At 45.1% G+C, this 144,179-nt stretch overlaps 1 protein-coding gene across 2 annotated transcripts; it reads left to right on the top strand.

The window, feature by feature from the left end:
* Positions 1 to 2,965: 2,965 nt before the first annotated feature.
* CACNB4 (calcium voltage-gated channel auxiliary subunit beta 4) lies at positions 2,966 to 118,220 on the top strand. Of its 2 annotated transcripts, none has more exons than XM_063933541.1 (13): positions 2,966 to 3,214; positions 62,582 to 62,701; positions 65,883 to 66,005; positions 67,407 to 67,537; positions 67,711 to 67,787; positions 73,680 to 73,699; positions 73,784 to 73,864; positions 82,925 to 82,983; positions 85,531 to 85,640; positions 103,170 to 103,321; positions 105,312 to 105,407; positions 108,587 to 108,781; positions 110,442 to 118,220. In XM_063933541.1, exons 1-13 carry the CDS (start codon positions 3,170 to 3,172, stop codon positions 110,700 to 110,702), a joined length of 1,470 nt encoding a protein of 489 aa, XP_063789611.1. In that variant the 5' UTR covers positions 2,966 to 3,169; the 3' UTR covers positions 110,703 to 118,220. The 2 variants fall into 2 exon arrangements, with proteins under 2 accessions (XP_063789611.1, XP_063789612.1); XM_063933542.1 differs by having other exon boundaries at positions 108,587 to 108,772.
* Positions 118,221 to 144,179: the final 25,959 nt, after the last annotated feature.

A 144,179-nucleotide genomic window follows, 5' to 3' on the forward strand; every position in this document is an offset into this window, starting at 1 on the left:
CCAGATTTTTTTTCTGCAAAAAGCCTTGGGATGGAGTATACTGTAGGTCTAATAGGCACACACTGCACCCAAAGCGGTAAGCCTATACTTACCTCTCTGCCGATGCCGCTGTAATCACCGGTAAAATGGAATGGGCGCCATTTTCCAGAAGATCTACACATGCAGAGTTTACTTACTGTATTTGGCATATATGAGAGGGGGTCCTGCACAGAAACAGCACATGGACCCCCTCCTATCTTAAACTGTTTCTGCAGGTGTGAGTGTCACTCAGGGGCGTGCAGGCAGGGGAGGCAGTGCCTCCCCTGTGATTATTTATTAAAATAATACAAAGAAGATACTTATGACACATATTCTGTGTCATAAGTATTTTCTTAATTTTATTCTAATAATTTTAGGTCCTTAAATTACTTTGGGAGGCACTGATAGCAGCGCCTCCCATAGATAATGCGAACGGGGATTCAGCGGGGGGCGGGGCCAAGCACTGGGCTGGAAAAGCCCATTAAAAAAGATAGGGAAAGCGGCACTTAAACAAGTGCCTCGCTGACAGGGACACCACCCCTATGTCAGTGAGGCACCTGTGATTGGACAGCGGATCCAGTGCTGGATCCGCTGTCCAATCAACCAGACGGCGGAGCTGGAGGCGGAAGTGGCGGCGGGTCCCGGTGGTGACTGGCGTTGAAGCCCTGAAGCAGGAGCAGGAGTCAGTGCGGTAGCGGGCAGGACTCTCCCTTCTCGTTCCTCCTCCGCAGCGGCAGCAGCTTGATACGCAGGACTCTCCATTCTCCTTCTTCCTCCGCAGCGCCAGCAGCTTGATACCCAGATTAGTATCTCTCTCTCTCTCTCTCCTTCCTTTCTTTCTTTCTCCCTCCTTCCCCCCCCCCCCCCCCTCCCTCCTGTGGATTACTTCAGGAACGAAGTTTGTAAGTATAATTTTCATTTTTACAGGTACCCCTACTGGATTCTGTCCAATTTTCCCCCCAGTATTTAAACAACCAGAACCGGCTCAAAGAGCCCGAGGCTGGTTATACTTAGGAGGGGGGAGTGATTGAGAATACAAATTCTTAGTAAATTACTGAGTTCTATTAAATAACAGCAGTGTTTGACCGATGCTCTATTTGATTCGTATTTGTGTGGTCAGCAGTGTATCTCATTACGAATAGCCCCAACACTGCCGAGATTTGTGTTTAGTAAATTCCCGAGATCACACTTAGAAAAAAAAAGCCAACTCAAATGAAATTGGGACTCCAGTGAGTCCAGTCTGGCCAGAGGGGGGAGAGGGGCCACGATCCCCCGCTTCTCCCCTCTTCTCTCACTCTCTCTCTCCCGACCCTGGATTCCTGTTCAGGCTGCTCTTGTTACCGGCGATCCCCGCAGTTCTAAGCCCAGGTCCATGTAAGTAAATACCAATATAATTGTCTGTTTCCATCACTCTTTACTTCTCTCTTTTACACTCTCACCCGCTGCTACTGCTGTTACCCTTTCCCTTGCATCACCCTCTCCCTTTCACCAACTACAGCCACCCTTTCCCCGGCATCACTCACTGCTGTCATCCTCTCCCTGGCGTCACCCTCTCCCTGGCATCACCCTCCCCGTCACCTTCTCCCTGGCATCACCCACTGCTGTTACCCTCTCCATGATGACCCTCTCCCTGGTGTCACGCTCTTCCTGTCACCCTCTCCCTGGCGTCACCCACTCCCTTTCACCCACTTCTGTCACCCTCTCTCTGGCGTCACCTACTGCTGGTTATTTTGTTGTCCAGGACTTCCATTAACTTAATAGCGCCGCATCCACGGTGCTATTAAGTTAATGGAAGCCCTGGACAACAAAATTGCATTCATGTCCTCCTCCCACTCCCTTCCCAGTCCCAAACACTCATTTTTATTTATTTTTTTCTATAAAAATTTACAATATATCACAAGTATGATGAGCAGGCAGGCAACGGGCAGGCAACGGGCATTTGCGGCATCGGACTGAGATGCAAATTAGTGGCGGAGGGCTAGGTCAGTTGATGGTGGGCGAGTTTGTAAGCCATTGGCGGTGGCAGCGGGCATCGGCTCAGGGGCAGTAGTGGGCATTGGCTTGGCGGCGGTAGGGGTCATCGGCAGGATTCGACGGCATCATGACATTATGAACTCACCACACGCTACTGGTATCACTGGCACACAGCTATACAAATTGGGGTAAGTGGAGTTTGGACCTGTCAATTAAAAGAGACATTCAATCTGCAGATCGGAATATTTGGCATCAGACGGTAAAATGTTCCCATAACAGGATCCTCTGTATTCAGAGGATCACACACCTTTGTAAACAGTAATTCTGCCAATCGGATGAGACTTCTCTCTCCAGCACAGAACCGAGTATTCAGTTGGTTACGTATGCCACAAGCATTAACGTACTTTTTAAATTCATGTTCTATGTGAATTATTCTGATAGTCTAATTATAATCAGGAAAAATATTTTTTAAACATGAAAAGTTAATGAAAGAGCTAGAGTAAAATCTCTGCAGCACCCTGATGGCCTATGCGGACAGGAAACTAAAGGTGCACCCACAATCACGTCAGATGTGTAGAATCATTTGTGACTATTGGCTAATTTTTTACGTTCAGTGTCAATCATGCTGAATATATGAATTATACTGGGGGAATTCTCAGCAGGAGCAGGATTTAAGTGCTAGTTCTAACCAGAATATAACACTGTGGATTGATTCATTTTTTTTATTTTACACTCAGGCGTTTAGAAAACAAACGGTGAGTCCTAAGTAAGAATTAACACGGAGAGAAGGGAGAGAAAAAAAAAAGCCAGGGAAGGATTCTTGCATTTGACAGTACAGACCTTCTGCTCGTCATCCTACTATCAAAGCAAATGAGCATCCAGCTGAGAAATTCCAGCCAATCACAGGGCGCATTCCTGGGTCTTTCACCAGTCCTTGGTGGGGAAGGGTTTTGCTTTCATGCTCTGAATTTGGAAGACAGATAAAAATGCCAGGTCTGAACTGCCTCTAGGGATAACCTTCCCTCTCTAATATGAATGAACAGCATCTTGGCTGGGGTATCCAAACCAAAAAATTGACAGTGCAGGCTTGGTGTCTTCCTGAGGCCTTGTATTGTCAGCAGTGGAGTGCTGGATTTTCCGATTCTGCATTGAGAGGTGCATTGGATTCTAGACCTCCATGTACGACAATTTATATCTACATGGATTTGAAGATTCGGAGGCGGTAAGCATCTCCTCTTCATCCTTTCAGCAGAGAAATGATTTACACTAGATATGCAGCAGCTGAGGGGTGTAGGCTGTGATAGCAATCTAAAGGATTCTCAACCATCCATTGAATTATTAATCAGGACATTAGTAATCCAGGTTTTTACAGTTCTGCTTTCCTCTATATGATTCTGATCATATTTAAAAGGGAGAAAGATTTAGGCAGAATCCAGGTTACATATCCAATCATTGTAAGGAAATGTCACCTGGGATTCGGACATGTGTGACATCTTGGTAAATTGCAGCATAAATAAATGTCATAGAGTTTTATAACATAGAGAGGAAACTACAATAGAGGGATGATTGTCTTTGCTTTACAGAAATGTTGCACCCCTTTAAGAGTGAACAATGCCATAATGCATGCCCTGTGCTCAGGTATCGATATACTAGTATTAGAAATCATTTACCCCGATCTTAACGGTAGAAGGCCAGTTGTAGAGGTACAGTAACAGGGACTCTGGGGACTGAAAGGGTGGATTGGTTTAAAATTCAGTGGGGACACAGTGGGAGTCCTGTAAGAACCAGCAAGGCAGCATTGTTCTAGACAGCGATATAGAGAAGGATTATTAAGTAAGAAGTCATTGATTTTCATAAAAGAGACCAGCATGTACGTCATTGCAGATGTGTAAACTTACTGGTGTGATAACCACAGGGGAGAGGATAAGATTACATATTAGCAGTGATACTGCGCTCTTTTTCCTCTAACAGGCATCAGCGGTTATCATGCTACAGTGTAAAATGTGGTTTTCTGATGTCAGGATTTCAGCTGTAACCCATGTGCAAATATAGCTTCTCCTGCAGCATTAACCAGCGCTGGGCCGTGCGTCCCAGTCCCCTCTGCATTTGATGGGATTAGAAATTATTTGAATGTTTTGTATGTAAATGTAGAAGGTGAGATCGGAAGGAGGAGGCAGGGCATGCCGCTCGAAAGCTGCCTGTAAAGGATGAGCAGGATCCAGGGAGAGGACGTGGAGGAGGAGGAGGAGGGGTCAGGATGGGAAGAAGAGACACAGTCTCTGGAGATGTAGTCTTTGTGCAGTAGCAGCAGCCGAAGCTCTTGGAGGGAAAAATCAGAAACGATTTGTGCAGCATGTTTATTGCAAGTGCTACTGGCAATTAAAGAGTTAAGCAACAGAGCAAGGCTACGTGTACCTTTTTCGGTGTAGGTGAACTACAAATCTAAGCATGCCCCAGCAGCCTCTGGGAATATTGTAGCTCACCACCGGTGTTGTACTATATGATCCAGCATGCCATGACAGTCTGCTGTGACTGGCCTACTACAAATCCCAGCATACCAACACCGCTGGGACTTCTGGTTCCATGAGAGCTGGCCAGCCACAGTTTGCCTTGGTATGTTATTATTTAAAAAAACAAAATTATTGAATCATTTAATTGTTTCACAGCAATCATTTCCTGGTGCAAATTCCAGGCCTCTTGTGGAGTTTTGGAGTACGGTAAACATAGGTTGTTCTGTAGCTTCCAGTGTGTTAAACAAGTGCTCTTCAGCCTTGGATAATTAGTCTCCAGGGACAGCTCAGAAAGATTTAAGGAGTATGACAGTGTATTAAAAAGAATGTAAATAACAATGTATTGTAAAGAACAAACAAAGTCAGTGGAGGAAATACAGTTATTATTTAGGGTCCGTTGCTCACTTTAAAAAGCAAAACAAAAAAAAACCCTTAAAAATAGAGATGTCATATTTAGTAACTGATAGTTTAACAGCCCAAGTGGATGATCAATTATTGCAAGTGATTTTGTGAGTTTCTGGGCAAAAAATATTAGTTTGAAACAGCAAGTACAGGAAGGGTTTTTGTCTGTGGTCTCATACACACGGGCTTTAAATCTGGGTATTGCATCTCTAAAGCCAGGCAAATGCATTTTAGCACTTGTGATAAGAATAATGTAAGCAAATGGACATGTATATATACACCAGGAAAGGCTCTGCCTCACCTGCCTCCCCCCACCGCACGTCACTGATATACACACACTTACTGACAAGTATTTGCTTTGCGTCAATTTTAATGTTGCTTCCAGCGTTCATGCGTGTTAATGCTTGGTACAATATAATGGAGTTCTATAGGAACACTCACTAAGTGCATAATACACTAAGCTGCAGTCAGGCTTTGAGAACGTGCTTTGAATGCTCTTTTAAAATCTTTGTATAAACAGGCCTGGCTTTTCCATGTGTAGGAGCCCTATGGGCAATTCACTTCATGAAAGTAATCTAAAAAAAAATCACGTTTTTCCTTAAGTAATTAATCTAATGAGATATATTCCATTTCTCACTGCAATCTACTGTATTTCACTGACTTGATAAATAAATAAACTTCCCCATTAACAGCAATACCCAGCATTGCTTATGTAAGCCCCTCACTGGGCTGCTTCTACAGCTTGGTCACGTAGATAGGCAACAGTCGCTAATCCATAATAGGTACACACCCTGTACCCATTTTTTCAATACTTACTTCTTCAGAGTCCCGTGTCATTTCCCTGGAGACCTGCACATGTACAGTAGGCTCTGTGTGATTGGGAAATAAGTGTGCTTGGGAAATAAATGTGCATGACACATAAGTGTGATGGGAAATACGTGTGATTGGGACATAAGTGTGATTGGGAAATAAGTGTGCTTGGGAAATAAGTGTGCATGGGAAATAAGTGCGCATGGGAAATAAGTGTGCTTGGGAAATGTGTGCATGGGAAATAAATGTGCATGAGACATAAGTGTGATGGGAAATAAGTGTGATTGGGACATAAGTGTGCTTGGGAAATAAGTGTGCATGGGAAATAAGTGTGTCTGGGAAATAAGTGTGCATGGGAAACAAAAGTGATCGAGAAATAAGTGTGCATGGGAAATAAGTGTGCTTGAGAAATAAGTGCGCATTGAAGATAAGTGTGATTGGGAAATAAGTGTGCTTGGGAAATAAGTGCGCATGGAAGATAAGTGTGATTGGGAAATAAGTGTGCATGGGAAATAAGTGTGCATTGAAGATAAGTGTGATTGGGAAATAAGTGTGCTTGGGAAATAAGTGCGCATGGAAGATAAGTGTGATTGGGAAATAAGTGTGCTTGAGAAATAAGTGCGCATTGAAGATAAGTGTGATTGGGAAATAAGTGTGCTTGGGAAATAAGTGCGCATGGAAGATAAGTGTGATTGGGAAATAAGTGTGCTTGAGAAATAAGTGCACATTGAAGATAAGTGTGATTGGGAAATAAGTGTGCTTGGGAAATAAGTGCGCATGGAAGATAAGTGTGATTGGGAAATAAGTGTGCATGGGAAATAAGTGTATGGGGGGAAACATACATGATATGTCCACTTATATCATATGCAGTGTTGTACACAACTGCTGCTGCTGTATGTGTACACCTTATTCGCTACTAATCATCATCATCACTGCGCACTTGCATCTACCTTATACTGTGTACAAAAATTAGGCCTCCAGACAGCAGTATTTTCACTTTTGTCAAATGCTGACAAAACCTCACTGAACTTTGCTTATGTAAAACTGGCACAGCGCAGTTCTGTCTTTTTGGTCACAAGTGTAGATGTGTATGACTCTGCATTGTCTGCACTTGTATCCATTTTGTATCCATTTTACAAATCATGTGCAGAGCATAGACACTCAAGATACGCTCTGCAAACTGCAGTATGTTTAACAATGCACCGGCCCCAAATATGAGGATGTTAGTTAATTTGCTAAATGTTCACACACAATACTTGCCTAGTCTCCCAGAACGGCCGGAAGGCTCCAGAAAATCAAGTAGCACTCCCGGCCACCCAGAAAAGTGGGCAAGTTTCCCGCAGCCTGCTTGGACCCTGTGAAACCCCCGTCCCCATTCTCCCCTGTAGCTGCCTGCTAAGAGAGGAACAGTGAGCTGGTGATGGGGGGCTGCATGGGCTGTAAGAGCTGCAGTATGTACGTCTGAAGCGTCCAAAAGAGTTTGTGGTCAGCACTGCAGTAGCGATTCTGGCTGCAGGATGCTGTTCCCCACACGCCTTGTCTGATGGTATCGCTTCCCCAAATGATGGTGTTGTTTGGTTAGCTTATAGTGTCACAACAATGCTGGGAGATATGTTTTGAGGGATACACACATTAAGGTTACCGTATCGGCCCAATTGACCACTATAATTTTCTGACTGCACCAGTAAAGCTGTAACTGTTTCTAATACTCATTGCGAGAATGAGTTAGACCATGGACAAAGTGAGTTCAGAATCACAATCAGCTTTATTGGTCAGGTGTACTCATGTACACTAGGAATTTTTTGTGGTACAATGCATTGCCAAGCAGCAACATGAAGGGGGAATACATAGCATAAGAAGGGGAAAAAACGTAGCATACATTACACGTATGAGTTCATACTGCACATTGCAACTGTACGATAGACTGGACATATTAGACATGTTATACATGTAAGACTAAAAATGAAGGCTGCTTGGAAGAGCAGCACCGAGGCAGCCATCCGCGGCACCAACTTGAACTCAAACAATGCACATAATACAGAACATTTAAGTCATACTGTTCATCAAAAGATAAACCACACAGACATTAAAAAAAAAAAAAAATTGAGCACACAGAAAGCATAATGCATGATTGGTGTAGGCATTTTGGGTAATAACCTCCAAGGGTTGTGTATTCCACCCTCACAAGGTACCAGGTGCGGCAGCCGTCTTGGGCGCACAGCGTAGGATTACCCAGAGTGGAATAGTCTACCCCTAAAAGAGATGACACAAAATGGGGGTGATTTCAGAGTCCTAAAGTTCAGAGTAGGGTTCTAACAAAACCACCAGGTCCATGTATTTTTCATCCCATTCACAAGTGTACCATATGGGGCAGCCATGTTGGGCGCACCTCGAAGGTTACACTGTGGGAGGTGAGGCATACAAGGGCCCAGTGCATATAAGGGAAAACTGACACTTGTGTAGTAGTATGATGTATGAGTAGTAGGCATTGGTCCTGGTGTTCTCATGACAGAGGTGAGGAGAGGCCACATAGTGGTCCTGAGTTGCAGTGTTTGGAGAATTAGTTTAATTAGAGATTCTAGTGTATTCCAAATCCAGTTCAAACTCCGGTTCTAACTTCATCCTTAAAATACATCCTTAACAAATGCATACTTCACAAATGCAAACAGACCAAGTTCTGACTGCAGGCCTTGATAATGTTGCTTTTAAATGGTACACACTATGGGGGTTATTCCGACACGATCGCACGCTGTGCTTCGTCGCATCCATGCGATCGGGTCGGAACTGTGCATGCGCTGTGCCCGCATTGCGCAGGTGCATCGTTGCGTTGCCGGGCAGCAACGCCGCTAGTGAAGAAAGCGGTTGCAGCGGCGACCGCAAGAAGATTGACAGGAGGAAGGCGCTCCAGGGCGTCAACTTACCGTTTTCTGGGCGTGAAGATCCGAATGCAGGCGTGTTGAGGCGTTTGGAGGGCGGATGTCTGACGTCAATTCTGGGACCTGCAATGCTGGATTCATCGCACAGGGTAAGTAAGTCTTACCCAGGTCTTGTTTTACACAAAACTTTTTTTGCATAGCAGGGCTGCTCAAGCAAAAAAACACTCCCCCATAGGCGGCATCTAGTTGATCGCACGGGCAGCAAAAAGTTGCTACGTGCGATCAACTCGGAATGACCCCCTATATCAGTTGGCAAAGGGGGAGGTGTACAATCAGAAGTTCAGCTAATTAACAGAGGGGATTTTGAATTGAAGACAGATCACAGACATTTGCAGACAAACTTTCTTGGGGTGTGGAAAGTGTAGCCAGAGAGAGATGATAGACTCAGCTATACAAGCATGGAGGATCTTGTCATGGTGGTAGGATTATTTATTTAGCCAGCAATACTTCCTTTGCTCATTTACTTTTTGCATTTCAAATAAAGATTTTCTTTGATTTTACTATAACAACACAGTATTGGCCACTGTGATATGATCATTTCAACTTTACATCAGCAAAATCTACACCTGTGCATTTCATTTATCACATTCATGTATAACATTCAGCAAAGTATTTTTTTTAAGAAGGGTCTATTTAGTTCACCTGTTTGGAGGTGAAAAACTCAACCCTTGGTGCAAAATGCACACCTGATAATGATGATGATTGGCGACAGCTTCTTATTGGCTGAGTCTGTCTGAATCCCTCCCACTAATACTAATACTTGCTAACGCTATAGTAATGGTGCTGCTGCAATCTTTTCACATGGGTGTGGATCATAGCATAGACAGTAACTAGGTCGACAGTCACTAGGTCAACCACTATTGGTCGACAGTGACTAGGTCGACACCTGAAATATGTCAACATGGTCACTAGGTTGACATGAACTAGGTCGACATGAGTTTTTAAAGTTTTTTTATGTCGATTTCTTCGTAAAGTGACCAGGAACCCCAATTAGTGCACCATGTCCCCTTGCATGCTTCAGGGAAGGTGCCTCACTCTGCTACCGCTGCGCTCGGCACAGGTTACCTTTCCCAATTGTAGTCCACATGGATTGTAAAGTATAAAAAAGCTCAAAAAATGAAAACGTTTTGAAAAACTCATGTCGACCCTTTTCCATGTAGACCTAGTGACCATGTCGACCAATATTGGTTGACCTAATGAGTGTGGACCTAAGTACTATCGACCTAGGGACCGGATACCTTTCACATTACTACAGTGGTATTTGTGCTCAGTCCACAGCAATAAATCATATTTCTATCTAATTTGTAAAAGGGGACGGGAACAGGTTTGTGTATTGATTTTAACTTAATTAGCGTGCTAATTTGGTCTTTGTGTCTTGGTCGAATTTTATTTTTCATGGTTCAGGCAACTGTGTTATTTTAACATAAGTAGTGTGCAATGAGTAGTAGGCATTGGTCCTGGTGTTCTCATGACAGAGGTGAGGAGAGGCCACATAGTGGTCCTGAGTTGCAGTGTTTGGAGAATTAGTTTAATTAGAGATTCTAGTGTATTCCAAATCCAGTTCAAACTCCGGTTCTAACTTCATCCTTAAAATACATCCTTAACAAATGCATACTTCACAAATGAAAGCAGGCCAAGTTCTGACTGCAGGCCTTGATAATATTGCTTTTAAATGCTACACACTATGGGGGTCATTCCGACACGATCGCACGCTGTGCTTCGTCACAGCCATGCGATCGGGTCGGAACTGTGCATGCGCTGCACCCGCATTGCGCAGGTGCACCGTTGCGTCGCCAGGCAGCAACGCCGCTAGTGAAGAAAGCGGTTGCAGCGGCGACCGCAGGAAGATTGACAGGAGTAAGGCGCTCCAGGGCGTCACCTCACCGTTTTCTGGACGTGAAGATCCGAATGCAGGCGTGTTCAGGCGTTTGGAGGGCGGATGTCTGACGTCAATTCCGGGACCTGCAATGCTGGATTAATCGCACAGGGAAGTAGTGTGCAATGAGGCACTGTAATGAGCTATAAGTATAGAGAGTTACATATAACTGTAACCTTGGCTGAACATTTACTGTATGGCTACTTTACATGGTGTGGGAAACTATATGGGAGTTTCTAATGTTAAATAGAATCCACGTGAATAAAAGTACAGAATATGCATCTATTGACAGTACCATGGTGGTCATTCCGAGTTGTTCGCTAGCTGCATTCGTTCGCTGTGCAGCGATGAGGCTAAAAAAGGCACTTCTGCGCATGCGTACGCGGTGCAATGTGCACGCGCGACGTACTATTACAAGGAACAATGTAGTTTCACACAAGGTCTAGCGAAGCTTTTCAGTCGCACTGGCTGCTGCAGAGTGATTAACTTGAAGTGGTTGTTTCTGGGTGTCAACTGACCGTTTTCAGGGAGTGGTAGAAAAAACGCAGATGTGCCAGGAAAAACGCAGGCGTGGCTGGGCGTGTTTGTGACGTCAAGTCCGGAACTGAATGGGCTGAAGTGATCGCAAGCGCCGAGTAGGTCTGAAGCTACTCTGAAACTGCACAAAATTCTTTTGTAGCCGCTCTTTTGTAGCCGATCCTTTCGTTCGCACTTCTGCTAAGCTAAAATACACTTCCAGAGGGCGGCGGCGTAGCGTTTGCACGGCTGCTAAAAACTGCTAGCGAGCGAATAACTCGGAATGACCACCTATGCACTTTGGGCCTGATTCAGACAGGATCGCTGCCGCAGTCTGAAGCCTGTTGACTAGTGCACACGTGCAACGGGCGTACTACGCATGCGCACCTAGTGAGACCCATTGAGATGCAAAAGCATCTCACTGGTCCGATCGCCTCTGCGCGGTCGCGAGGCGGGAGGGGGCATACCAACGATGTTAGAACGGCGTTGGTGGGGCGTGGTCCGGACAATGCAGGCATGTTCAGACCGTTGCGGGGTCGGCCCGCTGCAGCTGCGTGATGTCACACACAGCTGCTGCGACCCAGAACACGGCAGGTAGCCATCTACCAGTGCAGGGGGAGGGGGGGCAAGGCCTGACATGCGAGGCAGACTAGCCCTGTGCTGGGCATCCCCCCGCATGTCAGAGAAACTGATTGTAGATGTGCCAAATTTAGCACATCTACGTTCAGGTCTGAATCACCCCCTTTAACCCTTTATGACCCATTGCATGTTTCTGGTGTATCCCACTGATGACACTGGTAAAGTAGATCAATGAGGCCCCAAGTAACCTGAAAAAAAATATGGTGTGGCCATTTTCATTTTTAGAACAAAAAGCATTGTAGCCCGTACACAGAAACATTACAATTCATTCTAATGTGATATTTTGATTCTCTCCCATCTGCTGGAAAATGTTCACAGTATTTTCGTACATTTAAATGGACAATGGGATTTGAATGGCAGCCGTCATCACTATACAGTCTACGCAATCATTTTTTAATAATGTCCATTTAAATGGACAAGGGTGTCATAAAGGGTTAAACATTTCTAAACACTACACATTCTATTGCCCAGCAATAGCAAAAAAGAGACTTATGTTGGTTGTATCTATAACTCATATGTTGGACGGTATCCGTTTGATAGATAGACAGTGTCTAGTTAGACAGTCAATAGATAGACACCATATGTTAGACAGACATTAGGTCGACAGGCTCAAAAGGTCGACAGGCTCAAAAGGTCGACATGAAAGGGTAGACAGTACAAAAGGTCGACATGTCAAAAGGTCGACATGAAAATGGTCGACATAAAAAAGATAGACAAATGTTTTTTTTAATGTGACATGTTTTTGGACTATATCATACTTTCTCTATCCATGTCGGCATAGAGTTGGTTATAAACCTTGTGGCGAGCACAGCGAGCCACCGTGCCCGAAGCGTGGCGAGCCCCGCGAGGGTATGCCTTTCTACAATTGGGGGTCCCAGATGACAAAACTATCCACACAAACCACAAAAATGCAAAAAACATGGTGTCTACCTTTTTCATGTCGACCTTTTGACCTGTTGACCTTTTTCATGTCGACCTTTTGACCCTGTCGACCTAATGTCTGTATAACATATGGTGTCTATCTATTGACTGTCTAACTAGACACTATCTTTTATACCGGAACCACTACATACAAAGACGCAGCGACACTTACATCCACCACTGAATCAGGCCCTACGTCTGCTCTTCTATGAAATAGTAACTGTGCTACAATGTACAAATGACAAAGGAGGCACCTTGTTCAAATGCATGCTCACTGCTGGCTTATCTGCGTCCGAAGATGTAGCATCAGATCAACATTGCAACCATCGGTCGCTGATCGGACATCTAAGTAACCCTAAGGACGTGTGGCAAAACTACCAGAGCCAGTGAAACTGTGTCCGAGGATGCAGCCACTGGCTTTGGCACACCTAGAAAATGGGGCTGGCATGCCCTGTGTTCTGGAATGCTTCCCGTCACCACCCCAATGTGCCTGCTGCCTGTCAATCAAGCTGCGGCTAACGGCACTGCCACCGGAGTTCATCACATGACGTGTACATTTTTCATTTTTTTCTCTCTTTGCTATTACATTTTATTTTCACAAATTTGAATAATTCATCCATAATATAAATTAGTTGATAAATTAAATTATAAGGTACATTTTCAGATGACATTTATGACATATTGTTACAGTCCCACTTTTCTTCACTTTTTTTGGTATGCTGCTTACTGTAATGTACTGTATTGTGTTTCAATCGGGAGATGTAATTTTAGCATTTACTACTTTCTGTGTGCAGCCACAACTCCTGGTGGCAAGTGGCAACCAGGCACATTTACTACTGTTTTCTCCAGTTGTATACTATATGCAAGCTGAGCTGCAAGCATCTTCTGCATCCAGCCAGTTCTGCACGTTATACTAAATGCACCTTTTTTTCAGGGCATATTATGACCTTGCGATTCTATTGAACTCTAAATGAGTCCCATAGTGAATATGACAAACTTATTTTCTTTCATTAGCAAAGAAAAAAATGCACTGAGGGAGTGAGAAAAAGACAAAAGCTCCTGCTCCGTAATACAGCTACCTGTGCTGCAGAATTTCTGTGTAACAGATGTGGCTAGTGGATGGGGTGGAAATTCGGGCACCACACTTTCTGTGCCTTTAGAGGTCTATTTATTAACATTATTTTTAGTAAAATAACGTGAAAAAGGGTGTTTTCACACCCTTTTCACATTATTTTAGTATCACCTGAATGTATTAAAGGGCATTTGGAGCAGTTTTCATGAAAAACTGCTCCAAACCCTTTAATTCACTGTTCTTCGTAATCCACATCGCATTCCCCATACTTAATTTGAAATGTGATGTGGCCAAATTTACACAAAAAAAAAGTGAAAAAAATACCGCAGTGTGCCCTGTGATAATCTCGCCACCTCAGGCTGGCGAGATCACAGGGCAGCACTGCGATAGGCAGGCATTTGCCCTGCTTTCTCTGCCCCTGGCAGAGAAAGCTGTGCGGGGACCGGGCTCCAGTGATCAGCTATGTGTGTCCGATGTACACACAAGCTGATCAGAGTGTAAAAAGAAAAAGAAAAAAGTAAAAAAACAAAAAAAAAAACCATACTCACCTGTCCAGGGAGCCGGTGAGCACTGCCGGGCGCCGGGTCCCCTATATGCTGCAATGTGACCCCAGTGCAGTAAAGTGATGCTGCAAAGCGTCAGCGCACTTCACAGCACCGGGGGTCACTGCAGCCCACAGGATCCGGCGCCCAGCAGCCCAGCAGGAGCAGCGCGGACCGGCTCCATGGACTGGTAAGTATATTGACCTGCTGGGGGAGGTCCGCTGTGCGCGGGGGTAGTCACATCGGGAGGGGGGCGACCGGGCGGCGATGTCGAGGGGGCGGCGCATGCGCACAGGACATCGGGGTATCTTTTATGAAAAATACCCCAATGATGCTGCGGAGTGTCATCGCAGGGTCAGAACTTGACCGCAAGCCCCGAGGGTTAGGGTTAGGCTGCAGCCCGGGAGGGTTGGGTTTAGGCAGCGGGGATGGGAGGTTAGGTTTCGGCACTGACGGGGGGAAGGTTAGGGTTAGGCCAGTGGTGGAACTAGCGAGCAGTGGGCCCAGGTGCAACAAAATGCTTTGGGCCCCCCCATCCCATCCAAGTCCACCCCCTCACTCCTGGAGAGGATCTGGGGCGGGATGTACTAATGTACATCGCCGCCCTGCGCCACGATGCTGAACGCATATGTACTAACATATGCGATCAGCATTGCGGAGGACAGCTCTTCCGATAAGAGCTGTCCTCCGCGATGCACAGCGGCAGCCTGACTTCCGGGATTCGGCCCCAGAAGCCAGTCTGAGCATGCGCGGGGTGACGGGGGCGGCCGCAGGGCATGCTGGGAGGGATCCGATCGGATCCCTCACACAGCGCCGCGGAGAAAAGCCCATAGGCTTCTATGGACTATGGCCAGCTAAAGCTGGCGAACCCCGACGCGGCGCTGACCTGGCGGCCGAGGGATAGTACATCAGGAAAATGCGGTAAACAGGGGGTCGACCGCATTTTCCGCTTAGTACATCCCGCCCATGGTGAGGGGGATCTGCTCAGGGCCAGAGAAATGGATACCTAGCAACAGTGTCGTCACTGTGTGCAAGAAACGGCATCGGAGCCCCCCCCACCTCCATGTAAAACAGAGGCAGTGAGCGCCGTAGGCGCGCAAAAAAATATAGGGGCATGGGTTTGTGGGGAAGGGGTGTGGCCACAAAATAGTACCACAGCATCCCCTTTTTACACATTACGGCAGACAGCGTCCCATTTTTGAACACACCCCACCCAAATCTAACTCTCTCTGTGCACATGTTACATCTGGACCCCTGCTGTGCACATGGTTTTGCTAACAAATTTGCTGCTGCGATCAGATCTGAATTAGGCCCTAGAACTTGTTGGTCTTTGCTGGCTAAAACATGCTTGATTGTTGCTGTATATTACATGCTGGTCATTGCTGGCTATAATATGCTGGTCATTGTTGGCTATAATGTGCTGGTTATTGCTGGCTATAACATGCTAGTCATTGATGGCTATAATGTGCTGTCAGTATTGGATACAACATGTTGATCTAACAAACTGATTGTTGCTGTCTATAACATGCTGGTCATTGCTGGCTATAAAATGCTTGTCATTATTGGCTATAATGTGTCGGTCATTGCTGACTATGACATGATGGTTATTGCTGGCTATAACATGCTGGTCATTGTTGACTATAACATGTTGGTCATTGCTGGCTTTAATGTGCTGCTGGTCATTATTGGCTAGAATGTGCTGATCATTACTGGCTAAAACATGCTGGTCATTGTTGTCTAGAATGTGTTTGTCATTGTTAGCTATGTGTTGGTCATTGTTGGCTATAATGTGTGGTCATTACTGGCTATAACATGGTGGTCATTGCTGGCTATAATGTGCTGTTCATTGCTGCCTAGAACATGCTAGCTATTGTTTGCTATAATGTGCTGGTCATTGCTGACTATAACATGATGGACGTTGCAGGCTTTAAAATGATGATTGTAGCTGGGCTATGGTATAAATGCTGGTCATTGCTGTCTATAACATGCTGATCATTACTGGCTGTAATGTGCAAGGCATTGCTAGCTACAGCTCTCACTCAGTACATTACTCCAAACTGTTCTTTCGAGCAGCAAGGAGAGGGGGGAAAAAAACTATTCTTACAGTGCCTTAGAGAGTGTTCCCCAATGTTGAATATTATCAGTCTATCTCCCAGGAAGTAATTGACAACTTGCCACAGGCACTTGATGCAATGATAGGATAGACTCTGGGTAGTTGGCTGACAGTGTCTAGGTATTATCCCCCCTCCCACAGCTCCACTGGGCTCCAGAAGATGGGATGCCCAGGCTGTCATCTGCAAAGCTCAGAAAGAGACACTCTAAGACAAGTGGGGCAAAAGTGAGGATTCTGCGTAGAAAGTGATGTGATTTTGCAAGTAGAATTTGCTTGCTACCACACGCTTCCACTACATGTAATTCAAGGAGTCTAATGAGTATATGGATCCATTTCTCTCCATAGTATGAGGGCATCTAGGTAGTCCTGACATTCACGTTTGCCCTAGAATTCAATCTCTGACCCTATTTTGCAGAATGCACCAAAGTTTTACTAAGATGACCTTTAATGCTAATAAGCAGGTTCCCTGCATAGAATATGCTTGTTTTACAATAGAAATACCAATGTTATTGGACATAATTCATTTTTTATTTCATTTAATCATACTGCTCTGTCCCTGTCTTTTCTCCTAAGTGAGGAGCCAACACCTTTCTTCTCCCTGACTTATTTTCTTTACATGTTTCTCCTTTCCTCCCCCTCCCCCCCCCCAATCTGTGCATACACTGTGGTCTCACCTGTACAACATGTTGTTACTAATTTCTCTATACTAAGCTCCAGGTTGTGTCCAGTGCTTGCTTATTACATTGTAGGAATTGGACAGAGTCTCCTCCTAACCTTAAATCCAGCTTACTGCGCATGCACCACAAATGATTAGGGATTGTGGACACACAGAGGATTTATTTGAAAAGTGAGCAACAAGTAGTCAGCATTTGGGGGAGGTAACGGGAGTGGCTAGAAAACCATATTCTGAGCATTCCCTGGTCAGCCACTGAGAATTTGGAGAGGTTGGAGAGGCTATGGCGTCTTAGGAGAGCCGCCATGGCCTTAGGAGAACCACTCTGTCCGAGAGAGACTAGGGTTGCTCACCTGGAAAATGTTGATATAGATAAAATGTCGACATGTGCATTAGGGTTAAGGATAGAGTGACAGTAAACAGGCAGTGTCGACATTAAATCAGTGTCGACGTGCTGAATATTGTCATTGTCCACATAATGAACATGTCAACATAATGACCATGTTGACATTGTCATGTTGACCTAATGAATGTCAAGATTTTGCCCGGCATCATAATATGCCACACCTTCCTCTTGAACCAATTGAAAGTGTTGGAAGGTTTGGGTATTGGCAGATTTCTTCCTTGGGAGCAACTTTGATAACCAGTGATGTTCTTGTTATCATTCGTTACGAATGTTAAATGGTGCTCCAGCCAATCAGCTCCTGTCATTTTTCAAACACATGACAGTTATGAGCCGATTGGCTGGAGCACAATTTATGGTTAGTAATGAGTAATAACAAGAATATCATTTGTTGTTAAATCTGCCCCATAGTTTCTTGTGAACTGATGAGCTGCATTTGTCATGACTATTGATTCAGCCTAGAAAACATGTCTGCCACCACTGTGAAAGTAGGCCATCCCATGCCGACACTATGTTTCCTGGCATTTTCCTACGCAAACATCACATTTTCTAACAGCTTGCACGTCTTTCAAAGCTCATCTATGTACAAATGACAACATATGTGTTAATTGTGCACATAAGAACAAAGACAACAAATAAGCAGCAAAGCAATAAAGAATTTGAGAGTGAGACTGAGCAATATGCGACTCTTGGGTAAACACATGCATTTTACTCTGTGATATTTAGCTGGGAATTAAGTGTAGTTTTTTCTTTTTTCTTTAAAGCCCCAGTGGACACTATGATTAATGTGGGTGATATGCTCCGAGAGATGTGGGAGGAGAGAAAGTATATGCTCTATTAGATTGAAACAAATTTTTTATGTAGCCTAGAAAATAAGATACATTGTGTCAGGGGCTAGTTAATAAACTTGTTACCTGGTACTTTCATGCAGTGGATGCTTGAGCCGGAGATTCCTGTCTAATAACTCATGGAACTAGGTAAAACAGAACTGATAAGCATGTTTATCAATAGCTCTATTGCTGACAAGCCCATATTCGTCAGTGAGAGGGCTCTACCTCCATATCTCTGCATCCCTGCTCCATAGCTTTCTTATCATCCCCTGAGTCCCCCATCCCTCAATATCTCCCTCATTAGTTCCTCCATATCTATGACTGGCCCAAGTACTGTATATCTCACTTTTTGCCCCCTGCCTCCATATCTCTATGCCCCCTCCTTTTTAGCAGTCTCATTGTTCCCTGAGACCACTTCCACTATTGATCAGCCCCCCTCCATAGCAGTCTCACTCCCCCAAGTTCTGCTTCTTCCATGTTTCTCATTCTCTCCCCTCCATAGCAATCTCATCACCCTATGAGTCCTTCTCTCTCTTTATATCTGTCAGCCCCACACCCTAGCAGTGTTATTGCCCTTTAAGCCCTACTCTCTCCATGTCTCTCTGCTTCCCATAGCAGTCACATTGCCCCCTTAGCCCTACTCTCTCCGTGTCTCTCTGCTTCCCATAGCAGTCACATTGCCCCCTTAGCCCTACTCTCTCCGTGTCTCTCTGCTTCCAATAGCAGTCACATTACCCTCTGAGCCCAGCTCTCTCTAAATTTCTGCACCCGGCAATGTGCAGACGCATCGCCAAACAGCGACAGGATGGTGTGAAAATTTCGATTGCACGGGCGTTCGCAAGGTGATTGACAGGAGCATTTGTGGGTGGTAACTGCCCGTTTTCTAGGAGTGTCAGGAAAAATGCAGGCTTTCCCAAGCGGTTTCAGGGCGGGTGAGTGACGTCAGCTCCGGACCCGATCAGCCTGTTTGTATCGCACTGTAGGAGTAAGTCCTGAGTTACTCACTGTCTGCACAGACAGGAAAAATCTATTGACGGTGAGTGAGCTGTCTGCTGTCTGGCGGAATTTTCACATGCCGTACATGTGCATTCGCACACTTGCACAGGGCGGGTTTTCACTCTCTATGGGCGGCAGCTATTTGATTGCAGACTGCTGCAAAAACGCACAGCAGCGATCAGGTCTGAATCGGGCCCATAATACCACTAACCATCTCTACCTCATCACCGGGGTGGTTTTCCTAGATCTCCTACAATCTGTCACCACCTCCTTAGTCTTTTTACTATTTAAGAACAAATTATTATTCTCCCCCCACTTAACAAGTTGCTTCACCTCTTCCCTGCTGTAACTATCCTCCTCATCCTTACTAATAAATCCTACTAGAGTAGTGTTGTCTTCAAATTTTACAATAAAATTGGACTCTGTATTTGAAGTACAATCAAAAGAATAATTAAACACAGGTGTGCCTCAGGGGTGTGTCATTATATACTTCTGATTGTACTTCAAATACGGTCCAATTTATGACACAACCCTGAGGGACACCTGTGTTTAATATTAGCTCAGATGAGAGTGTAGTACCCATCCTGACTGACTGTCGATGCTCAGTCAGAAAATGTAACAGCCAATTACACATGGGCACCGATCTCTCGCAGTTTAGCAATCAGCACCATTGGCACAACAGTGTTAAAGGCGGAACTATAATCAACTAACAGCAACCTTGCTTATGAGTCCCTATTTTCTAGGTGACAAAAACCTTATGGAGAATCGTAAGAGCAGCATTCTCAGCATCTGTTTCACCTGTACGCAAACTGATGGTAATCAAACCCCACCGATATGCCACCCCTGAGATACGCCAAAACCTATCTCTCAAAGCACTTCATAACTAATGAAGTGAGAGCAATGGGGCGGTAGGCATTTAGACTGGTTACTACTGCAGATTTAGGAACAGGAGCAATCGTAGTATTTTTAAAACAATGTGGAACGATACACTGAGCTAGTGAGAAGTTAAAAACCTTAGTTAAAATACCTGCTAAGTGACCAACACATACTCTACTCGGAATCCTGTTCTCTGCATCCTCAACAGTTGCTCAGATCCTCGGACAGGAAGTGAAGACACTTCCTCTCTTCTGATCTGAGGCTCAGAACTAGGGGGGTTATTCAAAGTTATTCAATTGGGCAAACCATGTCGCACTGCAGGTGGGGGCAGATGTAACATGTGCAGAGAGGGTTAGATTTGGGTGGGGTGTGTTCAAACTGAAATTTAAATTGCAGTGTAGAAATAAAGCAACCAGTATTTACCATGCACAGAAACAATATAACCCACTTAAATCTAATTCTCTCTGCACATGTTACATCTGCCCCACCTGCAGTGCAACATGGTTTTGCCCAATTACTAATTTTTTTTGTTTGCTAACAACTCTGAATAACCCCCAAGGAGTGTGGCTTCTGGAACTGTTCCATGACATCTCCTTGAATGCTCAGACAGTGATCCGAGAATACTGATAAGGAGAGATGGGGGGAGGGATTTTTTTCTAAAAACAATCATATCCGCCACTGGTGTTACTATTATATTGCCCTCAGTCTACAGAGCTGTGTAACATATCAGCACTTTTATAAATATATGATAATTATTTATATGATACAAACACCCACATTATAAAAATATTCAACCAAACAAAAGTGACACATAAAAACGTTAGTAGCCTCACTGTGGCGTTATCTTAGATATAAATGATGCTCAAATAGTAATTTAGGAGATAGATTAAAAAGTTCCATATAGAGGTGTTATTTACTTTAGACAACTACTCCTTAATAAACTTTCCTGAAGGTGAGAACTGTGACTGGAGGACTGGAGAGAAAATGAGCATGATTCAGTGGGAGTCAGCTCTCAGATTTAGGTAACTGGGAGGGTTCCTAAGCAGGAGCCTCGGTTGTATAATAGATGATCCATCTCGGGTGGTCATTCCGAGTTGTTCGCTCGCTGCCGATTTTCGCTATGCTGCTATTTGCTGCTAAATGCGCATGCGCATGGTACGCAGAGCGCATGCGCTAAGTTATTTAACACAAAACGTAGTAGATTTGCTGGTGTCCGTGCGACGCTTTTCAGTCGCAATGCTGATTGGTGAGTGATTGACAGGAAAGGGGCATTTCTGGGTGGTAACTGAGCGTTTTCCGGGAGTGTGCTAAAAAACGCAGGCGTGTCAGGCAAAAACGCGGGAGTGTCTGGAGAAACGGGGGAGTGGCTGGCCGAACACAGGGCGTGTTTGTGATATCAAACCAGGAACTAAACGGACTGAGGTGATCGCAATCTAGGAGTAGGTCTGGAACTATTCAGAAACTGCAAAGAATTATTTAGTAGCAGTTCTGCTAATCTTTCGTTCGCTATTCTGCTAAGCTGAGATACACTCCCAGAGGGAGGCGGCCTAGCGTGTGCAATGCTGCAAAAAGCAGCTAGCGAGCGAACAACTCAGAATGAGGGCCTCTGCCTCTATTACACTTGTTCATAGAATTCTGCCCACCCAAGCATGTGTGACCTAGTCAGTCTGTGCACCACACATCGGGGGTAATTCCAAGTTGATCGCAGCAGGAATTTTTTTAGCAGTTGGGCAAAACCATGTGCACTGCAAGGGGGGCAGATATAACATGTGCAGAGAGAGTTAGATTTGGGTGGGTTATTTTATTTCTGTGCAGGGTAAATACTGGCTGCTTTATTTTTACACTGCAAATTAGATTACAGATTGAACTCACCACACCCAAACCTATCTCTCTCTGCACATGTTAAATCTGCCTCCCCTGCAGTGCACATGGTTTTGCCCAACTGCTAAAAAAAAGTCCTGTTGCGATCAACTTGGAATTACCCCCATCATCCGCAGTTGCCTTTACCTATCAGTCAGTTGTCTTTGCTGGTATAATTTATGGATATTGCTTGAATGAGCTCTCTAAGGGGGAGATATATCAAAGCTTGGAGAGAGATAAAGTGAGTACAGATAAAATACTGTCAGAGATCTCAGAAAGTATCACTAATGGGTTGCACTCCAACTATGGTCAGAGTGCAGTAATATTGCTTCATTTACTGCACCGACAATGGGAATTACACAAAGAAGTCACCGGTCCCCAAACACCCTACAACAATTGCGTAGACTCAGTGACACAAACTGAGGGGTTCACTATGGTATGCCGGCGGACGGGCTCCCGGCGACCAGCATACCGGCGCCGGGAGCCCGACCGCCGGCTTACCGACAGTGTGGCGAGCGCAAATGAGCCATAACTTATTGGCAAACCCTATAGAGATTGTAGGAGGCAGTGGTGGGTGATGGAGGTTAGTACATGCGGTAGACTACTTAAGAAGGTCTCATGTTTATTAACCAGACAGAAAAGGTTTACAGAATGACACCTGGTTAATGCAGCATGTATATGTATAACAGGTACACAGCGCTATATATGATGTATAAACCAGTTCCATCCTGGAATGCATAAAGAAGCCCTGGTGGAGTGTGAGAAATACTTATATAGCGGTCAGGACCGGTTCTAGACCTTGTGGCGCCCAGGGCAAAAGTTTCCTTTGCCCCCCCCCCCTCCCAACAGGTAAAGTAGGGTTAGTGAGGGTTAGTGCGCGCCGCAGGTGCACATAAAAAAATAGTGGCATGGCTTCATGGGGAAGGGGTGTGGTCACAGTTATGCCCCTTGTAGCGGTGCCCTCATTAGTTGTGCCCCCAGTACTGTGCCCCCTGTAGCTGTGCCCTCAGTAGTTGTGCCCCAGTACTGTGCCCCCTGTAGCTGTGCCCTCAGTAGTTGTGCCCCCAGTACTGTGCCTTCAGCAGTTGTGCCACTAGTACTGTGCCCCCTGTAGGTCAATTATGACCTCTAGCGTCTATGGCCGCTCCCATAATGCGTGCGGTGCACCATGACATCATCGCGCACGGCACCGACACCAGTACCGGATCTTGCCACGGCGGCGGCGCCCTCGGGACAGCGGCGCCCCGGGAAAAAATCCTGCTTGCCTGAGGCAAGATCCGCTACTAATAGCGGTTTAGAGGTGGTGGTACTGTGAAACTATGTTTATACTGAGGTATTGCTGGAGACTCTCAGGTGCACGTCCTACTAGCATGGAGGACGGAGATGAAGACGTACGGAAATACTGCACATGCTCAGTAGTGTACAAAGTTGGAGGTTGAGCCTCCAGCAGTCTGGGGATCTTAGATCTTAGAGAGACACTGCAAGGGCACTCCCTCCTAACATAGCTAGTGCGATTTTCAGGTGGCATTAGCCCATTGTAACCTACTATGGGCTACTGTTTTGCAATGTTACTGTCGGCCCCTACTAGCACATGCGCAGCTCGATGGTTGTGTGTGCACAATATACTCGCTGGGTCTGAACCCAAAAGCAAAGTGTTAGCTGTAACCCTTTTCCTAGACAGGGCTTTCTGGGAAAATTGATAAATGCAAGCGTCAGTTTACATTACTGCAGTGGAAGTTGGGGCGATATTTTCACATCACAACTGGTTTGTGCCAAATATGACCAATGATAATGTATAGACAGTGCTGTAATTACACGGATGGAAGCTATTGGAATCATAATAACACAGTGTCGGACGGGGCCATGTAGGGCCCACTGGGGGAATGCAGTGGTAGGGGCCCATGTTTAGGGGTGTGGCCAGTCTGCTGAGGGGGGGTAGCCTGCCACCTCATTGGTTTAACTAACCATTAGAGAGTGCAACATCTGGGCCCCTTCATAAATATATACAGTAAATTCAACTGCTGCATGCATGATAATGTGCCAGATTAATAACAGCAATGTACTGTAGAAAATACACCATAGTAGTCCAGTATAAGGTAACATATGTATAATGTATAATTCAAGTGCACAGTCTAGAACCTGATCCTTAGAGCAGGAGGTGGGCCACCAGGCAGTGGGGCCCACCGGTGGTTTCCCCTGTACCCCTGTGGGCCAGTCCAAGCCTGTAATATTGATGGGCTCTGCTAAGATAGTAATATAAAAGCACTAGTATTAGCAGTAGTATTATGTATGGGTACTGCTGGTGTTAATATATTGACAACGGTTATAAATTAATTTTTGACACTGGCAAACCCAGACAGAGTTGACCTAAGAAAGTGAAGCACGGGAAAGCCCCCGTCAGCATTGGTCTTACAGAGAGGAATGGTGACAAGGCACTGTTGACTAGAAGCCATGCGTCTGAACGGTATGGAAGTACTTAGTGTTATTTTCAAGCTATTTGCCAGCTTTCCTAGGAAAATTATTTGCTACAAGTTGAAGAGGATCAATTAGCTTTCATATGTAACAGTCTCCCATGGAGTAAGTACGGGTTCCACTGTAATCTTTACCTGTATGATTGTGCTGCATTTGAATTAAATTATTCTGTAGGCTGTGAAAGATGGCCTCACCCTGTGAACAGCAACAACATAGGGAGAACTGATGAATGTTTAATGCTTTACTGGCTGCTTTGGAGCTGCTGTAAATATCACACATTAAATCATATGGCTTTTCCGCTTCTGTGTTAGACCATGCAGGAGTCAGGGCTGGTAAAGGAGGTTAAACACAAGCAGTGTAAAAAGATGTTTAAAATGTTTTCAGTTGTTTTAATTGGCATTAGCAGTTTGGAAAGAAAAGATTACTCTGCACTCTTTGGTTATACACCAAAAATAAATATGTTGTCATTTTATCATCATCATTGTCATGTAAAGCAGAAACTGGAAACCATGACTGGGCAGGAGATCCACTAAAACATGACTAAAAAAGGATGGCACTTCAAAAAATAGTCCCCAAACAGCACAGGATGCAAAGAAAAAAAGAGGTGCGATGAGGTAGCTGTGTGACTAAGCTAAGCGACACAAGTGGCCGACACAAACACCTGGCCCATCTAGGAGTGGCACTGCAGTTTTCTAGCGAGAGGATGAGTGCTTCCATTCTCATGTGAATCTGAACCACTAGCCATGAACATAGGCCAGGGCCTCAGCCGTTCCTTGCCACTCCGTGTCGTAAATGGCATATTGGCAAGTTTACGCTTCTCATCAGACGCTTTTAATTTTGATTTTTGGGTCATTTTACTGAACTTTTGTAGTATACTTGACGACACAGAGGTAGAGCAGTGGCCTACTGTACCGTACTGCTATATATTATATACTGGTGGTCAGCAAAATTCTGCACTGTCCTCCTACTATATATACTGCGCACAACTTAAATGCACCACAGGTATGGATGGATAGTATACTTGACGACACAGAGGTAGGTAGAGCAGTGGACTACTGTATCGTACTGCTATATATTATATACTGGTGGTCAACAAAATTATGCACTGTACTCCTACTATATACTGCGCAAAACTTAAATGCACCACAGGTATGGATGGATAGTATACTTGACGACACAGAGGTAGGTAGAGCAGTGGACTACTGTACCGTACTGCTATATATTATATACTGGTGGTCAGCAAAATTATGCACTGTCCTCCTACTATATATATACTGCGCAAAACTTAAATGCACCACAGGTATGGATGGATAGTATACTTGACGACACAGAGGTAGGTAGAGCAGTGGACTACTGTACCATACTGATATAATACTGGTGGTCACTGGTCAGCAAAATTCTGCACTGTCCTCCTACTATATACTACAATGCAGCACAGATATGGAGCGTTTTTCAGGCAGAGAACGTAGATATTTTCAGCAGACTGAGCACAGATATTTGCAAGCACACTGAGCACAGATATTTGCAGCACACTGAACACAACTGAGAGAACGCTGCACACGTCCTTTCCCTATCACCTCCAATGCACGAGTGAAAATGGCGATGACGCGTGGCTCCTTATATAGAATTCGAATCTCGCGAGAATCCGACAGCGGGATGATGACGTTAGGGCGCGCTCGAGTTAACCAAGCAAGGTGGGAAGATCCGAGTCTGCCTCGGAAACGTGTAAAATGGGTGAAGTTCGGGGGGGTTCGTATTCCGAGGAACCGAACCTGCTCATCACTAGTATAAATTAATGGCAGCAAACCACAGGGGGAAGAACATAGAAATCATTGCAGGTATTACAAACTGATAATGTCGTCAGAACTTGTGAACCCGATAACTTTCCTTAATTTGTAGACAAACCAGACACAGAGACAAAAAAAGCGCCAACAAAAACTTGTAATTCTCTACAACAACAGCTTCCAAAAGTATCTGCCTGGCTTCTAAAGTCATTGTAGTACCAGTAATGATGTGTATTAAGGTGGACATGTACATTGGACATGACTCATGTTTGTAAGTAAAGCAAAAAAGCAAGCAAATTTGTGTCTAAACAAACCATGTTGCAATGCAAGGGGAGTAAATACATTTATATTGTTTCTGTACAGGGTAAATACTGGCTGCTTTTGCATGTAGTCCACAAATGTTAGACAGCTTTATTTTTACACTGCAATTTAGATTTCAGTTTCAACACCGCCACCCAAATCTAACTCTCTCTGCACATATTACATCTGTCCCACCTGCAGTGCAACATGGGTTTGCCCAGTTGCTTGCTTTTTTGCTTTACTTACAAATAAGAATCAGGTCCAATGTCCACAGACCTATTATTAGCGATTTTACAAACACTGAAATCATGTAAAAAAAATAAAAATAAAAGAGTAGTTGCAATAGAAACAATATATTATTTAAAGAACACTTACTGTATACCCCATACATGTCTATGATGACCCAATTAAGTATTGTTAGTTTGGATATATAGTGATACAATAACAATTTAGATGTTGTTATTTGTTATATGGCATGTGATACCTAGCCTACCACCATACGGTACTGTATGATGAGCTCTTGCTCAAGTGGCACTATTCTAGGGTGGCAGAGAGTTCTGACATTGCCTCCTGGCTCCCAATGTGTCGCAACCCTACAGTAAGTTCCTCAGCACTCTGGCAACAGGCCATTTTACAATAATAAGTACAGAATAACAAAACAGCGCTTAGACTGAATGTGATAAAAAAAAAAAAAGTAGACACAATGTTGGTCATTCCAAGTTGTTCGCTTGCTAGCAGTTTTTAGCAGCCGTCCAAACGCACTGTCGCCGCCCACCGGGGAGTGTATTTCTTGCTTTGCAGAAGTGCGAACACCTGTGCAGCAGAGCGCCTGCAAAAACATTTTGTGCAGAACAAGACCAGCCCTGAACTTACTCTTCATGTGCGATGATTCTAACGTTGGAGGGTTGGCTTTTGACGTCACACACCCGCCCAGCGTTCGCCCAGCCACGCCCGCATTTTCCCTGGCACGCCTGCGTTTTTCTAAGCACTCCCTGAAAACGGTCAGTTGACACCCAGAAACGCCTCCTTCCTGTCAATCTTTTTGCGGCCGCCAGTGCGAATTAAAACATTGCTAGAACCTGTGCAAAACCACAAAGGACTTTGTACCTGTACGTACATACGCATACGCAGATATGTACATACGTACATGCGGTGCATACGCATGCGCAGAAATGCAGATTTTTAGCCTGACTGCTGCACTGCGAACAAAGGCAGCTAGCGATCATAAAATATTAAACTTGGTAACATACTGATACATAAAAAAAATACCAATGGTCTATTGCAGCAGTTCAAAAAGGCACTATTAGCACAGTTTATTAGATTTAACTTGGGACTTTTAAACTATGGACAGTTCTAGGGCAAGACAAGTCTCGGTCCTGGGAAAAGTTTTTATCCACCTGCAGATCTAATTATTGGTTCTCTGTTCTGACCCTCCAAATGGCTTATTGAATGCAGGCAGGCGCGCAGGCAGGCGCGCACGCAGGGGGGGGGGGGGTTCCGAGTACCTAGAACCTTCCCCCCCGGTCGCTGATCCATCGGCACTGATGACCAATTTTTAGATATTAAATGGAAATGCTCAGGCAGGCTTACCTAACGCGGCAGCAGCATTGCCTCCTCAGTCACGTTGACACAGAGGTTGGCCGCTGGCTGCATGTATGGGGAGCTGCAGTGGAAGCGCGCAGCTCCTCAAGCCCCAAGCAGTTCTTTTGAGTGGGGCTTTGAGGCAGATCCCGCTGAACTGGTGAGGCAATCCTAATTACAGTGAGGCAGCCAGGTATGTCAGGGAGGGAGGAGTGAAAGGGGGGGGGGGGAGGGGGCAATGGCGGCCAGGAGAAGCACCCTGTCCCGATTGTTGCAGCAGTGTAATCAGCATGTGGATGGGTGCAGGGCTGGGGGAGCTTTGCTTTCTGTTATTGGGGTGTGTGTATGTATGTTGTGTGTGTGTGTGTGTGTGTGTGTGTGTGTGTGTGTGTGTGTGTGTGTGTGTGTGTGTGTGTGTCAGGGTTGCCTACCCTCACGCATTCCGCGGGAGGCTCCCAGTTTTTTACTTGACCCTCCCGCTGCCCCGCTAAACCTCCGGGTCCTCCCGGTTTTTCAGTGCTGACAGCCGAAAATGCGGTCTGCGCATGCGCGAAAAGGAATGACAGGGGGCGGGGCCTGAACCGCGACGTCATGAAGTGGATCCTCACATTCCCGCCCAAGGTAGCTCCTTTCAATAATATGCAGCCCTTATAATGACGTCGTCCGTGCGGGCCACGCCCCCAGCATTCCAGACTCACGCATGCGCAGATTGCATTTTTGCGAGTCCTGAATGCTGGGGGAGAAGCCTGCACGGACGACGTCACGATAAGGGCGGCATCTTATTGAAACGAGCCACATAGGACGGGTATGTGGGGAGAAGAGGCCGGCAATTAAATAAAGTCAAGAACATCACCTCATGACGTCGCGGTGCGGGCCCCTTGAAATGAGTGAAAGCGGGCGGGAATGTGGGGAGCAGAAGCCGGCATTTAAATAAAGGACACCCACCTCATGACGTCACGGTACTGGCCTTGCCCCTTCTCATTCCGGACTCGCGAATGCGCAGATTGCATTTATGAGAGTCCTGAATGCTAGGTGTGGGGCCTGCATGAGTCACTTCAATGCCGGCCACTGCGGGTTTCTGGGCGGGTGGCGGTGGCCGCATAAGGTAAAAAATCGACGGTCACTAGCATCAGGTAGAGGCAGGAGCAGAGTGGTGGTCTCTCTCTCACCCCTATGGTAGTATATAATATTATTACAATTAAAACGTAAGTTAATTAATTTAAACTGCATTATGGAACTGCAAGATGGCTGGGGTGGGCTGTGATTAGCAGTGCAAGTGGGCGGGTATGGGTGGGTACGGCGTACCCTTAAGAATTTAGCAGTGGGTACGACGCAGCCACGCCGACGGGCCGACGCTACTCTCCGCCGCTCCCCTCCCTACAATGCCAGGGGCGGATCTTCATGGGCGACATCATGACATGTATGGTATTTTATGTAAATGTCTCCCACCGTGGGGTTCCGTGCACTGGGCAGCGGTAGCCGATTGGAAGCGGCTTCTCTGGCGGGCATGTCTGGCTTTTCTGGGGGGCATGTCATGTGTATCTGGCACTGCTGGGGGGCATGTCATGTGTATCTGGCACTGCTGGAGGGCATGTCATGTGTATTTGGCACTGCTGGGGGGGCATGTCATGTGTAGCTGGCACTGCTGGGGGGCATATCATGTGTATCTGGCACTGCTGGGGGGCATATCATGTCTATCTGGCACTGCTGCGGGGCATGTCATGTGTAGCTGGCACTGCTGCGGGGCATGTCATGTGTAGCTGGCACTGCTGCGGGGCATGTCATGTGTAGCTGGCACTGCTGGGGGCATATCATGTCTATCTGGCACTGCTGGGGGGCATATCATGTCTATCTGGCACTGCTGGGGGGCATATCATGTCTCTGGCACTGCTGGGGGGCAAATCATGTGTATCTGGCACTGCTGGGGGGCATATCATGTTTCTCTGGTACTGCTGGGGGGCATATTATGTCTATCTGGCACTGCTGGGGGCATGTCATGTGTAGCTGGCACTGCTGCGGGGCATGTCATGTGTAGCTGGCACTGCTGCGGGGCATGTCATGTGTAGCTGGCACTGCTGCGGGGCATGTCATGTCTATATGGCACTGCCGGGGGGGTATATCATGTATATCTGGCACTGCTGGGGAGGTATATCATGTGTATTTGGCACTGCTGCGGGGAATATTATGTCTATCTGGCACTGCTGGGGGCATGTCATGTGTAGCTGGCACTGCTGCAGGGCATGTCATGTGTAGCTGGCACTGCTGCGGGGCATGTCATGTGTAGCTGGCACTGCTGCGGGGCATGTCATGTCTATATGGCACTGCCGGGGGGGTATATCATGTGTATCTGGCACTGCTGGCACTGCTGGGGAGGTATAGCATGTGTATCTGGCACTGTACTGGAGACAGTGTGTGTAAGGAACACTACTGTGGCTGTTATGTGTAAGGCTGCTAATTGTGTGTGCAGAGGGGGGGTGAAAAGATATTTATTGTTTGATAATATGAAGTTGTGAGGCCACACCCACTTTTCCAAGACACACCCCTGAGTGGAAATAGATACGCCCATAGGTGGAGCTAGACACGCCCCTTGGGTGGAACATGACACGCCCACTCAATGGAGTGCCACACATTCTGCTAACATTTACAATCTCCCTGAAACTACTTTTCAAAAGTAGGCAAGTATGGTGTGTGTGTGTGTGTGTGTGTGTGTGTGTGTGTTAGTAAGTAAGATGTGTGTGTGTGCTACTGTATGTATGCATGTATGTCTCTGCAGATGTGTGTGTGTGTGTGTGTGTGTGTGTGTGTGTGTGTGTGTGTGTGTGTGTGTGTGTGTGTGTGTGTATATATATATATATATATATATATACACTGTCATTGGTGTTTCTATAATGGGTGCAATGTGTGCAGTGCCTGGGTCCAGGGGGGGCCCACACCGCACACATTGCACCCATTTAAATACTTACCTAACCAGAGTCCAGCGGCGAGCGCAGCGTCTGCGGTGGAAATCGCCGCCAAAATGGGCGTCATGCATGCGCCTGAGTCAAATTGGTCTCTGAATCATGGCGTGCGCCATGTTTCCGGAGACCTGCGCATGCGCAGTAGACTCCGGCACATTGCCGAAGTCTACAGCACCGTTCAGAGGAGGGGGCCCACCCGGAAGTGCACACGGGCCCCCTCCTCTGTAGAAACACCCCTGCACACTGTATATGGGTTGGGTAGGGTGACCTGCACTTTGGATCGACACCGGGAGTAGAATGCCGGCAGGGGGCGCAATGAAGCCCCTTGCAGGCTCGCTGCACTCGCCGCAGGTTCTATTCCCACTCTATGGGATGCCCAGGAGTGGGAATAGCCCCTGATAGCCTGCATGCCGACTGTTGGGATTTTGAGGGGGCGAGATGTAGGAGCCGGTATTGTGACCGGCGGTCTCCTGACCGCTGGTCACATAACTACATCCCCTGTATATACATCATACATACATGTATGGACCCCTCCCCCCCCTCCCCCCACCTGTGTAGATCCTGCATTTACATACCCTCCAACTGCACCTTTTTGGCAGGTACAGTACCTATGTTTTTATGGTCTGTACGGATTTTTGGCTCTCCAAGCTTCCATTGAAAGTATAGGAAAAGGGGCGCCTTACCGCCTTGTCGAATTTGTGCCGATTTTTATGTGTAAAATGTTGGAGGGTATGCGTTTGCCACTGGAATGGACAGATAATGAAGCCCTATTACAAGCCTTGGTCTTTGGCTACAGTCCGGTTCTTTTGATGCAGCGATTCCTGATTGTGGACCCACAGGTTAGGCTTGTCTCCCAATTGTTGTCCAGTGCCCAGCTTTACAATAATAGATTGCAGAAAGAGATTAGGATGACACCTTCCTACACTCACTGTAATGAGTTGGCTGAGGGTGAGGGCAGGGACAGAAGAGGTAAAGGACATATTCTACCTTTCCTGAGCCTCATTACTCTTCTCACCATATTAGTTATTGTATTACTTCTGCAGCGAGCAGTTACTGTGAGTAACAATGTGTGGGTGCCAGCACTGTACAAATAATGCCTAAATTAGGTCACTGCAATAAGTTGACCAATGTCCCGTTGTAATGTAGGATGCCTTGTCTTGTTTCATAGTTCAAATTTCATTGACTTTGAACTGAACATATAAAACTATTGTAGCCCCGAACTAAAGTGAAATGATATCCTACATGAGAACAGATGAGGAGGGTGGAAATGGATAATGGACATTGGTGTAGTGATAATATAGAGATTACTGAAATGACCAATGGGGATGTGAAGTACAATATGCTGAATTTCACACTGGCGCTTATTAGCACAGCTACGATCATTCACACTGACATGCGGGGGGACGCCCAGCACAGGGCTACCCCGCCCCGCATGTCAGAACAGCCCCGCCACCCCCCACCCCACCCCCCCCGCATGGTAGCGCAGTTTTAGCGTGCTGGCCGGGAGCTACTCATCGCTCCCCGGCCCTCAGCGGCTGCATGTGACGTTGCGCAGCCGCTGCGGCCCGCCCCCCGTTCGGTACGGCCATGCCTGCGTTGGCCGGACCGCGCCCAAGAAACAGCGGCTAAACACCGCCGTTCCGCCCCCTCTTCCACCGCCCAGCAACCACCTCTGCCTGTCAATCAGGCAGAGGCGATCGTATCGGCCCGACGGCCTTCCTCTGGCATGCGCATTTCTGACCCGATCGCACCGCTGTAATAAACTGCAGCGTTCGATCGGGTCAGAATGACCCCCATTGTCCATATCCTGCTCTGTTTTCACCTGTACAAAGGGTTGGAAGTGGAACTCTAATTGCTATTTGCTATGATAACGAAACTGTCAAATAGATCATGCTAATGATGAACTTTCAAAGCTGAGTGGGACACTGCCCCTTACTTCCAATTACTGCTGCCTCAGAGGTGCCACTATTATTCTGATCTCTCCATGGGTGTGAGGGTGAAACCACTGGGCAATATTCAGATGCTGGTCAAGTGAAAGCAGCACCTTATTGGGCAGGTGCCATTGTTAACAGATGCAAACCTGGATATTTAATGTAGCCCTGCCCAAACCATGCCCCGCTGCCTTCCTGCATAACACCCATCTTCTATCATACTATCGGCCATATTTATCAATATAATTTTTACTAAAATAATGTGAAAAAGGCTGTTTTCAGACTCTCTTCACATCATTTTAGTATCATCTGAATGTGCTAATGGGAAATTGGAGGAGAATTCGCAAAACTCTCCTCCAAGCCCTTAATTCACATTTTGAATTATGTTATTCTCATAGAATTGCATCAAATTCTATCTGCTGCATCCCAACAAGCTAGCAAATCATAACATAATGCAGCAAAGGCGCAGGGATATGATGGCACGCCACTAAAAACATTTGGTTCATCAGAAGGGGTTTCTTGGTACTCAGAACACCCCTGCACCATTACCTGCTTGTGTGACGCCACTACATTATGCAATTTTACTGGTACTGTAGTTTCACTTTCAGTTTTCAGGAAGTATATTGTAGTTTCACTTTCAGTTTTCCTGGAAGTATATGTGCGTCACCCTTGTAGCATCATCTATCTATTTCATGGAATAACTGTTCTCACTCATTGGGGTCAATCCAATTAGGTATGAGGGGTGCGAGTTGCGTGGCATTTCAACGCCGACAATGGCACCCAAACTTGCTCCCCGCACGTCCCGATTTCATGCTGAATTTGCTCAAAAGTGCAGCCCAAGTGAGCGAGTTCAGACTGTCGGAAAATGCGACTGTTGCCACGCTGACTCGCGGGTGAATGTTTGCATGGCAGACTTACACCTAACTGAATTGACTTCATTGACTTCACTTCGTTCTATCGGTCCATACTCATCCTTATGCACTAGTTCCAATGCTACTTCAGCTTTGAACGTCGACTTTGAAAAGAGCAACATGTCTGCTTACCCTTCACACAACTGTCACATTGTGGTCTTTCCGGGTTGTTCACTGACATCCCTGTCTCCATGACGTCTAGAAGCTTCTGTACGTGATCATATCTTAGGTGACCCAGTATCCTGTGTCATAGCTGCATAGACTTACAGACTTATTTTAGTGTCATCTGAATGAATAAATAGACTTATTTTAGTGTCATATATTAATGTACTAATGGGCAATTGGAGGAGAGTTCGCAAAATTCTCCTCCAAGCCCTTAACTTCACATTTTTTTGAGTAACCAGAATGCACTTCCCATACTTGTAATGGCAAATGTGATCTGCCCAAATTTACTAAAAATAAATTGTAAAAAAAGTACCAGAGGGAGCCCTGTGATAATAACGCTACCTCTAGATAGCATTATCCAGGCTTCTCTCCAGTTCCCCTACACCTGTACAGCCTTCCCTGATAGACCAGAGGCTGATCACTGTAAAAAAAAAAGTTAGAAAAAAATAAAAGTAATACTTACCTGCACCCAGGGGCTGGTGATCAATGATCTGGTATGGGCATCCAGTCATCTCATCGCTGTGCTCCTGCTGTGACCCCTGGTGCAGTTAAGTGATGCTGTGAGGCCAGCATCTTACTTTACAGCACCGGGGGTCACAGCAGAGGACAGGATCAGATGACTGGCTGCGCTCCTGGATCACCAATCACCGGTCCTGGCTGAAAGTAAGTGTAAGCGGAGGGGGGTCACATGGGATAGTCGGTGGTGGCGCATGTTAAATGTTAAAAAGACCAAAGAAATTATCGTGTTTTGGAAACTGCACAGTAGCGGAGCGCAAGTCTCCTGAGAGAGTGGTAAAAGCAGCAAGCACAGATTGATATCCGTTTACCCAGTATTCATGATGTGTATGAAAAGAGGCTTCTTACTACGGATGCGCCGGACCATTTTTGCTGGATTTGGATTTGGCTCTGATTTGTCGCCTGGCTTTGGATTTGCCAAACCGCCGTACCTGGTTTTGGATTTTGTTTTCGAATTTGACAACAAAAAGCTAAAATCACATAATTTGTGCCTTTTTTTGTTCCTATAGTATTATTAACCTCAGTAACATTAACTTCCAGTCATCTCCAGTCAATTGTGACCACCTCACAGCACACAATATTTTCACCAATATTGGGCAAAAGCTGCAGCGGGCTGGCTGGTTAAATGCACGGCAGTTTCTAGCACATCTATTAAACATTGCCACAGAGTATTATTATTATTAAATTTTATTTATAAGGTGCCACAAGTGTTTTGCAGCGCCGTACAAAGGACAGTACAGGAAGACAAACCTTAGCATTACAGTAAATAAATAACAGAAATAGATTACAGGTAACAGAGAGCACCACAATTCTCAAGACATAGTACAGCTAAGATGTAAGTAGTGAGGGAGTGATCAGCGTACTACTAGGGGCTGGTGGCCATAGATAGAGATGAGCCTTTACCAGCAGGAGAAAAAGCAGATAAAGATGGTCGCTGAGTAGGGGAGAGCTGCGAGTGAAATATGTCGAGAAGAGGACTTAGATAACAAGAGGAAAGAGGGCCCTGCTCTGAAGGGATAACAATCTAGAGGGAAGGGTCGACAGACAGATGACATGAGGTGCAAGCAAGCGGGAGATTTAAGCAAAGCTGAGATGTTCAAGGCATGAGGCAGGGGGATGGAGGAGCGGCCTCAGGCCTAGGTTATGCGTCGGGAGGGTATGCTTTGATGAATAGGTGGGTTTTTAGTGCCCGTTTGAAGCTATGCAAGGTCGGGGAGAGTCTAATGGAGCGGGGGAGTGCGTTCCACTAAAGGGGTGCAGCACGGGCATAGTCTTGAACTCGAGCATGGGAAGCAGTGACCAGTGCGGTGGGGAGGCGACGGTCATTGGTCGACCATAGGGGGGCGGGAGGGAGAGGAGGTTGTAGATGTAGGGAGCAGTGGAATTATAGATGGCCTTGTATGTGAGGGTGAGGAGTTTGAAGAGGATTCTGTATGGGAATGGGAGCCAGTGTAGATTTTGTCAAAGGGGAGTGGCAGATGTGGAGCGGCGGGAGAGGAAGATAAGCCTAGCTGCAGAGTTCAGGACAGATTGGAGGGGAGCAAGATGGGAGCAAGCGATTCCAGTGAGGAGAACATTGCAGTAGTCGAGTTGTGAGATGACCAGTGAGTGGATGATAAGTTTAGTTGCACTCTGGGAGAGAAATGGCCTGATGCGAGCAATCTTGCGTAGCTGGAACCGACAGGATTGCGCCAGAGCTTGGATGTAGGGTGCAAAGGAGAGAGAGGAGTCAAGAGTGATGCCCAAGCAGCGGAGTTGGGAAACGGGAGAGATGGTGGTGTTGTCAACAGTGATAGAGATATTGGTAGGGGGTGTTGCTCTGGTTGGGGGAAAGATGATGAGTTCAGTTTTGTCCATGTTGAGCTTCAAAGAGCGCTCAGTCATCCAGGAGGAGATTGCAGAGAGGCAGCTGGAAACCTGAGAGAAGACAGATGGGGACAGATCAGGAGAGGAGAAGTAGAGTTGTGTGTCATCAGCATAGAGGTGGTATTGAAGGCCAAAAGGAGTTAATGAGCGCACCCAGGGAAGAGGTATAAAGGGAGAACAGAAGGGGGCCAATGACAGAACCCTGAGGGACACCAACAGGAAGGATGGAAGGGTGTGAGGTGGTGCCGGAGGCAGACACAGAGAAGGAGTGGTTAGTGAGGTAATAAGAAAACCAGTCAAGGACAGTGCTAGAGAGGCCAACGTTTTGGAGTGTGTGGAGGAGGAGAGGATGATCCACAGTGTCAAAGGCAGCAGAGAGGTCCAGAAGGATGAGCAGAGAGAAGTGGCCCCTGGATTTGGCCGAAAGCAGGTCATTGGTGACTTTCACCAGGGCAGTCTCAGTGGAGTGGAGTGGGCGAAAGCCAGATAGTAGTGGATCGAGGATGGAGTTGTCAGAGAGCTAGCTTGTGAGACGTCTGTAGACCAGTCGTTCAAGTAGTTTAGAGGCAAAATGGAGAAGAGAGATGGGGCGGTAGTTAGTGGGTGATGAAGGGTCGAGGTTGGGTTTTTTTGAGAATAGGTGAGACCAGAGCATGTTTGAAAGGTGAGGGGAAGAAGCCGGTAGAGAGCGATAGGTTAAATAGGTGAGCAAGGTGGGAGCAGGCAGTGTGGGAGACGACGGGAGGGAAGGGGGTCCAGGGGGCTGGTGGAAGGGGGGAGGATAAGATGAGGGAGTGGACTTCCTTGTCTGAAGTGGGACGGAAGGAGGACAGGGTGGGATAGATGGAGGGGAGGGATGATGGGGGCAGGGGGGCAGCAGAGGGGTGACGGGGGGAGATGTCGTGTCGGATATCCTCAATTTTGGAGATGAAGAAGGAGGCAAAGTCAGTGGCAGTGAGGGAGGATGGGAGGGGAGGAGGAGGGGGGCGAAGGAGAGTGTTGAAAGTTTCAAAGAGATGGCGTGGACAGGATGACTGAGAAGAGATGAGTACTTGGAAAAAGGATTGCTTGGCGAGGGAAAGAGCAGAGCTGTAGGAGGAGAGAATAAACTTGAAATGGAGGAAATTCGTCAGAGAGTGAGATTTCCTCCAAGAGCATTCGGCGGAGCACAGAACAGTACAAGCAATAGATCTATATTTTTATGTCTTGAACCAGCAGCTCAGTTCACACTGCATGGAGTCACAGGGCTTTAAACAAAGTGCACTAGAGTAAAGCACACAAAACAGTACAAACAATAAATAAATATATATATATATATATATATATATATATATATATATATATATATATACATACTTGTTCCATTCTGCCAACCAAATTCTGTAACTCTGAGGAAGTCCCTTGGGACAAAACGCGTTGGGTCCATAATTTGTTTCACTTCTGTGTCGTACGCTGAATACACAACAACAAAGAAACTCGTTAAAACTGAATGTAAACTTGATAAATCCTAAGCATTTCTCTGGGAAATTGTACAGGTTTTTTTATGTATTATTGTGCATTGTTACAATGCTATTGTGCATACATTTTACATTCACAAGAGTAAGATTTTATTGATATATGTATTTTAAATTAACCATTAAATTACGGATGGTATAAACTAGGAACAAACAAAAATGCTAGAGCCCTCAGATCAGGTTGATAGGTGTTATTCTTGAATCTTGGCTAACAGAAGGTTGATCTAGAGGTGCTGCTTTACCTTTATCCTAGCGCAATTGGGTACCCCCTCTTCTAATATATGTGTGTGTGTGTGTGTGTGTGTGTGTGTGTGTGTGTGTGTGTGTGTGTGTGTGTGTGTTTGTTTTCCTGTTTTTTAACTTGCAGTTCGGCAGGGCTTGTAAATGCACGTGAACAAAGCGCACTAAGGTGAAGCACAGCAAATAGTACAGTTTACAGCAGAGTACAGCACAGCATACAGCAGCATGCCTCTATACAAAGTCACTATACAGAGCACAGCCACTAGTGAGTCTGGAGTCTCTGGACACAGTACAGCCAAAACAGCAGAGTATAGCGCAGCATGCCCCTATATACACTGTCACTATACTGACTGCACAGTCACTTAGTGAAGTCTGGAGTCTCTGGTTGGACACAGCACACCCAAAACAGCAGAGTATAGCGCAGCATGCCCCTATATACACTGTCACTATACTGACTGCACAGTCACTTAGTGAAGTCTGGAGTCTCTGGTTGGACACAGCACACCCAAAACAGCAGAGTATAGTGCAGTGTGCCCCTATATACACTGTCACTATACTGCAGTGCACAGCCACTTAGTGAAGTTTGGAGTCTCTGAAGTCTAGCCACAGCACAGCCAAAACAGCAGAGTATAACGCAGCAAAAAGCAGAATGTGTTGAGTGAAATGGCGCTGAGTCCCGGCCCCGGTGCCTTATATGGAATCCAAGTCCCGTGAGTATCTGACGCTGGGAGGATGACGTTCGGCCTCCATGTGGGATCCCCAGTGTTCGGAGCAGCTTGGATTCCAAGGAATCCGAACCGCTCATCTCTACTTCTTACTAAGGTGAAAAGGAATCTTGGGAGACTTATCTCACCCAAACTATTGGAAGTTTTCTATGTTGCCCTAAAATAAGCAGTACAAATCAATATTATGTTGAACAAGCCGATTGAGATGTAGCTTTTTCCCGACAGCAATGTATGAATTGTATATATGGAGGTTATTAGGTGATGTTGTTCTTATACTTTTATAGTTTCTGTTTTTGTCCACGTATACATTTTGTTGTTCATGCATGTGGACCATTGATGACAATCAAGTAAAGGAAAATATTTTTAAAATGGTCCCTCTCAGGAAATTGCTAGTACAATGGGGCATTATAATGCTTATGGCATTATGCCCATGTTATGTTGGCAATTTCTGGCCCATCTGTAGATGTTGCACCATCGGAGATACTGTAGCCACACTATTTTGTGGCCCGGCTTTGTCTCTTTGCCTGGACCAACCTGTCAACCTAAGGCAGATGTCTCAGACATGAGGTTTTGGGGAATTAATTCATTAAAAAAACAAATGTCATATTTGCATGATTGTGAAAACTAGTGGAATTACTCTTTTTATTTACAAATTACAATATATGTATTTTAATTGGCACCCAAATATAGGTGTTTATTATAATGGGAGGCATTCATTTTGCCGGCTGTCTGGATACAATACTAGGTGAAATACCGGCGGTCAAAATCCCGACCGCTGGCTGGAATACCCACGCCACCCCCCAGGGGGAACATAGCTGGGCCCGCTGGCTGGAATCCCCATACCACCACCCAAGGGGGAATATAACTGGGCCCGCTGGCTGGAATCCCCATGTCACCACCCAAGGGGGAATATAACTGGGCCCGCTGGCTGGAATCCCCATGTCACCACCCAAGGGGGAATATAACTGGGCCCGCTGGCTGGAATCCCCATGTCACCACCCAAGGGGGAATATAACTGGGCCCGCCGGCTGGAATCCCCATGTCACCACCCAAGGGGGAATATAACTGGGCCCGCTGGCTGGAATCCCCATGTCACCACCCAAGGGGGAATATAACTGGGCCCGCTGGCTTGGAATTCCCACGCCACCACCCAAGGGGGAATATAACTGGGCCCGCAGCGAGCCCTCGAGGGGACACACTGCGCTCGCAGTCGGTATTCCGGTTGTTGGGATCCCGGCTTCGGTCTTCCGACAACTGGGATATCATACTGAATCCCTATGTGTGTTTTTACACTGTGTTTATTGTGTTTCTGTATCTTACAGCTTTCAGTTCAGATGAGGTCCTGTCACTCTGTAGGTTACACACCAAGAAGGGTGGAAATCAATCAGTGAAGCACCACTGGAAGCCTCAGGCGACAATGGGTTAAAACCTGTCAGATGTAGAGCGAATGCTGCGTGTGTCCCAGCCTTGACTTAAATGTAGAGAAATCATGATGAATTGTGAAATGAACATAATGCATTATGTAAGCAGACATTTGCAGAATAATAGGAGAAGTGGGTAAATGAGCCATCTCTGAGTGGCTTACAGTATGATGCTGCTGTTATTTGGACAGAGTGGGCAGTAATCTCCGGAGGATTGTATGTTGATGAAATGAGGGGGTGGAGGTGGGCTGTGTATTGATAGGCTGAGGAGGACACATTAGAAATGATGCATAGATCGACTGTAATTGGCTTCTTAGTCTGTGCTAGCAATGTTCTTCTGAGTGTTTAAACGTCTTGCATTCTGGACATATAGTGATATAGGTATTTCAATGTCTCCCACTTGTTAGACCATGGGGGGTATCCAACTAGCCGCGATAATACAATTATTATTATTATTATCCTTTATTTATATGGCGCCACAAGGGTTCCGCAGCGCCCAATTACAGAGTACATAAATAATCAAACAGGAAAACAGCAACTTACAGTTGATGACAGTATAGGACAAGTACAGGGTAAATACACATAGTTACATCAGCAGATGACACTGGAATAAGTATCAGGTGGCAGAAGACTGCTGGAGTTGATGCAGTTGAAGATTATTAAAGTAAGAAAGGATAAGCACATGAGGGAAGAGGGCCCTGCTCGTGAGAGCTTACATTCTAAAGGGGAGGGGTAGACAGACAGGGGTGACACAGATGGGGTACACGGCTTTTGTTATCGCACCTATCTCATGAAAAATCTGCTTTTTGCAGCCTACGCACTCCCGTTTATCACACCTATCCTATTCCATAATGGGGATAACGATAAAGAAAAGCCAAACTAATGTAGGAAAACATTATAGAAGTCTATTAGTGGCCATAATACAACTATTTGGTGTAATTAAATTTGGTAAAATTGCTGATATATGCATTTTTTTTTCAATGTGGAAAAATTTTAGAAAGCAAATTTTTTTCTGCAAAATAATTGCTCTCATTAAATGTAGGGTACATAAAAATGGGTAAAAGTATATATTTGGGTCATTTTAGGGACTTTAAGAAAAAAGTGGAAACAGACCAAGCCTCAAAACACTTGTCCCACTCATAAAGCTCCCCAATATACCTGTCCCATACCTTTTACCCCAATTTCCATCATTTTGCATTTTTTGACCCCAAGGGCCAAATGTAATAGTGAGAGTTTCAAAAAGTGAGAGATTTGGTAAGGTTTTGCAGTTTTTTTTTTAAAGTGGCAATCATTTACACAGCAAGATCAACCTGGTTTTGCGGTGTAAATGATTGCCACTTTAAAGAAAACTGAAAAAACTTACCAAATCTCTCACTTTCTGAAACTCTCACTCTATTACATTTGGCCCCAAATGTGACATGTCATTATTGGCCGAAATACTGTAGTTAAAAACTTCTAAGTGCCTAATTAGTCATTCAGGCGGGCGTCCCAGGGGTTCTGAACCAAATCCTGATATTTTTACCTTAAAATAGGGATTTTGCACTACTTATTACCTGCTCAGAGGTGGTGAAGAGAAATCCGTGATAAACCCTATGAAGACTTATTGCTGATAACTTATCGCCGCTAACAGGATATCAAATTATCGCATTTGCGGCAATTTACCGTGAAATCGTGTTATCGCAGCTAATAGCACCCCCCCCCCCTCCACCCCGGTGTGATATACTGTAGTCTAGCATCAATTTACATATCAGATCCATAATGCGAATCTTAGCTTAGCATTGGCATTACCTCCCAACTTTCTAAAGTTAGGAGGTGGGACACAGATGGCACAAGACCGAAATAAGGAGCGTGGCCTAGTGGCCAGGGGGCATGGTCTCGTGGAAAGTGCAGCGGTTGCTGGCCACGCTCCCGTTTTTGCCGATGTGGAGGCATGACCAGCGCTCTGTCAGACCCTCTTTCACAATGAACACAATTCGACACTGCTCTGGGTGGGTGATAGAAGTCTCCCAACTGTCCCCCCCCCCCCACCGCGGGACACTGCGTTCCATGGGTGAGACAATGGAACAGTTCCAGAAAAACTGAACTGTCCCGCCAAAATCAGGACAGTTGGGAGGTATGGCATTAGTAGGTACTGACAGCGCTGATCTGAAGGAACCCTTGTTAAGTAACACGTTTCATCTACATTTGGAAGTGTAACTGGGGTCACACCACTACATCTTCTCTGTTAGACTAATGCTAGGTACACACTATTCAATTAGTGGTAATATCAGCTGATAATTGGCTGATTGGCCCGATGGTTGTATAGATATGTATGCAGGAGCTTTATCTGATAAACTGCTTCAACCACTCCTGCAATGGTCAGATCGGGAGGTCAGATCAGGGGTAGGCTGGGCCTTATTCAGAGGTGGATGAAGCTTTGGCATCAGATGCAAGTGGTCAAAGGGCCTAATTCAGACCTGACTGCACCAGCAAAATCTTTCTGTAATGGGCAAAACCATATGCACTGCAGGGGGTTGGGTATGCGTGACCACCGGTCACCATACCGGCGCAGGTATTCTGGCAGCGGAATGCTGGCAGGGGGAAGCGAGCACAATAAGTCCCTTGTGGGCTCACTGCCCTCGCCATGCAGCAGAGTCAGTGGCTTGCTGCGCTCGCTCTGTCCCTGCGAAGCCTCTCCGCAGCTTCATCGGGGTATTTTTAGTGAAAAATACCCCTATGTCCTGCTGCTCATGCTCCGCAACTGCCAACATTGCCGCTACCGCGGCCACTGGGTCGACCCCCACCCTGTCGCTACTACCCCCCTGCGCCATGGATCACCCCCACACGATAAATATACTTAATATACTCAACAGTCCAGTGAGCTGGTCATCGCTGCTCCAGCAGGGCTGCCAGGTGCCGGATTCTGTGTGCTGCTGTGACCCCCGGTGCTGTAAAGTGAGCTGCTGTTTTGCAGCGTCACTTTACTGCACCAGGGGTCACAGCGTAGCATATGGAAGACCTAGCGGCCGGCATTCCGCACAAGAGCACCGATCACCAGCTCCTGCACGGGTATGTTTTTACCAGTGATCAGCCTGTGTGTCCATCGGACAAACAGAGCTGATCACTGGAGCCCAGTCCCCACACAGCTTTCTCTGCCAGGGGGCAGAGAGAGATGTGCAAAAGGCTGCATATCGCAATGCTGCCCTGTGATTTTGCCAGCCTGAGCTGGCGAAATTATCACAGGGCTCACTGCGATTTTTTTGCCACCATGGACAGCATACTGTGGTATACACTGTGCCACCAGGGACAGCATACCCTGGTATACACTGTACCACCTGGGACAGCATACTGTGGTATACACTGTACCACCTGGGACAGCATACTGTGGTATACACTGTACCACCAGGGACAGCATACTGTGGTATACACTGTGCCACCAGGGACAGCATACTGTGGTATACACTGTACCACCAGGGACAGCATATTGTGGTATACGCTGTGCCAGCAGTGACTGCACTCTGTGTTATACACTGTACCAGCAGTGACTTTTCTGCATGTTATACATTGAGCCAGTGTGGAAACTGGGAACAAGTACACTGACTGAGGGCAGGAGAGGCACGTGCTGCACTCTCCTCTGCCCGACACAGTGACACTGCAGAGCTAGCCCCAGGCAGCAGCAACAGCAACAACAACAACAACAACAACCATGAGTTGCACTGCTGGGGGCATATGTGTATCTGGCGCAATGGGGGCATATCTGGCACTGTGGGGGCATATGTGTATCTGGCACTGTGGGGTCATATGTGTATCTAGCACTACACTACTGGGGGCATATGTGTATCTGGCACTGTGGGGTCATATGTGTATCTAGCACTACACTACTGGGGGGCATATGTGTATCTGGCACTGTGGGGGCATATGTGTATCTGGCACAGTGGTTATATATCTGGCACTGTGGGGGCATATCTGGCACTGTGGGGGCATATGTGTATCTGGCACTGTGGGGGCCTATCTGACACTGTGGGGCATATTTGTATCTGGCACAGTGGGGGCATATCTGGCACTGCGGGGACATATGTATCTCTGGCACTGTACTACTGTAGGAATATGTGTATCTGCCACTATTGGGGGCATATGTGTATCTGGCATTGCACTATTGGGGGCATGTGTGTATCTGGCACTGTGGGGGCATATGTGTATCTGGCACTGTGGGGGCCTATCTGACACTGTGGGGCATATGTGTATCTGGCACTGTGGGGGCATATCTTGCACCATGGGGGCATATGTCTATCTGGCACTGAGGAGGCATATTTGTATCTGGCACAGTGGGGGCATATCTGGCACTGCGGGGACATATGTATCTCTGGCACTGTACTACTGTAGGAATATGTGTATCTGCTACTATTGGGGGCATATGTGTATCTGGCATTGCACTATTGGGGCATGTGTGTATCTGCCACTATTGGGGGCATATTATTTGTATCTGGCACTGCACTATTGGGGTCATACATGTATCAACCCCCCCCCCCCATATGTGTATAATGCTCTCATTTTCATTGGCCATGCCCCATGTGGTCACACCCATTTTTTGGCACGCACGCTGTAATTTTTTCAACTTGCACCTCTGATCAGGACTATCACAGTGTGAGCAACCAGAATGTGGATAGCGCCCTACTCGCATTATACATTGAGCTAGGTGTGATGTTAGTGTATTAGAATGCTTAATATTTGTAGACACTCCCTTACTAATCTGTGTAAGCCTGAATCTTCAGTGATGGTCCCTAGGACCAGGGGGATGCTGGGAAGTGGGTGGTCCAGTGTGCAGTGTGTCTGGAGTTGGTGATAGAATAAACAGCACAGCAGTGAACTCACATGTCTCTGTGTCCTGATGACTGGATTTACACACATATGAACAAAACATGGTGTCAGAAGAAGTTTAACTTGGACTGCTAGTGCTCTCAGAGTGTGAAAGAATCCTGCAGCAGTCTGTAAGGCTGTGATAGTGTCTCCAAAGCCTGCCGTGTGCTCCCCTCTTCAAACAGTGAGTAACCATGGATAAACTGGCTCCTCCAACTGGCATGCGGATGTCTGGTAACTTGTCTGAAAACTGGAAAATATTTAAGCAGAGGTTTAATATATATCTTGCTGCATGTGGAGCTAATAGAGGCTGACAAAACGAAGGCATCCATTTTCCTCCATGTGATAGGAGAGGATGTGCTGGACATTTATAATAGTTTTCAGTTTGCTGAGGGGCAGAATATGGTGCTATCTTCTATAATGCAAAAGTTTGAAGATTACTTTGTGCCAAGGAAAAATGTGACATATGAAAGATATAAGTTTTTCACATGTGATCAGAAGTCTGTAGATGGATTTGATCAGTATGTTACAGAGCTGCAATCACTCAGTAAAACCTGTGAGTTTGGTGATTTAAAGGATTCACTGATTAGAGATCGTATTGTCTGTGGATTACCTGATAATGGACTCAGAGAGAGATTGCTGAGAGAGCAAGACCTAACACTAGAAAAGTCAGTGACTATGTGCAGATCTGCAGAAATAACTAGATTTCAAGCCAAAACGTTACACAAGGAAGTTGATGCTGCTGTCCATGTAGTGCAGAACACAGCCAAGCAAACCTCCATTCTCAAGAATGAAACAGTCTAAGCCACAGTCTAATAAGGAAATGTGTAGTAGATGTGTAATGCTCACAATCCTAAAATGTGCCCTGCTTATGGTAAAACCTGCATGAAATGTGGTAGACTTAATCACTTTGCCAAATGCTGTAAAATGAAAAGGGAAATAACCACAGTGCATGCTGTTAAACAAACAGAGGAATTCTTTGTGGATTGCATTGAACTTTGCAGTGCAGATAAGAAAGAATGGATTGTCCCTTTAACTGTGAATGAGATTGTCATTCCCTTTAAGCTTGATACTGGCACGCAGGTGAATTTAATATCGTTTCAAGACTATAAGACTTTTAGAGTAAAACCTAAAATTCATCCAGCCAAAGTGAAAGTTACAGGGTACACTGGGGAGGAAATTCCTGTGAAAGATACATGCTTAGTGACACTGAAATATAAGGGACAACAGTTTAAAACATCTCTAATGATTGTGGATAGAAATGTGCAACCAATTCTAGGATTAAGTTCCTGTGAGAAACTAAGCTTGCTAAAGAAAGTTTTTATGGTGACATCACAAGTAGAAGATGACTGCAAATCGATGTTTACAGAATACAGAGACTTGTTTGAAGGTCTAGGTTGTTTGCCTGGAGAGCATAAAATAAATATAGACACGTAAGTTTCTTCAATGATACACCCCTGTAGAAAAGTGCCGTTTGCGCTGAGAGAAAAACTGAAACAAGAGTTAAATCGCATGGAAGCCTTGGGTGTGATACAGAAAGTTGATGAGCCTACTGAATGGGTAAGCTCCTTAGTAATTGTTGAAAAGAAAAATGGACAACTCAGAATATGTCTAGACCCCAGAGATTTAAACAAAGCTATTAAACGAGAACATTTCAAACTACCAACCAGAGATGAAATCATGTCGCAATTTGCGGGAGCAAAAGGGTTCAGTAAATTGGACGCATCTTCAGATTCTGGCAAATGAAGCTAGATGAGGCCAGCTCAAAGCTTTGTACATTTAATACACCAGAAGGTCGATACAGATTTCTTCGACTACCATATGGAATATTGTCTGCTCCAGAAGTATATCACAAAAAGATACACATGATTTTTGAACATATTCCAGGTGTTGAAACAATGATGGATGACATTATTGTCTGGGGATCTATAAAGGAAGAACATGATTCTAGATTGAGACAAGTAATGGAACTTGTCAAGAAAGTGAATCTAAAGCTAAACAAGGACAAATGTGAATTTGGCGTGAATACACTTACCTTTATGGGCGACGTGGTCTCGGATCAAGGTGTAAAACCAGACCCAAGGAAAATATCAGCCATAGTGAACATGGAACGTCCTAACAACAAAGACGACGTCAGAAGATTCCTAGGAATGATTACTTACTTAGGAAAGTTTATTTCTCAACTCTCTGAATGAACAGCCTCTCTTAGATGGTTGTTGGACAAAGATAACGAGTGGATGTGGTCACATGAACAAGAAGAAAGTTGGCAAAACTTGAAACAGATCATTACAGAGCAACCAGTGTTAAAATTCTTTGATCATACGAAAAGAATAAGAATTTCAGCAGATGCTTCGCAATTTGGCCTAGGCTCAGTGCTGTTACAAGAACATGAGGATACATGGCAACCAGTAATCTATGCATCAAAAGCACTGATAAGTGCTGAAACAAGGTATGCTCAGATAGAAAAAGAACTTCTAGCGATCACATATGCATGTGAGCGATTTCATCAGTTTGTGTATCGTCAAACATTTACAGTTGAAACTGACCACAAGCCATTGGTAGCTATCATGACTAAATCATTACATGACTGTCCCATGAGAATTCAACGAATGCTTGTCAGACTACAGAAATATGATGTACACTTGCTGTACTGTCCCGGCAAATACATGTACATTGCTGATACACTTTCTCATGCTGTGGACAAAAGTGAAGGTTCCAAAAGTCTGATGGATGAAGAGATAGAAGCCTATGTTAATTTGATCATAGCTTCTCTACCAGTGTCTCTTGCAAGACAAGAACAGATTAGGAAAGAAACTGAGACAGATGACACAGTGAAAGTGCTGAAAGATATCATTCTGAAAGGTTGGCCAGCAGAAAAACATGCGTGCCCGCTGTCTATCCATGATTATTGGATGTACCGCAGTGACCTTACAGTTGTCGATGGTATTATATACAAAGGCAATAGGTTTGTCATACCTGCACGACTAAGAAAAACTATGCTGTGCAAGATACATGAAGGCCACTTAGGAGAAGAAAAATGTAAGCGGAGAGCGCGTGAAGTTATGTATTGGCCAAGAATGAACCAAGACATAGCACAGACTACAGCTACATGTGAATTATGTGTTACGTATAAACCGAAACAACAAGTCGAGCCACTGAGTCCTCACGCAGTGCCAGAGAGACCGTACCAAAAAGTTGGCACAGATTTGTTTGATTGTAATGGGAAAACGTACATTGTCGTGACTGATTATTACTCTAACTACCCTGAGGTGAAGACACTACATACAACTACTAGTATAGCCATAATCAATTGCATGAAGTCAATCTTTGCAAGGCATGGTGTTCCTATGGAAGTGTTCACTGACAATGGTCCTCAGTTTTCCAGTGCTGAATTTAGACAATTTGCTGATGAATGGGAATTTGTCCATACTACGTCAAGTCCCCACTATCCACGCTCAAATGGGTTGGTGGAAAGTTCAGTAAAAACTGTAAAGAGTCTCATGAAAAAAGCTCAAGAAGGTAAAGAAGATTTCTACAAAAGTATTTTAATCTACCGCAGTACACCTTTACAGAATGGACTTTCTCCTGCACAAATGCTGATGGGAAGCAGGATTAGAGCAAATCTCCCGATACATGATGAACTGCTTAATACACATAACTCCGCGTTGGTCAGACTGAGCAAGGAACGTCAACAGGCGAAACAGAAACTGTTCCATGACAGACGAACAAAAAGCTTATCTGATCTAAAATCGGGTGACCAAGTCTGTCTCAGAGATCACGAGAAAGGTATTTGGGTGCAGAAAGGTATTGTGCAAGCACAAGTAGCACCAAGATCTTATACTATATGTACAGAGTGTGGAACGGAAGTAAGAAGAAATCGGGTGGATTTAAGATCTCAACCTAACCATAATGAAGACAACATGACTGAAGAATACCCTTCATCTGACATGTATGATAATCCTGATAATGGTGAACCAACCACGATTCTAGAAAGGTCCAACATGGTCGATGAAACACAGACTGTGTATGAAAGACCCAAAAGGGAAATACGCAGACCTGAGAGACTCATTGAAACGTTTTAGATGATGTTCTTAATATAACGTTGTTAATTGTTGCATTGAAGCGTATAGGGCTTATCTTTAAAGAAAAGAGGATGTGAAGTTAGTGTATTAGAATGCTTAATATTTGTAGACACTCCCTTACTAATCTGTGTAAGCCAGAATCTTCAGTGAGGACCAGGGGGATGCTGGGAAGTGGGTGGTCCAGTGTGCAGTGTGTCTGGAGTTGGTGATGGAATAAACAGCACAGCAGTGAACTCACATGTCTCTGTGTCCTGATGACTGGATTTACAAACATATGAAGAAAACACTAGGGTACATTTAAAAGAAAAAAAAATCAATCAGTGAAAAGTAAACTGATGACTAAACAGAAGCAAGAAAATCCCATGTGAATGAAGATAGATCTGCTGTATATTGGAAACTGAAGGGTTAACTGTTTTCATTTTCACTTGAACTCTGTTAAGCTGTTTGCATGCATCTGAAAGCCGTTTTCACAATCACACTCAGCGTGAAATTATAGGTGTGTAGTATGGCATTTCATGTGGAGGAGACGGAAGCAGCTTACATTCTTTCTTCCCTTAAATCTGAAATATTTACAACTTAACATCTTGAGTGATGTGATTACATAACTTAGAAATCATGCTCCGCCTGGAAGTGTGGGCACCTTGTACCTCTCTGCCATGAAGTCCAGAATGTCACCTAAAGCTCCCGTACTATTTCAGATGTATCTGTTTCTCAACCTACTGGAACTACATTGTACATTTTTTATCTTCCATCCATGGGACTAATTCAGACCTGATCGCAGCAGCAACATTTTTCTCTAATGTGCAAACCATGTTGCACCGCAAGGGGGTCAGATATAACTTGTGCAGAGAGAGTTAGATTTGGGTGGGTTATTTTGTTTCTGTGCAGACTAAATACTGGCTGCTTTATTTTTACACTGCAATTCAGATTTTATTCTGAACACACCCCACCCAACTCTCTCTCTGCACATGTTATATCTGACCAACCCCCCCCCCCCCCCCTCTCCCGCACTACACATGGGCCCTCATTCCGAGTTGTTCGCTCGGAGATTTTCATCGCATCGCAGTGAGAATTCTCTTAGTGCGCATGCGCAATGTTCGCACTGCGACTGCGCCAAGTAACTTTACTATGAAGAAAGTAAGTTTACTCACGGCTTTTTCATCGCTCCGACGTTCGCATTGTGATTGACAGGAAATGGGTGTTACTGGGCGGATGCACGGCGTTTTAGGGGCGTGTGGCTGGAAACGCTACCGTTTCCGGAGAAAACGCAGGAGTGGCCGGGGAAACGGTGGGTGTGCCTGGGCGAACGCTGGGTGTGTTTATGACGTCAGCCAGGACCGAAAAGCACTGAACTGATCGCACAGGCAGAGTAAGTCTGAAGCTACTCAAAAACTGCTAACTCGTTTGTAATCGCAATATTGCGCATACATCGGTCGCACATTTAAGAAGCTAAGATTCACTCCCAGTAGGCGGCGGCTTAGCGTGTGTAACTCTGCTACATTCGCCTTGCGAGCGATCAACTCGGAATGAGGGCCATGGTTTTGGCTATTAGAGAAAAAATGTGCTGCTGCAATCAGGTCTGAATTAGGCTCAATGGGGGTCATACCGAGTTGTTTGCTCGCGCTAGGCTGCCGCCCTCTGGGAGTGTATCTTAGCTTAGCAGAATTGCAAACGAAAGATTAGCAGAACTGCTACTAAATAATTTGCTGCAGTTTCTTAGTAGCTCCAGACCTACTCACAGATTGTGATCAGCTCAGTCCATTTAGTTCCTGGTTTGACGTCACAATCACGCCCTGCGTTCGGCCAGCCACTCCCCCGTTTCTCCAGACATTCCCGCGTTTTTCTCTGACACGCCTGCGTTTTTTAGCACACTCCCTGAAAACGCTCAGTTACCACCCAGAAACTCCCCTTTCCTGTCAATCTCTCACCGATCAGCAATGCGACTGAAAAGCGCTGCAGAATCCACAGCAAATCTACTAAGTTTTTAGTTAAATACCTTAGCGCATGCGCCCTGCGTGCCTTGCGCATGTGCATTTTGCAACAAATCGCAGCATAATTGGCAACGAGCGAACAACTCGGAATGACCCCCAATATCTGTATGTTCTTTACATGGGTTTCCACTGGGTACTCCAGTTTCCTTCCACACTCCAAAGATATACTCATACGCTAATTGATCTCTGAGAAATTGACCTTAGTGTGTGTGTAGTAGGAAATATCATAGAAACCCTGAAGCCCTGCCCAATATGCAGAGGAGGAGGAGGAGGCAGGTTGCAGAGCGACCGGGTGGACGGTCTGAACCGGACATTGAGCCCAGCGCGCAGTGGCAGTTCCAGAGAATAATCACTGCTGTGGCACCATAATTGGGGTATGGTGGTGTTGCGATGGGGGTAGAGCCATGCACCCATGCACTTTCCATAAATATAGGCCGCCGCTATGTAAGCACTGCTGGATTACCAGTTCTTGGCAGTCCACCCCTTGTTCCTATGTGGAAGAGCGACCATACCATGGTACGCAGTGCAGATATAGACAATCATTATGACAACATTGCAAATGTTGGAGCCCTGTTACCGGGGACCAGTATGCTACCAACATGAAAATGCTACACAAAGTAGTTTAACATTTTTGCTAGTATACCTTTAAACATGCTGCTTTTACAGCATGTTTAAGTTTAGATTAGCAACACCATTATAATACTTTAAGCAATATTAGCATAATGTACTGGTGTCGGCAACGAGGTTCTGACATAGGCAGTGTCGACAGAATGATTGTCAAAATGTCATATATATTATATTCCCATATAATACCAACAAAAAGTACATACAATAAAGAAGGCCAAAAAAAGTTATGTCCTACCTGCACTTGTCATCTTGAGAACTTGGTGCAACTGCCTGCAGATGTTCTAAGTTTAGTTGGGGCTTGTATAAACCCTAGAAGGTAATAGGCCTGTCTGGAAAAGATATATAGATTTTACATATACACACTTAAAATCAAATCCTCTTTGAAAGAGAAACAATGTGGGAATTTAGTTCTGTGTGATGTGCTGCTGCTGCACACGTATCTGCTATTCAGGGCCGGTTCCGGGGCTTCTGGCGCCCCAGGCGGCATTAGGGGGCGTAGCTTCATACAGGGGGCATGGTCAGTTACGCCCCCTGTACTGTTGTAGGATGTGTGGTGCGCGATGACGTCATCGTGCACCGCACAGCAAAGGTCCTCTCCACGAAGGCAAACTAGACGCTAAGCGTCTAGTTCCCTTCGTGGAGAGGACCTTTGCTGTGCGGTGCGCGATGACGTCAACGCGCACCGCACATCATTACAGTGAAGGTCCTCTCCAGGAAGGGAAATTAGACGCGTAGTGTCTAGTTTCCCTTCACAGCGGGCAGCCCACGAAGGGAAACTAGACGCGTAGCGTCTAGTTTCCCTTCACAACGGACTGCGGGGCCGCGGCAGCGGGGGGCACCACAGCAGCAGCGGATCTTGCCCATGGCAAGATCCGCTACTGCTGCTATTTATAGTAATGTTGACATTGCAATGAAAACTTGCAATACTGGTGGTCATTCCGAGTTGTTCGCTCGCTGCCGATTTTCGCAGTGCAGCGATTAAGTAAAAAAACGGCAAAAATGCGCATGCGCATGGTACGCAGCACGCACGCGCTAAGTACTTTCACACAAAACTTTGTAGATTTACACAAGCTCGAGCGACGGTTTTTCATCGCTCGAGTGATCGTAGTGTGATTGACAGGAAGTGGGTGTTTCTGGGTGGAAACTGGCCGTTTTCTGGGAGTGTGCTAAAAAACGCAGGCGTGCCAGGTAAAAACACAGGAGTGGCTGGAGAAACAGGGGAGTGGCTGGCCGAACGCAGGGCGTGTTTGTGACGTCAAACCAGGAACTAAATGGACTGAGGTGATCGCAATCTAGGAGTAGGTCTGGGGCTACTCAGAAACTGCAGCAAATTATTTAGTAGCAGTTCTGCTAATCTTTCGTTGGCTATTTTGCTAAGGTAAGATACACTCCCAGAGGGCGGCGGCCTAGCGTGTGCAATGCTGCTAGCAATGCTGCTAAAAGCAGCTAGCGAGCAAACAACTCGGAATGACCACCTCTATTGGATGCATTGTGCCATTGCGGAATGGTACATTGCAAATAATTACATTCCTCCAATGAGTGAGCATTCTAGCCCCCATTAACAACCAGTTAAGTTTTGCTAGTGGGCCGTTAATTGTCCCTCTACCCTTAATCTCCATCTGCCATAAAGCACTAGCATGCAAAGCTCTCTCATTTTCTACTACCTCCATGGTTCTTTAATTACCCCCTCCGTAGCTCTGTCACTGGCTCCTGCCTCCATATCTCTGCCTCCCCCCCTCCATAGCTGTCTCATCACCTCAAAAACCCTCCCTCTGTATCCCCCCCACTGCAGCAGTTTCATTACCCCTCCCTCCATTAGCTATGTCTCTCTTTCATAGCAGTCTCATTGCTCCCTGAGCCCTCCTTCATCCATATCACTCAGTCCCTTTCCATAGTAATCCCATTACCTCATGAACCCTCGGATGCACAGTGGAAATGTGTCCAAAGCCGTGAAAACTCCCATTATTGGGCTTTGGCTGTATTTTCCATATGTACTAAGACCCGCACTGCAAGGCTTTGATGCAGTGGGTAATGCCAGCTTTTGCTGGCGTTACCCTAAAGAAGGCTATGGGTTACATTCCGCATTGTGATGCGAGAGGGATCTTTCGGCCACATTAGGCATAGCATACAATTGGACATGACTCTCTTGGCTTTGCATGTGACACTGCAAGTCCCGGACACTTTCTGTTTCCTCTGTCTCTCTCAGCTGCTTATCACTATGCAGTGGCGTCTCCCCTCCATCTCTCTTCTCTCCTCAACTCCAACTGTCACTCATCCAACTCATCTTTTTGAATTAACTTTATTTTAAAATTACACTGGCTTCAGAATTTTTTCAAAATGGCAACTGCGGGGTATAGCTCAGTATTCTTCATCCCAATCCCTGTGACTACCTCACTGTACAGGTGCCCCTGCAAATGCAGGTTTAATAACAAGAGTAGTTTTGTTTTATTATATAGAGCTGCCACACATTTATAGTAGCAGAGGGCAAGTTCAGCTGATACTAGGAATAGGCACCAGACCACCTCTCTGATGAACTAAAGCATCAAGTGTATCACATCTTCTACTTCACAGCATTAGTTACATGACTGTCAAATGATATCACTTTACACGAAGGCCAAAGAGCTGACGCTCATTCTGGGGTTAGTCTAACTCACACGCTTCTCCATTATATAAGGGCCACTCCTCTCCCCATGGCATCATTTAACTACAACTTTCACCTTTAGCTGTTCTCCATTCTGGTATCCACGGTACTCGCAGATGGGCAGCAGACTTTCATACATGTTCCTTAAATGATTCTCAAAATGGACACCAGCATGGCAGACAGCATGTGACTTGTCTGTGCTTCCATTCCTGCAGTAAAATTATCAAACTCCTTTCTCTTGGATTTTGGTACCAGAACTCCAGTGCGACCTGTGATTTCCCGTTGATATAACCGCTGTTCCAATGGGGCATCTCTATTACGCATGAACAAATCACTGGGAAAATGGCCGTGTCGACCATTTTTCCAGTGATTTATGTCTGCACCGCTGGACTCTGGAGGGGTAAGTATAATTATATGGGTGCAAGGTGTGCGGGATGTGGGCCCTCCTAGACCCAGAGGCCTGTGTACACTGCACACTTTGCAGCCATTATAGATAATGCCTATGCTCTTATCGGAGTCCCTACCCCTGGATGTGAACATTGGCGGTACCGTATTTGATTTCTTATTGCTTCTTTTTTATCGGAAGGTCTTATTAAAATGTTGGACAATGTCCCCGTACTCAGTCATCAACATTCTGTTTTTTTTAAAGACTAAACCATACCCTCCAACATTTTACGGTACAAATTAGAAAAGGGGCGTGGTCACAGGTAAAAGGGGCGTGGTCACACCCCTTTTCCTATATATTCAATGAGCGTTTGGAGAGCCAAAAATCGGTACAGACCATAAAAAAAAGTACTGTACCTGCCAAAAAAGTACAGTTGGAGGGTATGCTAAACTGTTACCATTGTACTACTTCTGTTTGTAGAATCTTTTATCAGTCTGCACGTGTGGACAATTGCACAGTAGCAGTACTGCTTCTCTTACTCTGTGTGCCTCCTCAAGTTTCCCCATCTTGGCCCTCATTCCGAGTTGATCGGTCGCAAGGCGAATTTAGCAGAGTTACACACGCTAAGCCGCCGCCTACTGGGAGTGAATCTTAGCTTCTTAAAATTGCGACCGATGTATTCGCAATATTGCGATTACTAACTACTTAGCAGCTTCAGAGTAGCTCCAGACTTACTCTGCCTGTGCGATCAGTTCAGTGCTTGTCGTTCCTGGTTGACGTCACAAACACACCCAGCGTTTGCCCAGGCACTCCCACCGTTTCTCCGGCCACTCCTGCGTTTTTTCCGGAAACGGTAGCGTTTTCAGCCACACGCCCCTGAAACGCCGTGTTTCCGCCCAGTAACACCCATTTCCTGTCAATCACATTACGATCGCCGGAGCGATGAAAAAGCCGTGAGTGAAAATACTTTCTTCATAGTAAAGTTACTTGGCGCAGTCGCAGTGCGAACATTGCGCATGCGTACTAAGCGGATTTTCACTGCGATGCGATGAAAAATACCGAGCGAACAACTCGGAATGAGGGCCCTTATTTCCATCAAGCACATAATACTACATTCATTGCTATGTAATGTTAAGAACTGTGTTTTCATCATCTGTTATTATCTAAAAGCATCTGCACAGCACAACCTCTCTTGTTCTGCTTGCTTCATGGCAGGTCAGTCTCCGTTCATCGGGCCTAATTCAGACTTGATTGCAGCAGCAAATTTGTTAGCAAATGGGCAAAACTACGGGGGTAATTCAGATCTGATCGCTGGGCAGCGATTTTTGCAGTCCTGCGATCAGATAGTTGCTGCCTACAGGGGGAGTGTATTTTGTGCAAGTGTGCAAACGCATGTGTAGCAGAGCTGAACAAACTGATTTTGTGCAATCTCTGCGCAGCCCCGGACTTTCTCAGCCGCTGCGATCACATCAGCCTGTTCGGGACCGCATTTGACGTCAGACACCCTCCCTTCAAATGCTTGGACACGCCTGCGTTTTTCCAAACACTCCCTAAAAACGGTCAGTTGACACCCACGAACGCCCTCTTTCTGTCAATCTCCTTGCGCACGCCTGTGCGAATGGATCCTTCGCACAAACCTGTCGCTGACCGGCGATCCCCTTTGCAGCCGTGCGTTACGCTGGCGCATTGCGGTGCATACGCATTGCGGTGCATGCGCAGTTCGGATATGATCGCCCGCTGTGCGAAAACGTAATGGGTTACTGTAATTCATATTATTCTTTTAAACTTGGAACAAACTTGTTATGATTGCTAAGTCTGCCTTATCATAAATATTAGGTGGGTTTACTATTTTTATATATGGTAAAGATCAAAGCCACATTTGTAGAATATAGGGGGTGATTCCGAGTTGTTCGCTCGCCAGCTGCTTTTAGCAGCATTGCACACGCTAGGCCGCCGCCCTCTGGGAGTGTATCTTAGCTTAGCAGAATTGCGAACGAAAGATTAGCAGAATTGCGAATAGAAATTTCTTAGCAGTTTCTGAGTAGCTCGAGACTTACTCCTACACTGCGATCAGCTCAGCCCGTTTCGTTCCTGGTTTGACGTCACAAACACGCCCAGCATTCGGCCAGCCACTCCGCCGTTTCTCCAGAGACTCACGCGTTTTTCCCTGACACGCCTGCGTTTTTCCGCACACTCCCACAAAATGGCCAGTTTCCGCCTAGAAACACCCACTTCCTGTCAATCACACTCCGATCACTTCAACGATGAAAATTCTTTGTTCGGACATGAGTAAATCTACTAAGTTTTGTGTTAAAATACTGACCGCATGCGCACTGCGTACCATGCGCATGCGCATTTTTGCCTTAATTGCTTCGTTGCGAAAATCGGCAACGAGCGAACAACTCGGAATGACCCCCTATAATGTAATATACAACAAATGACTAGTGATGAGCGGGTTCGGTTTCTCGGAAACCGACCCACCCGAACTTCAGCCTTTTTACACGGGTCCGAGGCAGACTCGGATCCTCCCGCCTTGCTCGGTTGACCCGAGCTCGCCCAAACGTCATCATCCCGCTGTCGGATTCTCGCGAGATTCGGATTCTATATAAGCAGCCGCGCGTCGCCGCCATTTTCACACATGCATTGAGATTGATAGGGAGAGGACGTGGCTGGCGTCCTCTCCGTTATAGTAGAAAAGAGTGACTTAGTTATAATTGTGGGGAGGATTGGGGACGGGGAGCAGCTGTTAGGGATTACAGTGCAGGGTTTTGATTATAATACCACCAGTGAGTTTAATCTGTTGTTTCTCTTCCTGGAAAAAAACGCTCCACCATATCTGTGCTCAGTGTGCTGCACTGCTGCATGATATATCTGTGCTGAGTGCACTGCTCACACTGCCTAATTGTGGGGACTGGGGAGCAGTTATAGCAGGAGTACAGTGCACAGTTTTGCTGACAGTGACCACCAGTCCAGTATACGTTTGTCTGCCTGAAAAACACTCCTGTGGTGGCTTTTTTTTTCTTCATACTAGTTTAGCAGTCTGCTGACAGTGTCCACCAGGTCCGTTATTATTATACAGTATATTATATATATATATATATATAGCAGTACAGTAGGCCACGGCTGTACCTACCTCTGTGTCGTCAGTGCACTCGTCGTCCATAAGTAATATAATACTATACTATCCATCTACATTGTATACCTGTGGTGGCTTTTTTTTTCTTCATACTAGTTTAGCAGTCTGCTGACAGTATCCACCAGGTCCGTTATTATTATACAGTATATTATATATATATATAGCAGTACGGTAGGCCACGGCTGTACCTACCTCTGTGTCGTCAGTGCACTCGTCCTCCATAAGTAATATAATACTATACTATCCATCCATCTACATTGTATACCTGTGGTGGCTTTTTTTTTTCTTCATACTAGTTTAGCAGTCTGCTGACAGTGTCCACCAGGTCCGTTATTATTATACAGTATATTATATATATATATATATATATATATATATATATATATATATATAGCAGTACGGTAGGCCACGGCTGTACCTACCTCTGTGTCGTCAGTGCACTCGTCCTCCATAAGTAATATAATACTATACTATCCATCCATCTACATTGTATACCTGTGGTGGCTTTTTTTTTCTTCATACTAGTTTAGCAGTCTGCTGACAGTGTCCACCAGGTCCGTTATTATTATACAGTATATTATATATAGCAGTACGGTAGGCCACGGCTGTACCTACCTCTGTGTCGTCAGTGCACTCGTCGTCCATAAGTAATATAATACTATACTATCCATCCATCTACATTGTATACCTGTGGTGGCTTTTTTTTTCTTCATACTAGTTTAGCAGTCTGCTGACAGTGTCCACCAGGTCCGTTATTATTATACAGTATATATATATATATATATATATAGCAGTACGGTAGGCCACGGCTGTATCTACCTCTGTGTCGTCAGTGCACTCGTCGTCCATAAGTAATATAATACTATACTATCCATCCATCTACATTGTATACCTGTGGTGGCTTTTTTTTTCTTCATACTAGTTTAGCAGTCTGCTGACAGTGTCCACCAGGTCCGTTATTATTATACAGTATATTATATATATATATAGCAGTACGGTAGGCCACGGCTGTACCTACCTCTGTGTCGTCAGTGCACTCGTCGTCCATAAGTAATATAATACTATACTATCCATCCATCTACATTGTATACCTGTGGTGGCTTTTTTTTCCTTCATACTAGTTTAGCAGTCTGCTGACAGTGTCCACCAGGTCCGTTATTATTATACAGTATATTATATATATATATATAGCAATACGGTAGGCCACGGCTGTACCTACCTCTGTGTCATCAGTGCACTCGTCCTCCATAAGTAATATAATACTATACTATACATCCATCTACATTGTATACCTGTGGTGGCTTTTTTTTTCTTCATACTAGTTTAGCAGTCTGCTGACAGTGTCCACCAGGTCCGTTATTATTATACAGTATATTATATATAGCAGTACGGTAGGCCACGGCTGTACCTACCTCTGTGTCGTCAGTGCACTCGTCGTCCATAAGTAATATAATACTATACTATCCATCCATCTACATTGTATACCTGTGGTGGCTTTTTTTTTCTTCATACTAGTTTAGCAGTCTGCTGACAGTGTCCACCAGGTCCATTATTATTATACAGTATATTATATATATATATATATATAGCAGTACGGTAGGCCACGGCTGTACCTACCTCTGTGTCGTCAGTGCACTCGTCGTCCATAAGTAATATAATACTATACTATCCATCCATCTACATTGTATACCTGTGGTGGCTTTTAGTTGTGCGCATTAAAATATGGAGAACAAAAATGTGGAGGTTAAAAAAATAGGGAAAGATCAAGATCCACTTCCACCTCGTGCTGAAGCTGCTGCCACTAGTCATGGAGCGAGACGATGAAATGCCATCAACGTCGTCTGCCAAGGCCGATGCCCAATGTCATAGTACAGAGCATGTGCACAAGTGGAGCAGGGCAGACTCAGGACTATATGACTGTGACAGCCCACTGGGTAGATGTATTGCCTCCCGCTGCAAGAACAGCAGCGGCGGCACCAGTAACAGCATCTCGCAAACGCCAACTCGTTCCTAGGCAGGCTACGCTTTGTATCACCGCTTTCCAGAATACGCACACAGCTGAAAACCTCTTACGGCAACTGAGGAAGATCATCGCAGAATGGCTTACCCCAATTGGACTCTCCTGGGGATTTGTGGCATCGGACAACGCCAGCAATATTGTGCGTGCATTACATCTGGGCAAATTCCAGCACGTCCCATGTTTTGCACATACCTTGAATTTGGTGGTGCAGAACTATTTAAAAACGACAGGGGTGTGCAAGAGATGCTGTCGGTGGCCAGAAGAATTGCGGGCCACTTTCGGCGTACAGGCACCGCGTACAGAAGACTGGAGCACCACCAAAAACACCTGAACCTGCCCTGCCATCATCTGAAGCAAGAGGTGGTAACGAGGTGGAATTCAACCCTCTATATGCTTCAGAGGATGGAGGAGCAGCAAAAGGCCATTCAAGCCTATACATCTGCCCATGATATAGGCAAAGGAGGTGGAATGCACCTGTCTCAAGCGCAGTGGAGAATGATTTCAACGTTGTGCAAGGTTCTGCAACCTTTTGAACTTGCCACACGTGAAGTCAGTTCAGACACTGCCAGCCTGAGTCAGGTCATTCCCCTCATCAGGCTTTTGCAGAAGAAGCTGGAGGCATTGAAGGAGGAGCTAAAACAGAGCGATTCCGCTAGGCATGTGGGACTTGTGGATGGAGCCCTTCATTCGCTTAACCAGGATTCACGGGTGGTCAATCTGTTGAAATCAGAGCACTACATTTTGGCCACCGTGCTCGATCCTAGATTTAAAACCTACGTTGGATCTCTCTTTCCGGCAGACACAAGTCTGCAGAGGTTCAAAGACCTGCTGGTGAGAAAATTGTCAAGTCAAGCGGAACGCGACCCGTCAACATCTCCTCCTTCACATTCTCCCGCAACTGGGGGTGCGAGGAAAAGGCTACGAATTCCGAGCCCACCCGCTGGCGGTGATGCAGGGCAGTCTGGAGCGACTGCTGATGCTGACATCTGGTCCGGACTGAAGGACCTGCCAACGATTACTGACATGTCGTCTACTGTCACTGCATATGATTCTCTCACCATTGAAAGAATGGTGGAGGATTATATGAGTGACCGCATCCAAGTAGGCACGTCAGACGTACGGACTGTACATATACTGGCAGGAAAAAGAGGCAATTTGGAGGCCCTTGCACAAACTGGCTTTATTCTACATAAGTTGCCCTCCCTCCAGTGTGTACTCCGAAAGAGTGTTTAGTGCCGCCGCTCACCTTGTCAGCAATCGGCGTACGAGGTTACTTCCAGAAAATGTGGAGAAGATGATGTTCATTAAAATGAATTATAATCAATTCCTCCATGGAGACATTCACCAGCAGCAATTGCCTCCAGAAAGTACACGGGGACCTGAGATGGTGGATTCCAGTGGGGACGAATTAATAATCTGTGAGGAGGGATGTACACAGTGAAAGGGGTGAGGAATCGGACGATGAGGAGGAGGTGGACATCTTGCCTCTGTAGAGCCAGTTTGTGCAAGGAGAGATTGATTGCTTCTTTTTTGGTGGGGGCCCAAACCAACCAGTCATTTCAGTCACAGTCGTGTGGCAGACCCTGTCGCTGAAATGATGGGTTCGTTAAAGTGTGCATGTCCTGTTTATACAACATAAGGGTGGGTGGGAGGGCCCAAGGACAATTCCATCTTGCACCTCTTTTTTCTTTCATTTTTCTTTGCGTCATGTGCTGTTTGGGGAGTATTTTTTTGAAGGGCCATCCTGCGTGACACTGCAGTGCCACTCCTAGATGGGCCAGGTGTTTGTGTCGGCCACTTGTGTCGCTTAGCTTAGTCACACAGCGACCTTGGTGCGCCTCTTTTTTTCTTTGCGTCATGTGCTGTTTGGGAAATACTTTTTTCAAGTGCCATCCTGTCTGACACTGCAGTGCCACTCCTAGATGGGCCAGGTGTTTGTGTCGGCCACTTGGGTCGCTTAGCTTAGTCACACAGCTACCTCGGTGCAAATTTTAGGACTAAAAATAATATTGTGAGGTGTGAGGTGTTCAGAATAGACTGAAAATGAGTGGAAATTATGGTTATTGAGGTTAATAATACTATGGGATCAAAATGACCCCCAAATTCTATGATTTAAGCTATTTTTTAGGTTTTTTTGAAAAAAACACCCGAATCCAAAACACACCCGAATCCGAAAAAAAAAAATTCGGTGAGGTTTTGCCAAAACGCGTTCGAACCCAAAACACGGCCGCGGAACCGAACCCAAAACCAAAACACAAAACCCGAAAAATTTCCGGTGCACATCACTACTTATGCATATGTATATGTAACTGGTTTTAACACATGTATTGAACTGGGATAATGTCAAAGATCAGTAAACAGCCACTTTAACACAGTACTGTAAATGTAAAAAGACTCAAAGTTTGGTCGGCGATCCTGTTTCCATAGTAGGAAATGTACGTACAGTAGGTTGTATCACAGTCATATTGGATTCTCTAAATGACCTGCAGTAATTCCTGTTCTGTGTTTTCTAGGGATCAGCAGATTCTTACACCAGCAGACCATCAGACTCGGATGTTTCTCTGGAAGAGGACAGGGAAGCCATACGCCAAGAGAGAGAACAGCAAGCTGCAGTACAACTCGAAAGAGCCAAAGTAATGCGCATACCTCTACTGAGAAACTAAATAGCAACGAATGTGACATAAAGCATATAGCAAAATGAAAATCCTATCATAACTAATACATCACAGTAATATAACAATGATAACATAACTGAAATGTTGACTACACTTTTTACTTAGATCGATAACCTTCAATTAATAATATTATTTGCTATTTTCTTTCATTGCTAAACCTGTGAGAATTTTTTTTAGCTACATGTTTTGCAGATATGACTTTTATATGGTCTGTGAGCACTTGCTGCAGTCTATACCACACACAGACACACAGAATAGAACAAAGGTGGAATAGTCTTTTAGGAATATTTATCATTGGTAGCAGTGGTGCCCTAAAAAATACCAGTGGTATTTAATTAAAGCAGAGGTTCTCAAATGCGGTGTACAACTCTGGGGGAGGGAGATGTATCAAGCCTTGGAGAGAGATAAAGAGAAGTTGCCCAAATCAAACCAACCAGCTACTGTTATTGATCTAGCAGAGTCTATGAATAACAATTGGATTTTGATTAGTTACTTTGGGCATATTCTCCACTTTACTTCTCTCCAGGGCTTGGTACATCTCCCTTTAAGACACTAAGAACACCCAACAATTATGAGCAAGGGAATACGTGTTTTTTTAACCCCTTAGCTTCCAGCATGAATGGGACTCGCGGACAGTCTTGGTGACCATGCAGACCATACATACCACTTGCACTAGGCAATTAAGGGGATAGATTTACTAAAGTGCGGGATTTTAGAAGTGGAGATGTTGCCCAATCAGATTCTAGCTATTATCTTCTAGAAGGTGCTATATAAATGTTAAGTAGAAGCTGTTTGGTTGCTATGGGCAACATCTCCATTTCTAAAAACTTGCACTTTAGTAAATATACCCCAAGGTGTCAAATCTTACTGAGTAGATAGTCTACAAAATACTTTCATATTTGCTTATTTTGATGCAAGCAAAAAAAGAAGAAAAAAATAATAATTTGCAAAACTGTCTTTAATCAATTCGTAAATTGAGGGGGACATTTACTAAGCAGTGATAGGAGCGGAGAAGTGAGCCAGTGGAGAAGTTGCCCCATCAACCAATCAGCATTCCTTTATAATTTTATAGTATGCAAATTATAGATGTTACTTTAGTGCTGATTGGTTGCCATGGGCAACTTCTCCACTGGCTCACTTCTCCGCTCTTATCACTGCTTAGTAAATGTCCCCCTAAGTTGCTTATCTGCATTATAACAGTGATATATCATACAGTAACCGTGTCACAAGTCTATATATTATATAGCATTGTCTGTCATCTATTGTATACATAATGTAATATAATGCATGTACCTATAGTAATGAGACAATTGTGATATAAACCACACAGCAATGGTACTAGTGACAGGAAACATTTGTTAACAATAATGCAATAATTGTACTTAAGACCATATAGCAATTATACAGTACAGATTGCATACACCATATACTGTAGTTGTTATGCAAAACATTCTATTGGGAATCACCTTTTTTAGGGCTCAAGTACAAGGGCACATTTGGCACATTGATTCATAGTTGTATGCTAATGCAATACAGCTGCGATCCCGTATGCAGGTACTATGCGACAATATGCAAGTTTCTCAGCTGGCTGGATTTGTATTGAGACGCCCACAGGTGGAAGGTTGAATACAAAGATGCAGCAAGAGCAACGGATGCTTACCTGTCTAGCCGGGGTGGGGGCTGGCTAATGTACTCCCGGCTGCAGTCACTGACCTCCCGGTGATTGATGGCTGATGTCACTGGGAGGTGGTGCTTAGTTCCACCTTCAGTTGGAGGGGTCGGGCTTAGGTCTGGTGGTAGGGCTGCTGAACAGACTGGCCTTTATGGACTGCATCAGCTGCAGCCCATAGAATCCAGATAGGGCTAACGATAAAGCAGGGGAGTGGCTTCCCATAGGAAGTGCTCCCTCTGTTATCGCAGTCCGGACTGGCAGTCCCGGGAGATAAAACGCCTCCACCTCGGACTGAGAGTCTGGCTATGATTAGCAGGGAAAGCTTCCAATGGGAAGTCACTGCCGTTGCTAGGTAGTCCCTGAGGGTGGTGGGTTTTACTGGGGGGAGGGGGGGGGGGGACTGCAGCCATGGAGCCCATAGGTAAAATCTGCCACTGGTTGCAGATCATTCGATTGATGTGGTCCTGAGTAGCTCTATGATCAAACAGAATGGCTGTGGGAACTGAGGTACTGGTGCTATGTTTTCTGTGCACGGGATTGGAGTCACAGGTTGCTGGAAACGGTTGTGACATGCCTGCATTTTTGCCACCACTCCCCGTCCACCTTCTACAAACGACCCCTGCCTCTCAATCTCTTTGTGAATAAGTCCTTTCTGCGACCGCCATTGCGGCACATGTACAATACAACGTAGACTCATTTGCAGTCAGTCGATAATCACTCAGCTGGGAAAACATTGGGTTTGCGTACAACTCTGAATCACGCCCCTTGACACTTGGGGTCCCAGTTTGGTTGCATACTAACACTTGCAGCACTAGTTAAGAAAAACCAAAGTTTGAGCATGATGATTAAACTATGTTGCAGTGATACAATGCAAGTGGCAAGAACCATATAGTAAGTAATACATTTATTGTAACTCATAAAGCAAAAATACAAGTGATATAAACCACAAAGTACTGATACAATAACTGTGATAGCATCCATATAATAGTGACAAAAACTATCTAGTAATTATATAATAATTGAAATATATACCTTACATTAATTGTACAAGTGCCACCTTACACTCCAAATACATTCTCATGTCACTTATTGTTTTCTTACACATCAGAACAGTATTTGTTTCACTTGAACCAACCATGTTGCTGTGTAAGAGGTGCTGCCGGAGCCACTGTGCCAGTAATGGGCATTTCTCATCCCGAGCTGAGCCATATGGTACAAATTACACAGGACCACAATTGCCATATTCACTGTGACCAACAAAAGACGGTTGCACTCTGCAAGTCACAGACTACAGCACGATAACATAATTCCACAGACGCTCGTCTAGTTGGGTGCTAATTATTTGGCAGCATACTTTATATGGAGACTGGTAAATCAATATTTGCTATTTAATAAGAATTGTCTGATTACAGTAAAAGATTGATGCAGATGTTGCTGTCTATTTATGATGGGTATATGTGTCTTTAGACTAAGCCAGTGGCATTTGCTGTGAAGACGAATGTGAGTTACTGCGGGGCTCTCGATGAAGATGTACCGGTGCCAAGCACTGCCATTTCTTTTGATGCCAAGGACTTTTTACACATTAAAGAGGTAAATCTGGGATGGATTTCTCTTGCCACCTGTCACTAGCTAATAAAGCATCAGCGGTCAGACCACAGCTTGTTAAGGCTAAGAGGAAAACTGACCAGCTGCCATGTCCCAGAAGAAAGGATTTGATTAACCTCTTCAGAACAAAAGGCTTCATCAGCTGCATATTAGATGAAGAGGTGATCTACTTGCAGGGTGATAAGACTGTGATTTTAATGTGTATGGAAGACAGATGTCAATAATGTAATGTTCTTATTGGATGGATTTCACGTTAAACGGTATCTGTCTCCTGAACAGTAAAGAAGCAGCCATATTGTAGGCAGGTCCAGTAAAAACAGGAAGGTAACAGAAAACTAGAAACGTATGAGGCACAAAGGGAAGGCTGACTAGCTGAGGTGGTTTAAGAGAGGTGAGGGCCCGTGTGCAGTCTCCATGCAGGCCCACTCCTTTGTGGCAGTGCAGTGGACTCTCTAAGGGCTGGATTGGCCATCTGGAAACAATGGCCTGTTGGGACAGGCCGGTAGTGCTGGGCTCTGCAAGCAGCGCAGCCATGTCTCACTGTTTGCCCGCCCGCCCACTCGTACGTGCTCAGTATATGGATAGATGGGGGCATGCCCTGAGGCCAGACTCATGGCACACCCCCCTCAGCCGTGGTCATGCCCCCTTTGTCGCACCACAGCGGCGGGAAGAATCAAGCATCGCATTTTGCATGCGGTACATCCTGCCACTCACCGCATGCGTTATTAACATAGTATGCATGAAGATGATCACTAAGGTCAGCTCTTACGGTAAGAGCTGTCCTTTGCGATGATAGGACTTCCAGGTTTAGGAAGTGCTGGGAGGAAGCTGATTGGATCTCCCTCTCAGAGGGGCAGTGCGATAGAGGCTCATGGGCTTCTGTTGGGCAATGCCAACCGGGCCGGCTCTAGGGCACCAGGATCTGGAGGCGGGGGGGGGGGGGGGAGGGGCAGCCCTGAGTCTACTTATAACAATGTTAAGGCTAACTCTGTGTAAAGTAATGCAGATGGCTGCTGTTGAACTTCTAAGATGCTATCTCCACACTTTCACCTGGGACTGGAAAGTGGTTATTGCTGTGTGGGTTGGGGGGATAGGCTGCAGTTTTAGCTAAGGTGCTGAGAAACCTTGAACCGGCCTAAAGATGGCATTGCACACTGCATCATAGCCACGGAATCTGTCACATTCTGGGGGCTTGGTGCATATGTGGGGCATGGCCAAACCTCAGAAAACTGCATTTTTAAGCATTCTGCATCCTGCCTAGTATTTGGGAGAGAAAGAATGGAGCCATTTCCTCTGTGTTTTTATTATGTAGTAATATGTTTTAACAGCATCTTAATACAAAAATAAAAATATCACAAAAAATAAACCAAATATTTGTCCATCCAGAAATACAATAATGACTGGTGGATCGGGAGGTTGGTTAAAGAAGGCTGTGAGATTGGCTTCATTCCAAGCCCTCTGAGGTTGGAGAATATTCGAATTCAGCAAGAACAGAAGAGGGGACGTTTTCACGGAGGGTAAGAAATAGTCACATTTACAATGGGAAGTAAGGTGCCTACTGTATGTGTCCCTGGGGCGGATACAGCTGTCTCAGCCATGTTTGTTGGAACCGATGAGTTTTCTGTCTTTAGAACTGTGCTACACAAGTTTGCTTGGCTGGTTTACTTATTTGGATTATTTCTTCTAACAGTAAATCAAGTGGTACTTCTTCTTCAAGTCTTGGGGAAATGGTATCAGGGACATTCCGAGCAACCCCACCATCTGCCGGTGAGACATGCACTGGGTTTTGATGTTATGATTTGTGTGATTGGTAAACACACTTTTCATCTTAGCAACCATGTAGTAAACCAACGTGTTTGGCATGTTTAATGTACACTTATCTTCTATATTGCCATGTTGTTTTCCTCGTAATAAGCAATATGGCAATTTTGTTGTAAAAAAACGTTGGCTGCGAACAAGCTCACAGGGGCCGATTTAATTGTTTTGGGCGTCTAAAAAAAAATCCTGTCTAAACGGGACCGTTTAGACACCAAAGCAATTGTCACAATTCAATTGTGTTTGGGCGCTCATGCACATCGTGCGAGTATAACGCTTCCTGACTTGCCTCTTTACCGAGGAGAAGCAGGAAGCAGAGGCGTCGAGATGTATTAACATCTTGGATGCTGAAGAAATCGCTACCTGTGCCCCACAGTGCATCAGCCTAGTGCTGATGTGCTGTGTCTCTCCTCCGCCCGTCTCTAGTGCACTACTCTGGTGAGATCTCACATGCAGCCCGAAGCCGGCAGTTGCTGCAGCCGCAGGTGTATGGGATTGCGTGCTTATAAGAACTGACCGTTGCCAGCTCTCTCCTACAGCTGGTAATTGCCCATTATTTCAGCCGCTCACAGATTCAGTGTAGATGTTGATGTCTTTTGTAACACTTTCATTGTGATGTTTTAATTCATGCATTTTATGGGGGGGTTTTATGATGTCATAAATTGTGTTTTACTATACAGTATTACACTATTGGCGGTATTCAATTCTTTCCACCCCTTTCTCACCCGTTCTGTTTCGGCTGAGGGGCGTGGTATTATCATTTCAGCTCGTTCCCCGAGGTAGCGAGGCGCCCAACCCTTTACGAAGCTAAACCTGATTACTACGGGTGAGATATGCACAATAACGGGGATCACTTTAGAAAGGAGATTGGGCGTGATATATCCTTTGAATACTGCCCTACGTATTCAGTTATCCCCTTTCTTTCCGGCGTCGCCCATTAATATTGTGGTGTGGATAACATCCTCTGGGAGGTTTAAAAAGTCGAAAATATTGTACGGAACCAAAGAAACCACAATATCAGCTGTGGTTTACTTTATAAGCGCTGGTAGAGCGGTATTCTGTAATCTGTGTGCAACTGATCATTCATACACTGCCCTCCATATCGATGTGCTATTTTGTAGATAACAGTGCCGATAATGACAGGGGCACATAGTGTCCCTGTCACTGGACACACCACCCCATTAATACGTGAGGAAAAGCAGCATCAGTACACATAATGTGTGCTGATACAACTTACCCCCCATAACCACAATTAACCACAGGGCAGTACGGACGGTGTAATGGTTAGCATTACTGCCTCACAGCACTGACGTCATGGGTTCGATTCCCACCATGGCCCTTACTGTGCGGAGTTTGTATATTCTCCCCGTACTTGCGTGGGTTTCCTCCGGGTACTCTGGTTTCCTCCCACAATCCAAAAATATACTGGTAGGTTAATTGTCTCCCAACAAAAATAAACCCTAGTGTGAATGTATGTGTGTGTACATGTGGTAGGGACTATAGATTGTAAGCTCCACTGGGGCAGGGACTGATGTGAATGAGCAAATATTCTCTGTAAAAGCGCTGCGGAATATGTGTGTGCTATATAAATAACTAGTAATAATAATAATACATCTACCTCTCAGTCATAAGAGATGGATGACATCACTCTGTGGCTCAGTGAGGTTATTAGTGAATTGGTAGGCGTCCTCCACTATGCGTAATTGATACTTGTATTTGGTGGCACTTTGTGACAGGAACTCTACTTTATAATTTCCTATTTTTGTAACCTGCCCCCTCCCTGCTCCATGAGAACTCAGAGGGGAGGTACAAGTGGTAAGCGCAAGGGGCATAGTAAAATCACCAACATGGTCCCAGCCCAACTACTGCAATTAACATTTTGCAGCAAAATGCATCCTTAAGCGCCCATCCAGAGGCGGCCCCGGGGTCAGTGACGGTGCGGTAAACAGTCCCCTCTCACTGACAGGAGGTGTGGCCTCATTGGAAGCCCGAATTTACTACAATTCTGGGGCGTGGCTTCATGGGAAGCCCCGTTACATCACTCCAGGAGCTGTCCCTGGAGACTCTGGCTGCACTGTCAACTCCTCTTCAGTGACGAACACTGCAACAGAATGTTACAGTGCAGCATCCGTCTCCATGTCACTGTGGAGGAGGCGGCATTTTGGTGTCACCCCCTGGACCCCCGGGTGCCGTTTGCACTAGGGTCTTGGAGGGGACCACAAAATGTGTGAGTCGCCCAGACATTCTGGGATGCCATGCTTACCTACGTTGCTCAGATTAAGCAAAACATAATGATTACTATAGAAATTCGTACTTGTTATAGAGGCTGCATTTTTGCCATTGGGTTCATTTGATATAAATAAGAATTAGGGGGTTATTTGTGTGTATAATCAGGGTTGCAAGGTGATTTATCCACTGAATAATGACACGGCTCAGGCTTGTAATGTGGGAAAACCAGTTATCTTCAGAAGCCTGTCAGCACACATAATGGGGCTGGGGAGTTGTGCTGTAATATTAGAAGCACTGGCATCAGAATGACTGCTGAAGTGGCTGTGCTAAGAGTGCTGGACTTGTATGTAAGGCAGTTACTGAAGGAACCGTCCTCGGCTCTTCTCCATGCACTCAGACAGTGCCACTGCCAGTAATCTTACATTTACAAGACTACATTTAGACAAAAGCCAGGAAAGGCCTCTGCTTTGAAAAGCAACATAGCTAAATAAGACATGAGATTGAAAAGCAGAATGCAAGCAAATGGGTAAGAAATGATTTACATAGACAGCAATGGGATATTGGGCAACATATAAATGAATGTGAGACAGAGGATGTAGAACAGCGGTGGCCAACCTGTGGCTCTTGAGCCGCATGTGGCTCTTTCTTTACTCAAATGTGGCTCCCAACACTCTAAATCATGTGACCACAACAGATACAGAAACCGCTGCACTCCAGCCAGACACGCAGCAGCACTACAGGGACTGAAAACTGAGGGAGCCAAATACTAGAGGTGAGACATCCACTGGCAAATAGAGGCCACATAAGGGGCTGCCGCAATCACGGGCTTGGCAACCTTTAGCCTGGGGGGCAGACTCAAGCAAGCGCCGCGGCTCCATTTTTTATAGGAAATCTGCAGTCAAGTGGTTCTGGAACACTTATATTGCACTGGACCAGGGGTCAGATGGCACCTTGCCCACCCCCCTTCCCTGCCAGTCCCTGGGCACAAGTTGGGGGGACTGCAGTGACATATGAGGGTGGGTTGGAGTGACACAAGTCGGGGCTGGCTGGAGTGACACAGGAGTGTTCTGGCAGGAGAGACACAATGGGGGAGCTGACTAGTGACATACTGTAGGAGGGTCTGTCTTTTTCAATGTATTTTATACCAGGGGTGTGTCCTAGCTGGCATAAAGCCACACCCCATTTTTGCACACGCGCCTTCGGCTCAATGTCGGCTCTTTGACGTACCTAACAAGATTTTTTGGCTCTTTGTCTCTGCCTGGTTGGCCACCCCTGATGTGGAATATGTTCAATTCCATCCCATCATGTGCAACCAGTTTTGGCCCAGAATGACTTTCTGTCTTTGTTCGGTGCCATTGATCACACTAAAGGTCCATACACACGGTGAGATTCGGGCTATGCCCGGTTCTCACTATGCGACAGGGGCTAGGTCGGCATCGCAAGCTCGATGAGTGTGCTTGCGATACTGACTATGTGCAATTTTGGCTAAGTGTCAATTTTGACTATCTCTTCTATAGAGATAGTCAAAATTGACTTGCCTGCACAATCTATCTAGGCTTGCGATGCTGACCGCGCATCGGCATCGAATCGGGATTGCAAGGTGACTTTCATCTTGCGATCTGCACTAATTTTTATTACGATTTTGACTATATAGTCAAAATCGTAAGAAAATATCTCACCGTGTGTACACACCATAAAGCATGCACATCACAAGACTGAACAATGGAAATCAGTGTTTTTGCAGTAAAATAAAAAAAACGAATACCTTCTTTACTTTTGAGGTAGTAATGGTAAAATAATTTTTTGCTGTAATAAAATTATTATTAGTTATTCATTTAACGATATAATCCAGTGGTTCCCAAACTGTGTGCCTAGGCAACCTGGGGTACCTCAGGCAGGGTTGGACTGGCCCACAGGGGTACAGGGGAACCCCCCGGTGGGCCCCACCACCTGGAGGGGATGGGGTGGGGGGGCCCACCTTCCCCTCTAGGGATCAGATTCCAGACTGTGCACTAGAATTATACATTATCCATATGTTACCTTATGCTGCACAGACTATGGTATTGGGCAATGCAGTTATATATCTGGTATTTTATCATGCATGGACTAGCAGTATTTGCTATATATATATATATATATCAAGGGGCCAAGACCGTGCACTCTAATGGTTAGCCAAACCTCTGTGGTGGCTGGCCACACCCCTTTTGGAGACTGCCATACCCCTAAACATGGGCCTCTACCACTGCATTCTCCCTGTGGGCCCTTCATGCCCCAGTCTGAAACTGACCTCAGGGCACCTGCAGGGGTGCCCTGTGTTGGTGGTCCAGGACCAATTCTTATTTATTTATGGTCGATGTAATAGGCAAAACCAGTGCTTGTGGCTTCCAATATGTGGACAAACAGAAGGGAATCCTGTCCCTCGCCACATAACTGACCCTAAGGATGACATATAATAAACACAATTGACTTCATTTAATATTTTTTTCTGAATTTCTTAATAAGAACCTATTGGTCAAGGGGTGCCGTGAAAAAAATACGGATATTCTATGGTGCAGTGATTCAAACAAGTTTGGGAAACACTGATATAATCCTTTAAATAAATGATCTTTATTAAATAGGCTCAGGGGGGACAATATAGAATCCACCCTTTTTACACCTGCATTGTGTGTGTTATTGGAGGAATGATCAGCTGAATCGATTCTGTTTAAACCTATACTGCTGACATGGATACAATATAGAATCCACCCTATTTACACCTGCATTGTGTGTGTTATTGGAGGAATGATCAGCTGAATCAGTTCTAAAGGATTCTGTTTAAACCTTTACTGCTGACATGGGTGGTCATTCCGAGTTGTTCGCTCGCAAGCTGCTTTTAGCAGCTTTGCACACGCTAAGCCGCCGCCTACTGGGAGTGAATCTTAGCTTATCAAAATTGCGAACGAAAGATTAGCAGAATTGCGAATAGACACTTCTTAGCAGTTTCTGAGTAGCTCCAGACTTACTCGGCATCTGCGATCAGTTCAGTCAGTTTCGTTCCTGGTTTGACGTCACAAACACACCCAGCGTTCGCCCAGACACCCCTCCGTTTCTCCAGCCACTCCCGCGCTTTTCCCAGAAACGGTAGCGTTTTTTCGCACACACCCATAAAACGGCCTGTTTCCGCCCAGAAACACCCACTTCCTGTCAATCACATTACGATCACCAGAACGAAGAAAAAACCTCGTAATGCCGTGAGTAAAATACCTAACTGCATAGCAAATTTACTTGCGCAGTCGCACTGCGGACATTGCGCATGCGCATTAGCGACTAATCGCTCCGTTGCGAGAAAAAAATACTGAGCGAACAACTCGGAATGACCCCCATGGTTACAATGCATTAACTTACATTAGTACTGTGTGGGGACTCATTGTTGACATTGTGACTGTCAAACAAGCATACCCACCCACACCAGACCTGCAAACAACTCGCTGAGGTCTAGCTGCCAAGAATTGTAGCCGGCTGATGATCACACACATACATACGCCAATCTGGTCCCTGATTTTCAAAGCCGCCAAATCAAAGCAGGATGTGATTTTGTTCTGCAAAGCTATTGACTTCATTCTCTTTGTTTTCTAGCCAAACAGAAGCAGAAAGTGGTGAGTTGCTTTCACTACATCTCACGGATTGGTCTCTGAATGCCAGTTGCATGGTTTCCTAACAGAATATTATTGTGTTTTCAGACTGAACATGTTCCGCCTTATGATGTTGTACCATCCATGCGGCCGGTAGTATTAGTTGGTCCGTCACTGAAAGGTTATGAGGTATGTTCGTAAATTACAAGTCCTTAATGAAGTAACAGGTGTAAACACCTCATCCATCTGTATATATGTTATTAATCAAATGTAAAGGTACAAATATCAAGCTTCTCTCTTAATAAAGGTCCATAATAGGATCACAGTACTGTCAGGACTTACCAATTTTAGTATAGTCATTGGCAAATGAAAAGATAGTGTTCAGGGCTGTCAAAACAGCTGTCAGGACCCAGCACTAGGGGGCGCAAGCAAGTGTGAAAAGGCACTGGCGCGCCCCATTGCAAATACCAGGACTTTCTATAGAAGCTGTGAACACAGTTGAAGGGATGCACCTAGACCTGGCTTCTGTACTTTGTACTCAAACTCCCCTTCCTCACAGCATCCCTGTATGCATCACAGTATGCTGTATGTGGATGGCGGAAGTTGCATCAGTGCCTTCCATTTTGTTATGCAGGAAGTGTTTGTTAAACAGGAAGTGCCTCTGCAGCCATTGTTCAGCTTGACTGCTGTTAGTTAAGACACACTTCTACAGTTCTCCAGAATCCTGTGGTGATTTCCACACGAACTGCTATACCGCCCTTGCATGTGATTCTCCATTTATATGCAGATGATAACTTCCACTTGAATATGACATACTTTACACTGTATTATGGAGGTGTGAGGTTATCACCCAAGGGAGTGCTGTTTGTTGTATTATGCTATCCTTACCAGCCTCACTTCTCCAGGGCACTCTCCGCATTCATTGTGATAGGATCAACCTCCCTCAGCCATTATGTGATTTACTGTTGCTTCCCAGTCCTTCATAACTCCCAGCATTTCAAAAAGATCCACCCAAATTATAACATGACCAAATTACACTTGCAGCACCGAGACCAAAACCATTTATAGCAAATGTTAGTTGGTATGGGTCTGTGGTGGTATACAGTATGTGGTTCAAATTGTGGCATGTTTTAGTGAGGTGGCAAGCTAACAATTTTGTTTCTCTCTGTATGACTCTTTCAATATACTGTCTCTGCTGTTTTTTTTGTTTTCTCTTACGTCCTAGAGGATGCTGGGGTCCATATTAGTACCATGGGGTATAGACGGGTCCACCAGGAGCCATTGGCATTTTAAGAGTTTAATAATGTGGGCTGGCTCCTTCCTCTTTGCCCCTGCTACCAGACTCAGTTTAGAAAATGTGCCCGGAGGAGCCGGTCACAGCTAGGGGAGCTCTACAGAGCTTTCTTAGAAAAAGTTTTTTTTTAGAGTTTATTTTTTTTACAGGAGGCTGCTGGCAACAGCCTGCCTGCAACGAGGGACTGAGGGGGGGAGCAGTGTCCGCCCTGCGAGGTCTGAGCCACTGTTTCCACTGACTGGATATTAAGCTCCAGAGGGGACAGATCGCGCCCCGCCACAGGGGAACGCTCACCCAGAGGCCAGCTGCCACCCCCTTGCAGAGCTGAAGTGTGGCGAGTGAGTCACTGTCCCCCCTCACAAGTGGGGGGTCAGTGTGAAGTTGGCGGCTTAAGGGTAGGAGCGCAGTATTAACTGCGCTACCGGACAGCTCAGCGGTACTTCAGTGTGGCGCTGTGAGGGGCGCCCTGAGCCAGCACCTGACCCTACACTGACCAAATGAAGCCTGTCGGGGTCTGCGGATCTCAGCCAGCACAAAATCCTCAGGCCAGTATAATCTCAGAAGAGCGGGAAGACAGCGCCATTAAGGGGGCGGAGCTTCTCAGTGCGGACCCAGCAGCGTTCAGCGCCATTTTCCTGCCTGCAGCACACTGCCAGTGGAAGAACAGGTCCCTCCAGAGCACCTCCAGCTATCTGTACGATACCAGGGGGTTGTAGATGGGAGGGGAGGCTGTATAAAGGCTGTGTCACCTATTAAGGGACACAGTCAGCGCTGGTTTGGGGTCTCCCTATACCTGTAATAGCGCTGTGTGTGGGTTGGCTCCAATCTCTGTGTCTCTCTGCCATTCTTGGGGGGGAAACTCTGTCTACCCTGTACCCTGTGTGTATGTGGGGTGATTGGGGTGCAATTGCAAATATGTCTAGAGACTCTGTTTCCTATGCTGCAGAGGATTTATCTTCCCAGGAAGATCCCATTCCATGTAATCAGGATTGCACTGTTGTAGCGCAGATCCCAGCTAGAGAGACGGAATGGTTAGCCTCTCTTAGGGGGACTATTTCTCAGATTTCAGATAGGGTTGCTAGAACTGAGCATGCCACTCAGGAACTGCAATCCTCTATGGTTGTATAGTCTGATACTGCTTCCTCGGGGTCCCCTGCGGTACATTCTCACAAACGTGCACTTGCAAAGATTATGCAGGATGACACGGACACCGATTCTGACACTGCAGACAGTGCTGGGGATGTGTCAAGGGGGACGGCAGCACTTGCTAGGGGGGTGCAGTTGATGATTGAGGCCGTGAGGGATGTGTTACACATTACTGACACAACTCCTGAGCAGGTTGAAGAGGCCTTTTTCACGGACAGTAAAAAGCGTCCCCTCACCTTCCCAGCATCTAAGGAATTAAATGCTATCTTTGAAAAAGCCTGGGAAAATCTGGAGAAAAAATTCCAGATCCCTAAGAGGGTCTTGGTAGCTTTTCCCATCCCAGAGGAAGATAGAAAAAGTGGGAGTCTCCGCCAATAGTCGACGCCTCTGTCTCTAGGCTGTCCAAACAGGTGGTATTACCAGTCCCAGGATCTACCACGTTGAAGGACCCGGCAGATCGCAAGGTGGATGCTACGCTTAAATCCATTTACACGGCTTCAGGGGCTATATTGTGGCCTACTATAGCCTGTGCTTGGATTTCTAAAGCTATTGCCAGGTGGTCAATCACTCTGCAGGAGAAATCGACTACGATGGATAAAGGTGACGTTGATTTATTTGTACACAATATTCAGGATTCTGCAAGGTTCCTGGTAGATTCCATGAAGGACCTGCGTTCCATGGCTGCGGGGATCTCCTCCATGTCCGTCTCGGCTCGCAGGGGTCTCTGGCTGCGCCAATGAGTGTGGAGGGCCTACCATATACAGGTCAGGCTCTCTTTGGGGAGGCGCTGGATGCGTGGATTGCCGCGGCTACCGCGGGTAAGTCTCCTTTTCTCCCCTCAGCTGCACCGGCTATGAAGAAGCCTTTTACACCAGCCACGTCACAGCCCTTTTGGACCGCGAGGCATAGAAAGAACAAGCCTTCGAACACCTTCTTCAGAGGTGGTCATGCTAAAGGAAAAAAGCCTGCTCCCGCTGGCTCCCAAAACCAGAAGCCTGCTTCTGATACCCCAAAGTCCCCCGCATGACGGTGGACAGCTAGGCCTGGAGGAAGGTTAGGTGGGGACAAGACTCCAGCATTTCAGTCACGTCTAGGTGTTGTCTGGCCTGGACCCCTGGGTACTGAATATAGTGTCCAGGTACAGGTTGGAGTTTCAAGATCTCCCACCTCACCGTTTCTTCAAGTCAGGCTTGCCAGCTCTGCCGGCAGACAGAACAATTCTTCTGGAAGCTATCCAAAAATTGGTGGTGTCCAGGTTCATTGTTCCAGTTCCACCTCATCAGTGGAACAAAGGTTACTATTCAAACCTTTTCGTGGTACCAAAGCCGGATGGTTCGGTACGGGCAATTCTGAACCTAAAATCTCTGAATCCCTATCTCAGGTAGTTCAAATTCAAGATGGAGTCTCTGAGAGCTGTCATCTTAGGTCTGACGGAGGGGGAGTTCCTGGTGTCCCTGGACATCAAGGATGCGTACCTCCACATTCCCATTTGGTCGCTGCATCAGGCATATCTCAGGTTTGCACTGTGGGATGATCACTATCAGTTTCAGGCGCTGCCGGTTTTGCCTCTCCACAGCAACAAGAGTCTTCACCAAGGTGATGGCGGAGATGATGGTTCTCCTCCACAAGCAGGGGGTGAACATAATTCTGTATCTGGACGATCTCCTAATCAAGGCGTCGTCCAGGGAGAAGTTGTGGCGATCCATTGCTCTCACAACACATCTGCTCAAGGAGCACGGTTGGATCCTGAACCTTCCAAAGTCTCATCTTGAGCCGATAAGGAGGCTGTCTTTCCTGGGGATGATCCTAGACACAGAAGTGCAGTGGGTATTTCTGCCGGTGGAGAAAGCATTGGTGATTCAGTCAATGGTCCGAGATGTCTTAAAGCCTACCCGGTTATCGGTTCATCAGTGCATCTGCCTTCTGGGGAAGATGGTTGCCTCCTACGAGGCTCTACAGTACGGAAGGTTTCATGCTCAATCCTTTCAGCTGGATCTCTTGGACCAGGATCGGGATCTCACCTACACATGCACCAGAGGATACGTCTGTCACCGAAAGCCAGGATTTCGCTCCTCTGGTGGCTACAACTACCACACCTTCTGGAAGGCCGAAGGTTCGGAGTTCAGGACTGGATCCTTCTAACCACAGATGCAAGTCTAAGAGGTTGGGGAGCAGTCGCTCAGGGGGAAACCTTCCAAGGAAGGTGGTTGGATCAAGAATCCCTTCTCCCAATAAACATTCTGGAACTAGAGCCGTGTACAACGGCCTTCTGCAAGCAGCACACCTTCTACAGGATCGGGCTGTTCAGGTGCAGTCGGACAACGTGACCACAGTGGCCTACATAAACCGACAAGGCGGAACGAAGAGCAGGGCTGCCATGTCAGAGGTGTCAAGAATCCTCCTCTGGGCAGAAAGGCATGCGGTGGCGATGTCAGCAATCTTCATTCCGGGTGTAGACAACTGGGAAGCAGACTTCCTCAGCAGACACGATCTCCATCCGGAGGTGTTCGAGGAGGTAACTGGCAATCCCCATTGGCTCCGGACTGGCCAAGGAGGGCTTGGTACGCGGACCTGCTGGATCTTCTGCTGGAGGATCCAAGACCCTTACCTCTTCGGGAGGATCTGCTACTGCAGGGGCCGTTCGCTTATCAAGACTTACCACGGCTACGTTTGACGGCATGGCGGTTGAACGCCAGATCTTTGCTCGGAAGGGTATCCCGAGTGAAGTCATTCCTACCCTGATACAGGCTAGGAAGTGGGTAACGTCTAAACATTACCATTGCATTTGGAAAAAATATGTTTCTTGGTGTGAGTCCAAGAAATTTCCTGCGGTGGAGTTTCAACTTGGACGTTTTCTCCTTTTCCTACAAGCGGGTGTGGATATGGGACTGAGATTGGGCTCCACCAAGGTCCAGATCTCTGCTTTGTCCATCTTCTTCCAAAAACAATTGGCTGTCCTCCCTGAGGTTCAGACCTTTTTGAAAGGGGTTCTGCACATCCAGCCTCCCTTTGTGGCGCCAACGGCTCCCTGGGATCTTGATGAGTTGTTGCAGTTCCTGCAATCAGCTTGGTTTGAACCTCTACAAGAGGCTGATATCAAGTTTCTCATGTGGAAGGCAGTCACTTTGTTGGCCTTGGCTTCTGCACAACGTGTGTCGGAATTAGGGGCTTTATCTTGTAAAAGTCCCTATCTGATCTTCCATGAAGATAGGGTGGAACTTAGGACTTGTCCACAGTTTCTGCCTAAGGTTGTATCGGCTTTCCATATCAACCAACCTATTGTGGTGCCAGTAGCTACTGACTCCTCATTTGCTTCAAAGGCCTTGGATGTTGTTAGGGCCTTGAAGATTTATGTGAAGAGGACGGCTTGTCATAGGAAAAGTGACTGTTTGTTTGTCCTCTATAATCCAAATAAAATTGGGTGTCCTGCTTCTAAGCAGTCGATCTCACGCTGGATCAGGTTCACTATCCAACATGCTTATTCTACGGCAGGATTGCCGTGTCCAAGATCTGTAAAGGCCCACTCTACTCGTAAAGTGGGCTCTTTCTGGGCGGCTGCCCGGGGTGTCTCGACTGTACAACTTTGCCGAGCAGCTACTTGGTCTGGGTTGAACTCGTTTGCCAAGTTTTACAGGTTCGATACTTTGGCTGCTGATGACCTCAAGTTTGGTCAAGCAGTATTGCAGGAGCCTCCGCGCTCTCCCTCCCATACTTGGAGCTTTGGTACATCCCCATGGTACTAATATGGACCCCAGCATCCTCTAGGACATAAGAGAAAATAGGATTTTAATTACCTACCAGTAAATCCTTTTCTCGTAGTCCGTAGAGGATGCTGGGCGCCCGCCCAGCGCTGCGTTTTCCTGCATTGGTTTTATAGTTCAGTACTGCCTGGTTCCTAGGTAAGTTCTGCGTTGTTTACTGTTTTAGCTGTTGCTGAGTTTTTCCAGCATGTTAGCCGGATTTGCCTGTTGTGTGAGCTGGTATGAATCTCGCCACTATCTGTGTAATTCCTTCTCTCGAAGTATGTTGTCTCCTCGGGCACAGTTTCTAGACTGAGTCTGGTAGGAGGGGCATAGAGGGAGGAGCCAGCCCACACTATTAAACTCTTAAAGTGCCAATGGCTCCTGATGGACCCGTCTATACCCCATGGTACTAATATGGACCCCAGCATCCTCTACAGACTACGAGAAAAGGATTTACCGGTAGGTAATTAAAATCCTATTTTTCTTCTTTACCATTGAAGTTATGCTATGACAGTGACTCTTATAGAAGGCTGTCCCAGTGATGACTTTGCCCCATTAAAACCTCCACCAAAGAATTTGTACTGTGAGGCCAATATGTGCACTTACAGTGAGATGCTGAGGTATCAGAAGATCTCTCTGGCGAAACTGCAGCCTATATGCTGCAGGGACTAGCGTCATCTGGAGATAGCCTTAATCTTTGGGGACAAGCTGCGCTCTTCAAAGTTTGGTAAATTGGCCCAGACAGCATGTCCTGTTGAATTTTATGGCTATTGTGATCATCAGTGAAAGTTGGCCTAATGTAGGTGATATTTCCTCTGTGGACTTTTCTAAGATTGTCATTATATGGAAATTGCTGATTTGGCATAATATTTTGGTGGTATCTTAATAAATAGGCCCCTTAGGGGGGTATTCAATTGTAGTCAGAACTGCCGTCTTGTTGGAAAAACGTCAGTTTCCGACTTTTGTAGGTTGGAAACTGTTCCGACCTATTCAATCCCCCTGCCGTTTTTCGGTCAAATCGGCAATTCTGACTTGTCAGAAAACACGTGGATCGGCGGAATAGCCGTGGCTCCACATGTTTTGTCGGAAGCACAGCCAAATCCGACAGGTTTTAGCCCCATTTCCGACAATGTCAATCCGACTTTAAAAAAAGTCGGATTGGTATTGTCAGGAACAGCCAAATCCGACAGGATTTGGCCGCTCATTAAATACTGACATGTCGGATCTTTTCCATCAGAGAGGATCTGACATCAGTTGAATATACTCCTTAATCTCTTATCTGCCAGGACTGTGAAGTTTTTGTGTACAGTGTTACAGCATATCTATAGGGTTAGCAAATGTTTTATAAAATAGATTCTAATAATGTAGCGTGCCATTAATAAAGAAAAGCAGCTCTCTCTGGTATATTAGTAAGTGCAGTCTGCCGTTACATCACAACTTTGGCACAAATGTAATAGCCGGTGAGGTGAGGGCAACAGTGACATTCTGACATTTCAGCCACTAGATGTAAAGCAGCAATTTTTCAGAAAGACAAAACCAGGTTACATAAATAAATAGATAAATGTGACTTAGATATTGGATAGCTCGTTTACCTCTCAATCGAGAAGAGGACGTGGATGCGGCCCACTGTGGGTATGATAGAGAGTATGGCCACCACTGGAGGGCATGGCCATGGCTCTTTGGTGTGCATTTTTTCCCTGGAAAACACCAGTTTTAAATCCGCAGACAGTGGAGCCACCTACCTCTGCTGAATGGAGCAGTACCTTCTAGCACTCCACAAATTGGGACAAACATCTAATCTGAGAACAAGAACAGGGGATGTGTGTAGATTGTAGATAAATAGATATAACATAGATAGACAAACCAGGCCATAACTAGGAGTGAGTCAGCAGTGCCACCGCCCTGGACACATGTATTTGGCATGCAGAGAGCCTGGAATAGCACAATGAAGCCCAGGAAGCCGCTTTCTGGAGTATCCAAATGCTCCAGGCGCTCAGCCTCTTACTAGTCCCGGTGGCAAGCCACCAAATCCTGAGGATGCTATGGGCGCTCACCTCTTACTAGTCCTGGTGGCAAGCCACCACATCCTGAGGATACTACGGGCGCTCAGCCTCCCACTAGTCTCGGTGGCAATCCACCACATCCTGATGATGCTCTGGGTGTTCAGCCTCCCACTAGTCTCGGTGGCAAGCCAACACATCCTGAGGATGCTCCAGGTGCTCAGCCTCTCACTAGTCCAGGTGGCAAGCCACCACATCCTGAGGATGCTCCGGGTGCTCAGCCTTCCAATAGTCCAGGTGGCAAGCCAACACAACCTGAGGATGCTCTGGGCGCTCAGCCTCTCACTAGTCTCGGTGGCAAGCCACCACATCCTGAGGATGCTCTGGGCGCTCAGCCTCTTACTAGTCTTGGTGGCAAGCCACCACATCCTGAGGATGCTCTGGGTACTTAGTCTTTTACTAGTCTCGGTGGCAAGCCACCACATCCTACGGATGCTCCGGGCACTCAGCCTCTCACTAGTCCAGGTGGCAAGCCAACACATCCTGGGGATGCTCTGGGCACTCAGCTACTCCGGGAGCCATTCATGCTTGTTGATGATATCACATGCTTGGGGGCAGTGGCGGCACAGGGTGCATTACTGCTCTGCTTTGGCCCTGAGACGTATAGACAGACAAATAGGCTTGTTACATGCACAAAAGACATCCAATTTACATGCAGTAGAATAGTGTATAATGGAGAGGTACTGGTCTTTCCATTACAGTTTTATGAAGTGATTCGCACCCACCTCACTGATGGCTGTTTCTCAGAACTGGGACATTCTGCATATTTTCCATCAAAGAGAGTGAGAAACATGCAAGAATACATTTGTGGGTGATAATTGATTCCTCTAAGAGCAAGTGATAAAATTAGATTACTAAGACATTGCTGATTACTTGTAGTTAACTCTATCAGCGCAATATACAGAGCCGCAATTACCTTGGTCTTTTCTGTTCACTCTCCTTTCTATCTTATCTTTTTCTATTTTTTTCTCTGTCTCCAACTTGAAATCTCCTCTCCTTTGGAAAGGTGACGGACATGATGCAGAAAGCCCTCTTTGACTTCCTGAAGCACAGGTTTGATGGGAGGTGAGGGAGAGAGAAATCATGATTCTGGCACATTATATACAGACGTATTGTATATGAAGCATGTCTTAGGTTTACTGTGTTAACTTATTATAATATGTTATGGATTCCTTTGTGAAGTACAGTGAAGCGTTACACAACTTAACAGGACATGTTTATTTTGGGCAGGGAGACAGTTTGCACAGACGGAAGCTGCCATTGGAGCAATAAGGTTGAGAATGCTGCCTGTACATCCACTGAATATCAGTTTTGAACACAAAATGGCTGCCTTCATTGTATATGGTTATGCTTTAAAGAAATGTTTTTCCATGTAGCAATTTGTGTTATATTATACCCCATGTTTGTGCTGTCTACAGTGGAAAAAGGCGCAATTATACAATATTTAAAATTTGTATGAGACTTGAATTAAATGTAAAAAAGAATGGAATTCATACACTACTCCCTTTTAATAGTTACTCTCTACATCATACAACTACAGTATTTTAATCATCAGCCCAGTAGTAAAAAGCAGCAAGCCCATCCCTCTAATCATGCATCAAATAGTCTTCATAGCTGTAAATACAAGAGATTCGGGGGAGACAGTCCCGGGCGCTAATGAACATATGTCATGTATGGTATGGCATATACAATACGTTCCTTCGGGTATAATTCGGAACGGATCTGTTTCCTTTTTCGCTCCTTCAGACGTCACTGAGTGCTTAGTTTCAGGTTGATGATGAGATGAACATAGAATAAAAAAAAATACAAAAATGTGTAGAACAGTTTTTAAATAAAAAAATGAGTGTCCATAAAGACTTGTAATTTAGATATCCAAAGAAGTGATAATCCACGTGACAGAAGTGTACCCAGACTCACACTTAAAGGGACAGTGATGTGCAAACAAGCTTTCCTTAAAACAGTGACGTGCAGTGCTGTCGTTGATCATGAACCTTTATATGGGCGTACCCCACTCACTGTGATTGTGGAACAAAGAAAGCATATAAAGGTATCTTAAAAATCTAAAATGATTCCGTGGATGGAAGAGCGTACCCCACTCACAGAGATATGGATGGTGCAAAGCACATAAAGGTATCTTTAATTAGGTATCTTTAATTTTGCATGTGAGGTGATTACATGAATCAGCAAACGTACCCCACTCACGGTAATGTGGAATGATCCAAAGCACATAAAGGTATGTTTTGCTTTAGCCGTCCCTGTAGTGATCTCAAGGAAGGTTTCCAACCAAATTCACATATATGGGTAAAAAATATATATAGTGTCCACACGATTATAAAAACCAGTAAAAATGTATTCCAGGAAAATTCCCACACAATGGGAAAATGATAAAAAAAAACATGATAAAAAAAGACAAGAAGACAAGAAACATCCAGATACAAAGTTCCTCCAAGAAAGATCAAACAATATGGAAAAAACAATACCGCATACCTTTCTTAAGGGTGAGATAGCAAAAAAATTGTCTGTCCACACTGCTTTCTGTCGGAAAGGAGTATGGACAGACAATTTTTTTTGCTATCTAGATTCAAATATAAATCTCTCTGCACATGTTACATCTGCCCCACCTGCAGTGCAGAATGGTTTTGCCCATTAGTGTGTTTTTTTTTGGTTTGCTAACAAACTTGAATAACCCCCATATTCCGCAGCGCTTTACATAGAATATTTGGCCATTCACATCAGTCCCTGCCCCAGTGGAGCTTACAATCGACAGTATATTCCCTACCACATGTACACACAGACACATTCATGCTAGGGTTTATTTTGTTGGGAGCCAATTAATCTACAAGTATATTTTTGGATTGTGGAAGGAAACCGGAGCGCCTGGAGGAAACCCACACAAGTATGGAGAGAATATACAAACTCCACACAGTTAGGGCCATGGTGGAAATCAAACCCATGACCTCAGTGCTTTGATTCAGTAATACTAACCATTGCGCCATCTGTACTGCCCAAATCTCTCTGCAGGGGTCAAAGTATGGTTATCAGTCACACACAAACTCATAGCTGTCAGCAAATCAGGTAACAGAGGGGTGGGGGGGGGGGGGAGAGAAGGATTTTACAGTATACAGAGCTCAGAAGGGTGTATCAATGTCTCTCTACTATCACAGCAAGCGCCATGTGAATGTGGGTACCATGGTAGCTCATGGCACTGTGGAAAATTATGAATCAATAATAGCACCATTAGGAAACAAACCAAAGAAATATAATTACAGGTACCAGCATTCTTCACTGCTTTAATATTCATTATTTCACATGTGGATCAGGCTGAATTATACACAGATCGATCAGCTAGCCATTGTCTTTGTAAAGAAACAAGGTTTATAGGAAATTCTTGTAGATGCCAAGGGATATTTCCGCATGTATATCTGTTCTAGCAGGCTCTTAGAGCAGAATTGGATGCAATGACAGAAAGTGCAATGGCTGGTAGTGAGAGAGAACATGGAGCTGTAGTATACTTTACTTTGCAATATGCATGCCTTTTCATCAACAAAACTCATTTTATGCAATTCGTGCATCTTAATATGGTATGGTTTCCTGTTTTTCCTGTTTTTAAAGGATATCCATCACAAGGGTGACTGCGGACATTTCTCTTGCCAAGAGATCAGTTCTGAATAATCCAAGCCGAAGAGCGATAATTGAACGTTCAAACACAAGGTCCAGTTTGGGTAAGAATTTTGGGAATAGTGAATATGGTCATGAATGCAACTTTATCTTAAATATTAAACAAGGAAAATGAACTTGGCATTTGATTTATTTATGCAACTTGCTTATTAATATGACTAAAATCAATGCAATATTATTTGGTAACTTTATAACAGGGATGGCCAGACTTTTGGAGTCAGTGATCTACTCTGAAAGCCAAAAAGGCCCCGAAAAAGGGTGCATGACCTTGCTGCAAGGGGTGTAGGGAAATTCTTGTTCAAAATCACACATTGGCCACCACAGTAATAAACACATTAACCCACACAGGGAAAAATTCAAAAACATTGCCCCACGGAATAAAAGAAAAAACACACTGCCCCTCAGAGAAAAATCAAATTGCCCCCACCGTAAAAACACACACATTCACCCCTGCAGACTGATCTGTTAGAGAGGAGCGCCTAAGTCCAGAAGCAGCCTCAGTGTGGCGAGCGGGACTCTGGGCGGCTGTGGTTACTGCAGTAGCGGATCTTGCCACGGGCAAGCAGGACTTTTGCCCGGGGCGCCGCCTTCCGGAGGGCAGCAGCGCCATCCGGAGGGCACCGCACCATGGCAAGATCCGCTGCTGCTGTGCCCCCCGCTGCCCGGTCTGTCCCGCTGCCTCACGCTGTGAAGGGAACTAGACGCGTAGCATCTAGTTTCCTTTCGTGGAGAGGACCTTTACTGTGCGGTGCGCGATGACGTCATCGCGCACCGCACATCATTTCAGCGGCGCTCATACTGTACAGGGGGCGTAACTGACCACGCCCCCTGTATGAAGCCACGCCCCCATTGCCTGCCCGGGGCGTTGCAAGCGCTCGAATAGGCCCTGGGTTACTGCCATGTCCGCCAATCCTGGTTGGTAGATGGTCCCGCCGTCAGTCATACTGCACTCCCTAGCCATTTCCTGCCCCCATGTTCCCTCAACCCAGTTCCCTGGCTGTCATATCCTCTGAAAGACTATTAGGGATATTCAATTTGGCCCGGGGTGCCGGGTGATAAGTATCGGCCGGTGGGGGCTATTTAATTGGCCCCGATAAGCCGGCGCGTGCCGCGGCTTATCGGGGGTTTTGCTTCGCCTGCCTCCGGCAGGCGAAGCAAAATGCCCGATAACAGCCCCGTTTTCAACCGAAAACGGGGCTGTTTCACCCGAAAACACACAGGTTTCACTGAACCTGTGTGTTTTCGGGTGTAAGAGGACTTGTTACCGGCCAAGCAAATTAAATAGCCCGACCGCAGCACCCGAAGAAACATCGGGGGTTTTTACTCCCGATGTCTCTTCGGACCAAATTGAATATCCCCCTGTGGGTTAGATGCGTCATCGCTTGGAGAGTGATAAAATGGAAAGTGATAAATGACCAGCCAACCAGCTGCTAACTGTCATTTTTCAAACAGGGCCTGTGACATGGAAGTTAGGAGCTGATTGGCTGGTGCTGTTTCTCTCTCCATTTTATCACTCTCTAAGCGATGATACATCTAGCCCTGTGACTTGTGACAGCCTCAGACAGTAAAACTCAGCCTGATTCCTATTGGCTATTGCTGTCACAGTGACAGCCTGCAGAGCCAGCCACGGCTTCAGCTAGCCGTAGCTGCTTCAGTTTGGCGTAGCAAGCTAAAAAGAATCAGCCTGATTTTTATTGGCTGGTGCTGGGGCTGCAGATTGCTTCTGCCGCGATCGACGCCTTGGCCACCTCTGCTTAAAACTAGAGATGAGCGCCTGAAATTTTTCGGGTTTTGTGTTTTGGTTTTGGGTTCGGTTCCGCGGCCGTGTTTTGGGTTTGAACGCATTTTGGCAAAACCTCACCGAATTTTTTTTGTCGGATTCGGGTGTGTTTTGGATTCGGGTGTTTTTTTCAAAAAACACTAAAAAACAGCTTAAATCATAGAATTTGGGGGTCATTTTGATCCCAAAGTATTATTAACCTCAAAAACCATAATTTACACTCATTTTCAGTCTATTCTGAATACCTCACACCTCACAATATTATTTTTAGTCCTAAAATTTGCACCGAGGTCGCTGTGTGAGTAAGATAAGCGACCCTAGTGGCCGACACAAACACCGGGCCCATCTAGGAGTGGCACTGCAGTGTCACGCAGGATGTCCCTTCCAAAAAACCCTCCCCAAACAGCACATGACGCAAAGAAAAAAAGAGGCGCAATGAGGTAGCTGTGTGAGTAAGATTAGCGACCCTAGTGGCCGACACAAACACCGGGCCCATCTAGGAGTGGCACTGCAGTGTCACGCAGGATGGCCCTTCCAAAAAACCCTCCCCAAACAGCACATGACGCAAAGAAAAAAAGAGGCGCAATGAGGTAGCTGTGTGAGTAAGATTAGCGACCCTAGTGGCCGACACAAACACCGGGCCCATCTAGGAGTGGCACTGCAGTGTCACGCAGGATGTCCCTTCCAAAAAACCCTCCCCAAACAGCACATGACGCAAAGAAAAAAAGAGGCGCAATGAGGTAGCTGTGTGAGTAAGATTAGCGACCCTAGTGGCCGACACAAACACCGGGCCCATCTAGGAGTGGCACTGCAGTGTCACGCAGGATGTCCCTTCCAAAAAACCCTCCCCAAACAGCACATGACGCAAAGAAAAAAAGAGGCGCAATGAGGTAGCTGACTGTGTGTGTAAGATTAGCGACCCTAGTGGCCGACACAAACACCGGGCCCATTTAGGAGTGGCACTGCAGTGTCACGCAGGATGTCCCTTCCAAAAAACCCTCCCCAATCAGCACATGATGCAAAGAAAAAGAAAAGAAAAAAGAGGTGCAAGATGGAATTGTCCTTGGGCCCTCCCACCCACCCTTATGTTGTATAAACAAAACAGGACATGCACACTTTAACCAACCCATCATTTCAGTGACAGGGTCTGCCACACGACTGTGACTGATATGACGGGTTGGTTTGGACCCCCCCAAAAAAGAAGCAATTAATCTCTCCTTGCACAAACTGGCTCTACAGAGGCAAGATGTCCACCTCATCATCACCCTCCGATATATCACCGTGTACATCCCCCTCCTCACAGATTATCAATTCGTCCCCACTGGAATCCACCATCTCAGCTCCCTGTGTACTTTGTGGAGGCAATTGCTGCTGGTCAATGTCTCCGCGGAGGAATTGATTATAATTCATTTTAATGAACATCATCTTCTCCACATTTTCTGGATGTAACCTCGTACGCCGATTGCTGACAAGGTGAGCGGCGGCACTAAACACTCTTTCGGAGTACACACTTGTGGGAGGGCAACTTAGGTAGAATAAAGCCAGTTTGTGCAAGGGCCTCCAAATTGCCTCTTTTTCCTGCCAGTATAAGTACAGACTGTGTGACGTGCCTACTTGGATGCGGTCACTCATATAATCCTCCACCATTCTATCAATGTTGAGAGAATCATATGCAGTGACAGTAGACGACATGTCCGTAATCGTTGTCAGGTCCTTCAGTCCGGACCAGATGTCAGCATCAGCAGTCGCTCCAGACTGCCCTGCATCACCGCCAGCGGGTGGGCTCGGAATTCTGAGCCTTTTCCTCGCACCCCCAGTTGCGGGAGAATGTGAAGGAGGAGATGTTGACAGGTCGCGTTCCGCTTGACTTGACAATTTTGTCACCAGCAGGTCTTTCAACCCCAGCAGACTTGTGTCTGCCGGAAAGAGAGATCCAAGGTAGGCTTTAAATCTAGGATCGAGCACGGTGGCCAAAATGTAGTGCTCTGATTTCAACAGATTGACCACCCGTGAATCCTTGTTAAGCGAATTAAGGGCTCCATCCACAAGTCCCACATGCCTAGCGGAATCGCTCCGTGTTAGCTCCTCCTTCAATGTCTCCAGCTTCTTCTGCAAAAGCCTGATGAGGGGAATGACCTGACTCAGGCTGGCAGTGTCTGAACTGACTTCATGTGTGGCAAGTTCAAAGGGCATCAGAACCTTGCACAACGTTGAAATCATTCTCCACTGCGCTTGAGACAGGTGCATTCCACCTACTATATCGTGCTCAATTGTATAGGCTTGAATGGCCTTTTGCTGCTCCTCCAACCTCTGAAGCATATAGAGGGTTGAATTCCACCTCGTTACCACTTCTTGCTTCAGATGATGGCAGGGCAGGTTCAGTAGTTTTTGGTGGTGCTCCAGTCTTCTGTACGTGGTGCCTGTATGCCGAAAGTGTCCCGCAATTCTTCTGGCCACCGACAGCATCTCTTGCACGCCCCTGTAGTTTTTTAAAAAATTCTGCACCACCAAATTCAAGGTATGTGCAAAACATGGGACGTGCTGGAATTTGCCCATATTTAATGCACACACAATATTGCTGGCGTTGTCCGATGCCACAAATCCACAGGAGAGTCCAATTGGGGTAAGCCATTCCGCGATGATCTTCCTCAGTTGCCGTAAGAGGTTTTCAGCTGTGTGCGTATTCTGGAAAGCGGTGATACAAAGCGTAGCCTGCCTAGGAAAGAGTTGGCGTTTGCGAGATGCTGCTACTGGTGCCGCCGCTGCTGTTCTTGCGGCGGGAGTCCATACATCTACCCAGTGGGCTGTCACAGTCATATAGTCCTGACCCTGCCCTGCTCCACTTGTCCACATGTCCGTGGTTAAGTGGACATTGGGTACAACTGCATTTTTTAGGACACTGGTGAGTCTTTTTCTGACGTCCGTGTACATTCTCGGTATCGCCTGCCTAGAGAAGTGGAACCTAGATGGTATTTGGTAACGGGGGCACACTGCCTCAATAAATTGTCTAGTTCCCTGTGAACTAACGGCGGATACCGGACGCACGTCTAACACCAACATACTTGTCAAGGCCTCAGTTATCCGCTTTGCAGTAGGATGACTGCTGTGATATTTCATCTTCCTCGCAAAGGACTGTTGAACAGTCAATTGCTTACTGGAAGTAGTACAAGTGGGCTTACGACTTCCCCTCTGGGATGACCATCGACTCCCAGCGGCAACAACAGCAGCGCCAGCAGCAGTAGGCGTTACACGCAAGGATGCATCGGAGGAATCCCAGGCAGGAGAGGACTCGTCAGAATTGCCAGTGACATGGCCTGCAGGACTATTGGCATTCCTGGGGAAGGAGGAAATTGACACTGAGGGAGTTGGTGGGGTGGTTTGCGTGAGCTTGGTTACAAGAGGAAGGGATTTACTGGTCAGTGGACTGCTTCCGCTGTCACCCAAAGTTTTTGAACTTGTCACTGACTTATTATGAATGCGCTGCAGGTGACGTATAAGGGAGGATGTTCCGAGGTGGTTAACGTCCTTACCCCTACTTATTACAGCTTGACAAAGGGAACACACGGCTTGACACCTGTTGTCCGCATTTCTGGTGAAATACCTCCACACCGAAGAGCTGATTTTTTTGGTATTTTCACCTGGCATGTCAACGGCCATATTCCTCCCACGGACAACAGGTGTCTCCCCGGGTGCCTGACTTAAACAAACCACCTCACCATCAGAATCCTCCTGGTCAATTTCCTCCCCAGCGCCAGCAACACCCATATCCTCCTCATCCTGGTGTACTTCAACACTGACATCTTCAATCTGACTATCAGGAACTGGACTGCGGGTGCTCCTTCCAGCACTTGCAGGGGGCGTGCAAATGGTGGAAGGCGCATGCTCTTCACGTCCAGTGTTGGGAAGGTCAGGCATCGCAACCGACACAATTGGACTCTCCTTGTGGATTTGGGATTTCGAAGAATGCACAGTTCTTTGCTGTGCTGCTTTTGCCAGCTTGAGTCTTTTCATTTTTCTAGCGAGAGGCTGAGTGCTTCCATCCTCATGTGAAGCTGAACCACTAGCCATGAACATAGGCCAGGGCCTCAGCCGTTCCTTGCCACTCCGTGTCGTAAATGGCATATTGGCAAGTTTACGCTTCTCCTCCGACAATTTTATTTTAGGTTTTGGAGTCCTTTTTTTTCTGATATTTGGTGTTTTGGATTTGACATGCTCTGTACTATGACATTGGGCATCGGCCTTGGCAGACGACGTTGCTGGCATTTCATCGTCTCGGCCATGACTAGTGGCAGCAGCTTCAGCACGAGGTGGAAGTGGATCTTGATCTTTCCCTAATTTTGGAACCTCAACATTTTTGTTCTCCATATTTTAATAGGCACAACTAAAAGGCACCTCAGGTAAACAATGGAGATGGATACTAGTATACAATTATGGACTGCCTGCCGAGTGCAGACACAGAGGTAGCCACAGCCGTGAACTACCGTACTGTACTGTGTCTGCTGCTAATATAGACTGGTTGATAAAGAGATAGTATACTCGTAACTAGTATGTATGTATAAAGAAAGAAAGAAAAACCACGGTTAGGTGGTATATACAATTATGGACGGGCTGCCGAGTGCCGACACAGAGGTAGCCACAGCCGTGAACTACCGCACTGTACTGTGTCTGCTGCTAATATATAGACTGGTTGATAAAGAGATAGTATACTCGTAACTAGTATGTATGTATAAAGAAAGAAAAAAAAACCACGGTTAGGTGGTATATACAATTATGGACGGGCTGCCGAGTGCCGACACAGAGGTAGCCACAGCCGTGAACTACCGCACTGTACTGTGTCTGCTGCTAATATATAGACTGGTTGATAAAGAGATAGTATACTCGTAACTAGTATGTATGTATAAAGAAAGAAAAAAAAACCACGGTTAGGTGGTATATACAATTATGGACGGGCTGCCGAGTGCCGACACAGAGGTAGCCACAGCCGTGAACTACCGCACTGTACTGTGTCTGCTGCTAATATATAGACTGGTTGATAAAGAGATAGTATACTCGTAACTAGTATGTATGTATAAAGAAAGAAAAAAAAACCACGGTTAGGTGGTATATACAATTATGGACGGGCTGCCGAGTGCCGACACAGAGGTAGCCACAGCCGTGAACTACCGCACTGTACTGTGTCTGCTGCTAATATATAGACTGGTTGATAAAGAGATAGTATACTCGTAACTAGTATGTATGTATAAAGAAAGAAAAAAAAACCACGGTTAGGTGGTATATACAATTATGGACGGGCTGCCGAGTGCCGACACAGAGGTAGCCACAGCCGTGAACTACCGCACTGTACTGTGTCTGCTGCTAATATATAGACTGGTTGATAAAGAGATAGTATACTCGTAACTAGTATGTATGTATAAAGAAAGAAAAAAAAACCACGGTTAGGTGGTATATACAATTATGGACGGGCTGCCGAGTGCCGACACAGAGGTAGCCACAGCCGTGAACTACCGCACTGTACTGTGTCTGCTGCTAATATATAGACTGGTTGATAAAGAGATAGTATACTCGTAACTAGTATGTATGTATAAAGAAAGAAAAAAAAACCACGGTTAGGTGGTATATACAATTATGGACGGGCTGCCGAGTGCCGACACAGAGGTAGCCACAGCCGTGAACTACCGCACTGTACTGTGTCTGCTGCTAATATATAGACTGGTTGATAAAGAGATAGTATACTCGTAACTAGTATGTATGTATAAAGAAAGAAAAAAAAACCACGGTTAGGTGGTATATACAATTATGGACGGGCTGCCGAGTGCCGACACAGAGGTAGCCACAGCCGTGAACTACCGCACTGTACTGTGTCTGCTGCTAATATAGACTGGTTGATAAAGAGATAGTATACTCGTAACTAGTATGACTATAAAGAAAGAAAAAAAAACCACGGTTAGGTGGTATATACAATTATGGACGGGCTGCCGAGTGCCGACACAGAGGTAGCCACAGCCGTGAACTACCGCACTGTACTGTGTCTGCTGCTAATATAGACTGGTTGATAAAGAGATAGTATACTCGTAACTAGTATGACTATAAAGAAAGAAAAAAAAACCAAGGTTAGGTGGTATATACAATTATGGACGGGCTGCCGAGTGCCGACACAGAGGTAGCCACAGCCGTGAACTACCGCACTGTACTGTGTCTGCTGCTAATATATAGACTGGTTGATAAAGAGATAGTATACTCGTAACTAGTATGTATGTATAAAGAAAGAAAAAAAAAACCACGGTTAGGTGGTATATACAATTATGGACGGGCTGCCGAGTGCCGACACAGAGGTAGCCACAGCGCCGTGAACTACCGCACTGTACTGTGTCTGCTGCTAATATATAGACTGGTTGATAAAGAGATAGTATACTCGTAACTAGTATGTATGTATAAAGAAAGAAAAAAAACCCACGGTTAGGTGGTATATACAATTATGGACGGGCTGCCGAGTGCCGACACAGAGGTAGCCACAGCCGTGAACTACCGCACTGTACTGTGTCTGCTGCTAATATAGACTGGTTGATAAAGAGATAGTATACTCGTAACTAGTATGTATGTATAAAGAAAGAAAAAAAAACCACGGTTAGGTGGTATATACAATTATGGACGGGCTGCCGAGTGCCGACACAGAGGTAGCCAAAGCCGTGAACTACCGCACTGTACTGTGTCTGCTGCTAATATATAGACTGGTTGATAAAGAGATAGTATACTCGTAACTAGTATGTATGTATAAAGAAAGAAAAAAAAACCACGGTTAGGTGGTATATACAATTATGGACGGGCTGCCGAGTGCCGACACAGAGGTAGCCACAGCCGTGAACTACCGCACTGTACTGTGTCTGCTGCTAATATATAGACTGGTTGATAAAGAGATAGTATACTCGTAACTAGTATGTATGTATAAAGAAAGAAAAAAAAACCACGGTTAGGTGGTATATACAATTATGGACGGGCTGCCGAGTGCCGACACAGAGGTAGCCACAGCCGTGAACTACCGCACTGTACTGTGTCTGCTGCTAATATATAGACTGGTTGATAAAGAGATAGTATACTCGTAACTAGTATGTATGTATAAAGAAAGAAAGAAAAACCACGGTTAGGTGGTATATACAATTATGGACGGGCTGCCGAGTGCCGACACAGAGGTAGCCACAGCCGTGAACTACCGCACTGTACTGTGTCTGCTGCTAATATAGACTGGTTGATAAAGAGATAGTATACTCGTAACTAGTATGACTATAAAGAAAGAAAAAAAAACCACGGTTAGGTGGTATATACAATTATGGACGGGCTGCCGAGTGCCGACACAGAGGTAGCCACAGCCGTGAACTACCGCACTGTACTGTGTCTGCTGCTAATATAGACTGGTTGATAAAGAGATAGTATACTCGTAACTAGTATGACTATAAAGAAAGAAAAAAAAACCACGGTTAGGTGGTATATACAATTATGGACGGGCTGCCGAGTGCCGACACAGAGGTAGCCACAGCCGTGAACTACCGCACTGTACTGTGTCTGCTGCTAATATAGACTGGTTGATAAAGAGATAGTATACTACTAATATTATATATACTGGTGGTCAGGTCACTGGTCACTAGTCACACTGGCAGTGGCACTCCTGCAGCAAAAGTGTGCACTGTTTAATTTTAATATAATATTATGTACTCCTGGCTCCTGCTATAACCTATAACTGGCACTGCAGTGCTCCCCAGTCTCCCCCACAATTATAAGCTGTGTGAGCTGAGCACAGTCAGATATATATATACATTGATGCAGCACACTGGGCTGAGCAGTGCACACAGATATGGTATGTGACTGAGTCACTGTGTGTATCGTTTTTTTCAGGCAGAGAACGGATATATTAAATAAAACAAACAACTGCACTGTCTGGTGGTCACTGTGGTCGTCAGTCACTAAACTCTGCACTCTCTTCTACAGTATCACAGCCTCAGGTCAATCTCTCTCTCTCTCTCTCAACCCTAATCTAAATGGAGAGGACGCCAGCCACGTCCTCTCCCTATCAATCTCAATGCACGTGTGAAAATGGCGGCGACGCGCGGCTCCTTATATAGAATCCGAGTCTCGCGAGAATCCGACAGCGTCATGATGACGTTCGGGCGCGCTCGGGTTAACCGAGCAAGGCGGGAAGATCCGAGTCGCTCGGACCCGTGAAAAAAAACATGAAGTTCGGGCGGGTTCGGATTCAGAGAAACCGAACCCGCTCATCTCTACTTAAAACTTTACTATTTACATCTAATTAACCAATTTATATAATATAAAGCCATTTTCATAGTGTACCTATCTGTTGCTTAATAAACATTTTCTCACTATACCCACATTCAGTGATCATTTTAGTCTTGGCGCATTCATTATATTTAGATTGTAGGCTATTGTGCCCAGCATATATTTTGTTTGTCATTTGGTGTTTGAGTATAGCACTTGTTTATTCCAGAAATCATTTTTATTTTTCCTGTTCAGCCATTCCAGTACACCCAGTGGCGGCTTTAGTTAGAGTGGCATCTGAGGCTCATTAATGATTCTACCTCTTTCAGGATGTATTGAGGCTGTTAGACACATCTGGTCATTGTTATGCAACATTGATGCTTTTGAAAATTTACTGCTTGTGGAAAGCAGCCACAAACATCATCTTCTAACAGTGCTTTCAAATATAGAATTTGCAAAGGCAAAAGAGTCATCCAATGTCCCAATTACAGTGCATATGTAAGATGCCTGTGACTGGGGTAACATAACACTTCATAAGCAAGCACAAGAGGTGGGTGGGGGGGGGGGGGGTTCCAGGTGCCCATCAACCCCCCTCCTGGCCAACAGCTCAAATCATGACAACAATTTCAATATATTGTATAATATGATTTGACTAGAGCTGGGGCCACAATATGCAGTATAAAGAATGGAACTGAGCTGCTGCACATGCTCGGTGACAGCAACTCTTCCTATCAAGTGTGTGTGTGAAATTAAACACTCAAGCAACACACCAGACCAGTCTTTAGCTTGTTCATTGCTAATGATGCCCCTTCCTTTGGCTGGCCACACTTGCTTTAAAATTGAGCATATAGAAACCCCCCCTCTTAAAATCCTGCATTTGATCCTACTTTCTGTCCATTGTACCATTGGACTGCCTTGGTTGCATGGGCTGAGCTAGTGGTTGAGTAAGCCCTGTGAGGCCATAGACTGGAAGGCATTTATTTCTTGAGCTTGAAGTCCTGGGTCAAAATAAAGCCAGGAAGCTCCATTGTACAACATAGAAGTGAGTGGTTCATTGCCTAGATATACAGTATGGGGTAAATTTACTAAGATGGGATGTTGTCCATAGCAACCAATCAGATGCCAGGTATTATCTTCTAGAAGGTGCTAGATAAATGAGAAGTAAAATCTGATTGGTTGCTATGGGCAACATCCCATCCTAAATAGAACTCCCATCTTAGTAAATTTACCCCTATGTCTTCAGTGGTGGAAGTTCAGCCCTAGCACCCTGAGGTACGATCGTTCCCCCTTAACTACCCACTTCCTTTTCCCTTACCCCCTGTAAAAAAAACTTTATCTTTCTTGCTCACTGAACTTCATCCCCAGGTCAAGGTGGATAGGGACTGTGGGCTCAGCATGTAAATGGCGGTTTGCTGCCCCTCTTAACACTACAGGCAGCATGCGGCCCCTGACTACAGATGATGGTATCCAGTGCCTTCACTCTGCGCCTTGCTGGTACCGCCTCACCACATCTGGAGCTCAGAGGCAGATGCTTCCATTGCCCTTGTACAAATATAGGGAATATAAAATGATGGCAGAATTTACTTGGTCACACTTGCGTCTTTTATTTTACTTCCACTGTTTGTTTGCTCTTGCATGAATACGCATTTTTAATTCATGTGTATGATTGCAAAATTATTTCTAAAAGAAAATGTTATTGTCATTTATTCTTAGAGTGCAGGGTAGTATTTCAGGCTAATTGTTGCTGGCAACAGCTAGACATATTTGTCTGTACACATTTCCTCATGTAACCGTTAAGTTTTAAAATCAGTTTAGGAATTGTGCTCCGGAACGCTAGGCATCTAAAGCGGTTTTCTAAGTGATGAGTGACATGGCTCTGTAACACGGGCTCCACTCACCTAGACTGACAATGGGTGTCACTCTGAATTAGTGTGTACTTTAACACAACAAATCCAGTTACATTGTGATGTAAGCTGCAGTCCCTGCCAAGGTTGTTGTGAAAAGCAGGGATCGGGCACAAAAATCAATAGCCTGAATGAAATGTTATCCAGCATGGGGCTTCCGCTTCTAATTAAACTCCAACACCAAGTACATTGTTCTGTTTAATATTTCCATTGAGATATTTTTTTTTTTGATGGATTAAGAACAACACTGGCCATATATGAAACCAGTGAACACTGCATTATATATTATTGCAATCGGTTTTTCCCACCTGTGTTAATTTAATGGAATCCTTCATAACAAATAGAAGCTTAACTAGAAAAAGCATAGCAGCAGCCTATTACACTAAAAGTAATTGCAACATAATTCAGTTTAATAACATAGGCTATTAAAATACTTAACTTATACGTTCTCCAAACCAACACCATCTTCTTTCAATTTAAATCGGTCATGCATCACATAACTGAAAAACCGTCCCCCAATAAACCTGGTACACTATGCCGAAACTGCATTGTGTGTGTGTGTGTGTGTGTGTGTGTGTGTGTGTGTGTGTGTGTGTGTGTGTGTGTGTGTGTGTGTGTGTGTGTGTGTCTATGCACACAGTGGATGCTTAGTCAATTAATTGCATTTGTTCACTTCTACAGCCATACTGTTACCGTGTGAATGTTCTCACTGTATTTTAAGCCTCATAGTAAGCACTGTGGATATATACAACCATCACTGGGAAAAGTGATAATTAGATGTGAATTGCAGATTTTTCAAACTTGATAATTTGATTCTGTGTGAACCCGATGATTATAGATAAATATAATATCATTGTTTTCATGTCTTTTGTTAGCCATGAGTTTTGTATGATACTATAGTAAAATGTAAATATACACTTTGAAGTGTTTATGATTGGAATTTACATAATTTAGATTGGACAAGATTGGAACCTGTACCCACATGTATTTCTTCTATAGAATTGTTTGTATATGGAATCTTTGTAGCCAAAAACATTTGTCTTAGATAATGTTTGGGGTTTTTTTTAATTTGTTTTTATTTATTTCTTTTTCAAGTGAATTTAAAATGAAATCACCTTTGTATAGTTCAGTCAGCCATTTTGTCGCCTGCACCATTATTCAACTTACAGTATTATTGTACCAGGAAGTAACGTTAGTTCACATCATCACTTGAGCCTACCCTGGGGAAGAGCTCTACATTACAGTGATAGCTGGCGCTATCGCCTCATCGGGGCAGAAGATGGCGTGAGCTATTGGGCCAAGCTCCATAAAGTGTAACTTAATAAAATGGATCAGACCACAATCCCCACTGAAAATATTGGGAGTGCGGTTTGCAGCACAGTTTGCTTGACACAGCAAACAAATTGCCCGAATAGCACTATCTATCTATCTATCTATCTATCTATCTATCTATCTATCTATCTATATATATATATATATATATATATATATACAGGTTGAGTATCCCTTATCCAAAATAAAAAATCCCAAATTTGTGGGTCCCCTACTGAAACGTCGACCTATCCAGCGGTGTGTCGTCTCTTCTTCTTTCCGAGTGCCTCCATTTGGTTTGTCGTCTGTATGCTCTGCATGAGGTTGCGCACCGGAACAAGTTGGTCTTATTGAAACTGTGAGTGCCGGACATATGGTATATATATATATATATATATATATATATTTATATATACACTATATGGACAAAAGTATTTGGCCACACCTGTTAATTCGAATTCAGGTGTTTCAATCAGACCCGCTGTCACAGGTGTATAAAATCATGCACCTAGCCATGAAGTCTCCGTGCATTACGCAAACTGTGAAGTTTGATGTAAGCAGGATAATGGTATGCAGGGTTTGGGCTAGGCTATGGTGGCCAATCCCAGGATCGGGATCGGCAGGATCCCGGTATTTAGGGCCAAAAATGGCCGGGATTCAATCCCGGGATTGGAAGCTCCAATCCCGGGGATTGAGGGATCAGCGTTGAGCGTCCACAGGACGCTCAGACGCTGCCCGGCTTCCTCTTTCCGGGTCCCCAGCGCAGCGTGAGAGGTCAAGCTGTGCTGTCAGTGGCTCCCAGCAGCGATCAACGGATGTTCCCCTCCCGCCCTCGGTATATGGTAAGTTATATGTGCGGGGCGGGCGGGGTGGGGCGTGGGGGCGTCCTCCTAGCTAAAAGCCAATCCCGGGTATCCCGGGAATCCCGGGATTGCCCATTTTTCAATCCCGATACCCGGGATTGAAAAAATGGCCCGGGATTGGCTTCCCTAGGCTAGGCCCCTTATATCCAGTGACGGCCAATCTTAATGCTTCAGCATACTAAGACATTTTGGACAATGTTATGCTTCCAACTTTGTGGGAACAGTTTGGGGAAGGCCCTTTTCTATTCCAACATGACTGTGCCCCAGTGCACGAAGCAAGGACTATAAAGACATGGTTTGATGAGTTCAGTGTGGAAGAATTTGAGTGGCCTGCACACAGCCCTGACCTCAACCTCATTGAGAACCTTTGGGATGAACTGGAACAGAGATTGCAAGCCAGGTCTTTAGTGCCTGACCTCATAAATGCTTTACAGAATGAATGGGCACAGATTCCCACAGAAACACTCCAAAATGTTGTGGAAAGTCTTCCAAGAAGAGTGGAAGCTGTTATAGCTGCAAAAGGGGGACCAACTTAATATTAAAGTATATGTATTTGAATGCAATGTCATTACAGTCCCTATTGGTGTGTAAACTGCGCGTCCAAATACTTTTGTCCCTATAGTGTGTGTGTGTGTGTGTGTGTGTGTGTGTGTGTGTGTGTGTGTGTGTGTGTGTGTGTGTGTGTGTGGTGTGTGTGTCTGTGTGTGTTTGTGAGTGTGTGTGTGTGTATGTGTGTGAGTGTGTGTATGTATAAAAAGCCGTTACTCACTCACTCACTGACTCATCACTAATTCTCTTACTTCCCGATATGTTAGGAAGCGTAATTAGAATTTTAATAAACCTCCCCTAAGGGGATGAAAAGAAGGTTGACATAATGACATCATTACCGATGCATGGCTTGCGTTGCGGGAACGATAACGCCCAAACAGACAACTGGATTAACATTTGGATTGCACCTCCAGTGTGTAGAATTTAATAAACTACAAAAATGCGAAAGTCCTCACTCACTCACTGACTCATAACTAATTCTCTTCCTGATATGGGAAGATGAAATTTAACATAGGTATTCTGCATGTGGGAAATAGGATGAGTACGTAATTAGAATTTTAATAAACCTCCCCTAAGGGGATGAAAAGGGGGTTGATATAATGACATCATTACCGATGCGTCGCTTGTGTTGCGTGAATGATAACGCCCAAATTGACAATTGGATAAAAATTTGGATTGCACCCCCAGTGTGTAGAATTTAATAAACTACAAAAATGGTCCTGTCACTTTTTACCGTATCTGCTACAGGTGCTCCTCGGTTAACGCCAAGTACCATGGATTAATATTCACTTATATTAAGACATCTCAAATATACGGCTCTATAGATTTACTAAATTTTTAACACTCATTTATATTTACAACCGTGAAAATCAGAATATATATATATATATATATATATATATATATATATAAAAAACAGTTGTGACCGGCACTCCTACAGCATGAACTAAATACCTGGGTGCCTTCCCGTGGCACTGCAAGGCCCAGCAGACAAGATAATGTAATGGGCGGCACTCCAAAGGATTTTCAATAAATGCAACAGCTCACCAGGCCGATTAGCGTTTCAACGTTTCAGGTGTCTTTATTCACACCTTTCGTCAGGATAGGTGTGAATAAAGACACCTGAAACGTTGAAACGCTAATCGGCCTGGTGAGCTGTTGCATTTATTGAAAATCCTTTGGAGTGCCGCCCATTACATTATCTTATATATATATATATATATATATATGTTACTCGTCCGGCACTCACGGGATAACAGCTTTGAGTTAAGGTGCTCCGGTGCCCTCCTCCCAGACTCTGCGGCCTGTGAATATATTGATGAAAGTAAACGGCGGCACTCAGGAGGCAGATGAAAAATGAAATAAGCGGGTGCTTTATCTACGTTTCGGTGTACATAGCCCCGTCATCAAAACACATGACGGGCCTACGTACCCCGAAACGTAGATAAAGCACCCGCTTATTTCACTTTTTATCCACCTCCTGAGTGCCGCCGTTTACTTTCTTCAATATATATATATATATATATATATATATATATATATTGGTCTTGCACTTTCTGTTACCGGCAGAGGGTACTGTGGAGAAGTGCTAGTGTAGCAAAACATTGGCCCTCATTCTGAGTTGATCGGTCGCTAGCAATTTTTTTGCAGAGCAGCGATCAGATAGTCGCCGCCCACGGGGGAGTGTATTTTCGCTTTGCAAGTGTGCGATCGCATGTGCAGCCAAGCGGGACGAAAATGTTTTTTGCAGTTTCTGAGTAGGTCTGAACTTACTCAGCCCTTGCGATCACTTCAGCCTGTCCGTTCCCGGAATTGACGCCAGACACCCGCCCTGCAAACACCTGGACATGCCTGTGTTTTCCCAACCACTCCCAGAAAACGGTTAGTTGACACCCATATACGCCTTCTTCCTGTCAATCTCCTTGCGATCGATTGTGCGAATGGATTCGTCGCTAGAAGCATTGCACAGCAACGATGCTGTTTGTACCCGTACGACGCGCATGCACATTGCGGTGCATACACATGCGCAGTAGTAACCTGATCGCTGCGTTGCAAAAAAATCGGCAGCGAACGATCAACTCGGAATGAGGGCCATAGTACAGTAAAGTTGTGCAGAAATATGGTGGCACTGTATTAATTTAAAATGTACTGTATGTCTTGTTTGTTAACTATTTCCATGGACTCTCCTAGAATAAAGATTTGTCCCTGAAATTGTCCCCACTTTATTGGCCAAATGCAATATAGTCCTGATTTAATTAGGCTCGATACTAACCATGCAAGGAAAATGGCTAGTAGTCTCAGACTTTTGCACCTGGAGCTATTCCATTACAAGCCCTTTTCCTTGAGGAGTAAATCCGTGGCTAATGTGTGTTAACTCATAGATGACCGGATAGTTGTCTGAAGAGCTATGGGTTAATGTGTTCGTGGTGGCCCAGATAAGATTTCTGTTTGAGCCTCAGGTGGGGGTGAACAGGAATCTGTGTTAAGTGCAGCCTGCAGGCTTATCGAGGGCTGAAATTGAATAGCCCCAGGCACTGTTTCGAGGGCTATTTGAATTTGTTCCTAAAAGCTCTTTTTTCCTGCATGGTTGATGTAGTTATTTACCCCATATCTGTATGTATAAGCTGATTTTTACTAAGCAGCAGATTTTTTTTTTTTTAATGCAAATTTAGGATGCAAATGATAACGGGGATCGTAGTGCTCCTCCATCTGCCAAGATAGTATTGACAGTATAGTGCTTAGATTTACAGGTTCATGACCTGGAAATGACTTAGAAAATATTGGCAAGTGTGAAGGAGCGCAATTAAAAATGAATAACATTTTATTTGTTTATTATTTGTTTGCTCAAATAGAATTGGATTATATTTACATAACTAAATTGTTTCCATTATTTATTCCCAGCTGAAGTACAAAGTGAGATAGAGAGAATTTTTGAGCTGGCTCGTTCTTTACAGCTGGTAATCCTAGATGCAGATACCATTAATCATCCAGCACAACTAATCAAGACATCATTAGCACCAATAATTGTTCACGTCAAAGTGTCTTCTCCAAAGGTAACAGTATTTGTCACATCTTTCCTGTGACACGTGCATCTGTTTCTATCCAAACTGTGTTTCAGTATTTGCTCTTTTATTTACAGAAGTTTTTGTTTCCTGTTTTCCCTAAAGTAGCGGCTCATATTATTCTAGGGTTGAACTTGTTTTAAGCAGCCTGTGGCATCACTGAGGCATCAGGTATAAGATGTGGTTTTATAGCCACATAACTTTGGCAAATGTTCTTATCTTTAAACAAATTCTTTTCTAACCATGTTGCTATGTGGAAGAAATGAAATTTGCAAATGTAGTGCCTCATACCTCATGCCTCAGTGATATTTCTCGCACTTGAACTATCTAACTGTATTTCTGTCTTGGTTTAGCCTACAAAACGGCTGCCTAAACTTTGTGGAGGAACTTTAACCCAAATGTTGCCATGCCATTTAAACCGAGCCACCATAACCTTTTATTTGGGCCTGAGAAAACACCCTGTAACCTTCACAAGTGTGTATGTAGCGATCTGATCTACAAAAACACAAAAAGAAAACAGACTTGTAAAGGTATACTAAAAATGATTGTTTTAATAAGAACTGGCTACTTGCAAAAATAAAAAAAAATGATTCTGTAACAAAATCAATTAAACATGAGAGACGTTCAAAGCTTTACACCAATTTACTTGTCCAAGTGAAAGAGTGTGGGACTGATTTAGAGGTAGACATAAAACACTGATTGACGAAAATGTAGATCGTGGCCTGACCATGATGCAAAACAAGGGCGACACATCCTCCATTTAGTAAAATCGTCCTTTTGCATGTCAATCATGCTTCGGTTTAGGAACACAGCAGGGGCTGGCTGGCAACTTTCAGCCTGGGGGCACACTGAAGTAAGAGGGAATATGCAGTCAGGTGGCCCTGGAACACAATTGCACTGGCCCGGGGGGCAGATGGCACCCTGCCCCCCTGCCCAGCCAGCCCTTGGAACACAGTGTCAGTACCAGTGGCAGCTAGTGAGGGGGGAGGGGGGGGGGGGGGTTAACACATATAAACATGCATGTTATGCTTTTCTTCTACTTCTACTATAAGCCCGCCCCCAGACTCCCATTGGCTAGTTTCACAGGAGTCTGGAGACAGCCTTGTAGTGGAAGGAGAAGAGGAGCCTAATGCTGTCCCAGGTGCACCAGTGGCTATGATACACACAGCGCTGACGATCCCTGGAATAGCAGCCAGCACATATATTACATATTGCATAACATGTATGTTTATATGTGCTAACCGCCCTGCCTTTGCACTGTGTGGTTGGAGCAGCAGCTGCCACTGCTGAGGAACCATTCTGCATGCCAGTACACCCACAATTGTAGTAGTATGGAACCCATCAGGTTTACTTCCATCATAAAGCTACAGCTTCCATTGTCATCATTAACAAAGAACATGACGCCACTCTTACTTTATGGCTGCACAGTCAATATGCCGGAACTCTAATAAGCACAGCTGCTGTAATGAGTCTCCATGGCCCTGTTGTCTTCCACTCAAAGTATAGTGGTAGACATCTCAATATATGGACATATAGCAGTGCTATGCAATGCATTTTCACATGGGGCAAATGGCCGTACATCCAACACTTATCAGAGTCATATTAACAATGGGGTGGATGGATCTACAGCTTCAGGCATCCACATAAAAATAGACCCATCATTATGGCAGTATGATGATGTCCATCTGCCTCGCTGGTTTACACAGCCAGCCATAATTATACAAATGTTCTATTTTTTTGTATTTAGGGAGATGGTGGGGCTGATAGTGTGGAGGTGTACACACCTACATGTCTGTGACCACACCCACACAGCACTGGTCACAGCTCCTCCCCTTCTCAATATAAGCTCTTGAATATTTTCAGCCCCAGGCCCATGTGGCCTTTAATTTGGCCCTGCACTTAACCATGTTTAGTGTGTCCACCTTTGGAGGTTCTCTGCTCTATGCAAAATAAAGACTAATATATGATTCTCTTATTCTAGGTATTGCAGCGGCTCATTAAGTCCAGAGGAAAATCCCAAAGTAAACACCTAAATGTACAGTTAGTAGCTGCTGACAAACTTGCACAGTGTCCACCAGTAAGTATATATACGTATGTATGTCATTTACTCTTGCTTACAGTAAGTTTGTGCTGCGATAAGGCTGGTAAGCCATGCCACGTTTTGTGGGACTCTGCTCTGGTAAAAAAAATGTGAAAGTATCTTGGTTAAAAAGTGCACTTACAGTTATTTTCTTTGCACAATTGAGTTACCGCCCGCAAGTGGTTCATGCTCTGTGAATCACTCTGTGACCAACATCACAAGACCATTGTGACACATGTACGGTGCGACTTATTGGCATGCACAATGGCAAAAAGGTCTCTCCACTGCTTACAACAGCTACAATGCATCCATCTCTGAATTAGACCCGTAGACAAAAACTACATTTCTTAAGTGGCTGTGTAAATAATCCTTAGGTATCAATAGGTTTTATAAGTATCAGAATGTATCAGGTATCAATAATGAATGTCTGTAAAGTTCTTTTTGAACTGCATTCTGTTCATGGCAGCAGACTTGGACCTACAGTACAGTAGCTGGACAGCAGCTGGAACACTGGCTGAATGCACTTTTGCTACATAAACCCTAACCTTTATTCAAAGCCATTTTATGGGCTCAGCCATTATTCAGCATAATTAATGTACCTAATAGGCCCTACACACTGGCCGATCCGCCGCCGAGCTGCCCGACGGGCGACCCCGCGGCGGGGGGGCAGTGACGGGGGGAGTGAAGTTTCTTCACTCCCCCCGTCACCCGGCTGCATTGAAATGCAGGCAAATATGGACGAGATCGTCCATATTGGCCTGCATGTACAGCCGACGGGGGACCAGCGATGAACGAGCGTGGGCCGCGCATCGTTCATCGCTGGAGCCTCCACACTGCATGATATGAACGGTATCTCGTTCATTAATGAAGGAGATCGTTCATATCGTGCAGTCATGTCGGCCAGTGTGTAGGGCCCTTTAGTGTTGCAGTTCTTTCTTTGCCAATTGTTACATCAGTGGGCCTGATTCAGAGTTAAGCTGGGCATACACAGTCAGATAAGATGCCTGTCAGATCAACAGACATTGTATCTGACAGCCTCACACACAGCCGATATCATTTTCCCATTCCTTCCCTGGGAAAGAGACGTTCCCCATTTCTCACCTGTCAGATAAGATGCTTGTCAGACCAACAGACATTGGGCGGGATTCAAATGTTCTATTGAACCCCGATCTCCCATCTAAAGTGACGGGAGATCGCGGGGCGATATTCTAATGACCCCTGTTTTCGCGCTGATCGCGCCCATAAGAGACAGGTTTAGCCGTGTAAAGCGGCTAAACCCGACTAAAGACATGGGCGCGATTGTGAAAAGTCCCGTTTGAGTGTCCAAACGGGTCACTTTTCACGCATTTCAGCTCGCCACCCCTGGGGCTGGCGAGCTGAAATGCTGATATCGCACCCATCGGCAGTAACATTTGAATACTGCCGGGGGGCACGATGGGGGCGGGAGGGGGCAGAGAAGATTTGAATCCCGCCCATTGTATCTGACAGCCTCACACACAGCAGATATAATTTTCCCATTCCTCCCCTGGGGAAGAGACGGTTCCCTGTTTCTCACCTGTTGAAGAGACATTTCCCCGTTCCTTCCCTGGGGAAGAGATGTTTCTCTGTTCCTCCCCTGGGGAAGAGACGTTTCCACATTCCTCCCCTGGGGAAGAGACGTTTCCCCGTTCCTCCCCTGGGGAAGAGACGTTTCCCACGTTAAAGAGACGTTTCCCCGTTCCTCCCCTGGGGAAGAAACGTTTCCTTGTTCCTCCCCTGGGGAAGAGATGTTTTCCCTTCCTCCCCTGGGAAGAGACATTTCCCCATTCTCCCCCAAGGGGAAAATACATTTCCCTGTTTATCTCCTGTGTAGGAACAGGGGAAATGTCCGTCGGCCTGCAGTGCTTACACTTCAAAACATCAAACGGACACGCCGGCTAATCTAGCAAATCTGATCAATAACTTTGCATTTTGGAAAACCATGTGGCAATCTACAGAGAGATTTATATTTGAACCGGGCTGTCCAAACTCAAAACTAAACTGCAGTGTAAAAAACTAAAAATAAAGTTGTCCAGCATTTGTATGCTACAATACATGCAAAAGCAGCCAGTATTTAACCTGCATGCAAAACAATAAATAAAAAGTATGTGCAACCTTTGCATTGCAGCATGGTTTGTTTCAGGTTTGTTTTGCTTTGCTCTTAAGTTTCTCAAATCGGAATCAGACCTTTAGTTGGGAAAAGTGTCCTAGCTTAATTCTAGATCTCAATGTGCCCAGTATTTGTTTGCAACATGCAAAAACAATTATTAGATTTCCTGCATACAAAATAAATAATAAATAAATAAATGTATTTGCACCTAGAGGCGTATTAAGAGAAGAGAGGCCCCGTGTGCAGTCTCCATCCAGGCCCCCTCGTCTCTAGGCGGCAGTGCAGTCACTCTGCCAGCACTAGGGTCACTAGGAGATGGAGCGGTGGCCATTTTCCCGGTGATTTTCTTACTGCGCATGCATGAAACGTTAGGAAGGGATGCAGTCAAGATCCCGCCGGACGGAATCCCGGCGGTCGGAATACCGACATCGAAATCCCGATCGGCACAATCCCGACATATTCTCCCTCTGTGGGTGTCCACGACACCCATAGAGGGAGAATAAATGAGTGTAGCGAGCGCAGCGAGGCACCGTGCCCGCGGCGTGGCGAGCGCAGCGAGCCCGCAAGGGGATGCGTTGCGCTCGCCCCCCTGTCGGGATTGTGCCGGTCGGGATTCCAGTGTCAGTATTCCATCCGGCGGGATTTCGTACTGATCCCGCTAGGAACCACCACGCCATTTTCACTGAAATTTATGCAGCACTGCTGCCGCCAACGAAGGACTCTGGAGGGGTAAGTATCCAAGAAATGGGGGCACAGTGTGGGTTCCCATGGGCCCGTGTATACCACACGCCTTGCAACCATTATAGATACACCAGTGTTTGCTACACCTTTCTTTGCAGCATGGTGTATTCCAGGAGTAAATTGCTCCTTCTGTTGCCCTTACTCCTAACTCTGAATGAGGTCCCGATATGTCTTCAGTCCACATAATGGCTGCTTTCTAAGAGAGATACAGGTCCACATTTAGCACTATAGTACATACAGCTGATATTATCATTAAAGGAAAGGTAATCTCGCATATTTACTGTCTGCATGTTTGTCTGCTGAACAGGAAATGTTTGATGTGATTTTGGATGAGAATCAGTTAGAAGATGCCTGTGAGCACTTGGCGGAGTATCTAGAAGCATATTGGCGAGCCACACACACAACGAGCAGCACTCCCATGACTCCTCTTCTGGGAAGGAACCTAGGATCTACTGCACTTACGTCATATCCAACAGCAATCTCTGGATTACAGGTACCAAGTGTAAGCTGCCCATGTTTACTTATACCCATTCGTTTTCCTGCACAGACTTAAATATGAATAAAGTAACAATGAAGTTCTCAGAGTAGAGATTCATTGTATCATATTCAGCAGGCAGTATGGATGGTGTAAGTAATGGTTAGCATTACTGCCTCACAGCACTGAGGTCATGGGTTCGATTCCCACCATGGCCCTAACTGTGTGGAGTTTGTATATTCTCATTGCACTTGCGTGGGTTTCCATCAGTTTCTTCCCACACTCCAAAAAATATACTGGTATGTTAACTGGCTCCCTACAAAAAATTAACCATAGTGTGTAAGTGTGTGCATGTGCAGGGCAGACTAGATGGGCCATGTGGTTCTTATCTGCCACGAACATTCTATGTTTCTAGATGTTGTATCTATGGATTATAGGTACTAAGTGTAAGATGCCAATGTACACTTACCTAACCTCAGAAGCATCACCCGGTGTGCACTCTGCACTGCTCCCCCTGTGACTCCGGTGAGGTGTGGCCTCATGGGGGTCTCCATTTCTTCACTCCGGGGGGGGGGGGGGGGGTGTCCAGCATCACCGAAGATGCTGCCTACCCCGGAGACTGGGCCGAGTGTCGATGCTGGCTCTTCATGTGTGACAGGAGCCCAGTGCTGCAGGTGAATATCACACTGCAGCACTCGGCTCCTGTCACTGCAGAAGAGCTGGCACTTTAGTGTCACCCCTTCCGAGGGTGACACCCAGATGTGGGCTGCACCCCCCACACCCGGCATGTGACGCCACTGCCTAACCTAACCAAACTGCACAGTCCTGGTCAGTCAGGGACTGGTCTCTGATTGAGCTGCTCTAGTCTCACTTTTGTATTTGGTGCTCTAGAATGCCATTTGCATGACATTCTGGGGATCACATGTCAGCCATATGTACATCGACTATTGCCATGTCAACCTTTTAAACCTGTCAACCTTTTGTACCTGTCAACCTTGATGCATGTCGACCATATGGTGTCGACCTATTGACTGCCAACCTAGACACTGTTGACTGGATACCATTTTTCCCGACCTTACTGCTTGATATCCCTAATGAATCAGTGAGGATGAATATTTATAGGTAATACATGGAATAGCCTCTGGATTACAGGATTGGGACTAGAGCGTTTCTTGTTTTTTGTTTTTTTTTATTGAATTGTATATATCACTTGGAAGAGACACACTATTTCTCCTCTCTGGCAAAAAGGGTTGCTTGTCTTTCTATGGTACCATTAGGCTGAGACAGGAGTTCTTTCAGTGCCTGCCTTCCAGTGTTTTGAAGTCTAATGACTAAGACAGTTCCTATGCCCCGGTGGGCCCAGGGAGACTGTGTCCTGGTGGGCCCTTTTAATAAACTGGCCCCATATAAACTGATGATAAAAGGGTTATTTACAACATACGATCTGTACCACTATTTATTTCTATGTTTACTGGTTTATTGTATTATAACTTCAATAGAAATAGAGGAGGAAAAAATATACTTAGAGCTTTTGAGATGTAACACCACAGATATCTGTGACCCATTTCTGGATAGTTTAGTGAGTATACAGCATTGTTCACCCTTTTCTGTCACATATTAAATACGTAGGAGGTGTAATTCCATATTAAGCACCAGCAATAATGTATCCATTTCGCTATTATTTCAGAGTCAACGTATGAGGCACAGTAACCACTCAACTGAAAATTCTCCCATCGAGAGACGAAGTTTAATGACCTCAGATGAAAATTATCACAACGAAAGAGCTCGGAAAAGCAAAAACCGCTTGTCTTCCAGTTCTCAACACAGTCGTGATCATTATCCTCTTGTGGAAGAAGAGTACTCCGACTCATACCAGGACACTTATAAACCTCACCGGAACCGCGGCTCCCCTGGAGGATATAGCCATGATTCCAGGCACAGGCTTTGAGTTTTTTGAAGTTGAGAAAGAGTAGTGGTCACTGACCAATTTGCTGTCCAATAAGCTACAGTGCATTGTTTTTTTATGCATTGCAGGTCAAACAGACAACAAAGAGGTCACATAACTTGCAGCAACATAAGGTAGATAGAATATACAAATCACTTTATTTTGCCAGCTGTAACAGTATCTACTGATACTGTATTACAGGCAAGAAACCATATCCATATAAATGTATACGTGTAGGTAGAAATTGATTGTGCCCTAATCACAGGTCTTTTACTTTGACATCTACATTAGAGCAGTGTGTATTGCACATGTCCATTTGTAGCCTAGGGCTTGGGTTCCTGACTATCATTCTCAAAATCCTGGGCAGTTCACGTCTTGGAGGTCTACTCGCAGAGCAAAATGATGACTTAGTCAGTAGTACAGGGATGTCTGTCAGAGGGATTTCATTGATACAACCTCTGGTTTTAACTGCAGAGAACATACAAGGTGTGCTATCAATAGCACATGTAGGTCGGTCCAAGCCAGTTTACCAGCTGGTCTACCAATGCTAGTTAGTCACCTATCTATAGCACGGTAGGTTGGTCAGGGTGACACATCTATAGCAAAGAGCATCAGTACCCATTTTAGAAGATTTTGCAGGCATGCACGGACCCAGACTTTTGAGGATATTAGCGGGGTACTTTTGTTTTAGGGTACTTGTCAAGGCACGTATAGGTATAATTTCCTACACTGGGAAATTCCAAATGAACAGTTCCAGTTGGAACCAATTTATAAGCCAATTCCTGTTGGAATTTGGATAAATTGACTAGAAAGTCTACTTGAGCATGTTGCATTCACTTTAAAATAATAGCCTGGACAGCATTATGGTGGGTGGGTGGGAGATAGAGCAAAGAGGATGTTTATTAAAAAAATAAATCTCTATACCTTTATTTTTACTAGATAATATAAATGCATTTCTTCGCCAGGTTTCATATTAATATGGTAGAGAGAGTACTTAGAGCTCCAAAGTCATTTTTACAATGGTCCAAAAAAAAATGTATTTGATCTATTCAAAGTAGTTCCACAAATGCTCAGATGTTCCTTGATTTCTGTGTTTCACTGATAAATGAGACCGGCAATAACGGCATGTCGGCTTGCATTGCAACAGGTATGCTTTGCTCTACAGTACTATGAGATTATATAGCATTATTCATTTGCTAGTGCAGAAAGCTAATTTATTATTATTATTATTATTAATTGTAAAAAAACACACATGATTTGTAAGTTGCTGTGTATTTATAAAGTAGAAAAGTCAGAAATCAGGATTATGTTAATGTTGAATGTCAAGATTAGCCAGGCACTATTGGCTGCAGTGAAGAATAATTAACTTGTGCTTATTGGATTTAAGCATAGATGAGTGCTACCTTAAAGTGTGTCTATGGCTACATATGGTGAAGACGGCCATCTTGTCAGCCAAATGCATATTAATCAGAATGAAGACTCTTAATGCACCAGGAAACGTTTGGTAACTTTCTTGAGGGACTAGTTCTTGGGATTTGCACCTTGAGGCCCAACTAGCCCCCATGAGGGTACTATTCTCAATGAATTGATGGGGTGCATTTTCAGTGATGTCTATGGTTCCTTCCTAGCCTGCATTCCAATCCACATTGGTTCCACCCACAAAATGGCTGCCTCCACAGTGTGTAGACAATAGGTATATTTTAAGAAAGGCTTATTTCATAATGTGAAAATGCAAAAAATCATATATGTTCTGTCATCCATAGGAACATATCATGTTGTATATTGGCTTTTATCAGTCTGGAGCAGACTGAAAAGGTATTGGTTTCTATATGGTACTGTACAGGGATGGGTGCTATTTACCTGGTGGCCACACGCCCAGGATTTAGCCATGTCTCTCCCATCACCTAGGCCTGTCATTGCTCTCTATAAGGCCCTGGTACTGTACATTTGTTCTGTTTGCATATCAAAGGTGAATTTATGAAATGAAAAGTGTCATGTCACTTTAAGATGATGATGATGATTGATTATTATTATTATATACCTAAAATATTATTTTCTTGATCATTTGTGAGAACTGGTGCTGGGCTGTGAACCCAGCAGGCCGCCCACCTATACAGAAATGTTATGAAATAAGCCTTCATGTCTCGTATTATGTAGGGCCGCAGCTCATTTTCGCATAACATAATTAACTCTTTCTGTAATTGTGATTTGTGTGGTTGTACAGAAACACTAAAAAGTCATCTGTTTTTCTAATCATATATTACACTTGGTGCTAAGTGCCTGGCTAAACTAGAGATTATACTGTTTCTGGCATTATATGTGATGTATTTTATTTCTCTGGTTGACCGCTGTCACAGCATGACAATTATTTTGGGTTTGTAAAGAAAACAAAAAAAGAAATAGTTTTAAAGTATTAGAAAGTATGATTCTTTTATACATATGCAAATTATTTTCTTGCTGTCCTTGGAATTTATATACTTGGCAACATGTTTGAATTCACCATTATACGAACGAGTAAGAGTCTGTAACTAAAGTCCATTGCCACATCCACCATTTTAGCAGCTGCTTTTAGTTACATGCATGAAAATAGGTATTTATAAATATATTATGCATCAGGGCTAAAATATTGACAGAATGCTCAACAACAACATCCTATATCGCACAACACAAACACCTCACGAAGTGTATAGATACGGAACATGGTGACTCCTAACTTGGTGCAGGTTTTTGCAGGATCCCCCTATGCCCAAAATATAAATAAGCATCAATGGCATACTTAAAGCAGAGAATATCTATATTTTAGAAGATAATTTTTGTAGAAATACAAATGCATTATTAGGGGTACATTTACTAAAGCTTCTAAAACAGAGAATTGGTGCTATTGCCCATAGCAACCAATCAGATGCTATCATTTTCAAAAAGGTAATAGAGAAATTATAGACAGCATCTGATTGGTTGCTATGGGCAAAATCACCAATTGTCTGTTGTAGAAGCTTTAGTAAATTTACCCCTTAGTTACCAATAACTAAGGCGCAATTTGCTCTACTACTGGGTGGTATCTTATATTTGCCCAGAGAGTTTCAAAAGGAATAAGCTAGACAATGCCTCCCCTTCACTTTATCCTTGCATATGGTCTTATTGAAAATGGGAATGGCTAATTCGTATGTGCTTACAATGTCCACCCCTCCAGTAATATGACCCACCTTGACTGACTTGTTAATTTACCAGATTCTCTGGACCATTTCTCAGTGCAAACGCCACATCTTATTCATTTGTATCTATATGTATGACAAATGAAAATGTGCCTGTCACCCACACACACAGTGGAGGCAGCCATTTTGTGGTCTTAACTAATATTCATGCCAATGAGGCACTTACTAGGCACCGAATTAAACCACTGCCTCATCAATATTGCTTGAACATTGCTGATGATTTCCCTGTTTCTTAGTAGACTGACAAAATGCATTGTCATGAAAGCCACTTCAGCGCACATAATGGGGGATATTCAATTGTTTGAAAAGTCAGTTGGGTGTATGTTTTTTCCTGGCTATTAGCTAGGGAAAAACAGACACCCAACTGACTTTTCAAACAATTTAATTCCCCCCACTGACTGCCTTCACAGTGTGTTGTCATATTTACCTACTTCAATTTGAGGGGGCTCTCCCGGATACCCTGAGAGAGTAGGCTAGTCTCCCACATGACACCAACTACCTGAGTTAATTGTGCAGTCTGGGGCTTCATGATGCACTTTGCTTTGATTCACATTTTCATGGGCGTACCCCTTGCTTTATGATGCCGCGATCATGGTGCCACACCCCATATGCCTATACCTGGCTCCCCCCTACCCGGAGGGGTAACCTGGGTCATTGCAAGTATGGGTGACAGGTGCATTTTAAGTTTCCATATATTTCAATGCTGGATGTTTTATATTTTTCTATAAAAAAAAGAAAATTTAGCTGCATGCCTCCCCACTGTCTTGATGAGGACAACTTTGTATAGCAGAGCAGCAGTGAACAGGTGCTGTGCACACTTGCCATGGTGTGTGTAGCATCAAAGGCTGCTTTTAGTAGAGAGCAACGTGATGGGGCGGCATAGAATGCGGGAAGTGCTAGACACAACTCTGTGACGTGTGTTCTTGCCCCCTTCTCGTGTAAGTGCTGTTTTCCCAATTCCCTACCTAAAAGTAGGAAGGAATTTGGTCACCAGAGATTACCTACTTTCTAAGTTCACAAAAGTTTGTTATCAGCTGATCCATAAAATAGATTTACAGAGGAAATTATAAAATTAAGTCATGTTCTTGAATACTTCATTCAAAGGACGGTATTCAATTGTTTTGCACGCCAGTGATGTCATGACCCCTCAGTGATATCATGACACCCAGGGATGTCAAAACCCCCAGTCATGTCAGGAGCTATCTTCTGGAATTTATAGAGCTTTCCACCAGTTTTGGGGGTCTGTGTGGGCTTTTCTTTTTAGGACAGTGCTGGTTGTATCACTGGAAATGCTGGATATGTATTTTCATAGATCTCAGACTACAAAGCCACTGGCCTTATAAATTCATCCAAAAATATAACGTAGTGTTTTCTTTTTGACTGTACAAATTCCGTGTCATATTGGTGACCTGTACCTAAGGACACGGTGTCAGCAGGTAAACTGGCTACCAAACTGCTCCTCCTGCCTGCCAGAGATACTGAGGAGCAGGATCTGTTAGTACTTGACAGATAGCTATTCAAAACATTTGAATACCGTCCTAAATCATTGTTACGCCTTGCATTGATGTAAAAAAATTGTGAAATTATGTTTTTAAAAAGGGTTGACTTACTACTAATAGACATTATTATGTATTTGCCAGTCATGAAGTGGGTGAAGGTACAGTAGAATGACTTCCTCCTGTAGGCTTCTACAGATACGTCTCTTGTATGCCTATTAATATAAACCCAATTAGTCATTTGATAATTATTATATACAGTAAATAGAGTAAAAATACGGTGCTTTATACTGTATATACTTATACATATATCGCAGCACGTAAACATGATATACAGAAATGTTTATTTGCTGTATGTATCAAGACAGAGCTGTAAGTCCTCATATTGTAGCACAGACTATAGAGATTGAAAGGTAATGCTGTAAAATGCCTCACATGTGTAGAATGGCTAAAGATACAGTAATATTTGCCTTAATTGTATTTTTATCATATCAGTAGCACTCCAGCACTGCATACGTTAATGAGGTTTTTCTACACAGTCATGTGACCCACTGTAGGGAGCGCTACCTGCATGTACACAAACCTGCCCACACCTCCGCTATATCTCCTATGAGAGATGGCTTGAAATGAGCAATCGTTTTCTTTTTGCTTATGTCCTTTCTCCAAAGCCTTGTAGCGGGCTTTAAAGGTGCATGCATTTTTTACACTAAATTATCTAAGTAGAATATTGCTTTAATCTTTGCTTACTTATATTCATGGACAAATAAATGTGCAATAGTAACACAAAGTCAAACTTTCATCTAACATACATTAAAGTGTATATATCAGCTCTAATATGAGATTAAGAAAGATTCTGAACCTGTCTTAAAACAAAATCACTGTTTCAGCCTCATCCCCACTGATGTCCTATCCCCAACTTATGTCATAAACCACAAAGATATCATGACACCCAATGATGTCCTAACCCCAGTGATGTCATGACCCTGAGTGATATCATGAAGCCCAGGGATGTCGAAACCCCCAGTCATGTCAGGAACTATCTTCTGGAATTTATAGATCTTTCCAGTTTCCACCAGTTTTGGGGGTCTATGTGGGCTTTTATTTTTAGGACAGTCCTGGTTGTATCAATAGAAATGCTGGATATGTATTTTCCTAGATCTCAGACTACAAAGCCACTGGCCTTATAAATTTGTCCAAAAACATAACACAGTGTTTTCTTTTTGACTGCACAAATTCCATGTCATATTGGTGAACTGTACCTAAGGCCATGGTGACATCAGGTAAGCTAGCTACCAAACTGCTCCTGCTGCCTGCCAGGTACACTGAGGAGCAGGATCTGGTGACTAAAACCACTTTCAGACAGAAATGTCTGAAAGTCCCAGCAATCACCTGGCATTGAAATACGAGTAGTTTTGCCGGTCCCTGCCTGACCCCCCTTTCACACAGACAAGTAAATTACCGGGTCAAGAATTTCTACCTGGTAATTTGCAACACGGGTATTTTGTCTGTGTGAAAGGGTCAACCCGGCCCGAAATTCCTCCGGCTCCAACCCTGGTAAATTCCTGGGTCAATGTTTTTCAGCAAATTACCGGGTAGAACTTCTTCACCCGGGAATTTGCCTTTCTGTGTGATAATGGGAATAAGACTTGACAGATAGCCATTGACGCACAGACAGTCAAGTGAATTGACTGAAAAGACCCCTTTGTCTTTAATTGAACTATTCTTTGCCATTACCCATTGCCATGTCAGACCAGTTTGCTGATTCAACGGGTACAATTCCGATGTAGAACCCACATTAGACTAGAACGTCACTGGCTGACTTTAGTTACAAAATACAGTGATTTTATTCATTTGTAACAGTATTTTGGACAGGAGCAGCTTGGTGCATTCCATAGGCTGCTAGCACACTTTCTTTTCATCTGAGTTTTGAGACACACGAACAATGTGAATATTTGCCCAGTCTTACATGTTGTATGGATGTTCCAAGATCAGTACATGGTTGGGATAGATTGTATCCATAGCATGCTGAGAATGATAGCTAACATCTGCAATGTGGAACAGGAACTTAGATCAGTAGCTTATGCCAGCAAGTAAAATATTGTGAGCAATGCAGTTGTAAGGTTCCATTTGTCCTGCATGAGAATTATCAGATTTTTTTCTCCATCTGCCGCCCCCCTTTCATGCATCTGACAGAAAGAGAAGTGTACAAACATAGCATAAAAGTCTAATTTCACTGCTGGGCTTAGATTCGTTTCTGTGTTAAATTCTAAGCGATTTTTGTGTTTTTGAAAGTGGTTTCATTGTCTGGTGTGCGCCTGGAAGTGCACTTTCCATACTGGCTTAGGAAGGTGCACCTCAGAAAGTATAGTCCCAGCTGCTAGGTGCAATTTATAGACACGATAATAAAATGCATGTTTATCCAGTTGTACATGTTCTATTTCCATGTTTCTGTTTGGATAAATGTAGTCCATAACAATGCTGAGAATCACAGGTGCCCGCTGCAATGTAGGGCAGGAATAGATGTTATCAGTAAATTATGTCAGCAAATGTCCTTTTACATGACATAGAGAAAAATCCTATGTAGCCCTTTCTGCGCAGAGTATGCCACCTGATGTCCTACATATCACAGCCATATCTCAGGTCTCTGCATAAACAATTCTGTTTACATATGCATGTGTGTGTGCATGTACATATATATATATATATATATATATATCAAACAATTGAGTCGGCACTCGCATAACCGACCAGCCAATACGTCGCTTGGGGGCCCTCCATGAAGCTCCAAACTCCAGCATGCACACACATAGAAGGGCGGCACTCACGAGTCCTTGTGACGAGGAATAAATCAGACGGACAGCGTCACGGTGTTCAACGCTTCAGTCTCTTTCAGACTTTTCTCAAGAACGTTCTTGAAAAAAGTCTGAAAGAGACTGAAACGTTGAACACCGTGACGCTGTCCGTCTGATTTATTCCTCGTCACAAGGACTCGTGAGTGCCGCCCTTCTATGTGTGTATATATATATATATATATATATATATTAGATCGATCACGCCATCATAAGTTGCACCTACCCTGTGCTTGGTTGGGAATCTCTGTCAGGGTATGGCCTCCAATATAAGCAATTAAACGTCTATTTATTAACAAGAGTTAATACCAGCGGCAAACTGTACTTTGTTTAGCATTGCAGTGGTACCAGGGCTGCCATCAGATATTGTAGGGCCCGGGACTGACAAAATAGACAGCCCCCCCCCCCCCCCCCCCAAACAAAAGATATTCTGCCACACTGCTCCACCCCTATGTGATGTTACACATCATGACGTTACAAATAGGTGGAGCATTGTGGACCTGCAGGAAAGATTTAAAGAGCTGATGCGCAGGGAAATCTTGTTTTATGTCCTCCCTGCTCATCAGCCCGCTGTTATTGCACTGCCGGTGCAGCTCTCCAGGTATTGACTGTAGGAGCCAGGGGTGGGCCCCCCTCTCTATAAGGGCCCGGCACTCCAGTCCCTGCTGTCCCCCCCCTGATGGCTGCCCTGAGTGGTACTAATGAATATACCATTGATATTTAACATTACTTATCTCTCCAGTGAGGTCCAGCAATGTCCCTGTCCTCAGTGCTGTGTAACGCTCTGTTGCTGGCAGGTCACCACTGACGTCGATGGAGTGCCCTGTAATGAGGAAACACAACAGCCAGTCTGCGCATGTGCATAACACTTTCACCTGGCGGGGTCCTGGCAGTGCCTGGAAGTTTTCACTGAGGCTGGAAAGGCTGCACTGGGTCCCCATTGCCAGCAAAGGGGACGTATCGCTCTTGCCATATATAGATGGCGTAAGCAATACAGGGTCGTACAGCAGTAATCTTAGTTTACCGCTGTTTGTTAATTACTGAAAGGAGGACATAACCCCTTTATTTATGGGTCCATAAGTTTGCAACCACTTCAATGACACACCTGCCACACTACCATAATACGCCCAAAAGATTGACCATCTTTGCGTGTCTGAATAGCCACCTTCCAGTCACTGCCCAGGAACACCCAGCTCTTTTCCAATACACTTTCGGAAAACAGTTGTCTCAATCGCCACTACCCCTCTGTGCATACACATTGTGGGATGCATCCTTGGTGCCACCTGTGAGCAGCATGGCATGCAACACAGAATCAGGCCCTAAGATACATAAAAGCATGCAGTGAAATCTAAAGTCTAGGCCAAGGGGCAGATTTACAACAAATGATATTCTAGTTATCACTCGTTTCGAGTCTTAAATGGTGCTCCAGCCATTATCAAACAAATTAAGGAGCTGATTGGCTGGAGCACCATTTAAGACTCATATTGAGTGATAACAAGAATATCACTCTTTGTTAAATCCACTAGTCGCTCCTACTTACTAAACAGGGGGGGGCTGCCACTACCTCCATGCCCAGAGAGGAGAGTCAACAGCCAGCCCCAGGTCCCGCACAATGGTTTCTGGCTGGTGTCGGCACATGCGTAGATGCCACGGTACGACTGCGCATGCGCAAACCCCATCAGCACAGAAGTTGGATTGGGCAGCATGAAAGGCAGGAAGTGGCTTCCTACAGGATGCCAGCTCTCTACTAATCGCAGCCCGGTCTCTTAGTCCCAGAGGGAGGAAACACCTCCAAATGGGACTGCCTTGTGTGTATGTGACTGATAGGTAGGACTTCCAAAAGGAAGTCACTGACAGTCACAGTGAAGCACTTAAAAAGCGCCTTGAGCCCTATTGGATAAAGAGCGCTATATAAATAAAATTATTATTATTGTTATTATTATTATTATTATTATTATTATTATTCACTGACACTGATTAGGGTGGCAGATTTATTTATTCTGTAGTAGCATAGTTATTCTCGGCTGTTTACAAATAAAACCGCAGTGGTTTGAAAATAAATTTCTGTATTAAAGAGAAACTGAGAAAACATACAAATAAAATGTATTTTGAAGTCTTCCATTACATTTTTATTATAGAGAGGTGTATGGAGTGTTACGTAAGAAATACTAACATTACATTTTGTACCAAGTGTGTCTTGTATTAACAAGGCATACGCATGCACTATACTAAATAGTATGACATTTTTTTGTTTATGGATACGTTTTTCTTTGTTTTATTAGCCTGTTTACTTTTGCTATCTCAATGCTGTTTAAAACCTAGTAATATAGATTTGGTGGAGATGATGATACTTTATGCTATATTATAATAAATGCATTCAGAACATACTTTGTAGAGGAGGGACCGCTTCAACAGGGATTGGATATATTACTAAAGCCAATCAAAACATCTTACCATCCTGATTGGCTAGCATGCATTTCAATATTTCTTATTTTAGATGCTATGATAGCACCACTTAAAGGTTGTTTTTTTCCCTTTAAATTCAGCTATTACTAGACTTTTATTTTGAATAAATATTATTTTACGTAATATGGGAATTGAAAAACCTTGATCAACGGACCCCCATACCCACATGCACTTGAACTTACAATTAATGGGCCCGATTCTTCAGAGTTTGGAGCACATTAAAACAAAAATGAGCGAGGAGCAATTTTCACCGGGAGGGGGGGGATATTACAATGCATGGGGCAAATGCAAGTGCATTTCTTTTTTTTCACATGCAGGGAAAATACTGACTGCTTTGGCATGTTGTGAACAAATACTGGGCAGCTTAGTTTTGATACTGAAGCTTAGAATGAAGCTATGTCAAACCATTCCAAACTCAACATTTTCCTCACCTGCAGTGCAACACTGTTTTGCCAAGGTGCATATTTGCTCCTTTTTTGTGCTCCTTTTTTATGTCCTCCTAACGCTGGCCCATTAATTTTAAGATATTAGTATTAGAAGTATCCGATACTATTGGCTCCATCACCTGAGAAAGCCCAACAGGACTCATCTTATGCCAGGTGCACGTAGCGGCCACTAATCATGTTCTGAAGCCCTGCTCTCCTCTACAGGGTTACAGGGGAGCAAGGAACGTAATGGCCTCACTGCTGTGTGACCACTGACATCACCTAGAATTTGAAACTCCCAAAAGGCTCTGTCATCCTTCCTGGGTTCCACAAATTTATATTCCACTCAGAAGGGAAGGGAGCTCTGATGTTCCCCTCCCCTCTGTGCTTAGAGTAAATGCTGCTAAGTGATGAAAGTAGAGGGCAGATGTGGCCCTCACTAGAAACCTAGGGGCCATCACAATTTTGTAACAGGGGTCCCAGTCCCACAGTTCTATTCATTCCCTGGTTTATGATGTAGAGGTAGTAACTCATCATGATTTTCTAGTTATTTCTCCAGCAAGCTAATTATGGCTTTACTCATTCATTTCCCAGGAAACTTTTCTGAAGCCTTGTTATATGTGGGCTGGTTGCCTGATGTTGTCGGCTAGTGATACAGTACAAGTAAAGACAGGGATCCATATGCTGAGACCATACATGGATAAAGGAACGTTTGTCTAATTCTGTTATAAACATCACTTGTAATAAACAAGAGTGGCTGTAGGGAGCAAAAAAGAACAAGCTTTTTTTTGTCTATGTGAGTGGTTCCCAAACGTTTTGGTATCGCGGCACCCAGGGTATCAGAATTTTTTTCAAGGCACCCCTAGGCCAAAAATGTCTTATTGAGTAATTTAGAAAAAAATATTACATTCAGTAAATTGTGTTTCTATGTCATCATTAGGTTCAATTGTGTGGTGAGGTACAGGATTTGCTTCTGTTGGTCCACGTATTATACTATTGCCAGCCACCAGCACTAGTTTTGCTTATTATATCGATCATAAATAATTTGAATTCGTCCTGGACCACCGACCTGAGGAGTCCCCGCAATTGGCCCGAGGTACCCAGTTTGATAAGCATTGCTCAATGTAGTATGCTTGGTGGCTCTATGCTATTGTGCTTACAGGGAGGATGGCTTTTATGAAAGTCTGACTGCAAAATATCAGTACCAGTGACCGCTTTCATAGGACGGTCACAAGTAGCTGTAAGAAGAAAGGCTATGGGCAAATGTATCCCATTTAAGGTTAGTAGGTACAGTACATACTGAGCATGCATCCCTGCTGCTGAGCTCACTAGTCAGGCTGTGTCTGGTGCTATATATTTATTCCTATAATATTTATTTTCCTATTTATTAGGTACAGTAACATTCCATCAATTTTACCTTGATACATTGTTTCTATGTTGGCTTTACTTGGTTCAAATAGGCACTGACATAATGACTATAGGCCTGATGATTCAGAGGTGCTGGACAATATGCCAATGTTTGCACAGTTGGACAATGTTTGTGTATTGCACATGCGCCGTGATGGTTTACAGACATCAGTCGCAGTGTTAATTTGGTTACAGAGAGAGTGACAGTCAAAGGGCGTTCCCATGTAGAAAGAGGGAGTGGCTAGACAGAAGTGGACATGTCAGAGGGTGTGTCTCAGGCAGTTACTACATCTGAAGATGCAGTTGCAATGGTCCCATTCTATGCAACCATAGGCTGCTCTAATATCCAGTGGTGCAGCCAGTGAGAGTCTTTGTACAGATTCCAGCGGCCGCAGCATTAGTATTGTTTTGCAGCCGTGCTACATAAAAAGACGCCCTCCCGACTGCACTGGTGCCCACCTCTGAATCAGTATGTTACTTCAATATATGAACAAGGGATATGAATGGAGAAAGGTCCGGGCTATACAATGCCATTGTGCAATCTGTCTTTATTAAGTATTTAATATAAGTTAATGTCCATGTTGCAATTTATGCTTCAAGGCCACAGTGATTACAATCCCGTTACACAATAACACTGCTTATTCTTGTGCACTTTGATACATATACTGTATATCTTTATTTTTGTATCACAAAAGGGTTAAAGAGACATATAATTAATATTTGTTTAGGAAGTTTCTGCTATATGAAGGACTCTTGCGCAGACATGTATGTACGCCTGTTTGCAGGTGCCCTATGCATGCGCATGCAAGTACGAGAGGCAGAGCCGTCTTAACAGCAGTGTAGGCCCCTGGACACAGCAATGCACTGGGGCCCCTACCCACCCATCAGCGGAAGAGGTGGGGGGTGCTATCAATGGCAGCTTTGATGTTCCGCGGGCGGTAGGGGGTGTTCTATCTTTCGCTCAGCATGTAAGACCTGGAGAAATAATTTCTGCTAATTACTCCTTTACTGCACAAATGGGGCGGGAAGGAGAACACTAAACTGTAGAAGGGGACATTGTGCTGAATGAAGGGGCCCCGGTACATGACTTCCAGGGTAGTAGCGGGTGTTTAATACACAGGGGAGGGGTGGATAGTGGAGTGGGCTTAATATTCATCATTTTCCGGGGGTCAGGGCCGCTTGCTTTACTGCAGATATCTCCAGTTCCTGGAAATATATTTCTTAGCTTTAATGGGGAAAAAAAACTAGAGAGTTCCACCTTTCAGGAGGTACTGGGGACTTGGGGATCAGAATTCAGGAGCCAGAGCAATCCACCGACAAAAATATAAAACTGCATATTAGGAGTGTGGAGCTGGAGCAGGGAAGAGCTGCTTGAAGGCTGATATCTCTGGTTCTGGGCATAGTAGAGACAAGCTGCCAGTGTCCACTGAAAGGGGAGAGTCTCAGCTTTTGGAGTATACCCTCAGAAAATCTCTAAGTCAAACAGAAACCGAGATATCTGGCTGGGAAGAACAATTAACAGGCTTGGATGGGGACCACTGCTTTGAAGCTGATATCTCTGGTTCCCCAGGGCCGATTTTCAAAAATCTGGTACCCCTAGAAAGAGGGGACTCTCAGCTATCAGCCTAGGGCCCTTATACTCCTGGGGCCCTTGGGCAAGAGCCCATTGAGCCCATACGAAAAGACGGCCCTGACGAGAGGTGCAGCGTCGCATGCACAACCTCATCTGTGACCGAAGGGTAGTAACTGGGCTCTCACGGGACAGTTTTATGCAGGCAAAGGTCAGTGAGGGCATGCCGATGGTACTATGGGTGGAAGCTTTGTATCTTTTGCACCAAGTATTGGCTGATAGAAATACACACGCTGATCCAGTGGCGTAACTAGAAATTTTTCTCCCCCAAGCCAAAAAATTCTTCGCCCCCCCCCCCCCCCCATAATTAGCACTAGTAAAGGGACAAACATGCGTGCGCCGCAAAAAAAGGGGCGTGGCTTCATTGAAATGGGTGTGGCTTCGCATAAAGGGACGTGGTATTGCAGGAAAAGACTACCTTATACCCCAGTTTTGCAACCTGCACGCCCAGACGTTAGCCACCACAGGAAAGAAAAATAATCCTGATTCATGCCCCTTACATTATTTGTAATTTTTCCTCCTTATAGTAATGCCCAGTATACATTATGCCACATACTGCAATGGCCCTTAGACATTATGCCACACACAATAATGCACATGACACAATATGCACACACCGTAATGCCCCCAACACATTATGCCACACAACGTAATGCCTGTGACACATTATGACAGGAATCGCAATGCCCGTTATACATTATGCTACACACTGCAATGCCCCTGATACATTATAGCACATACAATGTCTGTGACACATTATGACACACACCGCAATTACCCTGAGACATTATACCACATACCACAATGCCCGTGATATAGTATACAACACACCGTAATGCCTGACACATTATGACACACACCGCAATGTCCGTGATACATTATGCCACACACTGCAATGACCCTGACACATTATACCACATATCACAATGCCCGTGATATAGTATACCATACACCGTAATGCCTGTGACACATACCGCAATGTCCATTATACCCTATGCCACACACCGCAATGCCCGTTATACATTATGCCACACTGCAATGCCCCTGAGACATTATACCACATATCACAATGCCCGTGATATAGTATACCATACACCGTAATGCCTGTGACACATACCGCAATGCCCGTTATACCCTATGCCACACACCGCAATGCCCATTATACATTATGCCACACTGCAATGACCCTGAGACATTATACCACATATCACAATGCCCGTGATATAGTATACCATACACCGTAATGCCTGTGACACATACCGCAATGCCCGTTATACCCTATGCCAAACACCGCAATGCCCGTTATACATTATGCCACACTGCAATGCCCCTGAGACATTATACCACATACCACAATGCCCGAGATATAGTATGCCACACACCGTAATGCCTGTGACACATTATGACACACACTGTAATGTCCGTGATACATTATGCCACACGCCGTAATGCCCTTTACACATTAAGTCCTACAGTAAGGCTTCTAATTACTTTTAAATTACCTGCTCGTTGCCAGGGGTTTCATGCTCTTGGTTCCATGCACGGTGCCAGGGGTTTTCATGCTCAGGGTGTCATGCTCGTTGCCAGGGGTTTCATGCACTTGGTGTCATGCTCGTTGCCAGGGGTTTGATGCACTGGGTGTCATGCTCGTTGCTAGGGGGTAGTGCTTGTTGCTAGGGCTGTGCTCCCAGTGCCACATATGCCCCCAGTGCCAGATATTCCCCCACAGTGCCAGGTACTCACATGCCCCCAGTGCCAAATATAGCCCCCCTCCCCCATGTGCCAGGTACACATATACCTCCCCAGTACCACATATTCCCCTAGTGCCATATATTCCCCCACAGTGCCAGGTACTCACATGTCCCCAGTGCCAAATATAGCCCCCCCATGTGCCAGGTACACATATACCCCCCCAGTGCCACATATGCACCCTCAATGCCACATATGCCCCCCGAAGTGCTCCCCCTCTCCCTGTGCCGAATATGCTCCCCCAGTGCCAGTTAAATCCCCCCCCCCCCCCCGCTGTTTTGTGATGGAGGGACACGGAGGGCACAGCGCGCGCCTCTCCTGTGTCCCTCCTGGGTCTCCGGTGGGTCTGTTAAAGGAAGTGCCGGTTCGTGAGCCAATCAGAGCTCACGAACGGCACTTCATTTATTAGACCCGGCGGAGACCCAGGAGGGACACAGGAGAGGCGCGCGCTGTGCCCTCCGTGTCCCTCCATCACAGCAGCGGAGGGAAGGAGGGAGAGGAGACAGCAGATTGACATGCGGACGCTCGTCCGCATGTCAATCTGCGCTAAATCAGTGGCGGCGCCCCCGCAGCCCTGCGCCCCCAAGCCACCGCGAGGGCTGTGGGGGCAGTAGTTACGCCACTGCGCTGATCATAATGAGCTTTGTACAAACCATATGTATAGAGGGCAGGCAGATCTCAAAGAGGTGTAGGGGCAAATAAACACATCTATGGCCGACACGCATTCACTCTCTCATTCAGGCCCTTTGTAGCCCACAAATACTGGACAGCTTTATTAGTGCACTGCAATATAGATCTGAGTTTAGACACGTCTCTCTCAAATGGAAATCTCTCAGGACATTATGTAGCCTATTTATCACTAAATGCATATTCAGTGCGATCTGGGCGTGGTATTAGCTCCCAGGATTGCATTGCGGTCTGCTTTTGTACTGGGCCAATGCCGCAGGGACAGGGGCTCTGAAAGGATCCATCCCTGCAATGTACTCCATGTGGAAACGCATGTGCGATCCCTCTGACCACAAATGCACAGTAATCATTTCCAGCGAGGGTACTAGAGAGCCCCCTGCTGACTAGCTTTATGATGTGTAGCTCACAGGTTGCAGTGGGCTACTGCCATTTCCTTTGTATTCTGGAAATTGGTAAATCTAGCAGCATCGCATCCCAGTAGAAACTAATGAGGTTCGTGACTGCCGGCGGGAATGGAGGGATCTCAGCAGGTATTGGAGATACAATATAGAGTAATTCAGGTTACTAGTAATCAAAGCCTATGTAATACTGACTGTATAACAACTATGAAACAGAAGTCCATTATAATATAGTAGTGGGTTCACTACGGCTGGCCGGCGGTCGGACTCCCGGCGACCAGCATACCGGCGCTGGGAGGCCGACCGCCGGCTTACCGACAGTGTGGCGAGCGCAAATGAGCCCCTTGCGGGCTCGCTGCGCTCGCCACGCTACGGGCACGGTGGCGCGCTACGCGCGCCACACTATTTTATTCTCCCTCTATGGGGGTCGTGGACCCCCACGAGGGAAAATAAGTGTCGGTATGCCGGCTGTCGGGCTCCCGGCGCCGGTATACTGAGCGCCGGGAGCCCGACCGCCGGCATACAGAAGACCACCCATAGTAGTTTAACACTTTGTAAAAGGTTGCCATACTATTGAACACATACTGATTCTGGGCCAGCAGAGTAAGAGTGACAGACTTGCTACCTTAATGTGCAGAAATGCACTGTGTGGATTGGTGGATTTATACCTAGTATAATGCAGTGGCAAACGCAGGATTTGCATGGGGGGGTTTCCAGAACTGGGTGGAGCCAATCACGGGGGTGGGGACTGGGGTGACCCAGTATATGCTGGGTCCGTAAAACTAGTGTGTGTGTGTGTATATATATATCCCATGTAAAGAAGGCGGCACTCAGAGACTTGAAGGTGCAAAAGAATATTTAGTAAACAAGCTGCAGAGTTACATCAACGTTTCGGGGCGTGCAGCCCCTTCATCAGGATGATGAAGGGGCTGCGAGCCCCGAAACGTTGATGTAACTCTGCAGCTTGTTTACTAAATATTCTTTTGCACCTTCAAGTCTCTGAGTGCCGCCTTCTTTACATGGGATAGTGATGGAGGTGGAAACCTCATAGGATGTCACCTGAGCCAGAAAGCCCAAGGAGGCCTTCCGAGTGCTGGCTACTACAAGGGTATCTATCTATCTATATATATATATATATATATATATATATATATACATACACACACACATAAACACATATACATAGCATATTAAACATGCATATATATATATATATATATATATATATATACATACACATACAGTACATGTATATATACACATGTATATATCATATGTGTGTGTGTTTATATGTATGCATGTATATACATGTGTATATATGTATGCACATGGATATATATATATGTACTATAATTAGAAAAAAGTAAACTTTTACTGCACTTACAAGTGCCACCAGGAAGACAGCAGGCTGCAGAGGACGCTAGACAGCCATTAATAATACTCATGCAGCTTAAAAAAAAAAATTTTTTTTTTTTTTTTTAGTGGAGGGGGGTTTCTGGGTGCTCGGAAACCCCCCCTGGGTGCGCCACTGTAATGCTATAGATGTTACAGTAAATTAACTGACATGCCTGGCTTTGAAATTGCATATTTTTATTCCGAATAAGATCCCTTTAGGCTATGGCCACACTAGCAGTTTGTAATCTCCCTTGTATAATTTTTAGCCCACATGTTGTGTTAGGTGCCCTAAATTACTTTGGGCCTCCTCTGGTTTTTGAAGCAAAGTAAAAAAAAAAAGCAAGCAAAAAAAAAAAGCAAGCTCCTGGTCAATACCATGTTGCACTGCAGGTAGGGAATATGTATCGTGTGCAGAGAGATTTCAATTTGGGTGCAGTGTGTTCAAACTGAAATCTACATTGCAGTGTATAAATAAAGCTGTCTAACATTTGTAGGCTACATACAAAAGCAACCAGTATATACCCTGCACAGCAAAAATATTAATGTATTTCTTCACCTTGCATTGCAACACTGTTTGTTCCAGACACAAAGTTACTTGCTTTTTTCTGCCTTGCTTCCACATCTGAATGAGGCCCTCCACATGCTATACGTCAACGACAGAAATGAAATGAAATGTGATAGGCAATTCTTATGTTACAGTGTTGGACTCTTCTTATAAACATCAAAAACATTAGTACAGGTTAATACTTGCCTTGTGTTTTAAGGTATTTATGATATGTTGAGCATTTATAGCACTTTTATGTATTTACAAAGCAGTGACCTATAATAGGCTGACCATATTATCCCTTTAACCTGGGACACTCATGAATTACACAGGTCCTGTGGCTGCTTAAAAATAAAACCAGGTAAAATGCAGGCTTGTAGTCAGGCAGCCACAGAACCTGTGTAATTCATGAATGTCCCAGGTTAAAGGGATAATATGGTCAGCCTACCTATAAAAGCATCTTGAAATTTACTTCAGGCTGGAGAATCAGGGGTGCCATGGGGGGGGGGTTCATCTGGGGGGCCTAGGGCCTTGAATGAGGTGGAATGACCCACTTCTAGGCGCATGCCAGCACAAAGCATAGTATTTTAAGTCTAGCACCTTGGACCAAAATATGTCTCGGCAGCTCTGAGCAGAGTTAATAAAAGATAAATTCAGATGACTGGACTTTCTGACTTTACGATAAAACATGTAGAGTATGAGAAACAATCTTTAGATTGCATTATCCAAAATATGACAAATGTGGACCTACAGCACAGGTGCTGTCTTGTGAAGTCAAGCTCCTAATTTTACAAAACAGGACTAATGTGTTCTTATTAAATGCGGGCAGAGTGGTTGGAATGTACTATTATTATCTTTTATTTACAATGCACAAATAATGAAACTGCATTGAAGGGATCATATAACAAACAAATAACATACTGTACAATTACATGAGGCAGAAGGTAAGAAGGAATGACACATAAGGTAGGGAAACTACAATTAGCTGTGGATCAGGACAGTGTATGTGACCAGTGTCGGAGCATTATCCGCCACAAATATTAAAGCAGCCACTGGCTAATTGGCATTGTCGTACAGATGGTGGGGTACACATGCTCAGATACTGGAAATACTGGAGACATAAAAGATAAATTACACATTGTGCAACTCTTAAGGTGAATACACACGGTCTCACCACGTGTATGCACCATTAAGAAGTCTGTAAGGACCACTTGTGGTGGAGATTGCACATTCATGGGTGGCATTCTCAGGTTAGTGGTTGATTACAGAGAGATTATTCGCTGAAAAGGCCTGATTTTTACAGATCCCTAGTAGGGTCTGAGATATGGGAATTGGTCTTAACTTTCCAGGAGATAAATATTTAACCAACCAGATACAGTTGATACAGCACATCAAAGCACCTTTATAGGCTCAATTCCTGCATTCTAACAAAAGAATGAAAAACTTTTTAACATATTTGCAAAATTGTTAATTCACTGCATACAGTACTTTGTGGTTACTACACTGCTTTACATGGTCTTTTGGACAAGTCATGGTATTCTGAAAAGAGTTTTTATCATAACCTCATTAAATTTCTATCATATTAATGGTGTTTTTCAAAGTCCGAGCTGGACTGGCAATCTGGGGCATTAGGCTGACAGCCTGTCCGGACAGCTTCGTCACCGGCACTGATCTCAACAGGCAGGCAGAGATATGGGGAGTGTCTAGAGACCACGCCCTGTAATTCATGAATGCAGAGAAAGAAGCAGGGGCCGAATCACAGCCCCAGTCTGTCCCTGTTTAAAGTAATATATCAATAGAAGTCACTTGTAACTTCTATTTGTTTTTGTGTGAATATTTTTTATTCAGGTACTGAGGAGAAATATGATATGTGGTCTAAGGATGTACAGAGGTCATTTGTAAATGTATAGATTTAAGGCATAGTGATCCTACTGACAGAAGAAAATCTGTTTCCAGAAAACTGCATGTCCCAAGCATTCTGGATAAAATATCTCAAACTTATATGTAAAGATCACTATACGCAGCTTGCAGATTTTTTAGCTTTTAAATGTCAAGTGCACAACACCATTGTCATAAACACAGAGTGAGTAATATTTAAAAATTACCTTTTTTAAAAAGAACCAAGAAGTCCCTGTACCTGCTTTTTAAAATGGGGCGTGGCTTGCTAAAGAGGCAGCACAGGGACGTGATGCTGCAAAGGGACGCTAGGGGAGCGTGGTTGCATGGTCATATCATCCAGGCCATGCCCCCAGCTATACAATACCAACATTGAGTATGGCTACGATGAGACGATTCAGTGCAAATCGTGTAATTGGCTGCCTGGTACACCCACTTTACTCAGTAAGTGGGCGACTGGGTGGCAGTATTGGCCAGCTCTGGGAGACTTGCCCACTCTTCCAGGTGGCTGGGAGAGCCACACGATTTTCAGGAGCCTCCCGTTTCGGGAGAGTAGGCATGTATGTCTTATGTAACATAGTTGCTGGTCAAAAAAAGCCCAGCAGTTCATCGAGTTCAACCTGAATTATATTATATTCCCTATTCTATTCTGGTTAAAGGCAATATCCTCGGATATCTTTTTCCGTTATTTATCTAACCCATTTTTAACCCATTAATCTAACCCAGGTGTCACCCTTAGGGTTAGTTATGTGGTGGTGGACAGTCTGCACTTTTTTCCCCCACATATATTCTCACTGGCAGCAACTGGGATCCAGTCACAATCCCGGCAGTCGGGATTCGGGCTGTCAAAATTCCGACGCCAAAATCCTGACACCGATCAGAATGCGGGCACCGGCATCCTGACACCTGGGATCTCAATTGATACACTGCTGGGCCTGGGTGTTAGGTTTAGGCAGCGGGGGGAGGGTTAGGGTTAGCCTGCGGGACCAGGGGGTTAGGGTTAGGCTGCGGGTAGGGGTGGTTAGGTTCAGGCAGCCCTGGGGAGGGTTAGGCTGGAGGTTGGGGGAAGGTTAGGTTTAGGCTGGAGGGGAGGGGGGTGGTTTAGGCACCACCGGGAGGGTTAGAGCTAGACTGTGGGGGTTTAGGTTTAGGCAGTGTGGAGGGACAGTTAGGGGGCCATTGGGGTAAGATAAGTATACTTACATTCCCCTGTCGGCGGGATTCGGATCATTGGGATGCAAGGGTCGTATTCTAACCGCCGGCATCCCGTCAGCCGGCATTTCAATCCCAACCCGCAGCAACTAGCACTGGTCTTGCCTATCACATTGACCATAAAATTATTTTGTATTGTACTGCCATCTGGTGGTACCCCTGCAAGTACCCTGAGGTACCCCAGTGTGCCACAGCACCCAGTTTGATAACTACTGCTCTAAATACTTTAACTGGCAGTTATGAGGTATCATATGTTTTTAAAGGTAGTAGATAGCAGCTTGCAAACAGATATAAATTTATCATGGTTTTCTGCCTTTAGACAACTTTAATTTTTATAGTTTGTTCTGCAGATTTTGATATATACATTGCTTTATTAACTGTGTTTTATCCTTAAGTTTTTATATCATTCAGACTACGTTGTTTATATTGTTCTGCTTAGGTAGAACAGAAAACTGCCCTGTGGATAAAATGATCCAGTGCAGAGAGTAGTGGCGATCTATGTTGTATCCAAGGGTTATGAAAATAGCAGCACTGTACCAACACTATACGTGAGATCACTATACATTTTAATTATCATAAACAATGAAAATTGTACAGTTAATTATTGTTTACAATAGGCATTAAGCATAAAGTTACCTCTAGATTATAAGGGTATTAAGGTGGAACAGACTTGAAAAAAAAAAATGAATGTTCTATAATGATTAAAGGTAGTAACTTTTGTTAAATTTCAGAACGTTCTAGTAAATCTTTTATTTTAAATAAATGTTGTAATACAGTAATGTCTAGAGTGGTAATGGAAAGCCCTACTATCAGTGAAATGCTGCCAGCCTATATGCAGCATTATCATAAGTTGGCTGTAGTGCTGGTACTGTAGTTCAGAGTGTGTAGCAGACCCGTTGCGTGAATACAGCCATAGATATCATAAAGTGAAACCTAACTGCTGTAAAAAACATACAAAAAAACAGTGGATGTGAACAAGAAAAACTTTATTTTTCATATTGCAAGTATGACAGAAAAAGTTACAAAGATTAATTGCTTATATAGTGGACACCCTAGTCCTACAACCAGAACTCAGGCCAAATCCCCCAAAAGTAAGCAATAAATAGTAGCCAGACTTTTGCAGGAAAAAGATTAGGCAGAAGTCTTACATTTTACTTGATAACATAGGTAATATAAATAGTAATTTTATAATACGGTGCAGATAAAAGAAAAGACTGTAGCCCATAGCAATCAGTCAGATATTTGTTTTAATTTATTTAATTTACAATGGGTTGTTCATAGCTAACATAGGACTGGTTGGTATGCAAACTTTTATTATTTGTATTCAGTTAATTTATAATATTATTTTTTGTTTCACTCCCCCTCGTCTTAAATAAAATTAGGACTATGGTGTACAGACAAAACTTTGGGGAGGATATATGTGTCTGAATACTAGATTATGGTTTCTGTGCATATTCCGTTAAAGAGTACTTGACACCTACTGTACAAACAGTGCAGGCAGCCATTTTGTGGTGTACAAAAAGGGCAGGCAGCCATTTTGTAGTTTGTATCAATATGCATGAGAATGCAGCTCATCACTGGAAACTAGGAAAGACCCATACCTTACAACTGTTGATTCCTGTGATACAGCAGCGATTTCAGGGTATTTGCATGTTAACCATGACTTGCAGGTGCTGCACATATCAAATGCAGGTGTCTCTTGTGCAAGTGGAGATTAAATGGGGTCTTCAGAAGAATCTGGGTGCCCTAGCATGTCAGAAATGCTATACACGCTCGTAATGATGTGATCACACCTATTATGACGGAAACACCATCCTAACATGGTGTAGCCATGTTTTCTGTCAGAGACAGTGTGTCAGGGTCCCACTTTAGAAATGTCCAATTTTATGAGATAAGCTGATCTGTTTCCTAGTGAATGATTGCTGATCATTAGTTTAGCCCACAAGATGGCTGCCTCTAGTACCAACCACTGGCAACAGTATCCTATGGACACACATATTCAGCTGACTTATTTTCTGGTAAGTAGACAAAATAATGTAATGTATAGTTAAAAAAAAGATATATACATATATATATATATATATATATATATACATATTTATTTTACACACACACACACGTGTGTGTGTGTGTGTGTGTGTGTGTGTGTGTGTGTGTGTGTGTGTGTGTCTCAAATGATGAAATATCTAAAACAGCAGTAACAAAGCACATTCGTATTAGCACAAGGTGATTAGTTTACAAGAATAGATGAAGTTCGAGTTTGGCAGCTGTTTTTTAATAATGAAAATAAAAATAGAAATCTATACAATGTTAACTCCATTTAATTTTCATTGTTATCACTAATGGCAGTATGTGTGTATTACAATATTATTTTTACAGGTGCATAGTTTATTTTTGTGTATTCACAGCAAAAATGCTATTTATTGTGTAAGAAATACAGTACACATTTTGTTGCCATGAACTACAGTATGGAGTGACGTAAAAATAGGATCATTAAAATGGACTATCACAGTGTAGGCTGCCATTTTGTGCGATCATCCAGTATTCCCCAGAATGCACCTTTTTCAATCCCTTAGAAACAGCGCCTGATTCAGAGGTGCAGACATAACGTGCAGCTGCAACTTCTCATGTATTCTCAAGTGGAAAAATATGCAAATTGGAGTTTAAGCATTCCCCCTGTGTACTGCCGTGGGATGTACTTCACAAAAACTCTGCGATGCCCATGTTGCATCTCTGAGCTATGCTCCTGGTGCAGAGTCTCCCTTGTAACTTTCTTAAGATGTGGCCACTGTGGCTGCAGTGCTGCGAATGAGATCGCAGCTGCATGCTGAAAAACGCATGTGACTCTCACATAACAAGTAAAACTGCAAGTAATAACAAAGTCTTATGCAGTTACATACACCATCACACTCTTTTTATTTTAATGAGAGGTGGCTGAGCACATTGGCGTTTCTATAATGTGTGCAATGTGTGCGATGCACACGTGCCCCCGGGTCCAAGGAGGCCCACACTGCACCCATGTTTTTTTACTCATCTTTCTGGAGTCCCGCAGCGGAGCTGCAGTCGCGGTAAGAAAACAGCCATCCAAATGGCCGCCGCGCATGCGCACTAGGGTTTTAGTATCTGGAACATGGCAGGCGCCATGTTTCCAGAGACCTGCGCATGCTCAGTAGACTCTGGCACGATGCCAGAGTCTACTACGCCAAGAAGAGAAGGGGGCCCACCCGGAGTCTACATGTGCAGTTTGTCAATGATTGCTCCTAGCATGCATTTTCTCAACCATGTCCAACACTGAATCAGGCCCACTGTAACATCACTGACTGAAGCAAAATTCATAGTTTACCTCAAAATGGCTGCTTCCACCTGACGGGTACATTTTAGCAAGAGCACATATATAAGTAGATTGTGGATTGTGATAAGAAGTTAATGTGTATTAAAGAGTCTATGATAAAAGAAACTGAGGAATAACTGAGCAAATAAAAGATAATAAGTCCTTTTAAATATCCGAAAACAATCCTTACAACAACCTTTTTGCAGAATTTCAGTCACAATGTAAAATCCAACTTTGTAAATTATCTATGCGAATGTCATGCTGTAAAACAGATTTACCCACAGCTGAACATTTGAACCTGGACTGTGGAAATGAATTCTGCCTTTACTAAACCAAAACAGTCAAAAAATGTGTATGTTTTTTTTGCTGATTAACCCTTTCTACTTTTATCTATGAATATGTGTAGCATTCAACAAGGCATGCTGGGTAAAAAAAAAATGACTATGCAAAGGTGTAAAGTGTTGCATGCTCTGCTCCTCCTCTGCTTTAGTGGCTTACAGAGATTAAAAAAAAAAGTGGTGTTATTTTTGTGAAAAGGAACATTTAACAAAGCAAATGCAGACTGCATGCTTTCAGCATCCTAATTTCTCTGGACTTGTTTTATGGAATTTAGAAGTGTAAAAAAATTTAACTGCATTAACATTTTTTTCTATAATAAATGAAAAATCTTGTATTTGCTTGTGTGATGGGTCTTTATTTTCATAACAACCAAGATACTGAAAATAAAGTGTCTTCAGAAAAGAGTTACAGAAAAATGTGCCTTATTTATGAAAGGTACTCTCATATTCATATTCTGTATATTGTACATGCTTCATCTTCATAGGTTCTCAAACTCGTTCCTCAGGACCCCACACAGTTCAGGTTTTCCAGGTCACCTGTGTGACAGTTGGTCATACACAGTACACTTGCCGGGTGACCTGGAAAACATGAACTGTGTGGGGTCCTGAGGACCGAGTTTGGGATCCACTGTTCTAATTCATTGCAAATTAAATCAGCCGGGGGGACGGGGGAGTTATGATGACACGTTTTGCCTTAAATCACATCTTCACTCCTGCCATCCATCCAGTGTCACTAGGAAATGGCCAGGATGCAGAAGGATGTCCTATTCTTCCTTGAGTACTTGGGACTCCCGAAAAATTCATCATGGCTATCATCATGGAAGGGGCAGGGATTTCCAAAAAGAGTGACTTCCTAAAAACCTCTGTCTTGATTTAAACTGCTGGGCAAAGGAAAACATGCTGAAGGTCATCACCCTATGTGGCCTATTTATTAAGGAATTATTTGCGACATAGCCTAAAAAAGACCAGTTTATTAAGTATCCCCAAGATATAACAAGGAGTGACCACAGCAGGTATCTCCAATATCTGCTGCAGTCCCTTAATTTCTGACAGCAGCCACAGCTCCCTTAAGTTTCTACGGGGGGATGGTGTGCTTTCGGATTTACCAAGCTCCAAAATGTATTAGCCATTCTACCTATAGTGGTTCCCAAACACGGCCCTCAAAGAGCATGAACAGTCAAGGTTTAAACATACCTCCCAAGATTTCATTTTTATAAAGAGGGACACATGTGCGGCGAAGCCGCGCGCGCTCCCGAGAAGGGGCGTGGCCTAAGAAAAGGGGTCGTGGCTTTGTGGAGGACCCGCAATTGCGAGCCACGCCCCCGTTTTAGTCACTGAGGGGGCATGCCCAGTGCTCTGTGAGCCGCTGGCATGTCCCCTCTCCCTCTGACTCCAGTGAATAGACACTGTGCGCATGCGCACAGCGTCTATTCACCACTGCTCTGCTAAGCAGGGCAGCGAGAGACAGAGCCTCCCAACTGCCCCCCCACGGGACACTGCGGCCCGCGGGTGGGACAGCGGGACAGTCCCCAAGAAACGGGACTGTCCCGCGAAAATCGGGAGGTATGGTTTGAAGTATATCCATGGCTCAGCACAGACAGTTAAATCATATTGACCGAGGTACTAATTAAGTAACCTGTGGCCAAGTAATGCGATCACATTACTTCTCAGTGATCGCTGGGGCAGGTTCCTATTATAGAGATGAGCGCCTGAAATTTTTCGGGTTTTGTGTTTTGGTTTTGGGTTCGGTTCCGCGGCCGTGTTTTGGGTTCGACCGCGTTTTGGCAAAACCTCACCGAATTTTTTTTGTCGGATTCGGGTGTGTTTTGGATTCGGGTGTTTTTTTAAAAAAACACTAAAAAACAGCTTAAATCATAGAATTTGGGGGTCATTTTGATCCCATATTATTATTAACCTCAAAAACCATAATTTCCACTCATTTTCAGTCTATTCTGAATACCTCACACCTCACAATATTATTTTTAGTCCTAAAATTTGCACCAAGGTCGCTGGATGACTAAGCTAAGCGACACTAGTGGCCGACACAAACACCTGGCCCATCTAGGAGTGGCACTGCAGTGTCACGCAGGATGTCCCTTCCAAAAAACCCTCCCCAATCAGCACATGACGCAAAGAAAAAAAGAGGCGCAATGAGGTAGCTGACTGTGTGAGTAAGATAAGCGACCCTAGTGGCCGACACAAACACCGGGCCCATTTAGGAGTGGCACTGCAGTGTCACGCAGGATGTCCCTTCCAAAAAACCCTCCCCAATCAGCACATGACGCAAAGAAAAAAAGAGGCGCAATGAGGTAGCTGACTGTGTGAGTAAGATTAGCGACCCTAGTGGCCGACACAAACACCGGGCCCATTTAGGAGTGGCACTGCAGTGTCACGCAGGATGTCCCTTCCAAAAAACCCTCCCCAATCAGCACATGACGCAAAGAAAAAAAGAGGCGCAATGAGGTAGCTGACTGTGTGAGTAAGATTAGCGACCCTAGTGGCCGACACAAACACCAGGCCCATTTAGGAGTGGCACTGCAGTGTCACGCAGGATGTCCCTTCCAAAAAACCCTCCCCAATCAGCACATGACGCAAAGAAAAAAAGAGGCGCAATGAGGTAGCTGACTGTGTGAGTAAGATTAGCGACCCTAGTGGCCGACACAAACACCGGGCCCATTTAGGAGTGGCACTGCAGTGTCACGCAGGATGTCCCTTCCAAAAAACCCTCCCCAATCAGCACATGACGCAAAGAAAAAAAGAGGCGCAATGAGGTAGCTGACTGTGTGAGTAAGATTAGCGACCCTAGTGGCCGACACAAACACCGGGCCCATTTAGGAGTGGCACTGCAGTGTCACGCAGGATGTCCCTTCCAAAAAACCCTCCCCAATCAGCACATGACGCAAAGAAAAAAAGAGGCGCAATGAGGTAGCTGACTGTGTGAGTAAGATTAGCGACCCTAGTGGCCGACACAAACACCGGGCCCATTTAGGAGTGGCACTGCAGTGTCACGCAGGATGTCCCTTCCAAAAAACCCTCCCCAATCAGCACATGACGCAAAGAAAAAAAGAGGCGCAATGAGGTAGCTGACTGTGTGAGTAAGATTAGCGACCCTAGTGGCCGACACAAACACCGGGCCCATTTAGGAGTGGCACTGCAGTGTCACGCAGGATGTCCCTTCCAAAAAACCCTCCCCAATCAGCACATGACGCAAAGAAAAAAAGAGGCGCAATGAGGTAGCTGACTGTGTGAGTAAGATTAGCGACCCTAGTGGCCGACACAAACACCGGGCCCATTTAGGAGTGGCACTGCAGTGTCACGCAGGATGTCCCTTCCAAAAAACCCTCCCCAATCAGCACATGACGCAAAGAAAAAAAGAGGCGCAATGAGGTAGCTGACTGTGTGAGTAAGATTAGCGACCCTAGTGGCCGACACAAACACCGGGCCCATTTAGGAGTGGCACTGCAGTGTCACGCAGGATGTCCCTTCCAAAAAACCCTCCCCAATCAGCACATGACGCAAAGAAAAAAAGAGGCGCAATGAGGTAGCTGACTGTGTGAGTAAGATTAGCGACCCTAGTGGCCGACACAAACACCGGGCCCATTTAGGAGTGGCACTGCAGTGTCACGCAGGATGTCCCTTCCAAAAAACCCTCCCCAATCAGCACATGACGCAAAGAAAAAAAGAGGCGCAATGAGGTAGCTGACTGTGTGAGTAAGATTAGCGACCCTAGTGGCCGACACAAACACCGGGCCCATTTAGGAGTGGCACTGCAGTGTCACGCAGGATGTCCCTTCCAAAAAAACCTCCCCAATCAGCACATGACGCAAAGAAAAAAAGAGGCGCAATGAGATTGCTGACTGTGTGAGTAAGATTAGCGACCCTAGTGGCCGACACAAACACCGGGCCCATTTAGGAGTGGCACTGCAGTGTCACGCAGGATGTCCCTTCCAAAAAACCCTCCCCAAACAGCACATGACGCAAAGAAAAATAAAAGAAAAAAGAGGTGCAAGATGGAATTGTCCTTGGGCCCTCCCACCCACCCTTATGTTGTATAAACAAAACAGGACATGCACACTTTAACCAACCCATCATTTCAGTGACAGGGTCTGCCACACGACTGTGACTGATATGACGGGTTGGTTTGGACCCCCCCAAAAAAAGAAGCAATTAATCTCTCCTTGCACAAACTGGCTCTACAGAGGCACGATGTCCACCTCATCATCACCCTCCGATATATCACCGTGTACATCCCCCTCCTCACAGATTATCAATTCGTCCCCACTGGAATCCACCATCTCAGCTCCCTGTGTACTTTGTGGAGGCAATTGCTGCTGGTCAATGTCTCCGCGGAGGAATTGATTATAATTCATTTTAATGAACATCATCTTCTCCACATTTTCTGGATGTAACCTCGTACGCCGATTGCTGACAAGGTGAGCGGCGGCACTAAACACTCTTTCGGAGTACACACTTGTGGGAGGGCAACTTAGGTAGAATAAAGCCAGTTTGTGCAATGGCCTCCAAATTGCCTCTTTTTCCTGCCAGTATAAGTATGGACTGTGTGACGTGCCTACTTGGATGCGGTCACTCATATAATCCTCCACCATTCTTTCAATGGTGAGAGAATCATATGCAGTGACAGTAGACGACATGTCCGTAATCGTTGTCAGGTCCTTCAGTCCGGACCAGATGTCAGCATCAGCAGTCGCTCCAGACTGCCCTGCATCACCGCCAGCGGGTGGGCTCGGAATTCTGAGCCTTTTCCTCGCACCCCCAGTTGCGGGAGAATGTGAAGGAGGAGATGTTGACAGGTCGCGTTCCGCTTGACTTGACAATTTTCTCACCAGCAGGTCTTTCAACCCCAGCAGACTTGTGTCTGCCGGAAAGAGAGATCCAAGGTAGGCTTTAAATCTAGGATCGAGCACGGTGGCCAAAATGTAGTGCTCTGATTTCAACAGATTGACCACCCGTGAATCCTTGTTAAGCGAATTAAGGGCTCCATCCACAAGTCCCACATGCCTAGCGGAATCGCTCCGTGTTAGCTCCTCCTTCAATGTCTCCAGCTTCTTCTGCAAAAGCCTGATGAGGGGAATGACCTGACTCAGGCTGGCAGTGTCTGAACTGACTTCACGTGTGGCAAGTTCAAAGGGCATCAGAACCTTGCACAACGTTGAAATCATTCTCCACTGCGCTTGAGACAGGTGCATTCCACCTCCTATATCGTGCTCAATTGTATAGGCTTGAATGGCCTTTTGCTGCTCCTCCAACCTCTGAAGCATATAGAGGGTTGAATTCCACCTCGTTACCACTTCTTGCTTCAGATGATGGCAGGGCAGGTTCAGTAGTTTTTGGTGGTGCTCCAGTCTTCTGTACGTGGTGCCTGTACGCCGAAAGTGTCCCGCAATTTTTCTGGCCACCGACAGCATCTCTTGCACGCCCCTGTCGTTTTTTAAATAATTCTGCACCACCAAATTCAAGGTATGTGCAAAACATGGGACGTGCTGGAATTTGCCCATATTTAATGCACACACAATATTGCTGGCGTTGTCCGATGCCACAAATCCACAGGAGAGTCCAATTGGGGTAAGCCATTCCGCGATGATCTTCCTCAGTTGCCGTAAGAGGTTTTCAGCTGTGTGCGTATTCTGGAAACCGGTGATACAAAGCGTAGCCTGCCTAGGAAAGAGTTGGCGTTTGCGAGATGCTGCTACTGGTGCCGCCGCTGCTGTTCTTGCGGCGGGAGTCCATACATCTACCCAGTGGGCTGTCACAGTCATATAGTCCTGACCCTGCCCTGCTCCACTTGTCCACATGTCCGTGGTTAAGTGGACATTGGGTACAACTGCATTTTTTAGGACACTGGTGAGTCTTTTTCTGACGTCCGTGTACATTCTCGGTATCGCCTGCCTAGAGAAGTGGAACCTAGATGGTATTTGGTAACGGGGGCACACTGCCTCAATAAATTGTCTAGTTCCCTGTGAACTAACGGCGGATACCGGACGCACGTCTAACACCAACATAGTTGTCAAGGCCTCAGTTATCCGCTTTGCAGCAGGATGACTGCTGTGATATTTCATCTTCCTCGCAAAGGACTGTTGAACAGTCAATTGCTTACTGGAAGTAGTACAAGTGAGCTTACGACTTCCCCTCTGGGATGACCATCGACTCCCAGCAGCAACAACAGCAGCGCCAGCAGCAGTAGGCGTTACACGCAAGGATGCATCGGAGGAATCCCAGGCAGGAGAGGACTCGTCAGAATTGCCAGTGACATTGCCTGCAGGACTATTGGCATTCCTGGGGAAGGAGGAAATTGACACTGAGGGAGTTGGTGGGGTGGTTTGCGTGAGCTTGGTTACAAGAGGAAGGGATTTACTGGTCAGTGGACTGCTTCCGCTGTCACCCAAAGTTTTTGAACTTGTCACTGACTTATTATGAATGCGCTGCAGGTGACGTATAAGGGAGGATGTTCCGAGGTGGTTAACGTCCTTACCCCTACTTATTACAGCTTGACAAAGGGAACACACGGCTTGACACCTGTTGTCCGCATTTCTGTTGAAATAGTTCCACACCGAAGAGCTGATTTTTTTGGTATTTTCACCAGGCATGATAATGGCCATATTCCTCCCACGGACAACAGGTGTCTCCCCGGGTGCCTGACTTAAACAAACCACCTCACCATCAGAATCCTCCTGGTCAATTTCCTCCCCAGCGCCAGCAACACCCATATCCTCCTCATCCTGGTGTACTTCAACACTGACATCTTCAATCTGACTATCAGGAACTGGACTGCGGGTGCTCCTTCCAGCACTTGCAGGGGGCGTGCAAATGGTGGAAGGCGCATGCTCTTCACGTCCAGTGTTGGGAAGGTCAGGCATCGCAACCGACACAATTGGACTCTCCTTGTGGATTTGGGATTTCGAAGAACGCACAGTTCTTTGCGGTGCTACTGCTTTTGCCAGCTTGAGTCTTTTCATTTTTCTAGCGAGAGGCTGAGTGCCTCCATCCTCATGTGAAGCTGAACCACTAGCCATGAACATAGGCCAGGGCCTCAGCCGTTCCTTGCCACTCCGTGTGGTAAATGGCATATTGGCAAGTTTACGCTTCTCCTCCGACAATTTTATTTTAGGTTTTGGAGTCCTTTTTTTACTGATATTTGGTGTTTTGGATTTGACATGCTCTGTACTATGACATTGGGCATCGGCCTTGGCAGACGACGTTGCTGGCATTTCATCGTCTCGGCCATGACTAGTGGCAGCAGCTTCAGCACGAGGTGGAAGTGGATCTTGATCTTTCCCTAATTTTGGAACCTCAACATTTTTGTTCTCCATATTTTAATAGGCACAACTAAAAGGCACCTCAGGTAAACAATGGAGATGGATGGATACTAGTATACAATTATGGACGGACTGCCGAGTGCCGACACAGAGGTAGCTACAGCCGTGAACTACCGTACTGTGTCTGCTGCTAATATAGACTGGTTGATAAAGAGATGTCGTAGTATGTATGTATGAAGAAGAAAGAAAAAAAAACCACGGTTAGGTGGTATACAATTATGGACGGACTGCCGAGTGCCGACACAGAGGTAGCCACAGCCGTGAACTACCGTACTGTACTGTGTCTGCTGCTAATATAGACTGGTTGATAAAGAGATGTCGTAGTATGTATGTATGAAGAAGAAAGAAAAAAAAACCACGGTTAGGTGGTATACAATTATGGACGGACTGCCGAGTGCCGACACAGAGGTAGCCACAGCCGTGAACTACCGTACTGTACTGTGTCTGCTGCTAATATAGACTGGTTGATAAAGAGATGTAGTAGTATGTATGTATAAAGAAGAAAGAAAAAAAAACCACGGGTAGGTGGTATACAATTATGGACGGACTGCCGAGTGCCGACACAGAGGTAGCCACAGCCGTGAACTACCGTACTGTACTGTGTCTGCTGCTAATATAGACTGGTTGATAAAGAGATGTCGTAGTATGTATGTATGAAGAAGAAAGAAAAAAAAACCACGGTTAGGTGGTATACAATTATGGACGGACTGCCGAGTGCCGACACAGAGGTAGCCACAGCCGTGAACTACCGTACTGTACTGTGTCTGCTGCTAATATAGACTGGTTGATAAAGAGATGTCGTAGTATGTATGTATAAAGAAGAAAGAAAAAAAAACCACGGTTAGGTGGTATACAATTATGGACGGACTGCCGAGTGCCGACACAGAGGTAGCCACAGCCGTGAACTACCGTACTGTACTGTGTCTGCTGCTAATATAGACTGGTTGATAAAGAGATGTCGTAGTATGTATGTATGAAGAAGAAAGAAAAAAAACACACGGTTAGGTGGTATACAATTATGGACGGACTGCCGAGTGCCGACACAGAGGTAGCCACAGCCGTGAACTACCGTACTGTACTGTGTCTGCTGCTAATATAGACTGGTTGATAA

This window comes from Pseudophryne corroboree, chromosome 7, assembly GCF_028390025.1.
Source record: "Pseudophryne corroboree isolate aPseCor3 chromosome 7, aPseCor3.hap2, whole genome shotgun sequence".
Lineage (NCBI taxonomy): Eukaryota > Metazoa > Chordata > Amphibia > Anura > Myobatrachidae > Pseudophryne > Pseudophryne corroboree.

Coding starts and splice junctions, on each gene's coding strand:
- CACNB4 (XM_063933541.1), top strand. CDS start 3,170: ATGTACGACAATTTATATCTACATGGATTTGAAGATTCGGAGGCG. Junction 3,215..62,581: donor GATTTGAAGATTCGGAGGCG/GTAAGCATCTCC, acceptor TGTGTTTTCTAG/GGATCAGCAGATTCTTACAC. Junction 73,865..82,924: donor CGTCACTGAAAGGTTATGAG/GTATGTTCGTAA, acceptor TCCTTTGGAAAG/GTGACGGACATGATGCAGAA.